This window comes from Cibotium barometz, chromosome 59, assembly GCF_041138505.1.
Source record: "Cibotium barometz isolate CiBa-2024 chromosome 59, ASM4113850v1, whole genome shotgun sequence".
Classification (NCBI taxonomy): Eukaryota; Viridiplantae; Streptophyta; class Polypodiopsida; order Cyatheales; family Cibotiaceae; genus Cibotium; species Cibotium barometz.
In genome coordinates this window covers 11,552,950-11,697,128 of record NC_141104.1, presented here as the reverse complement: position 1 = coordinate 11,697,128, position 144,179 = coordinate 11,552,950, and the positions used below count along the sequence as shown (strand labels likewise).

At 42.2% G+C, this 144,179-nt stretch overlaps 2 protein-coding genes across 2 annotated transcripts; both read right to left on the bottom strand.

Annotated features, from left to right (window-relative positions):
• Positions 1-54,324: 54,324 nt before the first annotated feature.
• On the bottom strand, positions 54,325-108,268 carry LOC147605483 (transmembrane 9 superfamily member 2-like). Its single transcript, XM_086793025.1, has 7 exons — positions 107,797-108,268; positions 84,894-84,934; positions 84,140-84,707; positions 83,358-83,495; positions 83,105-83,261; positions 82,473-82,957; positions 54,325-54,976 (listed from the first exon to the last, which is right to left on the bottom strand). Exons 1-7 carry the CDS (start codon positions 107,955-107,957, stop codon positions 54,757-54,759), a joined length of 1,770 nt encoding a protein of 589 aa, XP_086649151.1. The 5' UTR covers positions 107,958-108,268; the 3' UTR covers positions 54,325-54,756.
• On the bottom strand, positions 70,833-71,850 carry LOC147605484 (uncharacterized). The gene is made up of 2 exons (XM_086793388.1): positions 71,500-71,850; positions 70,833-71,369 (listed from the first exon to the last, which is right to left on the bottom strand). The coding sequence occupies exons 1-2, from the start codon at positions 71,793-71,795 to the stop codon at positions 71,018-71,020; spliced, it is 648 nt and encodes a 215-aa protein (XP_086649514.1). The 5' UTR covers positions 71,796-71,850; the 3' UTR covers positions 70,833-71,017.
• Positions 108,269-144,179: the final 35,911 nt, after the last annotated feature.

The window sequence follows — 144,179 nt, the reverse complement described above, 5'->3', positions numbered from 1 at the left end:
TCATTCAATTTGTAAGCTCTGTAGTATGTCCTTGAGATTTCTATCCTAGATCTCATAGTTCTTACCAGCTGATTTTACAAATATCTTTAGGTTGCACTGCTACCCTTACAAAGCCGCCATTTGTGCCTTAAGCCCAGTCTCTATAGCCTTTAGTTCTTTGTCTTTCTCTTATAACTACTTCTCCAACTAGGCATTACAAAAATCTTATGTATTGGAGAGCTTTGTCTATACATCTAGGAATTGCATTTATTCTTTTGCTTGTAACTCAGCCACCTCAGTTTTGTGATTCTCTGTAAGTCCTTTTACCTCAATTTGCAACTATGTCTGGTGTGATCTTTCCTAAATCGTCTCTTGCTTTTGGGATTGCAGCTACTAAAGTAGCGCACTTGGACCTCTATGGTGAGGACATGGTTGGCTTCTGTTATGTCTTTTTTACCTTTTCTCAGCTTCCTCATTAACATAATCCATCTCTATAGTTTGTGATAGTGTTGGTATGTCACTTTAGTAAGTGATTTGTGAAAGCTTGCATATGAAAGCTGCACTCCATCATTTGGGGAGAGAGGATACTAAGGTTGGAGACGTATGCCTCCATTTCATAATCTTCTCGCTCTACTTGCTTTAGGTATTCATCCACACTGTTGTATTTTGATTTTAGGCAATGGAGAAGGCCCTTTTCAAGCTCATGGACTGCCACCCGCTTGGCTATGGTGTCCATATCTTATAGTTGTAGGAGGAGCATCTTGAAACTCTCTTCTTCTCTATGTTCATCATCTTGATTTTGGTGCTTTTCTAAAATATCTACCTCCTCTCTGAAACTTACTTGAATGCTTTCTCATGCATGCTTCTTGTTGGAAGATAATGTTTCAGCGCGGAAGCTCGAGTTTGAACTCGCATGATTAGATCCTCTAATTCAAACAGGTCTGCCAACTCCTAAGGAGGTACAAATGGGGTTGAATGGTGTGGTAGAGGCTCGCTTTGCTATATGGCACGTAGGGGAGAATGGCTTTGTCTTTTATCTTCAGAGTGGTAGGTCCTTATGGGGTTGGAGAAGTTGGTGGTGGAGGACTTAGGACTTCTTTGGCAGTATTTTCATGTCCCTCAGCATGAGTTGAAGTGGATGGGGTCAAGAACCAAGTTGCAAGAGTTTTGGGGTGGTCTTTACTCTCCTCTGTGTGGTGGCTATTCTAGAGAGCCTAATCCAAGCTTCACCATTAAATCTTGGTCTTTGTTGTTGCGAATGACCACCTTGTTCTTGGCTAAACCTCTCTTTACTTCTTCCCTACTTAGTGGGGGCATGTCCGATTCTTCGGGTTGGCCTTCCGGCAATAATGGTGGAATCCCTGTAGCATGTCCGATTCTTCGGGTTGGCCTTCCGGCAATAATGGAATCCCTGTAGCATGGCTCAAAACCTATATGGTGAGAATGTAGGGACTCACCACCTTGTTGCCATGCTTACTAAGGTAATATGTGAAATCCCTATGGATCATGTTTGCCCAGTATTCCTTCTCACCCTTATGCAATTGATTATATATTGTCCATGTCCACCCTATTACAGTGGTCTATTGACTTAACTTGCATGATCATGGAGGAAACCTTGCAGGCCTTCTCCAACTTTGGATCCTTAAGAGAACAGTGAACTCAACTCCATTATTGTTTACGTTATTAGGTGGGTATATGTTGGAGAAATCTAGTTTCTTGGAGAAGGGTGGGGTTTTGGTTCCAAATGGTATTTGAGGGCATCTCTAACAAGATTTTCTATGATCAAGATGGGGTTTTGGTTCCATCGTCACATGTGACCATGCCTCTCTAGGATCCCTATTGGTATGATGCTAGAAACTCAGCACAGATCTTTGTGTTGACCCTGCACTGCACTACCTCTCTACCAAATACCTGAGCCCTATTTGGTCTAGCTTCTACTTTACCTCAATGTCATTCACCAACAATTTTATGCATCGAGGTGAATGATACTAAAAGTAAACCTTCTTGTTATCCACCACACTGTCTCAGTGTGGCTGAGGATGGTGCCTTGGCACTAGCCCATGAGTGGTCCTAGATAGCTAGCATTTTGGTGGATTTTCTTTGCTTTTTCCTTGCACCATTCCTTATGGGTTCTATCATATCCTCCCAAGGAAATTGGTGACCCCGACATACAATGGGTCATCAGAGAGGACATCTTTATCTACCATAATACTGAAATAGAAAGTATTTGATCAGTCCACTAACTAGTATGTGATCAGTCCACTGACATAGGAGCATCGTGTTCCCTTGTTAGAGGTTAAATGTTAGAATGTTATGTTAGCACATAACTATGTGGGTAGTGGGAAATGAATTGCACTCTCTAGATTCATGGTCGCAGTCATGATTCACCAAACTATAGAATCATAACATGACAACTTGATTTTACATTGTGAGAGGAATCCCAAGCCCAATCCAAACATGATGTATAGGTAGATGAAATGTATATATGATGGTGTGAAGAGATTCTTTGATGGAAAAGGCAATGCGTGGCAGCCAAGTGGAGATTCGTAGTCATGAAATAAAAAATTTAAGTGTATTGGCGAACAAGGGAATCGGGCAGTGCAACTTTCTGGAAGAAGTAAGGCAACGATGGGTTGAAGAAGGGTACAATTTCATTTTTTAGGGAGAAAGGAAGGTGTGGATAGAGAGATCACCAAGAGAAAGGAAGGTGTGACTATAGAGACCACCACGGAGAAGAGTGAGGAGAGGATTGCAGTGGAGAGGTTTCCTGCAAGTCAATTTTCTTTGTTGAAGTTTGCAAGCTGGAGACCCTATATTTATTTGTGGTTGCAGACACAGGCAGTAAACAGTGTGAAAGGTTTTGGTTTTTCCAGAGCAGAGGGAGTGTTGAGGACTAGAGAATCAGCCTAGGATGTGGTTGCCCTAGGATCTCTCGGTGGCATCTCTGTTAGATACTTGGCTCGGTTGAATTCTTGCTCAATTGTAGGTGTTGTCAGCCAGCTGAAGGCTTTTTTTTGTGTGAGAAAGATATATTGTTTGTGGTAGTGGAATCGGTGAGGTTTGAAGTCGTGAATGAAGATGATGCTTGGAAGAGTTGTTGTTGGGGTCTACCTATAGAGGATCCCTAGTATTTTTAATGTTTATCATATGTTTTGGCCCATGTCTCAGGGATATTGTCAAAATGCTGATGTCGATCCCAGTTCGATATGAGTCCTCATGGATCTTTTATTATCCTCCAACATATCAGCTAACCTTAAACCTCTAACCCGAGCATCTTTGCTGACTCTCTGCTATGCTAACCTTCTGCTAACACATGTGTGATGGATTTGACTGAAATTGACTCAACTGGTTGAAACAGACCTAGCCGATTAATTTGCCTCAAACTGAATCAGAAACTTTCCCTCACGTGTCCTTTGATTTTCCCTAACTTTCAGGCTACTCCAATTTCATAGAGATATTGCATCAAAGACTCTATGCTATCCACACAGCTGACTCTAATCTAATTTTTCTGACCAAACTGACTGACCTCTCTATCAACTGGATCAAATTTCCTCTTCTCTATGTCCTTTGACACTTCTAGATCCTCAAAATACTCAAACCTCACAAGGATCCAACCCTATGAACTCTTAACTGATTGCAATTAACTCACAACTAACTTTGAATCCCCATTCAGCCCCCACAAACCAGTCTGATTGACTGCCTCTACTGATAGTCCTTTGACTGCCTTTACTGATAGTCCTTTGACTATTAGACCTGACTCAAAACCACTTCCCTTCAACTCAGATGAACCTATCCAAGCCCTCTACTTGATGCTCAACTGACCTTTTGTGACTCTATATCTTCTCACATGACATTGACTGAGTCAGCTTCTTTGACTCAACATCAGCCCTCTACTTGATGCTCAACTGACCTTTTTTGACTCTATATCTTCTCACCTGACATTGACTGAGTCAGCTTCTTTGACTCAACATCAGCTCCCTAGACATCAGACTGACACATACAAGTGTTCCATCTCCATGAACTCTATCAAAACAACTCATTCATCACAAAAAAACATCAAATATAAAGGACTTTGTATCCATTCATCCTAATTGACACAAACCAAACTCTTTGACTCCATCCAATAGATAGAAACACATTTTAGTGTCTAGTTAACAGTCAGTTGTGTGTCAGCCCAGGAAGGATACAAGTCAATAGATTGTCAGAGGAGGTCAGCTGAGGCTTATAGGTCGATGATCAGAGGCATTAAAGGTTAGATATGACTCGAGAGGATAGCTAGAGGAGTCAGTTGAGTCAAATTGGAGGGTGTTAAGGTGTCCAATTGTGTTAGCTAAAGGGATGAGGATAGATGCAGAGTTGATTGGTGTCCTTGGAGCTAGGATCTTAGCATCCCATAACTCTAGCCCCTTTATGTTTTCTTCTTGTGTGCTTGGTAGTGTTATATAGGCCATCACCTAGGAACCTCATAACATGAAGGATTGGATTTGTGCATGAAGAATAAATTTTCGTGATTGTGCTTAATCTGTTGGAAAGCTACCCGACTAATCGGGTCCACCGGTCCATAGGATAGTGCCGTCGAGGCATTCCATCCTTCCACTTTCCACCCTACTCACGCATCAATTTATTTTCTAATTAATCCTACCACACTGTTTGACATAAATAAACATGTTCCTTAATTAAGGCCCTTTTTCACAAGGTTTGTTAAAATAACCTTTTTACACAATACAATCATGCCAAAGACAAGATATATTTATATAAAAAGTTTATACATGAATCAATTCCATACAAGACAAACCGGCTCTCTTATTCTTATACTGCAGATGATCTAGAATTCAGCCTTCCAGCCTCTACATGCTGGGCAAAACCCTACGGGACCATACACCTAATCGTCGGCTGCCGCTGGCGGCTCAAGCCGGCCTATCGCCCTCTCAGGCTCCATTGCTCGATCCTCCCGCCCCTCAGAGGGATGTCTGTATACTAGGGTGGGCTTATTTACCACACTAGCCTGGGCCCTCATAACTAGGCAGCATCATATAATCTCTCGCCTCAACCGGCGATCCTTATTCTCCCAATGGTATAAGGGATACCTTGGGCCATTCCCGAGCTTTGCTAACGACGCTGCCCGGCTACACAAGCACGGAACAGAGTTAGTGTTGAAGCCAGAAAAAAAAACTTGTACTCTTAAAGATAACAATTTCAACGCAATTTATTGAATACAGCATCACATAATTCGTAACTTCATACAATTATATGTCGTTATTTTAAAAGAAAAAGATACACATTTATGAACACTAATTTAAGAAAAAACTCTTCTTTAAAAAAAATAACCAAGCTAACCTGGCCACCATTTCCTTGAGGAGCTTGAAAAGGGAGTGTTGGAGCCGCATTGGGAGCATCTTCCCTAATCTCGTTGTTGCGCGCTCCTCTTGAGGCAATATTTTGACGTCTCCGAGAAGAGGCCATCTTGGGCATCGCCTTGTAGAGCTCGCTGTCGCGATTGAAACGCTTCAGTCGAATCTCAATTCTGAGATCGTTTGCTCACCGTATGAGCAAAAGATTATAGCGCACGAACCCTTTCTTAAGGCAAAAAACCCTTATTAAAGTCTACGCAAATGGGGGGGATTGTGAGATGTCCTTAAGAGAAAAAAACATGGAGAGGGCTGTGAGGGCTGCTGTAAGTCTCTTCACACCGGGAGGGGGGTGGGGAGAAGAGTTAAGGACACTACCTCCTCAGCAAGAGGGGGATGGAGGAAAATTGGTTTACCTGAAAAGAGGCAAATGAGGGGGTGTGAGAGGGGTGGCTGCTAGGGGCGGCTGTACTACAGCAAGTACGCTGCGCAGGGACAGACAGCGGTGCGGACGACGGTACAATAGGGCATACGCTACACAGAAATGCGTGTTGCTTGTGGAGCACCCCGGGGGTTTATGTAGCTATGGGGTACGGGTACGGGCGCTGCGCAAAGCGAGAACGAAAGGACGATGTACCAGCAAAGGCTATGGATCAGTGGCCTGCATGGGTCTAGGGGAAAGGTACGGTGCCGGTTATCAAGGAAAGGAGTGGTACGCATGTACCTTATCTGGTTTGGGGTAGCATGGGTGTCCACGTTGTCATGACGTGGGCCGTGTCGCTGGGAAAGTGCGAGACTTCTAGCTGTGAAAGTAGCTTCTAATCCCCAGCAAGGAAACACACACACATAACTCTTCAAGGAGCATAAGACATCTCCATTTTTGATGACATATACATGTGCCAATTCACCTCAATACATCCCCAAATTCAGCCTGATGATTGCACATAAATTGTGTATCAAGAGCATATCCAGTTCCAAGCATAGATTTCCTGACTCCTTTTTCCAAATGCCTCAAACCAATCACATGTAGGCATAACACATTCTACAAATGATTTCCATATACATGTGACCATTCACATCACATATACCATATGATGCCAATTCCATCATTTTAAAATGTCTCTTGATCACCTGAAAACCTGCTTTCAGATTCCAACAACTCACAAGGCAAAAGATGGCACATGGCGCATGTACAACATATTCATCTGTCTTTTAAAAAAAAATCACCATGTCTAACAATCCAAAATCAAGTGCCTTTCTATTCCATGGTTCTTCAAACCATATATACTTTCAAAGCCTTCTTGTTTTTTAAAAAAAACTTCTATACGATTTTTCAAATTGTAAGTAACATTAAACAAAAATTTCACTTATCTGAGTAAAAAAAAGTGAATTTTTCTTTGATTCCGTTATTCCCCATGCACTGCCGTTTGCGCCAGGATCAGAACACGTTATATAATGTGTGATTTTTGTAGATCGTCACCTTTGATACCACTTCATTCACCTTTTAATTCTAACCCCAAGAAGCTCCATACAGTAGCCGCCTTCTCTTTTTTAAAATCTTTGGTTACATATGGCTCTGGTTCTTATTTTTCTGCACACACACGCTGATATGCGCCATATTTCTGGTTTTTCTCTCCTTCCCGCAAGGGATTCGGGCGCGCTTCCCTTTTGCAGCTGATATTTCGTATTTCCAAAATTCCAAAACACTTGCGCCTCCCTTTTTTTAGCATTAAATTCGGATATCTCCTTTTTTGTTATTGCCACGCAAGCTGCCGCCTTCATATACCTCCTATACATGTGATATATCTACTCCTCGTATGCATATGCATGGACCAAAGCAGCATCAAACATCATGTACATATCATAAATCTACTAAAGCATGCATCATGCATGCACTCCCATAAGAGGTAATCACTGACTCGACCCATCGATACCATAGAGAAGCTACTACACATCATGCACATGGGTAGCCATTTACATCATTTACATAACCCTTTGACGAGCCACCCATACCATCATGCACATAGCCACACAAACCATGTACATAATTGAGTGTTTCCAACTTACCCATGAGGTCTGAGTAACAGCAGAACCACCACCACCACCTCCCTACTCACAAGGTCTACCATAAGCATAAAGCTCCATAATTCACACCACACTCATGTACAGAAGCTTCGAGACCCGACTCAGCCTCAGCTCGTCTTATTGAACCTCATTTACAATATGAACATATGTACTTAGGCATCATATAATGACTCAAGTCATAGCACTTAATCCCATGCATCTGGATTTGCATTTAATGGCCTCATATGCATGGTTTCACACCATAGACGTGCCATGGCACGACATCCACCCCCTCTAAACCTGCACATCCTCTGGTATGTGCCAAATCATCATCAAGATCCACATATATCTGGATGTCGTCTTCATCTTCTACATTACCAGGAAGATCATCTTCTTCCTCTTCAACCATATCCATACTATCACTGTCAAGCCTCTCATCCTGAGTCTCCTGTGAATCAAAAGGATCACTGTCAAGCCTTCTTTTAAACATCTTGATCCTTTTGCCTGCTACAAGATTCTTTATCTCTGTTCCATCAAGCTCACACAGGGTATACGTGGCATTTCCATGCACATGCTTGACAATGTAAGGGCCAAACCATCTTTTTGCCAACTTTCTTTGAGCAGTGAACTGGTTGTCAAGGCTACTATCATATATTAGGACCCAATCACCTTCTTCAATAGGTTTTGGCCGGAGTCTGTGTCTTCTATCAAATCTTTCTTTATTTTTCAACCTTGCATCTTTCAAACGAGCTTTAACAAGCTCTACATCTTCAGGCCTCCTCTCCAGCTGCCTTATTCGCAATGCAAGGAGGTCTTCCCTGTTCAATCCTTCCACCCAGGGTAATACATTCCAAGTTGGAACTACTTCTTCAACTGGCATTGCTGGTTTCTGACCATACATTAATTCTGCAGGCATGTATCCTGACACTGAGCTATGAGTTGTACGGTCAGCCCACAAAGCATATGGTAGCAACCTTGGCCACTCTCGCATTCTTTCTCTGCATGCCTTAGCCAAAGCTTTAATGATTGGAGGATGTCCTTGCTCACTTTTACCATTGCCCTCAGGGTTGTAAGCACATGTTAGGGACAGTTTGATGCCAATTCTAGAGAAGAATTCCCTTGCTTCTTCAACATCTAGCTCACCTCTGTCAGCTGTTATTTTTCCAACACAACCATACCGGCAAATCACATCTTCCAAGAGAAATTTGCATACTGTTTCCGTACTCTTTGTTCTAAGAGCACGCCCTTCCACCTGATTTGTCAAATCTTCTCTTGCAAGTGCTATGAACCGCATCTGCCAAATTCCCAAAGGCATGGTAACTAGATCCACTACCCATTTGTAATGCATGGCAGGTGGGTAGGTTGGTTGCAAGCCATCACGATGTCGCACATTTGAGTACATTTGACATATGCATGTTTCCACATATTGGGAAATATCCTTGTACATCCCTTTCCACCAATATCTTTCCTTTGTTTTAGTAAAGGTGGCCCACACACTTCGATGTCCAACCCAGAGACTCTCATGGAATTCTTTCATGAGCTTCCCTTGAGTCTCTTTATCACATATGACTCTCTGTGGCATAGCATTCCTCTGCTTAGGATGCTTCCACAGGTAGCCATCTTTTAGAAAATACCCATATGCCTTTCTGCGGATCCTCTTAAATCTTGAGTCAGACCAATTTTCCTGTCTTGTCAGAGTACTCAAGTATTGACCAATAAGCAACCAATCTCCTTTATACATTTCCTCAGTAAAAGACTCAAGTGCATTTGATAGGCAAGTATGGTCCCCTTTTGCATATGCAGTAGTGTAGAACTTTGTACCTACATCATCAATGTCACTAATCATCCCTTCTTCATCTTCATACCTGGCTCTTGATAGCATATCTGCAACTGGGTTATCTTTTCCTGCAATATGCTCAAACTCAGGATTTAGTGACTTGATATAGGCAATCCACCTAAGCATAGCAATATCTGGAGTGGTGCAGCTTGCAATCATCCCAAGGAGTGGCAAGCAATCAGTTTCCACAAGTACAGATGCTCCAATAAGATATTCTTTTTCACATTTTAGAGCAGTGACTATTCCCCATAACTCTCTCTTGATCTGCGGATATTTTCGTTGACGAATGCTTAATACCTTTACTCCAAATCTGATTACATACCTGTGATCATCCTCATCATCTTGCCCTACTGCCCATCCTATCCCAGTAGGACTAGTATCAACTATAACAATCACAGGCCTGCCACACTCATAATCTGCCTTCCTTAGAGTAGGTGATGATTGGAGCAAACATTTCAGCTTTCGCATAGCTTTAATATGTACTGCACTCCACAAAAATTTTTGATTTTTCCTCAAAAGTTGATAAAGAGGATCTGCTACATGTGCATAATGTGGGATCCAAATAACATAAAAGATACATGCACCAAGAAATCTCCTCAGCTCTGTAACATTAATGCATATCTCTTTCATTCTTTGTATTGCATCTATCTTGGCTGGACAAGGTCGGCGTCCACTAGTACTACAAAGATGCCCCACTATTAGCACTTCACCGACCCCAAACACTAATTTCAGTCCAGATAAAGTAAGATTCACCTCTTCAAGCCTGGATAGAATCATATCACAATCCTTTATATGATTCGCCACAAACTTGCGGCACCCCTTCGAATCTAAATCCTCATCTTATTTTTCTCATCACAGCCCTTTATTGGCACATCATCCAGAAAAGGCATAGTTATTTGTGGTATGAAGTCTCGCAAGACTTTATTCATTCCATTCATCATATGCGCCACTGAGTTAGTGGCTCCCTGTGGTAAGGTACACATTCTTACCAATCCCAAAGGAGTTTTCATTGTGGTCAAGTCCCTGCTTTGTATATCCAACTGGAACTGATCATATCCCGAATACAGATCACCCATAGAGTATATAGCTTTCCCTGCAAATGCTTCTGCAAACTCGTCCACAATCGGACCTGCTCCCACATTCCTGATTGTGACTTTGTTTACAAGTTGCATGTCTTGAATGAAGCGTAATGTTCCATTTTTCTTTGGCACAGTAAACCATCTGTTGGAATATGGAGCGCATGATGGCTCCAAAATTCCCACCCTGATCTTTTCTTTTAGTAATTCCATCAGCTTTGGCAAGAGAGCCTTTGGTACTGGAATCGGCCGCAGGTTCCAGGGCACATGTGGAACAGTGAAGATCACCATTGGTGCTATTATGCTTGGATCAACACAGCCTATCTCATGCGGCTGAAAAGCAAAGGCCTTCCCATGTTTTACAAGCATCTCCTCAAAGCATTCCCTTTCAACTGGCAACAGAAAATCCTTTTCACCAATCTTCAGCTCTTTTTAGGTACAACTCTGTGGTAGAAATTCCCATTTTGGGTTTTGTGACCCATTCCAACAAAGTTCATTTGGTCACCCGCTCGGAATCCTCCATGAAATATTCATCCTTTAAAGCAAGCTTGAACTCCTCCCAATTTCTGCCACCATGTGCTGTCTGTAATCCTCTTATGCGCTCTCTTATTTCAGGAACACATACCAGCTCAAAGCTTTGAACCATATCCTCCTCAGTCACCCTGTTTAACTCCATTTCCTTTGTGTAATTGCGCAGGTACTTTGTGATGTCCTTACCATCAAATTGATCCACCTTTTTCACAATTGACTGCAGTGCTTTGGTCGTGGAAATTTGTCCCCTCTCAGCAGCTTGCTACTGTTGCATATACATAGTAAACATCTGAAACATTTGCATAACTCCGGGGTCAAAATGAACCCCCTGACCCTCAGGATTCTTAGCCATAGCTTCCCTGTGTATTTCACCACACTCTCACCCCAGCAGTTTCACGTCGGGTTCACCAAAAAGCTGTCGTGACGTGGGCCGTGTCGCTGGGAAAGTGCGAGACTTCTAGCTGTGAGAGTAGCTTCTAATCCCCAGCAAGGAAACACACACACACATAACTCTTCAAGGAGCATAAGACATCTCCATTTTTTATGACATATACATGTGCCAATTCACCTCAATACATCCCCAAATTCAGCCTAATGATTGCACATAAATTGTGTATTAAGAGCATATCCAGTTCCAAGCATAGATTTCCTGACTCCTTTTTCCAAATGCCTCAAACCAATCACATGTAGGCATAACACATTCTACAAATGATTTCCATATACATGTGACCATTCACATCACATATACCATATGATGCCAATTCCATCATTTTAAAATGTCTCTTGATCACCTGAAAACCTGCTTTCAGATTCCAACAACTCACAAGGCAAAAGATGGCACATGGCGCATGTACAACATATTCATCTGTCTTTTAAAAAAAAATCACCATGTCTAACAATCCAAAATCAAGTGCCTTTCTATTCCATGGTTCTTCAAACCATATATACTTTCAAAGCCTTCTTGTTTTTTAAAAAAAACTTCTATACGATTTTTCAAATCGTAAGTAACATTAAACAAAAATTTCACTTATCTGAGTAAAAAAAAGTGAATTTTTCTTTGATTCCACTATTTCCCATGCACTGCCGTTTGCGCCAAGATCAGAACACGTTATATAATGTGTGATTTTTGTAGAACGTCACCTTTGATACCGCTTCATTCACCTTTTAATTCTAACCCCAAGAAGCTCCATACAGTAGCCGCCTTCTCTTTTTTAAAATCTCTGGTTACATATGGCTCTGGTTCTCATTTTTCTGCACACACACGCTGATATGCGCCATATTTCTGGTTTTTCTCTCCTTCCCGCAAGGGATTCGGGCGCGCTTCCCTTTTGCAGCTGATATTTCGTATTTCCAAAATTCCAAAACACTTGCGTCTCCCTTTTTTTTAGCATTAAATTCGGATATCTCCTTTTTTGTTATTGCCACGCAAGCTGCCGCCTTCATATACCTCCTATACATGTGACATATCTACTCCTCGTATGCATATGCATGGACCAAAGCAGCATCAAACATCATGTACATATCATAAATCTACTAAAGCATGCATCATGCATGCACTCCCATAAGAGGTAATCACTGACTCGACCCATCGAGTAGAGAAGCTACTACACATCATGCACATGGGTAGCCATTTACATCATTTACATAACCCTTTGACGAGCCACCCATACCATCATGCACATAGCCACGCAGACCATGTACATAATTGAGTGTTTCCAACTTACCCATGAGGTCTGAGTAACAGCAGAACCACCACCACCACCTCCCTACTCACAAGGTCTACCATAAGCATAAAGCTCCATAATTCACACCACACTCATGTACAGAAGCTTCGAGACCCGACTCAGCCTCAACTCGTCTTATTGAACCTCATTTACAATATGAACATATGTACTTAGGCATCATATAATGACTCAAGTCATAGCACTTAATCCCATGCATCTGGATTTGCATTTAATGGCCTCATATGCATGGTTTCACACCATAGACGTGCCATGGCACGACAACGTAGCAGCGCATGTGGACCACATAGTGGGCGACCGTCCTTTGGTTCTTGGGACGGCCATCGTACGGGCACCCTAGTACGTGTGTACAGTCCAAATTTTGGGGTGGGATACCCAAATTTGGGGTACTCGTCTCTGGACAGGCACTCGTAATGGTGTGATGGAATATTTATGGCGATTCTCGCTTCAAGAGCATGTGGTAGCAAGATAGGATGAAGTCCTAAGTGATGTACTTCATGGATATATTATGAGAGTAGTCATTGCAATAGCATTAGGCCTCGTATGAGCCTAAAGTGCCCGGCCGGCCACAGCTTAAGTGAGTATGAACACTTATGGTCATGTATATAAGTGAATTTCTCTCATAATACAACATACTCTCCCATTGTGCAATTGAGTCTTGCTCTTGCTAATCCTCTTGCTAATCTCTCTCCCTAATGCATGCTAGTGAGTGTGTGTGAGTGAAATGAGGTAAGAGGAGGGACGAGGACCCGTAGTGCAACGCGACGGTGTGACAATGCTCGAAGGAGACGTAGTGGAATTGCTTCTCAAGGAGTTGTAGAGCTTGGAGACCTCAAGGGTTATGAGCTCGGCCATTGGAAAAATCCTCACGAGCGATGATAGTTGCGGTTCACCAGGTAATCTCTTTTTGGATGTGTTTCAAGGAGGGTTAGGGTGAGCCATAACAAGTGGAAGCTAATTAGACAGTTGCGGTTCACCAGGTAATCTCTTAATCCTCACGATGATAGTTGCGGTTCACCAGGTAATCTCTTTTTAGATGTGTTTCAAGGAGGGTTAGGGTGAGCCATAATAACAAGTGGAAGCTAATTAGAGCTCACAAAGGACAATTTGGGTGACAAGTGCAAGCCACACCAGAGCCTCACATCAAGCGAGGAGGAAAGCCAAGTTCTCTCTCTCTCTCTCTCTCTCTCTCTCTCTCTCTCTCTCTCTCTCTCTCTCTCTCTCTCTCTCTCTTCCTTCCTCTCTCTATTCACAATAGTTATCTGTGCTCATGTGATGGATTAGGAGATAAATGTCTACTCAAAAGTTAATTTTTTCTATTTCCACAAGGTACTAAGGTAAATCACCATTTAATGTCCTCTCTAATCATCTCTTAATCTCTCAGTGATATGTTAATCACCCTATTGTGTGGTGAATCTAGGAAAGGACTATGTGAGAGTGAGTTTTGATTTTGGTCTTGATTAATCTCTCATTAATTGTTGGTGCTACATTATTTTTGTCCAAGTGGCCTTACATCTCTTAGTAGTGTGTTACCGCCTAATATTTCATATTGCATTGATGTGTGTCAGCTTGTGTGCATCTTGTGGAATTTAGTGCTCTAGATCTAAGCTAGAATTTGGAGTGGGAGTAGATGAGACTCACCCATTCACTCACTAAGATTTGTGGGAGTGGTTAGGTTGACAAGTTCTCTGTGCTGCACCACACAACCATTCTAAGTGGCTAGATCGGGAGAAGAGATTAATTATTAACCTTCAACCATAATTTGGGGTGGAAGTCGTTGAGGAGTTTTAATTAATTAGAGTGGCAGGTTGATTGCTATACTTATGCATTAGTTTGATTGGCATGTTTTTTTATTGCATTGAAGTGAAGGAATCTTTTATGATGTCCTGTTTGTGCATTTAATTTACTCATTTACTTCACACTGACATGACAACTAGCATCTGACAGTGGATATGTCAGGGTCCTACCTAGCTTCATTTAATTTACTCATTTACTTCACACTGACATGACAACTAGCATCTGATAGTGGATATGTCAAGGTCCTACCTAGCTTCATTTTCCCATGGTTCACACTATGAATCTAGATTTTTTTTCCCAAAGATATAATCTCATATGGTTTCATCAATTTTCCACTCAAATGATTAAAGTTCACGTGATTCACACCCTCAATGACCTTGCCTGGAGAACCCATAGATGAAAGCTACCTTCAAAGTTCTAAATTTGACTTTGATATCAAGTTGTAGTGTGGTAAAAATCAACTGGCTTTGCCAGTTAATTATAATGTGAAAGCTTGAATCTTAGATGGGCAATCAAAAGCTCCAAAAGCATCATAACGTTGTTCAAACACTTGCACGAACTCATATGGGTATGTGGATGTATTTGGATATTTCGTAAGAAACATGTTTAAGGGCATTCGTTGAGCTATTTCAGCTCCTTCTTAGCCTAGGACATCTTTCAACCAATATGCAACCCCCCTTTCTCAACATTGAAAGAGTTTGTTCATCACTAAAGGATAAAGGTGGTTAAGAAGTGATTGGGTTGGAATTAGTGTTCTACAAGGGACTTAAGATTGGTAAAATTGGGGTTACTATTGTTTTGGTGAAATCCATTGGAGCACTCATGTGTATAGTGTTGGTCCAATGCAGGTATAAAGTCCCTAAGGAGTGTGAGAACTCAATGGGTGGCATAAGCGTTGTGCCCATCAGCTCACTGGTGGCAAAAGGTGCTAGCAACCCACTCACCATGTCATGAGCACCACCTTGGTATCACATGTGTGGGGTGGTGAACTGTAACCGCCCGAGAGCCGTTGTCAAGAACATGAAGACTCAGCGTAAGAGGGCAACTGGTCACTACAGATAGTGACCATGACGAAGGATACTATAGTGTTAGGTAGGAATAGATATAGATGCTTAGATAGGAGGAATGTATGAAGGGTGCAGTCGTTGTATGCTCTCAACTGATAGTTGATAGTTGTGTCATGAAGCTTGTTATAATGATAATACTCAGGAAATGTTAGTTTGTAATGGGTAATTGCTCTATGTTAGCCTAAAATACTTTAGGAATATAACTAAGAGAAAGCTTACCATTTTATCGTTGTTCTGAGTTGTTCTCTACATTATGTGGATTAAGTCTACAGTGTCTCTGTTCTACTAAACATGCTCTCTATGTATGAGAGAGTGAGTGAGATAGTTAGTGGATAGATGCAGAGTGAGAACTCAGAGAGTGAGAGTGAAGGTTTGCTCAGTAGTGTGGTGTTATGTGTGTCCCCGTGACCATTTGAGAGTTGGTGTTTGTACCCGAAAACTCTGGTGGGTGATTGCACGTCTCCCACGGCATTATCGGACTAGTCTGTCACCACAGACTGCTGTCTTGTCATTCCATTGAGAGACAAATCAGCGAGAAACACCTGGCGATCCTGCTGGGGATACAACAAACATACTGCTAGGGAAAACCTCTGTTAAGTAGCATTATGCACCATCATCCAAAGGAAAGTGTAGGTTTGCTTATAACAAGTATGAGGAGAAACCATAGCATGGAAGGAACTTTCCGAAGAAGGCAATACGGAGAGCTTCTCACCACTCAACCACCTTCAGGCATGTTCTTGGATCTAAGGACGGTGGAAAGTAATGCCTTCCAAGAGAACCTCTAGGAAGCTCACAGCTGGGAGTGCCTCGCACCGTTACAATGAAGAAGGCAATGCTAAAACTTCTATAACCTCGCACGAGCAAGAAGAAGTGTCAAAATTTAAGCACAACTTGGACTAAGAAAAGTTGTTCCAAGAGCGAGAATCCGGGCATAGTCTAGGTTGTTCGGAAAGCCCAAGAAGGGTGGAGCAGCAAAACCAGGAAGAAAAACCACAACAAAACCCTCGAAAAAGGTTCTAGGGAGCCATGGCATCATTAGCCAAAAAGTTCCCGGTGTTCTTAGGAGAAAAAGGGGCAGATGCATATCTGCATGTGAGAAGGTCTGGGCAATATTGGAAAGTGGCCAGACCTTGGGATGTGGAAGAGCCAGTGAGTGAAATTTGCAAAGATGCTTTCATGAATACCTTCAAAGAAAGAGCCATGGAGTGGGTGTCAACATATCAAGACAACCATTTCCAGACCTATGAGGAGGTCATGATGACTGCTTTTCTAGGAAGATTCTGCAAAATAAAGTTTACAACTCAAATCTGTGATCAAATGAGAGAGATCCGACAAGAGGATATGGATGTGAAAGCTTATGCAACAAAGTTGCTAAGCTTGAGGCAGAGAGTGGTGGAACAAACCTGACCCTCTATGCAAATTGTTGCTGATTGGTTTGTCCAAGGGCTTAAGCCAGACATCCACGCAACAAAACAAACAAAAACTGAAGAGGAGTTTGAGGAACTGGTGGAGATGGCCAAAATGGCTGAAAAAAGAAGTCGAGAAAGGAGACAAAAGAAGAAGACTAGGAAGAGTGTCACCACTGAATGAAGAGGATGATTCAAGCGACTGCGTGTAGGAATCTCTAGTGGCCAATGAAAAAGAAAAAAGAAAAAAAAAAGAAAACTAGGAAGGCACAAGCAAGCCCCGAAGAATTGATACTGCAGGCAAAGCAGTTGATGCAAGATATGAAAAAGAGAAAGAGCTCATACTTATGCAAGAATGTGTTTTGTTCCCAATGCAAGCAGGAAGGTCACGTCAAGGAGGAGTGCACTGTGCCACCAACTTGCACCATTTGTAATATATACAATCATAGTACATGGAACTACAGGTACAACATGAAAAATAAAGCTCCCATGGTGAACAACATGGAAGGAGTGGAAAGAAGACCCCTAGGAATGGGAAGGTATGGAAATAGAGGCCGTGAAAATTATTCAGGAAGGAGAAACCAAGGATGAGCTGATGGTTCTACAACCTTCACGTGCTATTATTGTTAATAGCATAGACACACCAAAGCCGAATGTGCTATGAAGAAAAAGCATGATGAAGAAAGACAAGCAGAATTGATGCAGCTCAAAGAAAATTCGCCAAGCACCAACATGATGCATGCAAATGACATACAGAAGGAGGTGCATGACATCTTGGCAGTCGCAAGGGCTAAAGCTAATGAATCTGGTGTAGTAATAACTCCGCTACATAACCAAAAACTCACCCTAAGCCCTCAAGAAGGAAGTTGTGGACTGGGATCAGGAGGAAAAGGTGAGAATTCAAACTACTAAGGAAATCAAGAGAAGGTAAGGAAAGCAAAAGGAGGATGGCTCGTGCAAAATCATTGTGGATTTCCTGAAAACAAGTGGAAGCAAGCATGCAGAGCACCTCAATAAAAGGAGTGCTTGGAAGAAAGACAGAAGAATGTTGACTGGTTACAAAAACCAGTGTAATATCAATGTGCTACTGGATCGACAGGTTTAGCTGAGACAAGTACTGGACTTATGTCTAAGATTCAAGGCCAAAATCCTGATGGCAGGCATTGAAGAATTGAGCAAGGAATTGAAGAACTCAACAGAAGAAGAAACCCCGAAATGCAGCAATATGCAAGCCGAAGAACACCTAGGAACACCTAGTATCCAGAGATGATGATGTGTACTCATCAATGATGCAGTGTTGGGTGACGGATCTGAAGTGAATGTCATCACTAAGGAAATTGCATTGGGATTAGGTCTCAAGTGGGAGCCCATTCCATTCAACATAAGAATGGCAGTAGATAACATGGTAGTAGTACCTAAAGGAATCATCAAGAATGTCTCAATGAAAATGAAACAAGTTGACTACAAAAAACCACACCGAGTCTTACCAAGTGTTATTGGGAAGGCCCTGGTTGAGACATGGCAAGGTGAAGCAGGATTGGGGTAGGAACAGAACCACCATCAGAAAAGCAAAGTGGAAAGTGCATGTTGATCTCTCTGATGCAAGGGGATCAATGAAGCTTGCTTAGAGACCACTCCATGCTGAAACATTCATGTAAGAAGGCTCTAATGACAACAAAGAGAATAGAATACTTGAGACCTGGTTGCTTGTAAATGTTGAATATGGATGAAGTAATAAGGCATTATACAGAAGCAAAGGGTGAGAATAAGGAGGCACTAGACAGTCAAATGAAGAAAGAAGCAAATTTTGAAAAGATAGAGAAGCAAATTTTGAAAAGATAGAGGGCTCAAAATTGAGCAAAACCTTGCACGAAAAAGCCTTAGAAGAAATCAAATGGGGCCGAAATCTAGATCAAGAAGAAGAGATCCAGGAGATCCAGGACTGGGTGCAAAAAGAAAAGGAGAACTAGGAAAACAATGTCACAAAATTAAGCCTGGACATACTACAGGAGGTAAATAGGGGATGGAAAAGCATGTAAAGATCAGTGGAAGATGAATTCAAACAGGAGTTGGTATCCTTGGTAAAGGAATACCAAGATGTCTTCTCTTGGTTGTACAAAGACATGGAGGGCATTGACGCTAAATTCTTCCAGCACAGCATCAACTTGAAAGAGGGAGTTATTCCTGTCAGACAGGAGGTACAGAATGAACCTAAACTATGCAAAACAAGTCAAAGAAGAAATTGACAGATTACAGAGAGTGGGTTTCATAGTGCTAGTGGAAAAAGTTGCTTGTATATCCCTAATCGTGGTAGTCCCCAAAAAGAATATGAAAATCAAAATCTGTGTGGACTATCGCTGTCGCAACTAACTCAGATCCCTTTCCACTCCCATTCATGGACTCCTTGCTAGATGAGGTAGCCAAAAAGGAGTACTCCATTTTAGATGGCTTTAGCGGATACAACCAGGTGAAGATGGCTCTGGACGACAGGGAGAATACCGCATTCATCACTGAATGTGATGTCTTTGTGGCAACCGTTATGATGTTTGGCCTGAAAAATGCACCTGCCACCTTCCAGAGAATGGTGCAAGATATTTCCTATGACCATCTGACAGACTTCATGAAAGATTTTGTGAATGATTGTAGCATGTGTGGAGATAAGGCAAAGCACATCTATCATTTAAGGCTATGTTTGTAGACGTGTAGAGATACAAGGTTGAAGTTGAACCCAGCCAAGTGTGATTTTGTAGTAAAATTAGAAACACTATTAGGACACATTGTGTCGGCCCAAGGATTGGCTATAGATCCAACTAAGGCGGCAAAGGCCATATCCAAAATGTATGCTCCCCAGAACAGTAAGCAACTGGAAAGATTCCTTGGCAAGGTGAAGTGGCATGCGAGTTTTTTGAAGTATCTAGTACATGTAGCTTACCCATTATATGCACTTACCAAGACGGATGCAAAGCATGAATGGAGTCTGGAATGTTAGAAGGCATTCCATTGGCTAAAAAGCATGGTGTCATTTGAACCGATAATGATTAGCCCGGAATGGAATGTAATGATCCATGTTTATGTAGATACTTCATACAAAGTAGTGGGCAGCGCATTGATGCAAGAAAGACAAAAAGGTTATATGTAGCCCCTCCATTATTCTAGCAAAGCCCTTACAAGGGCGGAAAGGATGGTGTCATTTGAACCGATAATGATTAGCCCGGAATGGAATGTAATGATCCATGTTTATGTAGATACTTCATACAAAGTAGTGGGCAGCGCATTGATGCAAGAAAGACAAAAAGGTTATATGTAGCCCCTCCATTATTCTAGCAAAGCCCTTACAAGGGCGGAAAGGAACTAGAGCACAACAGAATGATCTATGCTGTGAACAAGTTCCGACACTATCTCTTGGGAAATAAATTTATTTTCCATGTGGACCATCAAGCTCTCATTTATCTAGTGAACAAAGCTTTTCTGGTGGAAAAAATGGCAAGATGGATGCTCCTACTTCAAGAATTTGAGTTCACAGAAAAGAAAACGAAATGGTAGATTTTTTGTCTAGACTAGATTCCAGAGAACCTTTCTTGGAGGGTGTAGAAAATCAACTCCCAGACACCAACTTTTTCATAGTAGCAGTAGAGCTGGAGTGGAAGAAAATAGTATTATGACATGATGCAGTTTCTGGAAGATGGGAATTTTCTAGTAGGATACACCGCTCACAGGAAATAGAGAATTTCCTTAAGAAGCAAAAATTTCACCGCAGCTCTACAAAAGAGGCATAGACCAAATCTTACAAAGATGTGTCCTAGATCATGAGCAGCAAGCTGTATTAAGAGAAGCACATTGTGGGATCATCGGACGACAAATGGGCGGAGAAATAATAGCCTGAAAAATTTTGCAAGCAGGCCTGTGGTGGCCAACTGTCATAAGGGATGCCAACAATGAAGCAAAGAACTGTGATGTCTGTCAGCAAATGGGTCAACCTGGAGATTCTAATAGATTTCCCATCTCACCTATACTATCGCTATCTCCATTCATGAAGTGGGGATTGGATTTTGTTGGACCAATTAAGCCACCCACAAAAAGCACTAGATGTGAGTACATCATTGTGGCCACTGACTATTTTACCAAGTGGCCGGAAGCTAGAGCTGTAAAGAGCAACTTCGTAGAAGAGGTGGTGAAGTTCCTCTTCAAGGAAATCATTGCTAGGCATGGATTGCCAGTGAAAATAGTCATTGACTAGGGCATGCATTTCATAAACAAAGTAATGATGAAAGGGCTGATGGGGTGGAGAGATACTTGATCAATCACAAGAAGTCCTCACCCTACTACCCACACTGCAATGGCCAGGCGGAATCAACCAACAAGGTTCTGACCAAGATTCTATAGAAAATTATAAATGCTAACAAAAATGATTCAGACCAGAAGCTAGATGTGGCTCTATGGGAATTCCACCATCCTACAAAGTTTCAACTGGGCAAACACCATTCAAGTTGGTTTATGGGTTGGAAGCAGTTATGCCCATGGAATTCATGGTACCTAGTCTAAGAGTGGCCATTCAAGAGAAGCTACCAATAGAACAATCTCAAGAGAGTAGAATACAAGAACTCTTAGACTTAGAGGAAGAAAGGCAAATTAGCTCTCTAAAGGAGGCGGAGATAGTGCAACGAAGAAGAAAGGCTTGAACTAGTACGCATATCAAGCACAAGATTTTTGAGAAAGGAGATCTCGTATTGGTCTATAATTCCAAGCTGGGACCTCACCTTGAAAAATTCAAAAGCCTTTACCTTAGAAAACTTGGATGGTACACCTTTTTCCAAAGACCATAAATGGCTTAAGGATGAGAAAATACAAAGGCCACCCGGTGGTGGTGATTACACTGGAAGAAGCAGAAGTGGTGATTACACTGGAAGAATCAGAAGTGGAAGACCAGGAGATTGTTCGGAGCATATGTTGTGGCATGATCTCACTAGTGGAGATGGATGCGGAAAATTCAAAAGACCACAAAGCCGCGGAAGGATGGCCAGTCCACAAGGGTGTCTAAACAGTAAAACCTTAGATCTCTATAACAAATCAAAACCAAGAAAATAAAAAATTTAGTGACCAAGTGTGTGCTAGCCCAATCCACGTCAACAACTCAAAAGGCCATGATGATAGCATAAGCAACTACATGGAGGACAGATGTCACCACATCATTAAAACCCCAGTCACAAACGGTAAGAAGTAAGAATGCTTTAATACCATTAAGCCAAGATGGAGGCCATAATATGAATCAAGGGTCACATCACATAGACAAGCGGGAAGCTGAAAAATGACAATGCCCCAAAAAGGAAGCGAAAAGGAGAAAACATCGCAACAAAGAACACAAGGAGTCTAAAAATGCACATTCACAATCTTCCCTCTTTCTCACAACTCTTACACCCATCTACAACACTTTCTCATAAAACATCACCTTGCCAAAGATCAACAAGTACTAGAGGCTAGACAAAAGGTGTGAGAAAAGCCTTTGCATGCCCATGACCATCCCGGATATGAGAAAGAAAGAGCATCAGGAGTGGGCAAGGAAATGTGGGTTTGAAAAACTGCTAGAGCACCAGTGGGAAGAGCTATAGGACCCCAACGATGGGGGGAAACTGATAAATCGGTTTCTAGAGACAAACATAGTTCATATGGAGGGTAAGGAGCCCATAAAAGTTTCAGAGCTCACAGTGCATCATGCAATGTGATTACCAACGGATGGTGCAATGGACACAAATCTGAAGTTGAGGGTGGAAGAAGAAATTCCAAAGATTGAAAATATGCATCACTTGAAGGACATGGTGGATGAAACCTGAAGGGAACAATTCACCTTTCTCTTTGCAGAATGTCATGTTCATGGGCAAGACAGAGGATATGTCCAATAAGAACTACAGACTGCTCAAAGCAACAGAGGCGGGAGAAAAAATAAACTGGGTTGCCATCTACAAAGAAAATCTGGCAAAGAGGGTAGCCACTTGGGCTAAGAAGAAACATCCCACAGTAATACATGTGCACCTACGAGAAATTGCTCAGGCTACTAGGAAGATGGATCGCCGGACAAGAGACATCCATGTCAGACACCAACATAAGGAAGTGGGAGTATCCTTGAAAGTTGCCAAGGTACTTTCATCAATTCATTTGAGGATGACATAGATGATGAGGAGGAATGGCAGAAGATTACTCAAAAAGCCAGCAACAAGAAGAGAAAACACAGGGTAGATGAAGAGATGCTGCCTGACTTGGAAGAGGTAAAGAAACAAAGGGTAGAAGAAGAAAGAAAAAGGGAGCTGGAGGAGAGACAAAAGCAGAAGGCTGCTGTGGAAGAAAGCAAGAAGCAGCTTGAAGAAGAGGAAAAGAAGAAGGAAGAAGAAGAAAATAGAAGAAAGGAGGAAGAAGAGAAAAATAGGAAAGAAGGAAAACAATAGAAAAAGAAAGAAGAAGCTTAAAAGGGGAAATTTCCCATAAGAACAAAAGTGGTTATTCCAGTAGAATCGCAGTCTTGGGTAGCAAATCTAGCATAGAAGGTGTAAGAAGGACCAAGCCACAACTTCAAGATACCCAAAGAATTGGAAGCAGGACTTCCCAACCGGCAGCTGCATATAAACAAAGGGCTGATGTTTGTAGCCCAGAACATCCTCTCACAGGCTCTCTCATCTATGGAGGAGGAGTCTGAGAAGAAGGCCCAATGACATGTGTAGCCCAGAACATCCTCTCACAGGCTCTCTCATCTGTGGAGGAGTATGAGAAGAAGGACCAATGACATGTGTGCCCGGAATTATAAATAACATGGAATGCTAGTGAACGCCACAGCTAAAGCCAAAGAGTTAGAGAGCAAATCACAGATGATGGCATAGCAAAACGAGGAGATGTAGAAAACGATTGCCATAACAGAGAGGGCCCTAGTGCAACAAAAGGAGTTGAGTGAGGGGAAGATCAGAGCCCTCATTAGCGAAAGGCACCTGCTCCAAGCTCAGGTGGAGGGGCTCCGTGAGCAGAAGCAAGAAAGCTAGCAAAGGTTTGGGCTGATACCATACAAGGACTAAAGGATGAAGTGCTGGACAGCACAACAGCGGTGGCTGTAGCGCAATCAAAAGCCCAAGCCCTGAAAAACCAAGACGAAGAAGAAGTTATGTGCCTACCACTATATGCCAAAAGATGGTGATAAAAACAACAAAGGCCAAACTCAGCAAGGTCTGGAAAATAAGGCACTGCAAGCCCTGATAGAAATTCAAGAACATATGTCTTGCAAACCGCAATAGGTCATTCATGACCTAGATAAAGATGATGATGCAGATAGGGAGCCATAACAACAACAGTAGCAGCAGCCACAACAACAGCAACACCAACAACATCTAATAGGACAAGAGTACCTCAAAACAAGCACTTTCAGGAAAAGGAAAGCAAGTGGAAAATGAGGACCATAATTTGGCACAAGCACTGAAGGCCACCACTTGGAAAGTGGAACACTGGGAAAAGGAGACAAAGAGGTTAGCTGAAAGAAATAAGGTGTTGCAGTAGGAATTGCAGGATGCCACACCCTCTAGAGAATATGCAGATATATTGAGAGAAGTCCTCCAAGACAACGACGATAAGGCTAGAGATCAGGCAGAGGAATACAAACAAAGGCTTGAAAGGAGTACTAAATTTGAAATAGACACCATCAATGAGCTGAATGCTTGGGAATTAGAAATGCAACAATGCATGGAAAATGAGAATCAGCTCAGAGAAGAAGGACATGGAGATTGGGAAAGTTATAGAGCCGCCCTCCAATTGCAAATAGAGGAGGCAAAGTAGATGGTAGAAAGGATGTAGTAGACCCAGAAGACAAGGCTACAATGGAAGATAGAGCTAAGAGAAGCCAAGGAAGAGCGACTAGACTTCAAGAAAAAGTCACAAAGGTAAAGGCTGATGTTGAGTTAGCCACTGAGAGCACAACAATGCTGTCACCCGCCGGAGTTCCAAAGGAAAAAGGAGAGCTATTGGTTGAGGTCCGAAAAATGAATGATGCCAACCAAGCCCTGCACAATGAGAATGAGCACCTCAAAGACCGACTAGTCAATAGCTCAGCAGCTTTGTGGGCGAGCTTGGACAACCCATTCTTGAAGCCTCACATGTGATGTTGTCTGAGCTACTGAGGGGGGCTGACGGCTAACAAATAGCTACCACCATATTTCTAGTGTAAGATTCCTCCTCCCAGCTTTTGAGGTGTGCAGGTGTAAGAACTCCCCTTCTGATCTTGTAATTATTTCCCTCTTTGAAATAAAAGAAAGATTCTATTTTACCGTGTTTTGACCTAGAGAGAGAAAATGTCTAGAGGGAGGTAATCCAAAATTGAGATATTTTTGGATATAAAAATCCTCCTAGTGTCTAAAATGGTTTCCCCTGAAACAAAAATTCAAAAAGAACTTTCCAATGTGCATTTGATTAATTGAAAGTAAGTATAAAGGACCTTAGCCTAAGGGTCCATATTTTCAGAAATTTTTGAATTATGCTCCAATATATGGACCAATAAGATTAATCCAAATGTGGGAAGGAGATAAATTGAAGAATAAAAGAAAAACCCCCAAAAAATGAGTAAATGCTCACATAAGATGAAGAGTTGACTAAGGACAAGGTTTATTAGTTAAAAAGAAACTATGAATATTACTAAAAAATGAGATATTTTGGGCATAATGATTCAATTTTGACACCTTGTTAAGGAGAAGGGGGCTCTTCAAGGAGGCGCCTATTTCACATGTGTGGTGGAGTTTTAAACGCAAAAATATTGTGATATTTTTATCTCTCTTAGATCAAACCAAATCAAAAGGGAGCTAAACTAGGTCCAAATCTTGTCCGAATTCAGCCAAACTGAACCTGGAAAATTCTAGAAAATAGTTGGACTTGGTTAGAGAACTCCCTTACCTATAAATAGATCCTTAGCCCTTTGTAAAAAAATATGAGAACTATACCATGCCAGTATTATACTAAAATAATGATAATTTCTATTATCCTCTAAAAAATACAAATTAGAGAGATTGGAGTTTCTCTCTCTCTTCAATCTTCCTTGGAGTCTTCATCAACATACCAAACCAATTGATTGTTTGGGGGCCTCTACTTTGATCAGAGAATCAAGCAATCTAGAAGGTAAAATGTGGTTTATGGTCTTTTTTCCTTAATCTCCAAATGTTTCTCTCTTCTATAGATGTGAAATGAATGCGGTGTGATGGGATGTAAAGATGGGTTGATGCGAGTGGATGAGATGTGATGAGAATAAATGAGGAAAGATGTGATGAGATGGAAAATGGTGTGGTTGAGAATGGGTATACATATGAATTGGATATGGATTAAGTAATGTGGACGAATGTGGAACAATGTGAAAGACGAGAGTTCATTAAAGGAACTGTATTTATGACCTGTTTTTAAATGACTGTTTTATGTCAAAAATGCTGGGGAAGCATTTTGACCGTCGTGAATGAGGTCGAGGAGACCTAACTGATAAAGTTGCAATAGCTAACGGAGAGCCAACGGAGGACATGTCGCGTAGCAAGGTCGGCCGAGGTCTTGACAAGCCTCGGTTCGATTTAAATGGTGAGCTTTCGGGTACGGTGGATGAGGGACCAAGGAAGCAGCCTATGAGTGAAGCGCTAGGTCACCTGCGAAGGATCCTAGAGGGTGCTGACCATAAGGTGCTCAGGCTCTGGGTCGCCGATGATACCCACACGTGCATCGTGGAAGCTATTGGAACAAGGAGTAAGAGTTATTTTCTGAAATTGGGCATGGATCTGGTTGATTGACCTTGCTGGTTCTCAATGGATGAGTCCATGGCTCCTTTATATGGATATGTTAGTTGATCTTACTGATCTTCAACAGAGATTCCATCTTGATTTTTATAAGTGATTATATTGTTTATGAGCTAAAAACTATCGTAAAGGCTCCTGAGGGACAAGTGGTGAGCGTTCTGCCAATGATGCCATAGGTACATCGATGAAGGAATGATTAGAAATTAGGATTCAACCAGATATTTTGGAGGATTATGATCAGTGACACTATGGTTTCATTAAATGATTGTTTTAAAGATAGCTGAATCTGTGAAAAAGGCAATTACATATTGGGTGTGTAAATGGTGTGACTGGCGTTAAATTTGCATGAATATCTGACTAGGGGACTTGGGAACTCTTTTCCTTGGTACCCGGAACAAAACCTAACCAAATTCCTAATTGAATCCTATCATTAGAGTGGTGGGCGGTTGGCTAACCCATGGGACTGCATGGGGTTAGGCTAGACTGATGGATCCGTAAAATGAGACTCAATTGTGTTATGGTAAGATAGATGAAGTAAATCTCGAATAGTAATTGTTCTATGGAAAAAGAATCAACGGCTGTGCCTCTCGATGGGAAAAAAAGTGTTGGTTTCTATGATCTAGGTACAAGTTTCTTCCTTGATCTAACCAAGTAACTCACAGGTTTGGTCAGATCAGTTTGGTTAGTAATGACTCTGACTACATTAGAGTAAAAATATCCTGGAGGAATTGCCCGTGCTTTCTGGGTGAGGGAAGTATTTCGGGTTTGGTTTTGGAAGAACCGAGGGATTAGTCTCTTATCCAGATATCTGTGGTGGGCGAGGCCCCGAGTGTGAGAGGCCCTGCCCCATGCAAGAAGTGCTACTTCCACTGCTAGCACCCCCAAATTCGTTGCACGGAGGGGGCAGGGATCTTTCAGCTGGTATCAAACTTAGCCTAAGGGTCCAGATTTTCAAAAATTTTTGAATTATGCTCCAATCTATGGACCAATAAGATTAATCCAAATGTGGGAAGAAGATAAATTGAAGAATAAAAGAAAAACCCTCAAAAAATGAGTAAATGCTCACATAAGATGAAGAATTGACTAAGGACAAAGAGAAATTTCTAGCATATTAGAATTAATGAGTATTTTAATTAAATTCAAAGATAAAATTTATTTATTTTATCTATGAGAAATATTTAAATGTTAAAAGAGAAATTCTTATGACATTTGGAATTCCATCATTTAGATGAGAAAAGAGTAATTCATAGCATATTGAAATAATGGATATTTTATTTTAGATGAAATTACTTTATGAGAAATATTTGATGATAAAAGAGGAATACCCATGACATTGGAATGCAATTAATTAAATGCAAAAAGAGGAATTCCCATGGTATTTGAGATCCAAGAAATTAAATGAGAAAAAGAGAAATTTTTAGTATAGTTCAAATTATGATTATTTATCAAAAGTGGAAATATGGGTAGAATTGATTTCTGTAAATCCCATGAATTCTTTTATTCAAAAGAGGAATATTGAATATAATTCATTTGAGAAATTGAGAATGAATATGGAAATAGTCGTCGAGAAAAAGAACCTTTATTTAGGCCAAGCAATTGGCAAAAATTTAGAAAAAGTCCCATTATCGGGATCAACCTAGAAAAAGCTACTAAATGGGATTAGAATGTGAATGGATGTGATAAGAGGTGTATGGGATGTGATAGAATGTGAATGGATGTGATAAGATGTGTATGGAATGTGATAAGATGAAAATAGGATGTGATAAGATGTGATGTAATGAGAATGAATGTGGATGTGTATGTGGAAGAATAAATATGGATGTGTATGTGAAACAATGGATGTGGATGTGTATGTGGAAGAATGAGTCCGAATGTATATGTGGAAGAATGAATGTGGATGTGTATGCGATGTGAGTGAATAAATGAGATGTGATGTGATGTGAATCGGGATAAGAATGAATGAGATGAGATGTGATGTAAATAGATGTGAAATGAATGAGGTGTGATGGGATGTGAATATGGGTTGATGCGAGTGGATGAGATGTGATGAGAATAAATGAGGAAAGATGTGATGAGATGGAAAATGATGTGATTGGATGAGATGGAAAATGATGTGATTGGATGAGAATGGGTATACATATGAATTGGATATGGATTAAGTAATGTGGACGGATGTGGAACAATGTGAAAGACGAGAGTTCATTATAGGAACTACATTTATGACCTGTTTTTAAATGACTGTTTTATGTCAAAAATGCTGGTGCATTTTGACCATCTTCTTGTGAATGAGGTTGTGGAGACCTAACTGATAAAGTTGCAACAGCTGACGGAGAGTCAACGGAGGATGTCTCGCATAGCAAGGTTGGTCAAGGTCTTGACCAGCCTCGGTACAATTTAAATGGTGAGCTTCTGATACGGTGGATGAGGGACCAAGGAAGCGGCCTATGAGTGAAGCGCTAGGTCACCTGCGAAGGATCCTAGAGGGTGCTGACCATACGGTGCTCGGGCTCTGGGTTGCACAATGATACCCACACGTGCATCGTGGAAGATATTGGAACAAGGAGTAAGAGTTGTTTTCTGAAACTGAGCATGGATCTGGTTGATTGACCTTGCTGGTCCTCAATGAATGAGTCCATGGCTCTTTTATATGGATCTGTTGGTTGACCTTTCTGATCTTCAATAGAGATTCCATCTTGATTTTTATAAGTGATTATATTGTTGAGGAACTATCGAAAAGGCCCCTGAGGGACAAGTGGTGAGCATTTTGGTTGCCAATGATGCCATGGGTACACCGATAAAGGAATGATTGGAAATTAGGATTCAACCGGATATTTTGGAGGATTATGATTAGTGACACTATGGTTTCATTAAATGATTGTTTTAAAATAGCTAAATCTGTGAAAAAGGCAATTTCATATTGGGTGTGTAAGTGGTGTGACTGGTGTTAAATTTGCATTAATATCCAGCTAGGGGGCCTGGGAACTCTTTTCCCTGGTACCCGGGACAAAACCTAACCAAATTCCTAATTGGATCCCATCACTACAGTGGTTGGGTGGTTGGCTAACCCATGGGAGTGGATGGGGTTAGGCTGGACTGATGGATCCGTAAAATGAGACTCAATTCTGTTATGGTACGATAGATGAAGTAAATCTCAGATAGTAATTGTTCTATGGAAAAAGAATCAATGGCTATGCCTCTCGATGGGGAAAAAAGCGTTGGTTTTTATGATCCAAGTACAAGTTTCTTCCTTTATCCGACCAAGTGACTCATAGGTTTGGTCAGATCAGTTTGGTCAGTAATAATGACCATGACTACGTTAGAGTAAAAATATCCTCCCTCCATGCTTTCTGGGCGAGGGAAGTTTTTTCGGGTTCGGTTTTGGAAGAACCGAGGGATTAGTCTCTTGTTCGGATTTCCATGGGCGAGGCCCCGAGTGAGAGGCCGTGCCCTGCGCAAGAAGTGCTACTTCCGTTACTAGCACCCCCGAATTCGTTGTGCGGAGGGGGCAGGGATCTTTCATCTAGAATGCAGACAGAATAAGGTCAATGTTTTTCAAGAAAACTCTTCCCCTGGAACACCCATGCTCACAATTCTTGTTCTCACAAACACTGGAGGGAAGGAGGATGCTCCCACCTAGAATGCAACCATCCACAAGTGTTAATGTATGGAAGTGGTGGAAAAGGTGCAAAGCTCACCCGCTAGCAGAGTATGAAGAAACTGTACAGGTTGCGATACCAATGGCAGAAAAGAAAATTCTAGGACAAACCCCACTCAGACTGGTGATAAAAGTTTTTGAACAGAAGGCACCACAAACCGACAACAAGGGTTTGGGTTTCTTAGAAGAGCAGGCAGAAAAACTAAAGAGGATGCAAAAGCACGCCACCTACTTAAATGACATATACATCCTGACCATACTCCCCTAGAGATGTTCATAAGATTCAAAGAGAAGTTTGTCAGGGAAATGGGTTCAGGAGCAGAAGCTCAAGCATCAAGCATGCCACGTGTTACACCTTGCAGCAGCTTAGTGGTGGGCAGAAGGTGCTGACAACCCATTCCCCATGTCGTGAGCACAACCTCAGCATCACACATGTGGAGGTGGCGAAATGTAACCACCCGAGAGCTATGTCAAGAACAAGAAGACTCAGTGTAAAAGGGCAATTGGTAACTATAGATAGTGACAAAGGATACTACAGTGTTAGGCAGGAATAGATGTAGATGCTTAGATAGGAGGAATGTATGAAGGGTGCCGTCATTGTATGCTCTGAACTGATAGTTGACAATTGTGTCATGAAGCTTGTTATAGTGATAGTACTTAGGAAATGCTAGTCTGTAATGGGCAATAGCTCTGTACTAGTCTGAAATGCTTTAGGAATATAACCAAGAGAAAGATTTCCATTTCATCGTTGTTCTCTAAATTATGTGGATTAAGTCTGCACTATCTCTATTCTACTGAACATGTTGTCTATGTATGAGAGAGGTAGTTAGTGGATGGATGCAGAGTGAGAACTCAGAGAGTGAGAGTGCTTAGTAGAGTGGTGTTCCGTGTGTCCCCGTGACCATTTAGAGTTGGTGTTTGTACCCAAAAACTTTGGTGGGTGACTGCATGTCTCCCACGGCATTTTTGACTGGTCTATCACCACAGATTGCTGTCTTGCCATTCCGCTGTATCAGCGAGAAACAATAGGTCTCAGTGGCTACCTAAGGGCAGCTGCTGCAAGGTCTGAATCACACATCTGCATATGTAGGCGTAAGCTTTAACCTCCTAGACTAGTCATTCTTTCCTCTTTTAACTTTATTCTTGCAAGTCTCTTGGCTAAGGAGTTCCCCTTTCTCTCAGGTTTCTCTTAGGTTTCTAGCATATGGGACCCCTTAGTTTGAAAGTCACGCATGACTTTGAGATACCTCCAAGTGTGACAGAATTAAAACTTAAACTTGCATTAATATTTCATACAAAATGCAATTACAAGATTTCCAACTAATTTTAAAGTAATTATAAGTTTTTGGTGCAATTAATTTAGAATTGTAGCGCTTGTTAAGGTGGTCAGTTTTGACCCCTAGATGATAAAAACTAGATTTTTAGGTGCAAAAAAGGGCCTCGAGAAGTTTTCAAAAACAAGTCAGGATTCTTGAGCCAAAGTGTAAGCTCCTAGCTTCTCCCCACTCCCTTTTGCTATTTTAGGCTTCATTTAACTTCTTTTAATCTTATCCTTGCACCATGATTTTGTAGGTTTGAGTTTTCACGACCATGATTTTGTAGGTTTGCTCATAAACCATGATTATGATTGTACAATCGTGATCTGTGATCACGTCAATTTTTTTCGAGACTCTACAGAATCACGTCATTTTTTTTTGTGATGTCAATTTTTCTATGAGTGCAAAATCGTGCTGATTCTTTCTGTGAGATTGAAAAATCATGCCAATTGTTTTCGTAATCATGTCGCTCATACACCATGATTATGATCATATAACCATGATTATGATCGTACACCATGATTATGATTGTATAACCATAATCTGTGATCATGCCAATGATTTTTGTGATTGCAAAATCACACCAACTTTTTTCATGACCATAGAATCACATCAATTTAATCTTGAAAATCACAATAATAACCTAGGGAAGATAATCACATGCATGATCGATGAAGAATCACGGCCGTGATTTTGTAAGTTTTTCGCAAAACGTGATTTTGTAGAAAATTTGGAATTTTATTTTTGGGAAGTTTTTAATGTTTTTGCTTGACCAAATTGTCCACTATGGGTCTCCAAAGCAAAAAGATCATAAATATGTGTCCAATGGAGCCTAATCTACCTTCTAAGCTCTATTTTTTAATTAATTTTTGTCTCTTGTCTTCACTAGTCAAAAAACTAGTATATTAATGAAAATTAGCAAAATCAAGAGTTTTGTTTTGTTTTTAATGAATGTTTTTGTTGATTGAGCTACCCAGTATGAATTCTAACATGCTAGTGCAATCAAATACTATACAAAATCTAGATAACATGCAAAATTTAAGCATCTAAGCTCTATAGTAACACATACAAGAGAGCAAAAAGAAAACACCATTTCCACAAAAATCTCCATCAAATACCACTCTTGCTCATGGGATTCCACTATTCAAGAGTGTGAGCAATGGGTAAACCGTGTCTCCAAGCTCAACACTACCATGGCTACCTTACCATTCACCTTCTCCTGCAAGCATTGTCACACCATTGCATTAGAGTATGGGCACTACTTCCTCCTCTAACCTCAAATCACTCACACACACTCACCAGCATGTATTAGAGAGAAGATTAGAGAGAGATTTAGCAAGAGAAAAAACCCTATTGCATAATGGGAGAGTGTCCTTGCATTATGAGAGAAATTGCCTTATCTACATTTTCGTAAGTGTTCACACACACTTAAACTATGGCTAGGCAGGTGCCCAAAGCTTCCATTTGGCCTATTGCTTGTACATTGCTTCATCTCATAATACATTGATGCATTACAGCACTAGATGGCACATTCTAGCTCACTACTACACATTCTTGGAGCGGGAAACACCATTAATTATTTGTCAAACCTTTATGAGTGCATCTAAGTTTGAGATTTGGATACCATTTCTTCATGGCTTGTTTGTACATGAGTTTGGTGTGTCCATTCTTGACATTTGATATAGATTACTCATTATTTGCTATATAATTAGGTGTGGCAAACCTTGTTAACCCTAAAATGGGTTAACACCTACTTATGATGATATTGATACACATGTATGATATTGACACATATGCACATGATGATGATGTATGTGATAGTGATGTGTGTGAAAGATATCACGTGGGCATGATCTCAAGGACAGGGATGACATCGAGCATTGTGGGTGATGATATGCTTATGCCTACCTACCTTCTTAAGGATCATTTGGATGCATTAGATGATCAACATAAGGATCAGTAGAGGATTACACACGAGGTTAGTGATGCTTCTTCACAGGTGGGTTCACAAGATATCTATAAGCATAGGCCTAAGCTTCTTGTGTTAGATGTATCAGGCTATCCTTCAAGGGCTTACACATGTGGATTCATTCCTGATTTGACCACTACTCCTAGTTCTCACAGCTTACCTGGTAGTGTTTCATTAGGAATTTTTTAGACCCAAAAAGGGCCTCCTAAGGATTCCTAATTTTAAGGGATTAGAGCTTAAAAATCTGGGCTTAAGGGAGACAAAGGCTATGATGACCCCTATTTTTTGCCTTGCCACATCAGCCATACCCCCCTAGTTTCACTTTTTAAAGGGAATATTCTCATACTCTCTCTTACTTTTTGACTTTTCTCATACTTTCTCTCCTACTTTTTGAATTTTTTATCTTCACTCTCTATAAATTGAATCTTTGTTGTTAGTTTGAAATCTCCTTTTTCATTAACTCCCACCATATCTCCCTTCCACATCAGCAAAACATTCTCGTATTTAGGTGGGCCCCCCAAAAAGTGAAAATTTTTTATTTTTTATTTTTTTAAAACATTTTGAGGTGGAAAAAACACCACCCAACCAATATGTATGATGAAAATAAATTTTTCCCTCTAAAAAGCTTGTAAATCAAGGGTCATGTCAGAAGCCAGTCCCATAAAACTAACTGTTAGGTCCCCACAACCCCATAAACATAACTAACTCTGTCAGATCTCGAAATTGTGGGGACCCCAAAATTATTATTTTTTAATTTTTCTCAAAAATGTAATTTATTGATGAAAAACTCCATGTTAGTATATTTTTATATCAAAAAGATCATTTTCTACTTAGAAAAATGGATTTGTGCAACAGCGAAGTTTTAAAAGTCTCTCACTCCCTCTCTCACTCCCTCTCTCTCTCTCTCTCTCTCTCTCTCTCTCTCTCTCTCTCTCTCTCTCTCTTTGCTTTAGCTTCTTCCTCTGCTTAGCTACTACGAAGCCTTTGCAAGCTATGTGTATAGCCCCTTGTGAAGCTAGAAAACGGAAGGTTGATTTACACATTCGTATTCTTGAAGAGTATGGCAGCTCTAAAAAAACTCATCCTACTGATGCACAATCTGTCCAAGCTCGTAGGATAGCTAAGGAGAAAAATGTAGATCTTTGGGTTGATGGGCATCTCTATCCAGTTGACCCTCCATTAAGAGCAAACCCTCCTTTCCACACTTTATCATCTTTTATGCATTTTTTTGGTGAAGGAGAGCTTGGCTTGTTAGGATACTGTAAAATATTGACTACAAGTGGAGTTGGCAAACCCATATTCTCCAATCTCAATTGCAAGCATCACAATTCAGCCTTTTTTAATGTCAATAAGGACTTAAAACATCATCAGATAAAATGAAAGAGATCCTCGCAGAGAATGTGGAGAAGGATGTAAAGATTCAAAGGCTAGAGGTACTTATCAAACGACTCAAAGCAGCGCCAAATGGTGCTCATGAACGCAAAAAGACATTGGCTGATATATATATGCAACATGGCTACTCTAACCCTGATTGAAGAAGAGGACCTTGAGATAGAACTTGATCTTCTCAAAGTTGGACTCTCTATGGAAGAGAACACAACCAATCTTCTTACAATGATTAACTCGAGAGCAAGTCACAACTTACTCTCATTATGAAACACGGGTGAAGCTACACAAGCCAAAGTTAGAGTTAACATCAACCATAGTTAAAATTGTGCATGCATGAACAATAGGGATCTTGGGAAGATGAAAGGTTAATGTTTTTCCACCAGAAATAACCCTTTGCTCTCTAGGGTTTTTGTCATGCTTGTAGGTGTGTTGGAAGAGGAAATGCTACTTGGACAACGTTGGATCTTAGCTATGGGCTATGAAGTAAATTGGGAGCAAAGGACTCCACACTTGTCATCTGAGGGTTATAGATATACATCACCACTATGGAGAGTGCCTTAGACTCTAGCAACAATCTAAAATATAAGCAACTCTAGTAGCCACCTAAGATGTTACTATCTATGTCTTCTTGTACTAGAAGTGCCACAAGTACCCTAGAGAAAAGAGGCTAGTGTGTCAGGAAGAAGCAAGAGTCCCACACCAGAAGTGCCACAAGTACCCTAGAGAAAAGAGGTAGTGTGTCAGGAAAAAGCAAGATTCCCACCATACAGTGCACCTCTAAGAATCAACAGCCTCACATTCATTAATGTTGGGTACACAAATGACTATTAAAGGCACAAGGATACTATGAAGGGAACAATAGAATATGGGTACCCAAACAACAAAGCCCTAAAGTAAAGCCATCTATGTAAAACCCTCGTCATCAGCCACTCTAATCATCAAACTACCACATCCAAACTAGCTAGGAAGAATTGGGAAAGAATAGGAAGGCAAGAATGGGTCTCGATCAAGAACACCACCCTTCCAAGCCAAGTAACAAAGAAGATGTGGGTGCCCAAAAAGGAAAACATCAAAAACCTGAGCTCACTAAATTTAACGCAAGGTCAAGACTAGGTGGGAATGGCAAAAATAAGTGCCCACCATTGAAGATATGAATAGGAAAGCCATAAAACTTGAACAAAATCTACAAGGACCTTCTAAACTCAACATCACAGAAGATGCAAATCAAAGTGGGGTGAAAAAAAGTAAATTGTGAAATTCACTACCCCAAGGGCAAAGCTATAGCAAACAACAGACAAATAAGAACACATGTACAAATAGGACATGTTTGCACCAAGAACCCATAGACTCTATAGACTGGTGGCTAATTCAATAGATGGAGCAAGAGTTCCTATGTTCCAAAGAAAAATTGTAGATATTTATTACAACACACCCCTTCTACATTAAGAGCTTCATCCCGGATATACTTAGGCCTAATTCATGGAGGACTAACTTGCTAACTAAGCTCTAACATTACTAACAAAACCTATGGAAAGCACTTCACTACTTGAAACCCATCAGATTCTCCATCGTGATTCTGCAGTTTGTAGAATCATGGCTGCGATTTTTGATCCCCAAAGCCCATGACTCCTTGATGTAAGATAATGGCGATAGCTCTTGTTAATCCTAGAATTGGATTAACGTCCCCCCCTTCTTGATAGGGTGATCGTGTCCGCGGGATCACGTTGAAGACCTTTGTGTGGGGAGAATGATCAAGATTTGTCGATGGCATTGATGTTTGAGTGACATTCAATGGTCTTTGTTCTTTCGAAAGGAATAAGAAAAGCTAGTTAATGAATGAATAGATTAGTGGTGTATTGGGAATTCCTAATGGGGTGGGGGGGTTTTGTGAATGATTGCATTTTTGTATTTGTGTGAGCCCTTTTTTTTGCTCAATTTGTTTTTGGCAATCATCGGCAAGGTTACATGTGATTTTTGTTGGTGGGGACACTAAGAGGTGTTAATAATGGGAGAGGAGAGAGAAGGATCTGGAGGAACGTAGACTTAATCATCAGAACGAGATGGTGATTCTCACTTCATCATTTGATTCATTGAAGTGACATTCATCCTTTAAAGTAATTGGCTTATGATGATGTCCCTTTGTGTGGCAGGATTATTGTAAAATGTTGTTGAGTAGGATCTGATCATGTCTTCTTCTGTCCATGTGCTTTTTATGTTTTTATGCATATTCAAGTGCTCTTATGAAGTAGATTTACATGAAGTAAAAGAATTGAGTCATATAGACTCTTATTGAACTGCTCTGTGTTAAAATAGCCACTTGTTGGTGAGGATTGAAAGAATCACGTCAACTTGCGAGGCTAATATAGATATCTTCACTAAGGCTTGAAGGTCATTGATTTGTGAAGATGGTGGCATCGTTTGGAGAGGTTTGTAATTTGAAGGAAAATTCCAGGCATTGGGTTGTACCAATGCAAGCGTAGGGGACTTTGTGATGCGCTTGGGGACCCAAGCTTTGGTATTTCTTTGGTACTACCCTTGTGCTTGCAGCAGTGTTTTTGGTACCCACACTTGTTGCATTGGTGGAGTTCTTTGAGGAACTTGCATAGGCTTTTTTGGACGGTGTTGTGAAGTACTTTTGTTTTTTCTTGGCTTTCGAGTACTGCGTCGAGAAAGAGGTTTTGATTATCGAGGCACCCAAATTTGATTGGCACCTTCAGTGGCCTTGAGCTACAAGTAGCCGCTTCTCCACCCACATTTTGATACTACTAAGATATCGTGATTGTGGTAGTCTTGGTGGAGTTTTCTTTTGGGTTAGTGTGGAAGATTTGGGGCCCTCCTTGACTTTGGTTGGCACTGAGGCTGCAAGTTTGAGACTCATGGGCATTGTGATGATGATGAGGTTAGAGTCTCTTGTGGAGTGGTTATTGACGAGTGCTTTGGGCATGTGGTTGTCTCCTTTGGTGAGGTTTGTCGATGAAGATGCATAGGTTTCAGGGTCTTTCCTTTGATTTCCTTGTTAGAGATAGATGGTTTGGCTCTAGGAACTTCTTCAGGAATAGCTGATTGCGAGGTTTTCGCATCAAACTTCGTATGTGAGAATGGGGTGGAAGGAGTAGATGCTTTATCGGAGTTGGTCATTGACACAAATGGTAGGTCATTGTGTAGAGGGGATTTTATGGAAGAGGCTTGTATCCTTTTGCGTTCAGCATCATAGATATCCATTAAAGTTGGATCCTCTTCCTGGCAGTATGGTATTGTCAACTTTTTGTCGTTGACCATTATAATGACTCTATCACTAGCAAAGCACAGTGGTGCTTGGGCAACAAACATTCCATTTATGCCCCAAGATCAAATCTACTTCCAATACATACTCAACCATAAAAACTTTCAAGTGAGGGGGTTAGTTTCAATATACGTTGTGTGTTCAAAGTACCCCAAACATGGCATGTTCAAGTCTTGTGTAAAGGTAATCCTTTTCAGGATGTGCCATGAGTGTTGGTTGACCTAACAAATCCCATAGCTAGAGAGTCATGAGATTGTGTTCTGGTGTTGGATAAAGCTGTGCTTGAGCTGTGGTGATTTTATTTAAAATTTTCAATCCAACCAAAATCCTTTTCTGTAACATATGTTGGAAGTTCCAGATCGTGCAAGGTTTCTTTCTCCCGTAATAGAAATTTTTGCTTGCAGGAGTGTTCAAGGAGACTATTTGCATGGATTTATCTAGTGAATACAACGATTCACCTATCTAAGTTTCACCAAGGAAGACATCATACTCAAGGGAATCTAGGGTAACATGGAATGTAAATTCCATATCACCATCGATTGTTTGAGTAGTGTATCTAAAGTAACCTGGAACTTCAATGTTTTTTCCATTGGCTCCTCTTACAAGACTACTGCTTGCGTGGATGAGTTTACGTTGTCCCAATGACACCTAAGTGTCTATTTTCACTCACGATGTTATGACTAGCTCGAGAACTAATCAATGCGCATTTGCGCTTAACATCATTGCTGTCTATAGGGAAATCCAATCATACCATGATAGAATCTTCCAAAGGAACCATGGGTGTTTCGGTTATTGCTTCAGCTTCAGATCCTGTTTTTGTTTCATATTCCCATTCACTTTCATCCTATGTTTGGGTCTCAGCTTTTTCAAGAGTATCCAATGCGTACACTGGCACACACTTGGCCCTCTGACAATTCTTAATGAGGGCTGTATGGAAACTTGTGAATCCTCACAGTCCTGTTTTATGGAGCTCATTATGTCCTTGTATAACTCAAGTTGAGCCATTAAAGGTGCAAGTGCCGATGTGATGCTAGCTTTATTATGAGAGAAGAGCATTCCTCCGAATGAGGTTTTGAGAGACTGTTTTAATCTTGTAAGGGAATTATCGAATTCCTCACGTGCTTTCTCAAGCATATAGTTCACAGTCTGTTTCAAATGACTCTTCTCTGTAGAGCATATGTCTTCCTCTCCTGAAAGGGAAAGCGGTACTCTTCTAGTCTTTGTTTCTTGGTTTCTCTTTTAGGATTGGCATTATGAGGCTCAATCACAACCGGTGAACCTATAAAACATATGCATTCTGCATATGTCATGTGATTATCATTATCCATTTTGGGTGGTTGGGTGAATTCTAGTTTCTTGATTAGTCTATGTGGTGCACTAAGCGAAGAGTAAGAACTTGTTTCATCCTCACTTAGTGATGTACTAGAATTCGTTTCATTGTCTGACTTTTTCATTATGTTTACCCATGCGACGAGATCAAATTTTCTTTTAGGTTTTTGTATCATGTGTCACACATATGGGTGTTGAGGTTTGTGTGGTGGTCTTTGAGGTGGATGCTTCTGCATCTTGTATAGCTTTTGGCTCTTTTGTGTTTATGTCCCTCTTTGGGTTTATGATTTCTATAGACTCCTTTTCCTTGTCTTTTAATTCGACCTTGGTTTCGACAATTTGTTGTCTTCTGTTTTTCTTAGTTTTAGAAGGTTTTTCTCCTTCTTTTGGGTTCTGTTTTAAAGCATGTTCTTCTACCCATGTTGAGGTATTGTCTTCTACATTTCTTTTGACTGTTTCTCGTGCCTTGGCTTGTAAGCACATTCAAGGGCACCGTGGACAATTGCCCGTTTTGTACACTTAAGATGTTAAGAGTTGTATTTTGTGAGACAAGCTGCATTTATTGAAGCAACTCGTCGTAGGCAATCTTGGAACATGTGATCAATGCCACATCGTTCACACATTGGTCTCGCAAGGTGTCAGCAACTATGGGCATGGAAGTATTCCAAACTATGCAATCTGTCACCTTGTGGGGTCCACGATAATAGAAACACTGAAGTGTCCGATTAACTCCTTCTTCCTGTGAGCAGTTTCTACCCTTTGGACTGTTTCTATTTGGTGCACGAGAGACGGAGGTTTTGAGTGCATTGTGGATGAAGCGGGACATTTTTTAGTATCATGGTCAAAGGTTTTACAATATATGCAGTATAGAAGAACAGGTGCCTTGTATGCACAATGAGGATTGGGATGGTCGTAGTGATTGCATTCAACACAAGGCATTTCGTTCCTCACTTTTAAAGGCATTAAGGATGTCTGGTTTTGAAGGTTTTCATCCTCTCTTAGAGATGTTTGCTATAAGGTTTTAAGCAAGGCTACATAAAATTCGAGGAATGTCAATTCCGAGATTGATCTTTCTTTTGCCATTGCTTCACTTGGTTTAGATGAGGAACACCTCGTAGCATGATCATCTTCTAGCATGTTGTCATCTAAACGTATTGCTTCTTTACAACATTGATCAAATGTTTTCGAATTGGTTACAATGATCAAGTTATGTAAACTATTATTCTTCAAGCCCATCATGAAACATCTCCTCAATTGAACATCGTTTAATTTTTCCCATGACTCACAATGTGAGTCCAAGAGTTTTATCCTAAGGATAAAATCTCTAATGGATTCATTTGGTTGACGCTCAATTGAATAGAGTTCTATTACTGCACTCCCCCGACCACCTTGTCTGGAAAAGCCATGTATAAAGGCTGATTTCAAGGTTTTGAAGTTGGTCTTAATCGCCGGCATCAATGGATGAACCATCGACTAGCTTTTACTTATAAGCATAAGTTCAATGCATGTACCTTAGTGGGGCAGTTGGGATTTCCAAAGGCTTCACATCTTTGTTCAAACATTTGAATGAATTGAACAGGGTCTGTTGTTCCGTCATATTTGTCCATAATTTTAGAAATTTATACGACCGTATTTCTGTATGAATCACTGAGGCCGTATGTGAGTGCTCTTGTTGAAAGAGACTCAGTGAGTCCTTGGGCCACCCCCCTTCCTCAGTATGTCCAAGGTGTAGGCATCCAGGAAAGGGTTGGTACTTATAAGATTTACGAGTATGTTAGGCAAGGAACCAAAGCCCGGTGGGACCAAAACTCGATGACACGCTTGTTTTAAGCATGGCCAATGGCATTGGGAGGTGAATTTGCGGCATAGATCTCAATGGCTTGAAGATGTCAGCCACCATTAGGTTCAGTGCTTGTGTGATCCTTAGCAATCCCTCTATCATGGCCATGTCAAAGTGCCTAAATGCTCCTTAATGAACAATCACAGTTTTTTTAGGTTTTTTTTAATACCTTCCCACAATCCGTTAGCCTCAAGAGGCTTGGCGTACTCTTCGTTGGATCAAACGGGTGTCCGTTTGCCCTACTTAGCTTAGGCGCTATATGCACGTGAATGACCTCTTAGAGATATTTTTTTCGAAAAAGCGTATGCTAGGAACTTCCTATATGGAAGAGGAGATCCTGAAACCTATTTTCCATCACTGTCTCAAGATGAAAACTTTTTCCAATAATTTTTTCCCTATTTCGCAGCACGTTTTTGAGGATGTTTCAAAAGGAATTTTGAAAAACTCTGTATGAGGGAGTTGTAGTATTTTTGGAGTATTGCAACTTTGTTTAGAACCCTGAGTTGTCTGTGATTTTGTCATTTAGACCCTCAAAAAGTAGCCCAAATATGGCTCATCATCGTTTTTGTGCTAATTTTTACGATTTTTCATGGTTTAGGCTGTTTTTTACCTCTATTTTTGGGTCGAATTTTGAGGCTGCTGCGTCAGAGGCCAAAATAGTCGATTTTGACTTCGGACGACCGAGTCCAAAGTCGAAGAGCTCAATGTCAGCTTTTTGTAGTATTTTTACTACAACTTTGTTTCCCTAAGTTGTCTGTGATTTTGTCATTTAGACCCTCAAGAAGTAGCCCGAATATGGGTCATCGTCGTTTTTGCGCTAATTTTTATGATTTTTCATAGTTTAGGTTGTTTTTTGCCTCTATTTTCGGGTTGAATTTTGAGGCTGCTGGTCAGAGGCCAAAATAGTCGATTTTGACTTCGGACAACCGAGTCCAAAGTCGAAGAGCTCAATGTCAGCTTTTTTTCTGATGAACCCTAGAGCGCCTTTATCGGATATACGGTTTAGGAGAAACAGACCTCCAAACAAGGATGTTTTCCAGAGTCTTTTTTACGGATTTCACGAGTTTTATAAATTTTGAATTATTTTTTTTGTGTGTGAACTCTAGTTCCGTGAAATTACAGAAAATGGTTCACGCCGTGAAGAACCAGACTCCATAGAATATTAAATTCGATTTTTTTTTGGCGTGTGAACTTTAGTTCCGTGAAATTGTAGAAAATGGTTCACACCGTGAGCCAGACTCCACGGAATATCAAATTCAAATTTTTTTAAAAATTTTTTTTTACGTCTGAACTTTCACTACTGGATTTACATTCACGGTCGAAATTTTTTCGTTAACGGCGGCTAGAATTTTTCCGTTCACGGTCGGATTTCTCCGTTCAAGCCGAAATTTTTCTGTTAATGACCGGATTTCCGTTCACGGCTGGAATTTTTCCGTTCACGGTCGGAATTTTTGTTCACGGCTGGTTTTTTTTTAGTCGTGGGAAATACGAATTTCCCTTTTTGGAGGGGAATATTTTTGAATTTAAAATGAAAGGGGTATGGGTATTTTTCTTAAAAAAAAGTAAGTGGAAATCAAAAAAGTCAACCTTTTAAAATGGCATCCTTACACCCTTCAATGATCCCCAAAATGGATAATTTTAACAACTCATGAGCATTTATTGATTAAATGCTCATTAGTCTTAATGAGTTATGTAAAAAAGTAATTAAGAATTATTCCAAGATTAAACCTTTCACTAATCTTTTTCTCTTTTACACTAGTCAAGGACTCTAATTAACCATTAATCTCTAATTAATTCACACAATTAAGCTCATCATTAGATAGAGTAAGAGAATGCTAATCTTTGTACATCAACAATTGTGTAAATTAATCTCTAATTAATTCACGCAATTAAGTGCATCATTGGATAGAGCAAGGGAATGCTAATCTTTGTACATCAATAATTGTGTAAATTAATCTAAATTAGGAGATTAATTAGACTCTTAATTATAGTCTCTTCCTTTAAGGTAAATTTAAGCAAAGAGGGTCAAATTTCTCCAATTGATGAAAAATTTGATGTGATTAGGTGTTTTGATGCATCTAAATGCTCTCAAAACACTCAAAAACTCCAATTTTAACTACTCATACGATCAATTTAGACCCTAATTAACACATTTTTTAATTTTTTGGCCTCTTGAACAAGATTAATCACCCTTAATGACAAAAACCAGTCCATTAAGAGAATGTCAAATTCAAGGATTTTTTGATGGTTTTAAGATTTTTTTTGAAAGATTAAGTTACTCCTAATGCTTGGTAACACTCTAATCCAAATAATTTCAACAAAAAGCACACAATTAAACTAAAATTAATAATCTTAGTTTTATGTTTAAACTAAAGAGAGCTAACATTCTCTAAGAATTGCATTCTATTGCATTGTTTGATGCAATGGATGGATGCAAACTAAGCCTAATACAAATAATGTGCAAGCCCTAAGAACATGAAAAACCACAAAAACAACAACAAAAATAATAAATTAATCTAAAAATGAAGCCAAAAGCATTCTTTTCAAAAACAAAAAAAAAGAGCTATTCTATACCAAATCTCATACAAATCACCATCAAATCCACATCTTTTTCATGGAAAACAATTAATCAAGATAATGGGCAATGGGTTATGCGTATATTAGAGGCAAAACGATGGAAAAAGCCAAGGGATGGCTCCCCATCAGCGGCTCCAAAAATGTTATGGCTTACCCTAACCCTCCTTGAAACATATTCAAAAAGAGATTACCTGGTCAACCGCAACTGTCGTTGAGGATCTTTCCAATGGTCGAGCTCATAACCCTTGAGGTCTCCAAGCTTTACAACTCCTTGATGAGAAGCAATTCGACCGCGTCTCCCACGAGCGTTGTCACACCGCCGTAACCACACAACTCCTCACACCTTATTCTAACCTAATCAAACCTTATACTAACTAAATGTTAATTTATACTCTTAATAATAGTTCGATACTAATTAATACTAAACTTACTGCTTAGCTAATACTATTTAAGTACTTAAACTAACTTAATACTAGTCAACTACTAAATACCAATTTAATCCTCCTAGATACTAGTTTATACTAACTAGTTCCTCACACTCACACTATCTAGAATACTAACCTAACTAAACTACTTAACTAATCAATAATATTAAAAATTGACACTAATTACTAACAAGAAAATTAATCCTAACTCCTAACATGACTAATCACTAACATTAAGATTAATGTCAATTATCAATCTTTCTTGCTAATATTAATTAGTAACACTAGCACTAACTACAAAACAGTAATTACTGAAACAGAAAAAACCCTTTAACAAAAACACTCATAACCACAAAATTCACACAATCTTATGTAACTTTCTCCTAAGCTAGGTAAAAAAGTGATGTCAATGACAATGATGGTGTGTAGCATGTCAGTCTAATGAAGGATAGTATTAGTAAACCATGGCGTGTGTGAACATCACCCAATAAACACATAGCATGTGAACAACCCTTACACCACCATAATTATCTAAAACGTGTAAGCAATCCTCATGATCAAGTAAAGTGTAGATAAACCAAAGACATGAGGTGTAGGTCAAAAAAATGTGAATAAAGGGTTAATAGGTTAGATAAAGAATAAAAGAGGGGGTAATGGGCTGAACACAGTGTGAAAATGTAAGAAGGTCAAAAAAAACTTAGGGTAAGGAATGGTGTGAATGGGTAAAAGAAACCGAAGTTTTAATGGGAATAGGTGCCCTTCTTTTTTTTCTCAAATATTTTTTCCATGTTTTCCTTGTCACGCTAGCAACCAATGCTCAATGAAGGTATGGCTCTGATTGTGTGTCTCTTGCAGAGCCTTGTTACAAAGAAGGCGATGCTGCAAGTATAGCATTTATCTATGATGGCTCTAAATATTATGTGTCCTATAGAGCCTTACAACAAGGTGATCATGCAAGCATATATCTTGTTATTTTGTTTGTGATTACCCCACTGCCTTTCTTTAAGAAAACACTAAACATAGAAAGCTTGGAGTTTTTCTTTTTTTCTTCTTCTTTTGTGTTGCTACTACTAATGGCAAGGAAAAACTACCTTTCATACTTAAACTCTGAGAATTATAAAGATTGTTCACAAAGATCAAATATAAAATAGCTCCTAATAGAAGAAAGAACAAAACTCCTCTCACATGTCAAGTTTCTCTCTCACCATCTACTTCCTAGGCCATGGTCGTGCTTTAGAGTTTTGCTCCCTATGCATTACAAAAACTGTGTAATTACGTACTCTCATCTGGTTGCGATAAAGCCAGTCCACTTTCCTTTTGGTTTCACAAATATGACACTCTGTGTTATGGTGATGGTTTTATAAAGGTCACAGAGTGTGTCGAGTATCCAATCCTCTTTCTCTACATTCACATAAATTGGTCCATACTATATTAGGTATACATACCTCAAGGCTCATGTCTGTAGGCTCACAGCTCACATGTCAAGGCTCACGGCACATATCTCCAGGCTCACATTTGCAAGCTCGATTCACAGCTTTTTTTGTAGGAGTGTGGGCTAACATTCCCTACCCGAGAGCTAGTTTGGCTTGGTTTTTGGTAGTTTTATGATTTTTTAGAGAGAGATCTTAATCCTAGTTAATGGTTGTAATGCAACTACTAAAATATTTTTTACTAGTTTTTAGATGCTCTTGCATGCTTCTACTCCACCAATTCAACAATGTCTGAACAAATTATAAAATGCATGAACCAAATTTAATAATCACTCTAATTCAACCTAATGGAGCTCATTGCTCATGTTTTCAAAGTGGATATTCCACTCCTAATCACAATTGCTAAGCTAATTAGTCGAATCATATTGATCTTGGAGTAGGATCGTTTGGGGTAGAATCGCCAGATCCAACCCTTAGAGTCGAATCCTTTTTGACCAGGCTCGCATGATCAAGACATAATATCTAGAATTGTCTACAAGTGCATTAATGAGCTTTTAATTAGCAATAATAGTCATGAACGTGGGAGTCAATGCCACCGTACCTACCAAATTTATAGGGAATATTTTTTGAACATGCAGTTACACCACAATCAAGGTTGTCACATGATTGACACTAATAGTTAGTAGCATAGAGTCGAATTGGCCAATCCTAAAAACATGCAATTGCACCTCAATCACATGAGGTGTTCATCTGATTGACACTGACAGTTGGCAAACAACCAAATTGGCTAATCCTAAAACATACAATCGTTGATCCAAGTCTCAGATCGTGGGTCAACTCAAATCGCTACTACGATCCAAGGGTTGAGTCATCCGAAATCTAAAATTGCCCAGTTCTTAAATGCCCAAAAGTAGGATCGCCCAATTCTTAAATCGTTCAACTATTGAATCGTTCCATCATCAAGGATCGCTCCATCTGGAATCATTTCGACCAGAATCGTTTCTAGTGAATCATTTTCAAAAAGAATCGTTCTCTAATAGAATCATAAGAGGTCAATCACCCAAGTAGAATCACATCGATCCTACTGAGACAAATTCTAGAGGTATTTTTTAAAAAAATAAAAACTTAGCTAGTGCAAGGAATTTTAAGGCAAGTTGAGGATAGATGTAGGTACGCATATACCACACAAAGGGAAGGAAAAGGTAGCAAGGAACTCATATCTAGATGGTGACTCTCTCTAGTGACTCCGAGCATAGCCTTGGATGAGGAGCTTGGCATTCCATTAGTGCAAGGAGAACCAGGACTATTTTGAGGACACTTGGTAGTGAACCAGGTGTACACGTCCACGAGGGTATCAACAAGTTGAGATATGATGGATATACAGCCCATCATTATGATTACATTGTTAAAGAAATACAAGACTTGGAGATCGCATATTTTGAGAAGGCACTTGGAAATAAAAAATGGGAAGATATTATGGATGAGGAGATGGCACCATTGGATGCAAATGCAACATGGGTGTTAGTGCCTTTACCTAAGGAAAAGAAGGCGATTGAATGTAAGTGGGTGAACAAAGTAAAACATAACTCAAATGGATCATTGAGAACGTATAAATTTCCAAGGGTTATGCGTAGACCTATGGCATTCACTATGAGAAGACATCCAGCTCGGTTACGAGACAAGAATGGCAACCGTGTGAGAACTATCATTGCTATGGCTACAAGCAGCAAGAAAAGGGTTAGTCAAATGGATATAAAGAATTCTTTCTTGCATGGTGATTTAAGAAGAAGTATACATGATGTAGCCACGGGTTATGAGAGTGATGCACACCTAGATTTTGTGTACAGGTTACACAAAGCCTTGTATGCTTAAAGTAGGCACCCGAAGATGGTTAAATGATGTAGATTTTTACGAGGCACATAGAGGGATCATGTTAAAAACACAAATAGACAAATCATGCTATTAGTCATTTATAATCACTGATGGTGGTGACATACATGATGTCAGGATGTTTTTGAAGCAACAGTTTTTGAGATAAAGGATTTGAGTGAGATGTAATATTTCTTGGTGGTGAGATCACATCATAGCATTGTGTTGTTACAAAGATAATATGGCTTGACATGTTGTCCAAGTATGGTATGACAGGCTATAAGCCTATTTCACTGCCATTGGAGTAGAACACAAAGCTTTCCTTCACAGATACAGGTGACTCCAATATTTGCAGGCACATAGTGGGTAGCTTGATCTACATAACCATTACTAGACCAGACTTGAGCTATGTTGTTAGACTTGTGAGTCAAATTATGCAAGCCCCCAAAGAAGCCACACTTACATGTGGCTAGATGGATTCTCGGGTACATAAAGTCCATAATTTATTATAGAGTTTTCTATGAGGCTGGCACAGAGATACAACTACATGGGTACATATATGCTAATTAGGCTGGTAGTGTCATAGACAAGAGATCTACCAGCGGCTTTAAGCTTTCTTTTGGTAGTGTCATAGACAAGAGATCTATCACTGGCTTTATGATTTCTTTTGGGAGTGTTGTTGTGAGTTGGAGCAATAAGAAACAGCCAATAGCTGCCTTGTCAAGAATAGAGGCAGAGTACATGAGCACTAACATGGCAACTTATGAGGTAGCTTGGTTTCACAAGCTACTTGGTGATATGGGTGAGTCCATGCCCATGGATAGGACTATTTTCCTTTATTATGCCAACATGAGTAGCATATAGGTCGCCATACAGCTAGCCAGTAACCTAGACTTATACTTTGCTACTAGGACAAAGCACATTGAGATGCATTATCACTTTGTGAGAGGGAGAAGGTTCTAGCAGTGATGTAGATCTAGTATATGTCAGCATAGAGGATCTCATGGTGGCTAACATCTTTATAAAGGCATTGGGTATACAGAAAAGCTCCACAAGTTCATGAGCTTATTTGGAGTGTAGTGTGTGAAGTTGAGCTCGAGGGGGAGTGTTGAGATATCGAGCTCAAATAGTGCCACAGACATTGATAACCCACCTGGGTGATAGTTTTCGCACTTATGCCACTAGCACAATTAGTGAGATTATGGTTAATATATCACAGTGGATGACATGTTATGTGATAGTCACATTTGGATTATTAGAGTATAGCATAGTTATAGCGCCAGATCATATAGTCGGGTTCACACTATGGACCAATCATTGTATGTTGTAGTAGGAGAGTACTTTCCCTTATGGTTTATACTCTTGTCTCTTTAGTCTATGGTTATAGAGAAGAGAAGAAGATAGAAGAAAATTCAACCATCCATCTCTCTTGTGTCTTACCCATCTTGTGTGTGTGTGTTGCTTGCAATGAACTTAAGCTCTCCCTCTCCCCCGCATTCTCTTTAAAAGAAAGGAAAATGTTCGTGAAGGGAAAATCTTCATAAACCAGCAAAGGTCAATAGAAATTCTATGTATTATAGGTGGTTGGTGAATCATTGAAAACATATAATGATATGAGGTCAAGAGTTGTTGGTCATGTTCTTGTGTGATTCAAAAATTATTATTTAGATTATTTTTATGTTCCTTTATACAGCTTCTTTTTATGACAAGTGTTTAAATACACAAAATCTCATGCTTTTGGGAACTCGTCAATGTTATTACGAATTTCTTCCAAGAAAAAATAGCTTCATTCTTTATTTGAGTAAATGAATAATAAGGGTGAATTTTAAAGAATAGCATTGTTATCTCTTAAGAAATTATTTTCAATGCCTATTTAGTTTTTAATGGTAAACCACAAGAATGCACACATATCTTTCTTAGGAGTTTAATTTTTTAATGGGTAAGCCACAAGAATGCAGACATATCTTTCTTAGGAGTTTAATTTTTTAGATGAAATGGCCATCTTTAGTGTGGTGAAAGATTAACTATCTATACACTGTCAATCAACGTGACTTATAAGTATGTTCTTTTGTACAACTGAATTGATATATTTTAGATTGTTTCTCTTTTGGCAAATAATTTGATGGGCAAACAATGTCTTTCATTCAATAGGCACAATCACCAAACTAAAACTTCATGAGCTCTCAAATGATTATGGAAGATTGAATGTACAATAGGCAAAATCACAGAACTAGAACTTCATGAGCTTTCAATTGATTGTTCCTTCTACTTACCTTTTTCTTTACGCAAATATAAATATGTAAAATCATGGAAAATTACAAAAAACCTTTTACTTTCTTATGACTAAAATATCAATTAAAGAAGCGAAGTGTTCTTTTATTTTGATGTTAATGCCATTATATGCTCACGATTATTGTAAAGACTTGAAGATGAAGTAGTGTATTTTTCCATTAATTTCCACTTGACCCAAAAAAATTGAAGTCAAAAGTAATATTGAAGAATCTCTACTTAATTTCTAGACCTCCTACAAATGACTATTAAAGCCACTATATGGTTTGTGTGGTGCCACATGGCAACTCAAGAATGCACATAGAAATGTAATTCTAGAATTGAGAAACTATAAGAAGAATTAGGAAAAAATTCTCAATAGTTGCTCATAGTCCACCCTTCCCAAAGATCATGAGTTCAAAACCTAGGTAGTGGTGCTTGCTCATGTCTCCAACCAAAGAAAGAGATGTGAATTGTCTTTCTTTTCAAGGATGGAATAATTGCACCAGAAAGAATGGATAGCTGGGAGGCCAAGTCTTACAAAACCTCATGTCACACTCATTGTGAGTTGTTGAAGCTAGTGGACAAGGAAGGAAAATGAGGTTATAGAATAATCAAGGCATTAAAACAACATCATGTGGCCCATCTCCTCAAGATCATTCTATAAGAAACAATGGAGATATGGTGGGAATCTTGAAGGTGGGTGACATGGACTACAAGTTTGCATACTAATATGAGAGAATCTTTAGGAGGGTGAGCAATAAAGAAAAGGAATGTGGCAAGTGAGAAGTGACAAGGAGGTTTCACATAAAATTAGCGTTGATGTGATGATTTACACCATAATTATTAGTAGTTAGAAATGGAGGTGGGTGGGACATTGCATCAAAGCTTGGATTATTTTATTTAAATTTCATTGTTTAGGTGGGCAAAACCATGATTGCAAGGAGGCATAAATGCAACGTCAAAGCAAGCACTAGGGAGGTGCTTATATCAACTTAGTCTAAAGGTAGGATTGCAACAAGGAGAGGGAGGGATTAATATAAGGTCAAAGGAAGCATTAGTGGGCTGCTTACTAAGGTAGGATTGAAAGGAGGGATAAATATAAGGTCAAAGGAAGGATTAGTGACTTGATTAGCATGATGAGAATGGAGTTTTGTTCATCAGACGAAGACTAGAGGTTAGCTTAGCGCACAATAACCTTCGCCTCTCGTCTTCCTCTGGCGACCAAAGCTCAATTTCTCTAAAGTAGAGACAGCATCAGCACTCACACGGTAAAAAAAAAGCCTCAACCTTCCGATTGATTGCTAATTGTGCTCGCAAAGTCAATCCCAACCGTTGGATGGTTGTTAACAACGTAATTGTGCTCGCGAATTCACATCCCAACCGTTGGATGGCTGTTAAAAACGCTCGCGAATTCAATCCCAAGCGTCGGATGGCCGTAAAAACGTTTTTGTCGCAAATTCAATTCCAACCGTTGGATAGTTGTTAAATCGTAATCGTGCTCGCAAATTCAATCCCAACCGTTAGATCTAATATTGCTCGTAGTATTTACTACAAAGCAGGGTACACGAGATCACAAATTTAATCCCAACCGTTGGATTGCAAGATGGTCGGTGGGGAATATTTCTTAATAAGTATGTATAATATGCGTTATAACACTTGCACCCTCTATTTAAATATGTTGTATGATTTACTATTTATACGAATTTATAATTTATATTGGTTGATTTTCTATTTACCAGCTTAGCTTCTGTATCCGTACTGTGTGTGGTGCGATCTCTCTTTTATAGTTTTGTGGATTTGGTTTAAAGCTTTATCTCAGTGTTTAATTGCATTAATGCATTAATGGTCAAGTTCTGTGTGGTGCCGCCTACCCATCTCTCTTTTATAGTTTTGTGGATTTGGTTTAAAGCTTTATCTAAGTGTTTAATTGCACTAATGCATTAATGGTTAAGTTTGGTTCCAAGTCAACAATAACTATGGGAATGCATGTATGGATATTCTTGCTGTATTTGTTTCGAAATCATGGTCTTTTCATGATGGAGAATATGTTTTTCTATTGATTAAATGTTGGGATGATATAATATCAGTGGCCAAAATGCCTATAATTATCTATGGACAAAAATTCTTATAACTATCTATGGATGAAAATGCTTATAACTATGGAGACCTTGAATATTCTCTGAGGGAGAGTCCCATGAATAGAGGACCATGATATCCATTTTTTGTTCAATATACCTATGACAAATTTTGCATGATGTTTCTAACTTGAGCCCAGCTCGTGGACCAGGCAACTAGTAGAGTCACTAAATTTTATGGATTCTTTGATTGGTGCTTGGGGGTTTGTCCCTTGAGGTAAGGCCAAGGTATTGGCCTCTTATCAATGAAAGATCTGAGTACTAGGAGGGTATTCTCCCCTTTGATACTGGTGAAAGAGCCTAGACTTAGAAGAGGACTAGCTCTTTGAGATCGCCCCTAGATAAGGCTCTTGGGCCACATTCAGCATTCATGTGGCAAGGCCAATGGCAAGGCCAAGACTCTTAGACTGTAGACCACTCTCTATGGTAAGATCAAGGGATTGACTCGGTAACTACACCAAGATATGGCTTGGCTAAGATGGCTAAGATTTGGCTTTCTATAGCAACCTAGAGAAGACATGAGATTTTGTAGCCAAGAACCAAACTAGAAGTGTAATTGGTTGTCACAAAATTCGGGATAGAAAGATTCATTGAGGAATCATATTTAGAGCATCATCAAATGTGTTACAATATTGAGAACTCTTGCTTACATAGATTTGGATTCCATCGATTGGGATTTGATACTAGATTTGCATTTTCTATTGGCCTTATAACCGATTTGTATTCCACATATTGGGATTTGATACTAAATCTACATATTCTAGTGGCCTTATAACCCATCTTAGGAATTATCAAATATATTCTCTCATTTGTATCTGAAACATATGCTTTTGATGAAGCTTTGTAGATACAAATATTCTTTTTTGGTAGTGTGTGACGAGACCAATTGGAATATTATGGTTTGCATTATGACTTTTATCTTACAAAGTTGAGTACAATTTTCAAGCAACCAAGGAAGATGTCATCATTACGGACATTCCTTCCCATTTTTCATATATGAATGTGCACTAAAAGAAAATAAGATGTGATGTACAAGCTTTGCAAATAGAACGTTATCTACTTCAAGACGAAGAATGTATTCTTTTGTCCTGATTTGATGCTTAAGAATTGGTCTCGAGACATTTATACTTTGTTAGTGTGGTCAATGGAAACGAGAGGATGCAAACAAATAACCCCATGAAACTCCATATTTACCCAATTATTAGGCATGTACATAAGGGTGAAAGTAAGGAAATTTTGTGTGTTTGATCTTAGCAGATTTAGGGTTTATAAACAATCTCTGTATTCTAATATGATATAAACAAGATTACTCACATAAGTGGACAACAAGCACTTTGACATATTTGCACATCCTTTCCATATATTTGGGCCCTTTTCAAGTTTGAAAAAGGGAGATCTCAACCTCATCAACACTCGACATCTTCAATTCACAAGGTGTACATATATGACTTTTAAGGTTGTACATACAGTTAGGTACTGTGTTACAATCGATACTATGTCCACACAGATCTCCGTGCAATCCGCATCACTTATAATCAACCTTAAACTACTGTTGTACTTCTTGTTTTTTCATCCTTCCGACTGAGTTATTGTTCGGACTGATTTATTGTTTGTACCAACTATACCAATTGATGTGTTGTTTGCACTAACTTTAGGACATTTATTTTGTTGTTGCCTTTATCTTTACGGCCATCACTGTGTGAAGAAGAGAAATGCCCCCAAGGTTGTACACATTGCAACACTTCTTGGTTAATAAAATATTCCCATGGTGGGTTTTTTTTGTTTGTTTTAAGAATAAAGGCCCCACGCAGTGTCACCTGCACATATCTTCTGCAAGTGGTTTAAAGATATTAACTGAGTGTACAAAAGCATGGTAATGACAACATACATGTACCATGCACATACCAGCATAAAATATTTGACCTGAAATCTATGATCATAAGATAGAGATCCATTTTGACCGCATTATGGTTTAGTAGACAATTATTGCAAGAAGGCACCATAGAAAATGCATCACATCTACAAAGTTACACCTTAACATCCGAACCTCATGTCGCAATCACACAAGCAGTCAGAGAAATTTGGGCAGCAACAGAGGAGATCCGCGTAAATGACAGAAAAAAGAGCCAGTTCCTCTACACACACAAGAATGAAACTCGTTGGGCAGTGGACTACGTCCTTAGATGAGAAGATGAACATTGTATGTTGACCAGAGTAAAATTGCAATAACTTCACACCATGTTGCCCCATAGTGAGCTTGATTGCTAGGGCAAGCACATGCAATGACGTGGCCCTTGTTAGTACTAGAGACACATGCGCTTAATAAGGCTCATGAAAAGGACTCGGCCGTTTTTATCACTACCAAGAAAATAAACCTTACAGAGAGAACGGCAAGCACTACTAACTGGTCATCATTACATGAGCTCTTTCTTTTGCGACTGCCATCGTGCCAGCCACACCATGCTCTTGCATATATATATGTATTCCCTGCCCCCAACAAAAAACTAGAAAATGTCTCGAACCGAAAATTACCTTTCATACTTCCTGCAAGAATAAATAAATACCTAGCCAAGTATGTAAAGCTCTTATCTTCTGGCTTTAGCTGCTGCAACCTACCATTTTCCTCATGATCACTCACACTTGATAGATCGGTATATATGGCGTACAAAAACTAAGGAAGCTCTGAAACCTACTGTTCCCAGCATGAGGAAAAATCCAAAGCAAATGCAGGCCATGTAGCCAAAAAAGAAGGATGTCTGCATGAAACCATTCATATCAGAACGTGCAAAATAATAGTAAAAGCAGTAGCCAAAGATGAACACGCCTGTTGATCCCCCACACAGGACAGACCTGCAGCAAAGAAACCTCTCTAAGTCAGTTCAGAACAAATTGAGCAAGTTTGCATTACTGCAGATTTAATACATAAAACAATCGAGACCAATTCATAAGAAAGAAACGGACACCCCCTTGAGAAAGGGCTGATATGCAAAGTCTCCCTTTGAAAAAAACTGATATGCAACATCTCCACCCTTTGTCTCAACCCCAGGTGGTCTAAAGAATTGCAGACCTCTTTTTTATTGTTTCGCCACTGCAACCAGCTTTCCAGTTCCTGCCTTCCCAAGGTGTACCATGGGCTTCTTCCACTGATTGGGTGCCTATCAGGTTTCAAGTACTTACCACCCCCCCCCCCCCCCCCAAAAAAGGATGCGGAAACTGCAGCCCAAGCGGCTGGTCTTGCGTCCCTTCATGTGTTCATATCTTCCCCAATGAACCTTCTGCAAGGCCCTTTGTTCCTTCATTAGGATGGTTCGCTTTTCATGCAGAGAGTCAAATTTTAAAGCTATCCTAAGCAGTGTTTTGTGACTTGCCTAATGACAAATGGTGCAGCTTGGGTGGCCATAGCCATGTCCACGGCGAAGCTGCAGCGGCAGATGATCAACACCACCCCACTCAGACAACACCCGAACTGGGGCTACCCCTCCTCATTGCCCCGCCCGCCAGCTCTTTCTCCTTCACTCACCCCCTTTCTTGCCCGCCTGTTCAGCCTTAGGACCTGTCTCCTTCCCCACTTTGCCCTCCTTGTCAGATCCCACAGGCACGCTCTTCAGTAATGAGTGATCTCCCTTGGTCTCAACCCCTCGGAGGACTCTCATGGCAGCTGCTCGATCTTCCCCGTCTGAGGCCGCCCCAGCTGCACATTTTCTGATGCGGACCTTGAGCTTTTCGGTATTGTTGCTGGAAACGACTGTTGGGTAGAAGGGCAGCTAGCCTGCGCGCACACACACACACACACACACAACCTCAAGCACAGAGAAACGTAGGAGTGCTGGAAAAGATGTACTTTTTTTTTCCCGAGAAAAGATCCTTTCATTAGTTATATAAAAAAAAACGCCCGTAGGGCTACAAAAGACCCTCTCCTGTTCATAAGAAAACAGAGCAGAGATCCAAGCAAGGCAACTAGGGAGACTCTCCCTAGGTGCAGAAAAGTACAAATATCAGTACAAAGAATTGAGGGGCTATATCATACAATAGGAGGGGGGAAAAGCCAAATAGGTGGCCTGTAGTGCCAGCGGGGGGAACCCACGTTTAGGGTATAGAAGGGACCACTGCGCCAAGTGGTATGAAAGGCCTGGCGCCACAAGATCGCCTCATCCGAGTCGCCCCGGATGCGGTCATACTGTCCTCGCAGGGTGTGGATCAACTCCTGCCAAATCCCCCGGACAGTCTCTGCTGGTGGCTCCGGTCTCCCCTCAAAGGTCCTGAAACACCGGGCTCTCCAGGTAAACCACATGGTGAAGCTGCTGAGGAGCTCCCATCGTAGATCCCTCTCCTGTGAGCTGGAAAAGATGTACTCAATGAATGATAAAATGAAAGTACAAGTGAGTACTAAAAAAGCCTAGGGCTAAGTGCCCAACACACAAAAGTGTGTTCACACGGGAAAAAACATGTGTCCAGTCACAGGAAAAAATGCCCGTGAGTAAGCTGGGTTCACACCTGAACTAGCCGGGAGTGGACATGCATGTATCAGCCTTGACCATTACATCTTCATCACCTGCAGAGATGTCTTCTGATGCCGTTGCTTTTGATGACTATGCTCTATAGTCAATACTTCTTGGTATGCATTGTCTGGTAGATGCATTTCAAGGGGGAGATTTTACTTGCCCACATGCAGTTGGTAATGCCTCATGGTCACTTATTTTTGTTGACCCTTATGCGTGTCTATGCTAGACGCTTTCTCTTATGTGATGTCTATTGGAGATGCCTTTTATGTTGTTTTCCCTTGCAACCGGATTGTTTTTGTTGACATTGTCACTTTCTCACATGTGATGTTTACTGGGAGTGCCTTCTACACACTTGGCCAGTGTTGGCTTGCCCTCATGGTTTTGACATGTCACATGTATATTATTCATTGTGGGATTATGCATCTTTTGTCACCAATTGGCCGACCATTTGGTCCATCTCCAGTTTTTGCGTCTCGTTCACTTGAGGCCAGGCCAGTGTCTCGTGTGAAGAGGCCAGTATTTTGCTGACATGGACGGGAGCCAGACTGGTGCCACCCGTGTGTTAGCAGGATGGTGTCGTATGGACGGGAGCCAGATCAGTGCCACCCGTGTATGACCTGGACTGTGTTCGATCCATGGGACTGTCACGCCATGGAAGAGCCAGTATTCGTGCCGTGTTTTACCTATGGGACTGTCACACCATAGGGAGACTCGTGCCTGGAACTGTGTCTTACCTATGGGACTGTCACTCCATAGGAAGACCAGGTTTTTATGTTTTTATGTCGTGCCAGTTTTGTGCCGACAGATATTTTTGTACTTGTTTCATGATTGGGAGATATATCCATGTTACTATTTGCACATGCACACATGATTTGCATGCTTGAAACTGTTTTCGCATGACATGTATTTGTGTGTTTGCCTGTTTGACGTGTTACTGAGCGGGGACGCCTGCCAGTGAGTCGTGAAGTCTGCCCTGTATTCTGACGAGTTTTAGTGCATGTGAACAGGTGGTAAGTACGTTACACATGTTGTTTTAATATTTTATTCTAACCCCTTTGTTTTATAAGGTTAGGTGTTCACATTTATTTAAAAGTGGGCACCCACTTAGGGACCAAGGTGGGGAGCCCCACTTAAGTGAGTGTGGGGGTGGGCATGGGCACCTACCCAAACTCCCCACCCACATGCAAACGTGGGTATCACCTAGTAAACTCCACTTTCATTTTTATTAAAAAAAAGCTCCCTCCTTCAAGCGTGGGCACCCCATCGCTTCCACCTTACGTGAGAACCGGCGGCTGTGTACTTTCTTTGCTCCCAGGCGGCTGAAGTTTGCTGCGCATGCTCCACTGATGGGCTGTGCGTACCATCTGCAGCAAGACTGCTGCGCATGCTGTTTTTCCCACTAAGCATGTTGCTTCTCCCACAGGCGCATGCTTCTACCTTAACCATAAGCGACTGCTTCTAAGGCTGCTGGCTGCCCTATTCTCTGCACTACAGGCTGCAGCCAAAGCACCTCCCCATGCTTCTCTACAGGCGACTGGCTACTGTTCTTGCTGTCCTACTGTCTATGTAACTGCTGGCTGCGCATGAGTTTCTACAGGCGGCTGGTTGACAGACAGCAGGCTGCGCTGTCCTCACCTCCACGTTGAAGATATCTGCAGATAACCCATCTTCTATCAGCTGTCACCTCCAATAGGTTGAGCTGCTGTACAGGCCAGAGGCGGCTGCTTTTTCCTATGCAGGCGACCATAACAAGCAAGTTGTGCAACCTCTCCTTCTCCTCCTCTGCACAGTAGCTACTATCAACAGAAGGATACAATTGGCTGCACCTCCACGCCATCTTCCTTCCTCCACGCTGCAGCCAGGCCTCTCCGCCCTTGCAAGTGGATGCTTCTTCTCTCACAGCAGGCGGCTGTACCCTTTGTGGTGGTGCCTGTCTTGAAAGTTCTACACGAGGCAACTCTTTCTTCAACAAGGGTGGCTACATCTTCTACACAAACACCACAAATATTTGGTTTTCTATCAACCATCTGCAAGTAAGTGATTTTCAGATTTGAGTAAAGTATTTTATGTTTAAATCTGATAAAGGATTCATCCCGCTCGGCCAACACCCGTTCGGTGCCGGGTTGTCCAAGCTATATTGGCAAACCTCGGTCCAAAGGTGCTAAGATCGGGAGAGCCAGGCGTTAGTACGAGAGCGCCTGTCTGTGCGTGGTCTCGGAACACCAGTGAGGCGCTCTCCGCGGAGTCCAGTGAAAGCACAGGACCGTAGCGATTGGACCACACTAGTGGTCGTTCTGCTTCGAGCTTCTACATCGAAATTCAAGCCTATTTGTTTGGTACTGTTTTCATATGTACATGGACATTATCTGGTTCTTGGAACCCATGGAGCATTGTATTTATTAAAATACTCCCAATAAATATATCATATATTGAGGGGGGGGTCGGCCGGTTCCGGCCCCAGTGCTGGTGTCCATCTTTCCATTTCATTTCTTTTAAATGCAAGTTGTTTTAAAGTTGTCCATTTCAAATTTGTGGTTTTAAAGTTGTGCTATTAAGCGTGTGGGTGTCCAACGGAGTCTTTCCCACTTGACGGGATCGGTTTCATCTTTACACTTGCCATACATGCCACTGATCATGGCATCGCTGAGAGTTTACCCATCCTCTCATAGCATTGGCTGATGCCCGCCCTGTGCCCCCACTTTTTCTCCCGATTTTCAGCTTTTCCCATTGCTGAATTTTTACTTTTATCAGCCCTACAATTCATCAGTTTCTCTCTTGTAGCTTACATTGCATGTCTCACAAGCATGACTTCTGGATCATGTTGCCTTTACACATGCGTATATCTACTACCTCTTCTTATGCTTATCACTGGTGCAATTACAGAGCTATGCTTTGCTCTCTTGTTGTCATTGATGTGGATTACATATAGTTCAGCTTGGCATTTGGATGCTTGCCTTCAGGGGGGTATTATGCGATGCCTCTTGATTTGATGCAGTTGATGTCCACATGATCTTTGACATGCATTTCAAGTGATGCATTTATGTACTACTGTGCTCTAGCATTACTATGACATTGGGGATTCTCCTTTTCCCCGTCATATAGTGCTTGCTTTTCTCATTGGCACTGCAGTTCATCTTTGCCATCGTGATCTCTCTTGATCACTCTTACTGTGGACCCGTTCACACCGTTCACTTGAGGGGGTTTGTTGGTTGTAGCCAAATTGACCTGATCTATACCTGTGAAAGAAGATGCTAGCTTTTTCTTTTTTTCACTCTCAATACGCTTCCTGCATTCCTCTATGGTGTCCCCTGTTTTCCTGCAATAATTACAGCGCTTTTTCTTTTCAAGCTTGTTCTCTCTCTTGGGAGGATCCAATGGGCTAGGTTTAGGCCCAGATCGATTCCCACGAAAGGGAGCAGCCATTGTTTACTCAGCACACATCATGTTGTTCCTGTTGGAACGGGATTGGCTCTTCATTGAGCAAGAGAGTCACAAGGTTGTCAAAAGTGACCGCATTAGGTAACAACCGTAGAGTGGTGCCAAATGTCTGATAAGAGTCGGGCAAATTACGCAAAACGGTCTGAACAAGATAGCCATCTGTCAAGACCTCATCAATGTTAATGAGCTGCTCTCGTAGGTCTTTCACATGCGTAAGGTACTGATCGATAGAGTCACCTTCAAACATGCAGTCAATCTCAAGCTTGCCCCGAAGGTAAGCTACATGAGCCTCATTTGCGACCTGAATACAACGCCACTAAGGTATCCCAAGCACCCTTTGCAGTGGTGCAGGAACGAATGTGCGGAATGATATACCTGCGGCACGAGAGAGCAATCAACGCATGGGCCTGAGCATCCCAAGTATGCTGCTGCTGGGTAGGAGGAGAACGAGGAGGTGGACCTGCAAGAGGGTGAGGGGGAATAACTTCACCTTCCATTGGAGCAGGTACTAGAGGACGCTCCTCAGTGCCATCCACATATAGCCATACATTCTTGGCAACCAATACATGACGCATCATATAAGCCCACATAGGGTAGTTATCCCCATTGAGCTTGTCCTCTTGAGATAGCATGCCCAAGAGATCATTATTACTGTTGGCCATGACAACACAGCAAACCTGTCACAAGTCACCACAAGTAGGCAATGCCCAGCAAAACCGTAAGAATGCGGGAGATAGATAGCATGATAATCAATGGACTGAAAGGGAACTCCTTCACCACAAGAAATACATATGCATGTCCCAAATATGCAAGTGTACTGCACGATGATGCAAATCTGTCAAAGTGTCCACAATGGCATACATATACTGCAACAAACCGCAAATGTATACATGTGCCGTGAAAAACACGATCAGCTTCAAATCTTGGCAGAATCAAAGGTAAATTGGTCGAATGCTACAAAAATGGGCTCAATGTAGAAAAGCCCCAATTTTTAGGCAGCCAATTAGACCAAATCTGAAACGGATCTGCACTTGTAAATCTGCTAAAGCAATTGTCACCTATACCAAATGCTATAATGCCCAAAAAAATTGGGAGAAATGCCCCAATGCCACGTAAATGTGCCTGTAACAACCAAAATGCCTGCAAATGTCTCTTATAGACCTATAAATAGTGCCAATTTCAGCAAAATTCTCAAATTTCTAGTGCAATTACGCACCAAATCTGTTGAAATCAATGCCAATGTGTGCCAATGTTGCAATTGCAGGCTCAATAGTGAAAAGCCCCAAATTTCAATAGACAAAATGTGTAACTTCAGGTCAAAAACTGCCAAATCCCACAAACCTGTAAATCTGTAAACCTGTGGGGACTGAAATTTTTGAAAAATTTCAAATGCCCCAAATTTTGAAGTGTGCAGGTGGGCGTAGATCTGTACGTTGTCAGTGCTTGCCAAGTACAGTCGGGCAGTTCGGGTCGGGTAGAAGGTGTAGACTGGGCGGCACAGGGGGAGTGGCGGCGCTGCGCAGAAGCTGCAAGGCCATGCAGTCAGGCGACGGCGCTGGTACAGTCGAGCGCACAGGGTAGGGCGGCGGCTGCAAGGCTTAGACGGCGCACAGCACTAGCGGTGGATTGGAAGGCGGCGCTAGTACAGTCGAGCGCACAGGGCAAGGCGGCGGCGGCTGCAAGGCGTTGACGGCGCATAGCTGTGGTCAGGCAAAACAAGTCGGCAGCTAATAGAGAAAATTGATGCAGGTCGACAGCTTCAAGAGAAGTGTTGCTCCTCTGTGTGCAATAGGCCAAAGCTGAGCAATAAGGGCAAACCCTAGCTCTGATGTGTAACCCTAACCCTAACCAAGCTCTAATACCAATGTTGGGTAGGAGGACAGCTAGCCTGCACACACACACACAACCTCAAGCACAGAGAAACGTAAGAGTGTTGGAAAAGATGTACTCAATGAATGATAAAATGAAAGTACAAGTGAGTACTAAAAAAGCCTAGGGCTAGGGCTAAGTGCCCAACACACAAAAGCATGTTCACACAAGAAAAAAACCTGTCCAGTCACAGGGAAAAAGTGCCCGTGAGTAAGCTGGGTTCACACTTGAACTAACTGGGAGTGGACATGACCAACAACGACCACTCTTGTCTGCAAACTGGTCGGCAGTCGACCAACACACGGGCAACTCCAAGATCTCCTACAGACAGCTCTCATTGGGGACCAAGGATAGATCACCAACATCCTGTTGGGCAACGGCTACATCAACGTAGCAGTCGACTCGGTAGCCGTGGAAGACAACACCATGTCGTGGAGCCCGATAGCGATTCAGGTGGCATAGACTTTCTTTGCCAGATGGCACAATGACTCTTTGGCATTTGTCACCAACTTTCCGATCACCATATGCTTACCTGCGATCCCTGAGGAGTATTTGACGCTTCTTCCGACAATTGGGAGCATCATGGGACAGAATCTAGACCCCCCCCTCCCCCAATTTTTTTTTTTTAAATTGCTGCTGACAGTCACTCAAGCACCCCTCGCTCCAGATTTGTGTCGTTTCACTAGAGCCTACCCCACCAGCTGGCAATCTCACCTCGACCACTACTATTTCCATCAATGGGTATAGTTCTCTAGGCTTCAGGCCAGTAGAAACAAGAACGGGTACAACGCCGATGGTGACGGCAATGGAGAGAAGAATAGAGCTAGAGTGGCTATATCATGTGATCTAATCATCTCCGCAAAAGCCAAATCCTATCACGTGATCTAATCACCTCTATACCTAGGAAGTATCGCAACTCACCCAAATCTTTCATTTCAAACTTCCTCTAAGGAGCATCTTCACCTCATGAATATCAACATCACACTATCCCTACGACAATCAAATCATCAACATACATGACTACTAGAACATGCCCCTATCGGTCTTTTTCACATAAAGTGAAAAAATTGTTGTAATTCCAATAGTGACAAGATACTCTCCTATCTTGTATGATCGTGCTCTAGGTGTCTGCTTCAAGCCATACAAGACTTTACGCAATTTGCAAACAAAATATGTGGTATGCATTGTCCTCATATCCTGGTGGACCATGTAGACCTCCTCCTATAAATCACCATGTAAAAACACATTCTTTACATCCATTTGATGTAAAGACCATCCCTTAGCTGTGACCATAGCAAATGACTGCTCTCACATTGTCAACCTAGCAACTAAGCTAAAAGTCTCCTCATAGTCAATCCCATAGGTCTGTGCATATCCCTTGGCTACCAATCTTACTTTGTACTTGCTCACAGACCCATCTAATTTATGTTTTACTTTGTAGACCTGATTGCCGCCGCCTCCTTACGCAAAGGCACCAAATCCCATGTCTCATTTGCATCCAATGCAACCATCTCTTCATCCATGGTATCTTCCCAATGCTTATGTCCAAGTGCATCCTGAAAACATGTTTGTATTGCTTTGACTATATATGCATAATGATGTGTGAAAAGGGGTTATAGCATCTATTGAAACCGATCCCGTCAAGTGGGAAAGACTCCGTTGGACACCCACACGCGTAATAGCACAACTTAATACCACAATTTGAAATGGACAACTTAATAACAACTTGAAATTGATATGAAATGAAATGGATAGAGGGACACCAATAGTAGGGCCGGAACGGGCCGACCCCCCCTCAATATATGATATATTTATTGGGAGTATTTAACAAATACAATGCTCCATGGGTTCCAAGAACCAGATGATGTCCATGTACATATGAATACAGTACCAAACAAATAGGCTCGAAGTCGACGTTCGAAGTAGATGTTCGAAGCAGAGCGACCACTTGAGTGGTCCAGTCTCTACGGTCCTGTGCCTTCACTGGACTCCGCGGAGAGCGCCCAACTGGTGTTCCAGGACCACACACAAACAGGTGCTTCCGTACTAACGCCTGGCTCTCCCGATCTCAGCACCTTTGGACCGTGGTTCTCCAAGAGCTTGGACTACCCGGCACCGAACGGGTGTTGCCGAGGAGAGAATTCCTTATCAGATTTGTCACAAAGTACTTTACTTAAATCTGAAAATTTACTTACTTGTAGTTGGCAGAAGGAAAACCAATACCCATAGTGTCTGTCTGTGCGCAGCTACTAGTGGAGGATACCAGGGATGCAGCCACCTGAAAGATGGTGGCAGGAGCCGCCTGTGGGGATGATATAATCACTTTGTATGGGAGAAGGGCAGCAGCCACTGTGCCGAGGAGGCAGCCGCCTAGAGAAGATACCTGGTGTGGATAGCCGCCAGCTGGAGCACAGCCTGCTGGTGGTGGACAACGTCTTGGATGCAAAGCACCACTTGTTGGAGATGTACACGCAGCCTGCTGGTGTTGGACACAAAGCCGGCTGCTTTGGTAGGCTGCGTAGAAAGATGGAGTGCAGTCGCCTGAGGGTAGAGAGAAACACCCGCTTGCAAAGGGGATAAGACGCCTGGCTGTAGCCTGTTTTGGCCGCCTGCGGAGGATCACGTAGCCTGCTGGGAAACAGGTGCAGCCACCTGGGAGAGTATAGAAGTGCAGCCTGTCAGCAGCCACCTACAGAAGTGCAGAAGCGGTTTGCCCGTGTACATGCGCAGCCTGTATGGGAGAGGCAGCCTGCGCAGCAGTTTTGTTGCAAGTGGAGCGCACAACTCCTGGAAAAGGATGCGCAACCAGTTCAGCCGCCTGGGAGCAAAAACGTAAGAGATGGTCGCCGGTTGTTGATCTCCACGAAGGGTGATGGCTCCTTTTAATAAAAATTAGAGTGGAGTTTAAACTATGGTGTTGGCTGGCTCCCCACACTTGCATGTGGGTGGCCAGTTCCAAAGGGGTGTGGTAGGTGACCATGCCCACTCACACACACTTGTGTGGCTCCCCACCTTGGCCCCTAAGTGGGTGCCCACTTTTAAGTGTATGTGAACATACAACCTTATAAATCAAAAGGTTAGAGATTAAAGTATTAAACTAACATGTGCAATATACTTACCACCTGTTCACATGCACCAAAACTCGTTAGAAGACAGAGCAGACTTCACGACTCACTGGCAGGCATCCCCGCTCAGTAACACGTCACGCAGGCAAACACAAAAATACAAATCATGCGAAAACAGTTTCAAAACATGCAAAACATGAGTGCATGTGCAAATAGTATCATGGACATATCTCCCGTTCATGGAACAAATACAAAATATCTGTCGGCACAAAAATGGCACGACGTAAAACATAAAAACCTGGTCTTCTTATGGAGTGACAGTCCCATAGGTAAGACACAATTCCAGGCACGAGCCTCCCTATGGAGTGACAGTCCCATAGGTAAGACACGGCACAAATACTGGCTCTTCCATGGTGTGACAATCCCATGGGTCGAACACAGTCCTGGTCATACACGGGTGGCACCAGTCTGGCTCCCGTCCATGTCAAGCAAGAAAACTGGCCTCTTCACATGAGACACCGGCCTGGCCTCAAGTGAACAAGAGACAAAAACTGGAGATGGACCAAATGGTCGGACAATTGGTGACATCTATAGCCTTTTTGCTCAAGGGAATCTAAATAAAGATACATTTTTCTGCCTTGGGATCCAATTTGCTTCTCACCTCATCTGGAACATGTACATATGAAATGCACCTAAACGCTTTTTTAAGTGTGCCAAATCTGGTTTCCTGTCAGTGAATTTGTGTTTATGTATCATGCCATGAACTGCAACAGTGGAGGTTCTATTCATAATATAAAACTGCAATTGCTACTGCTTCAGCCCCAGAAATAGTAGAGCATTCCTTTCTCATTTATCAACGCAAAGACAACTTTTGCAATATGTCTATTCTTATTTTTTGCAACCCCATTTTGTTAAGGCGTGTACTTGCATGTAAACTACCTCTTTATTCCATACTCTCTTAGATAATCACTAAATTCATTTAAAGAATATTCTCCCCCCATATCTTATCTTAGAAGTTAGGCATTTAATGTACATGCCTTTGTCTTTCTCAACCATAGTCTTGAAGCTCTAAAAGTGCGTAGACACTTTGCTTTTCTCTTTAATGAAGTATACCCACACCTTCCTAGTGTAATCATCAATGAAAGATACATAATAGTGGCATCCTTTGATTGACACCGTCTTTGTTAGTCTCCAAACATCATAATGCACTACATCCAATGATCTTTTACTTACATTCTTATCATGTGAAAATGCATGCTTAGCCTGTTTTCCCAATTGGCATGCTTCACATACTTTGTGCATTCCATCCACTTTGAACTTTGACAATCCTGTAACAATGCATATTGTTCAGTTGTTGAATATTGACATAACCAATGTATTTATGTCGAATGTCAACGTCTGCAATCACACATGTACCATGTGCAAACATTGGAGCATTACTTTCAAGCATGTTTACATCTACTATAAACATTTTGCCAAGTATATGCCCCTTTGTAACCACACGGTACTGGTTATTGAAATCTTATACATAACATCCATGAGGATTAACCTCATTTACAGACCCTGCTCAACCATTTATCCAACAGAAACCAAGTTCTTTTTAATGTTTAGAACATTAAGTACATAAACCATGTACTTCATTTTGCCATCTGTTGGAACCTGTAGGTTAGGATTAGCACTAGCAAGACACTCACAGACTACAATAGAGCTCAAACAAAGTGAGAGTAAGAGGTACACAAGTCGATAATGATTACCAAGTAGAATGAGTGGTGTCACCATTTGGCCACCCAAGTGGTCTTTCCCTATTTCCTACCAAGGTACGGGAGGCCAAGAAGCTTCGTGTTGTCCGTATCGAGGCCAGGACTCATGTCACCTATGGGAGGCCAAGCCTCGTGACACTCCTAGTGTGGCTAGGTTGTGGAACCCACTGTCAAGGATGTCAGTTTAGGCTTTCCACTAAGCCAATTTCCAGCTCAGAAAGACCTGCTATTTATAGGTTCCAAGAACAGGAGATATATCCATTACACAATGCACGTGCATGCATCTCTACTTGCTTGAAATTAATTTCACATGACTTGTTTTTGTGTGACTGTCTGCTATGACATACCCAGTTCACGGGTGGGCGTCTCCTACCCGTGAACCGTGTGAATGCTCTGTATTCTAGCATAGTTTGTGGCATGTGAATATGTGGTAAGTATTCATTTCAACCTTTGTTTATTTCTCTAAGACTTTATAACATAGCAGTTCACAATCTTGTAAGTTAGACACAAGCCATTGGCTAGTGCCCGGGACCCGGGGACCAAAATATGGCATGTCCAAGCCTTGGGCACCCTCTTAACCCATTAAAACCATTCGTGGGACTCTTTAATAAGAGGTACCTTATTTATAGAGATGCCCACCTGCATTAAAGGGGAGAGGGGGGCTATGCCACGTGTCCTATAGACATTGGACTCCCTCCAATCTCTTCCACCAACCTCTCCTATCATTGTTAACCTTGGTAAAACCAAGGTAATGGTCTTCAATACCTCTCACCCCTTCACATCCAAATTGAGCTTCACATATAGAGGGGATCTTGTAAAGATTGTCTCATCCTATGTCTACCTTGGGGTCACTTTCAGTGGCCCACGCTTCACCATGCTTCCCGCAGCACATGCCAGAGTGACACGGGGTTATGCAACCTTGAGCTTACTTGAGCGGCAGTGCTTCTAGGCACATTTCCAGGAGCCCAAGACAAAGGACTGGCTTTTTGACACCCTCGTCACACCAACCTTGATGTATGGAGCAATCTTCTAGGGGCCAGATTTATCCGATGAGGATTGGCAACGAGTTGAGAGGCCCCAGGTCATGATGTTCTCCCGTATGATCAACAACAAACCATCAGTCCCACACCAAATTATCCAGGTAGAGTTTGTTGCAACCCCGATGGTAGTGGATGCACTCTTCCAGACAGTCACATACCTCCATCGCATCAGTCACATGGATCCCCACAGGTACCAGAGGCTTGCCCTAGGGTCCTCAAGACAACTAGCACTTGAGGGCCACTCTGGAGTATGGTATGCACTAGTTTCCACTTGGTTCTCAGTATATGGGTTCCACATGGACCGCCTACCCCCCTTCAGTACATTTTGGACTCCCCTTTTCTCCAGCTCTCTCACGAGGATACCAACCGGGTTATCCAATTAGATCTTCTCGGCCTCTACACCCATTGCCATGGATCACACCTTCAGAGCTCCCCACAAAGATGCACTTCTACAGACTCCAGAGATCACTTCCTCACACTCATTGAGGATGGATTCATCCAGCAGCCGGGCTACTTGAGTTGTCCCATGCCATGCGGATTGCGATTGGCTAGATACGAGTTTTATCCCATCGCCTCACAGAGTGGAGGCAGGTAGAGCTGAACGCATCTTCAAGGCCGGGAAGCTCATACAGAGACATAGAGGAGAGGATCCGCCGATTATGCCACACAGAGATTGAGATGGAGGAGCATTACATATGCCGCTGCCCAGTATACTATGAGATCCGTGGGAGATTTCACTATCTATTTCGTGAGGAATTTGGTCCACTCTCCAGGATCAGCGTTGCCTAGGCCTCTTCTTGCTTGAGCTCCGCAGACACAAGGACACCCTCTTGAGAGAGCTTCGGCCGCAACCACCCCGCCCCCTCCCTCACCAGCCAACCATCACCAGTTTCTTTCGGACCCAGGAGGTGGAGGACACCGATATAGTGAATCTTGTGGACCCTCGACAAGCTACTCTGGACCTACCTCCCCCGAGAGGAGTTACCTCGGACCGAGCCTCTGCACCACCCCCCCCCCCCCCCCCCCCCCCCGGGTCTGCCACGATCACCTCATCAGCTCCAGATCCAAGACATGCTCCATCGCCATCGAGCTACCTTTCCACGTGACATAGCTGAGGGAGACCTCTCGGCCATACTCATTAGCCCCATGCTTGATATTTTGGAGAGTGGTATACCATCTACTCCGAGCTGATGCTACTCTCATGTTTCCATGTTCTTAGTATTTCCATGATGAGTTTCCATGGACAGTTTTGTATCACCCAAGTGAGATAGCTATGTTTATGGTTTCTTTCTTTCTTTTTTCCGAGAAAAGATCCTTTCATTAGTTATATAAAAACGCCCATAGGGCTACAAAAGATCCTCTCTACTCATAAGAAAACACAGCAGAGAACAAAGCAAGGCAGCCAGGGAGACAACTCGCCTGGGTCCCACTGGAGCCGGACCAAGGGGCGCGCTGCATATGCCCATATGCGCCAATCAGAGTCCACATCTGCAGGATCTGGGTCAATATGCCACTTCCGAGAAGCGGCGGCCACCACTCGTATCCTCTGAAAGATGCACTCTACAACCAAAGGCGACTCCGCCTCCACTCTCTGAAGCCTGCCCTCATCCTGGATCTCATAGTAGAGGCATCTGCCATCCTCAGTGCAAGCTCTGACAGCAATCAGGATCTCCAACTGAGTAAAGGCTCCCATCCACCGTGGGGCCACGGGCTCAAGAGGCGTGAACCACTCCTCTGTGAGTGCCTCCTGAATGTCATCCCTCATAATCAACCCCCCTCTGAAGTGACTCAGCCTCTCCACCTGGATCTCCTCTGGGAGACTGTAGAAGGCCTGCCAGTCTCCAAAACTACGTGCTGGGCCTGCCGCCAATGGTCCCCAGGCTAGACGAGGTCGAGAACCCAGCATATGACCCTGCTCTGTGCGAACCGATGGGCTCCAGATGAGCGGCTGTCTGGCCCGCTCCTCATCACAAGAAGGAGATCTCTGAGAGAGCCCCGGTCTCAGCAACTCCCAAGCTCTCAAGATGCTCAAGGCAAATCTGTCCTCCCATCCTCTACTGAGGCCTGTCCTCCTCATCTCTATGAAGATCCATCGTATCTCTGGTGCCCAAGTGCCCCCTGCTGGGGGAGCCCGAGCCTGCAGCCGCTGCAAAAGAAGCTCTTTCCAAGGCTCAGCGCTTGGAAGCAGCCCCCGAACAATAAGCTTCCCCAATAAGGCTCTACTCTGATCAACTGGATCTATAATGCCCAAGCCTCCCTGGGCCAACGGAAGTGTAATAACTGCCCAAGCAACCTTTGCCCGAGCTGGCTGACCATCCCGCCCAGACCAAAGAAAATTCCTGATCAGCCTCTGTACCTGGCTGATACAAGAGCTCGAGAAGATCCAGCAAGACGTAATGTACCACATGGTCGCTAAAAGCACCTAATTTGCCACCACCACCCTCCCAGCCAAGGATAGCCGAGCTGTACTCCAATACAAAAGCTTCCTCCGAATGCTAAGAAGAAGCGGGGCTCAGGTGACAAATCTAGTCCAATCTGGCATTCCAAATATCGCACTGCTGTGCCAGGAGGAATCCATCTAAAACCCGGGTCTGGGCTCCATGCCAGAGTGGGAGCGCTACTGATCCAAAAGGCCACTGTCTTGCGCCAATTGATCAATGCTCCCGAAGCTGCACTAAAAACCTGAAGCGACTGCTCGGCCCGCTGAAGATTGGCCTCCTCGCCATGCAAAAATAAACCCGTGTCATCAGCAAACTCAGCATCGAGCAGGTCCTTCCCCCGGACTGGGAGCTCAAACCAACCTCCTCTGCCGTCAGATACATGCTCATAGCCTCCGCAAAGAAGAGAAAAAGAAACGGGGCAAGAGGACACCCCTGACGGACTGATCTGGTCAACTCAAAACTCGGCCCCCGTCCTCCTGCAATCAGCACCTGGCTACGAGCTGTGGAATATAGAGCCGCCACCCCTCGAATCCAACCTGGATCAAAGCCCAGGCGAAGCATAGTGCCCTCTAAGAAACCCCAATCAACTCTATCGTATGCCTTCTCAAAGTCGAGAAGCATCACGACCAAGTCCTCACCAAGAAATCTAGCTCGGGCCGTCACCTCCCAGAAGGTGAAAATGTTGTCAAGAATACTACGCTCCTTGACGAATCCTGTCTGGGTAGCATGAATCAACTCCCCCAGGAAGGGCTGGATCCTCAAACTCAAGGCCTTTGCTAAGACCTTATAGACAGTATTGAGGATCGTAATAGGTCTCCAATGCCGAATATCATCTGATACTCCACCATGAGACAGGCTGTAGGCTGAGTCTCTTGAAGCTTTGCAGTCTCTCGACCAAAGCTCCCTGTCTGGTTGCGAAAGGCCAAGAGATCATCCTCTATACATTTCAGCATGTGCACATTACCAGATGTCAAGTTCCTGATGTATGTCATGAAGCCTTCTTCTAGCTCCTCGTTCTCGTATTGCTCCTCATCTCGCCACAAAGGATGCAATACATGTGCTACTGCATGAATCGGCCTGTGAAACCAATCCCATCGCCGATTCCACACAGCCTTGATTTCATCAACCCTTTAGAGATCGAACCATAAGATAAAAAAGGACAAAAAACAAGAGTCAAGAGTCGAGACCAATGTAAAGACTCAAGAGTAAAATAAAGATAAGAAGTAAAGCAAGGGTAGCCATGACTGAGGAGACTTACTGCTCTGCTCTCAAGTAGTCTTGCTTGTTGAGAGCCTCCCCAATCTTGTCCATGTACTCGTATAAAAGGCCTAGAGTACTGCCCTCCATGTCTGTAATGCGTAACACTGTGTAGATGGGGTTGAGAGTTTTGATCAACCCCTCAACCTCTACCCACCACTCCTCTCTCATGACATCACGCACAAAAGCTCTTGCCTTGGGGCTCTCTCTCTCATCCCACTCTAGCCATTCATTTGAGTAGACAGTGCGTACCAACTCTCTGCGGACTCGCAGGAGTCTCTCAAGCACAATGAACATGTATGCAAATCTGGTGGCTGCAGGCTGCAATAGCTCGAGTGCTGTAGGCCCAATACATGCTCAAGACTTTTGGCCTCTTCTTCACAAACTTCACCATGCTTCGTGCGGTGCAAAAGATGGCTTCAACCCATTGTATTTGACCTATGTCCTCAATCAATAAGTCGAGGCTATGTGATGCACAAGGGGTCCACACAATGGCTGGAAATTCATCCTCTAGCATAGAGCCCATAGACTTACAATTACTTCCATTATCTGTCACCACCTGCACAACATTCTCAGGCCCAACTTGCACTATAGCCTCCCTTATATGTGTCCAAATAAATGCACCTGTAACTGTGAGACCTGGGAGGGAGGCATCAATGGCTTTCAAAAACATAGTGCCTTTGCAGCATGACACCAACACATTGTATACATTTCTCCTACGTACATCTGACCACCCATCACACAATACAGTGCAGCCATACTTTTTCCATGTTTCCTTCAAGGGCTCTAGCTGCACTTCTATGCATGATTTTTCCCGCTTTAGCTCTCGTGTCCGCAGAGCCTCAGATGTAGGGCCATCCCACTCGCATTCAATGCGGCTGATGGCCCTCATGGTCTTCCTCCATTGATTTGTCTTGGCCACATGAAAGGGAATGGCACACCGTATGAACATCCGGGTGAGCTCCCTAGTTGCCTCTGCAATTGCTTGCTTTTGAAATCCTGCTTGGATGCTAGCCCTTTGTACAGTATTTATTGGAGGGGTGTCTTGTGAATGTGATACGTCACCTGGCAAAGGAGTCCTCCTTGCATGCACACCCGACACTGAGGTAGGGGAGAAATCTGATCCTATGTCTGCCTCTGGCCCTCTTTGCTGCTGCTGCTTGACTTGAACCAGCTTCATGCTCTTGACCACCCATTGCTGTAGATACGTCCTCTTCGGGAATGGCCAAACGCTTTCGCCTCCACATTTCAAGGCTTTTCCGAACATCTAGAGGAACAGAGGGGCATGGCCCTACATCTTTGTTTGGAACATGAGCAAGATGGTCCTTCACACGGGTGACACTCCCCGTTTTGACCAACCCACAATATTTACATCTCCATTTCCTGGAGCCACCAGATCCTGCATAACCCCCCACTTGCTCCACATGCTGCCAAAAAGGATCCGGAGTCCGAGCCATGTTACTTAACTTACTTGTGCGGTTCAAGGTCGGGAGACTCGGAGAGATTCGAGAAGTGGAGGCTGTTTTTCTGGTCCTGCAGGCTGCGAGCAAGGTGCGACTCCTTCTTGCTTGGTAGAGCTTAGATGGCAAAGGTGGAGGCCCCAAGTAGAGAGGTAGAGGGCGTGGTAGAGGGCTGATGTGGAGGTAGAGGGGTAGAGGGCAAGGTAGATGGGTAGAGCAGCTCCAAACAGGCGGCGGAAACAAGGCGCAAAATGCCGGCGAAAGAGAGCGGTTTCTAAACCTTGGAAAAAATAACACCTTGGAAACGCCGTTTCCAGAAACGGAAACGTTTCGGTGGGCCAGAAACGGCGTTTCTACTATGTTGCAAGTACAGTAGGGTTTTCAGCCTGTACTTGCAGGTACAGCAGGGTTTTCAGCATGTACTTGCACGTACAGTAGTCGGCTATATCAGGTACTGCAGGTACACAGTAGGGTACAGCAGGTACAGTAGGCAGCTACAGGTGGTACTGCAAGTACAGGGCAGGTACTCAGTCGGGTATTGCAGGTACAGGAAATACACAGTCAGGTACTGCAAGTGCAGTAGGCAGCTACAGCAGGTACAATAGGTACACAGTCAGGTACTGCAAGTACAGTAGGTGGCTACTGCAGGTACACAGTTGGGTACAGCAGGTACAGTAGGGTAGCAGAAAGGAGCACCTGTGAGATAGTCGATTTGCCAAAAAGAGAGCCCAGCCATGATGCGCCAGCCTCCACATGAGAGAGAGAGAGAAATGAAATGATATATTAACGTCTTCAGAAACAGTTGTGCGAGAGGTTGATGGAAGAGATTGGAATAGGACAGGTCCCCCCCCCCCTAACCCCCCAAATGAGTGGACACCTCTATAAGGTGCCTCCTCATTATAAAGAGTCCCACAAATGGTTTTAATGGGTTAAGAGGGTGCCCAAGGCTTGGACAGGTCATACTTTGGTCCTTGGGCCTTGGGCACTGGACAACGGCTTTTGCTCAACTTAAAAGAATGCGAACCGCTAAGGTTATAAAGTCTTAGAGAAATAAACAAAGGTTTAAATGAATACTTACCACTTGTTCACATGCCACAAACCATGTCAGAATACAGAGCATTCCACGGTTCACAGGTTAAACAGTTGGGTACTGCAGGTATAGTAGGTACACGGTTAGGTACTTAAAGTATAGTAGGCGGCTATAGCGGGTACACAATCGGGTATTGCAAGTACCGTAGGCGGCTACAAGTATGGTAGGTACACAATCAGGTACAACATGTAGAATAGGTACACAATCAGGTACTGCAAGTATAGTAGGTGACTATAGTAGGTACTGCATGTACATAGTCGGGTATTGCATGTAGAATAGGTGGCTATAGCAGGTACTGTAGGTACACAGTTGGGTACAATAGGTACAGTAGGGTAGCAGTAAGGGAGCACCAGTGAGAGTCAATTTGATAAAAAGAGCGCAGCCATGATGTGCCAGCCTCCACATGAGAGAGAGAGAGAGAGAGAGAGAGAGAGAGAGAGTGTCTACTAAAGACCCAATGGGTCTATGAGACCAGAGTGATACAATAATGTCCATGGCATATCTCATCGTGGAATGGAAAATAAAACAGAAAGAAACCATAAAATACTACACAACTCTGTTAGCAGTCGAAAGCATCCCATGCTCGCTGAAGCTCCCGCACCCCCCCCCCGGCTCGCGCTGCCTGCACGCCTTTCCCCTCACCCACCCACGCGCCCCCTTTCCCCCCCCGCCTGCCCTTGCTTTTGTGCCACCCCTCCGCCTGGCTCTCTCGCGCTGAAGCCCGCCCCCATCTTCTCGCCATCGCGCCCCCCTCCCCTCTTCAGCGCCCCGTCCCCCCCCTCCGCCAGCCCTCTCTTTCCCCCTTCCTCTCCTTTCTTCGCCGCCTTACCCCCCCCCCTCCCCTTTTTTTCAGGTTTTTCCGCCCCCAGGGGGTTCTTTCCTTTTTGTGTAACCTTCCGCCTTCCCCCTCCACCCTTTGTGTGCAGCTAGGTTCTTGCAAGTCTCTCCGCATTCGCTCCGCCTTCACCATAGCTTCAGACTCTGATGGAGGCTCCTCCCGCCCCGCCTCAGAGGGACTCTTCCGCAGCCCCCTCGACCGCCCCTGAGGATACCCCTATCATGCTTTCTCTTTCGCCAGAAGAGGAAGCGAGCCTCGCCGCAGAGGTGGAACGCCTCCAGGCACATTCCACCATCTGCTGTATAGTCGGCACTCGCCCCGGTAGAGGGGAGATCCGGGATCTTCTCCAGGCCCGCCTTCTTGCAGATGTGGGCAAGATCCTGGAAGTTCAGCTACTGGGCCGTGGACACCACCAGATCGAGTTCGAGACTGCCCAGAACGTGGCCCAGGTCCTAGCCATAAGTCCCCTTGACATCAGGGGCGCTCGGGCATTCTTCAGACCTTGGCAGCATGGCTTTGACCCAGCAGCGGCCGAGCAGGGAGAGCGCCTTTTCCATGTTACAGTTGGCTTCCCTGGACTCCGCCGCGAGTACCTTCCGCTCCTTTCGAGGCTAGGAGCCCTGGTGGGCTCGGTGCTCGAGACTGGCCCCACTGCAGCTTCAGTGGTGGCTAGAGCAGCTGGGCTACCTTCGGTCAGAGTTTTGGTTCCTGACATCTCTTCCCTTCCGAAGGTCATTCAGCTACCTCGGATAGGGGGGGGATGGATTGATCAGAGAGTGGAGTTCTCGGGGCTCCCGAACCAGTGCTCTATTTGCAGACAGGTCGGCCACCTGGCCAAGGCCTGCCCTCGCAGGAGACCCCGACCTGTACCGCAGCAGCAAGCCCCTGATGGCCCGCCCACAGATGCGGCTCGGCAGGGAGCCTCCGGGACACCTGCTTAGCCCACAGAGACCTCGAAGTGGCAGCCTGGACAGGGGTGCCGTCGAGGGAGACAGCCCCAGCAGCACGCCCAGAGACCGATGCAGCAGCAGCCACAGTCTCAGCATCACTGGGTTCCCGTGAGGAACAGCTTTGCTCCCCTCCCCCACCCCCTTCTCCCCCCCCTCCTCCCCCCCCCCCCCCCCCCCCCCCCCCCCCCCGCTCGCCTCAGCTACTCGGGAGGCCCTGGCAGTCCACTGGCGTTCACCTGCAGTCCGGAGAGCTCTGAGCACCGACCTTGCTCGAGCACCGCAGAGGAGACTTACCATGCCGATTCGGGCTTCACGGATATCCTCTATCCGCAGTCGGCTGAGTCGTCTCGACACTAGACAGCGCTCGGAGGCTTTTGATTACTCCTTCACACGGCTTTTTGGAGCAGAGAGCCCCCATGAGCCAGCACCCATCAGAGTGCATGTAGTGATACCTCCGGCCCGCGGGGAGGAGGCACTTGATTCAACGGTGGCCTTCTCATTCCCTCTCTGTGGCCCATGCGACCGGGAGTGGACTCTGGAGCTCGCTCTTAGCACTTTGAAGACTCAGGCAGTTGAGTTTTCTCACCATGTGAGCGATCTGGAGGTGACAGATGTGATAGGCTGACTATGGGAGTTGGCTCATTTTTTCATTGATCCCGGGAGTGTGGATGCCTCAGGGATTCGACATTTGGTCATTCGCATAGTGGCAGACTTAGCACGGGACCCTGGATATGTATGCATACACGAGGGTGCTCTGTCTGAGCAGGAGGCAGTCGCCATGGGACAGCCACACTGGCGCCTGATCCGAGATTCTTGCAGCACACCGGGTGGGCAGATTCGTAGCCGCTTGGATGGGGACTATTCTCCATCCAAGCCGCTTGCGAAGGCCCGCCGTACGGCTGAGACAGCATCCACCTCAGCAGGTCATCCATGAGGATCATCTCATGGAATGTACAGGGCCTTGGCGTTGCTTGAGGCAGGAGCTTCAGAGATGCCTGGTTGGGGGCAGTATTGATATTTTGATGATGCAGGAGCACCATTTGGGTGAGAGCAGGATCCGGAGATATGGTTCGGTGACGCCTGGTAGATGGGACACCTTTTGGTCTGTAGGGTTTGGCCCCTTGGGTGGGCAGGGAGGAGTATGTATGGTCATTGCGGATGTATGGCGGCAGGCCATTGTGGATCGCGGCATCATTGTGCCTACCATTTCTTCATCTGAACCTGACTCTCATGAGTCGGAGGATGACTCCTCCATGGATGATCTTGATGAGTGATTTTTGGAGCACTTAGCTCTAGGATTTTGTCATGCCAACAGCTGCTGCCAGCCTGCCAGCCACATGGATATTTTTTGATCATGTTTTGTATTTACTATAGTCTATACATATGGATTATGGATGATGGATGATGGATGATGGATGATGGATCTTGTTTTGTATTGACTCTTTTGAGGCTTGAGCCTTGAGCCTACAGTTGTCATTTCTGAATTTTGATCTATCATTTGAGTCTTTGACATTGAACTTGAGCAAAGATGTATTTTTCAAGCTTTTGTAATGTTTTTATTAATTATATATGTATGTATTAAACCCTAAAACCGAAACTCTGTTTCCCCGTTTCTTCCCGAAGGCCGAAACTCCGTTTCCCGCCGTGCTCCGCACCCCCGTTTCCGAAACTCATGGAAACTATGACTTGCAAGTAGATGCTGAAACCCTACTGTACATGCTGAAAACCCTGCTGTACCTGCAAGCACATGTTGGAAAACCTAATGTATCTGGAAGTACATGCTAGAAAACCTACCGTACCTGCAAGTACCTGCTGAATATCATCCTATATCTACAGTACCAAATGTACATGCTATGAACCAGCACCAAGTGTACCTTTTTGAGTACCTACCAATACCTGTTCATGTACTTGGCACTTTTTTGTGTTCCTCTACCTGTTCATGTACTTGTACCAGGGAGGTTTGAGCCACAGTCTCTACGAGGGTGTAAGAGCTAGGCTCTAGTACGAGAGCGCCTGTTTGTGCATTGTAGCATGCAATAGGTTGATCATCGTAACGCACAACAAAGCCTTCTTTAAACCCGTGAGTTTTACATGCCTAGGCAAGGTGGCATAGAGTCCTTAGACCCCCAGGCAAGGCAGCCCCAAACTAGGGAGCACAATGGGGCCACGGCATACAACAAAATATTCCTAAAAAGATATTCCTACTGTAGAAATGTTGCACTGATGCAGAACTAGTGCGTCACATAGCACTCCAGTGCAGGGTGCATGTGGCATTCCCTCTTGCTTAGCTTGGCGACAAGTATATGGCTTCCAAGTAGTCCGCCAAGAGTTTGGGTTACTCTGGAAAGAACTCTTCGTCGAGCCATACAGCTTCATGGGTACCACGATCCTTGAACTTTGTGTAGAACTGTCTTTGTCTTCGACTAGATCCATGCTTCCATCTATGGAGGAGAATCTGTTCAGGCTCAATAACTTCGGCTTCGTCTACCACCTCCGGTTGTTGAGCATGTGCAATATCCTTAAAAGCTAGACATAGGGCTTCAACCAAGAAGCAAGGAAAACATTGTGCGTAGTCCAACTATTTGGAAGCTTAAGCTTCATGAAGACATTACTAATCTTTTTGATGATATGAAAGAGTCTAAAGCTACAAAAGAAGAGATTCTTCTTGACTTGTTGGCTTGCCTAGTGTATGCTTCATGTGCTTTGGCAAGGCGCTCTTTGACGGACTCAATGATCTCTCAAAAAGTTTTGGTGGTCTTGTTGGTCTCCAAGGAAGGTGACACCATTCTCGTAAGAAGTGACGAGAAATGGAGGCTAAATGCTGCCTCATGCGGACTCTAACCAATGCTAGACAAATAAGTGTCGTTTAGTATGGCCTATACCAAAGGACGATAATGCTCCCACTTTGACTGCCTGTCATGGCAATACGATTTGAGAACATCAAATGCCAGCTGATTATAGATTTCTATCTGGCCATTTGTCTGCGGATGGAACGCACTCGACAGATGCAACTTGGTCACAAAGTTGTCGAATAATGCTCTCTAAAAATTTGAAGTAAACTTGGGATCCCTATCTGATGTTATTGTCCTTGGCAATCCACCTATGGGGTACCAATGGCAAATGAACAGGCGAGCGATGTCTTCATCTATGGCCATTTGCTTGAGATGCAAAACTTACCGAATCGGGCCACAATGATCATCCACTGTGTGTTCCGATATCCAAATGCAACGGGAAGAGGTCCATAGTGATGTCTTGGAAGGGGCCTACCGACTAAGGTTGAAGCAACCTTGCATATTTCGTATGAGGAACCTTCACCTTCTGGCATATCTGGCATGCTTGGACATGTTGATAGACATCCCTTCTCATCTTAGGCCAATAGAATGATCGCTCTAGCTTCTCCAGTGTACTGTTGATACCTCGATGACCTCCGACGAGAGAGTCATGGGGATCATGAAGAAGTGTCTTAGCGCTTTTCCCTTACCATGCATAACTGGTTCTTGTAAAATAACCAGCCATCATGGATGGTATAGTAACCCGATCCTGACAGAAGGGCCAATCTATGAGTCCCAAATTCCAAAGAATCCTCATACTTTGCCTTCACACTATCAAGATCTTTGCCTTGTATTTTGAGCACAATGGACTCTTGCAAATTTTTGATTGTGCCTTTACAACTTAGAGCTTCGGCAACGGGGTTATTCTTGCCAGGAATGTATTCAATCATACGGCGTGCTCTCGTGTGTCAAATCTTGTGGCGTGCATGTGGCCTTGACAGAATTAACAACAAAGGCGGGCACAACAAGTCCGAGCGATGCACTTGCGCTATTGGCCACCTGTGATTTTTGGTCCATATTTTCCTTGATAGGATAAGATCCTTAAGGTATATTCACACTCTATTCATTATTTAGTGGACAGCCAGTAAGTCGAGCTTTTACTACATTTACATCTTGCAATACATAAGCAAATACACCTGGCAACAAGTGGGCGTTGTTACGAGGGTGGTTTGGACTATCTTTCCTTTTATCTTTCCTGCAAATTTCAGCAAGCACTTTAGGCAAGCTCTTCTCTATTCCATTGAAAGAATACTTCCGCATAAGTCGCATCTCAAATTCCCATCCTTCCCTCACGGATAATGACTCCTACACAAACTTATCTGGTATCATAGAAGGTTTAATAGCAAAACAGAATCAGCCATCGGACATAAAAATCACCCATTGGACACATGAATCAACTATTGGGCAGCCATTGGGCATGCAAGTCTGCCATTGGGCGCATGTTTAACAATTGGGGAGCCATTGGGCATGGGAGTCTGCCATTGGACACATGAATCACAAGTGGACATGAAAGTCGGCCATTGGGAACACAAATCAACCATGGGCAGCCATCGGGCAATCAGCCATTAGCACATATGCCAGCCACATAGGCTATTGGACAACCATGTGGGCTATGGAAATAGACATATGGACTCACATAACAACCAAGTTGACTCATAAAACAGTCAAGTAGCCAAATCAATTATTGGGCAACCATGCAGGCTTATGGATGAGTCATGTGAATTCGGAAGAGTCATCTGGTCTTGGGATGAGTCATGAAGATTCTTTAAGGCTTTGCAGACACGATATGCTCTACTTGGAGTTGTATAGCTGCATATTGGTTGTCCTAGCTAAGGGTAGGTCACCCAAGCTAAGGGGACAGACCTAGGATGTTTGTGGCGAACCAAACCTTGGTAGGTCGCCGAATTATTGAGGCACGCCTGTAATTTTGGCTCTAGACACACGGCTGGGGTTTGCCCAGTTGCGTCTAGAGAGTTGAGTCTCTTGCTAGGTATGCCGTTGGCAAGAGGACTCGTTGGAAAAAGCAATCTCGAATTCAAAATATTGATTGTATCTTGTATTCACTGCATTGTTGGTAAAATCTCAAGTTCGGTTGGAGATTGCCCAAGACACCCACAAAGCTAGTACAAATTATCCCTTTTGGTAATAAAAACCTAAAGAGGGGGAGGGGGGAGGAGGTGACCTACCTTTAGCACCCAATGTGGAGTTGATGGTCTTCATACTTTTGTCGCATTTCAATGGTGGTTAATTGTGTTTAATCAAGTTAAAAGTTAAATGCTCCGAGATCTGCACTCCCCAGTTACATTGGTATCACAACCTAGGCTTCCTTCGCCTGACGGTGGGTGTGCAAGGTGCTTAGAAATGTTAGGTATGAAACGTATAATGTGTGCAATACACACACAAAAAGTACTGACAAGATAAGGTACATCAAGTGCAGCACTCTTTTTCTAGTTTGAAAAGTATTTAAGTCTAAAATGTGGTATATCAACATTAATTGTGTACACAATGTGTGATGGGTGATATGGGACGCATGGATGAGGGAAAGAGGCCACCTACTAAGGTCTAGGACAAACAGAAACTTCAAATTTTATATAGCAGCTTGTGCATTTTGTATGGCGTATGGAATGCATGTATGGTATGTGTGCAGTACGCAAAGTACTATATGAATCATGAGGTTTGAGTACAAGTAAGGTGTACGAGTACAGAATGCAGCTATGCTGGTGTGGCTATGCCAAGATGAAACTTCCACAACTCCCATGCATCCAGCTCTATGTTTTCAAGATTTTAACCTCGCAACCCATCAAGGCTCTTTGCAACTCTAGCGTAAAACCATTTTCCTCTTGTAGCTCCCACCTCCCCCCCCCCCCCAAAAAAAAAAAAAAACGAAAAACAAATGGCCCACACATTCTCATAGGTAATGTACAGGCATATTTTAAAAAAAGGCTGCTAACTCTGCAGGAATCACTAGTAATCCAGGTACGTTACCCATAGGTTTGGAGAGGCAATGAATGGACTTTAGGATGTCAGCACTCTGCCTGTGCCTGGAGTCACATCAAAAGGTAGGAATACTTTGGCAATGCTTGTAGCTCCACGATGGTATAGCCTTACTATGAAGCATAGTACCTATAGACGCTGCTCTCCACCAGTAAGGAAGATGAAGTGCCCCCTGTCTGTATCAAGAGGACTTCTTCCTCACCACGAGAAGCAGACCAATCTAGCTCCATACTGAGATGACGACTTTGGATCATGTCGAGTGCTTGCATGTCCCTAAATCACCTAGCAAGATTACAGGTTCCCTAAAAGCTGGCAAGATGCTCCAAGAGGAAAGAGAAGGCTGTGATGCTAGAATTCTAGGAAGATGAGCACATATGCTGTAGACCTGCACAGAAATATCTGGTTGGTCAAGACTTGTATAGGGGACCACCCCCAAAAAGTGTGGTCTATCGGGCAGTCCATCACAATGAAGGCATGCCCAGGATACTGTCTGGGAACACAGTGATGACTACCAAGTCGTCCCCCTAAAGTTGCGGCGTTTCCACGGAATTGCCATCCTGCCTGCTAAATCAGCAAAGAAGCTACATGTCAATAATGCATCCCTATCAATGACTAGCCATGGACATGCAAGGACGAAAAGCAATATTCAAGGAGTAATGAAAACTCCGAGCCCATGTTTCAAGATTTAAGATTTAACAGTTGAAATTTTCATTACATGCTGCCCTGTAACATTAAAGCATGCAAATAATAATAAGAAACACCACCTGACCCCTTCTTTTTTTTAACCAAACAAAGGAAAGAAATCCATTACCTCCACCACCACTCATGATCCTCCACTGCAAGTTGGAAATAAGTCAGGGCAATTGTGATGAAAGCCGTCACGATGATCAGAATAATGAAGACGATAAAAAGGATGCTATAGATCGTGTACACTTTGTGGCCCCAAACGCTTGCAAAAATGTAGTAAAGCTCAATATATATTGCACTGAATGGCAAAAAGCCTGCCATTGCCATCTGAGGCACGGTTCCCCTATACCAAGGCAATGGTGGGATCTCTCTGGGGAACTTTGTGGTGCGACAAGGAGCTTGAAACTCTGCCTTGCTATTTTTGCCAGCAATCCCTCCCAAGACCAGTAGTGGAGACGTCACCAGAGTCCATATAAGTAGAATAACAACAATCGTACCAAACGGGAGTGCTGCTGTGGAGTTGTAGGCAATGGCAACAGTGTTCAAGAAACAGAACGTTAAGAAGAGTGGACCACAAAACAAGCAACCTGTGAGCAGCAGATTGCGCACCTGCACACAAACACAGATTGCCTCAGCTGGCTAAGCTGACAAAGGAAAGCATACAGCTGATTGGTTAGCTTACCCACGGACTGTCTCAGCTAGCTAAGCTGACAAACAATGATAAAAGGAAAGCATACAGCTAACTGGTTAGCTTACCCAATTGGCCCCTTCAAGTTGTTGGTAGAATGAAGTTGCACTGTAGCCAGCAATCCCTGATGTGAGGGCATATATGACAACAAGGGCGGTATACAACGCACCTCTGTTATATGGATAGAAAACACCAACTAGAGCAAGCATGAAGATAAACATGGCTCTGCAAATCGTTCATAATAATACAAAATGGAATTAGAAACACAGTACTTATAGTATATGAAAGGCTTCCATATGAGAGAGGTCTAGGAATGCTCACAGGGCAAGTAATTGGGTTCCACTTCCAAGCAACGCACAGAAGAGAGATTTGTGAGGAGGATATCTGAAAACATCCCCATGAATATACTTCCATCCCGTTTCCTCTTGGTCCTCCAGAGCCTCCTCATCTCGTGAGTACCTGATAAAGGTGATTGTGAGGGTAAAGACTCTATATACATACATATACAGATCCAGATACATACATACATATGCATATATACATACATACATACATACTCATATATACATATACATATACATACATACATAAATACGTTTATGTTTTTATTTATTTATGTATGTATGTATATGTATATGTATATGTATATATGAGTATGTATGTATGTATCTGTATGTGTGTGTGTGTGTGTGTGTGTGACATACATAAATACATAAATGTATTTATGTATGCATGTATCTGTATATGTATATGTATATATGAGTATGTATGTATGTATGTATGTATGTGTATATGTATACATGAGTATGTATATGTACATGTATATGTATATGTATATGTATATGTATATGTATATATGAGTACATATGTATGCGTATGCGTATGCGTATGCGTATGCGTATGCGTATGCGTATGCGTATGCGTATGCGTATGCGTGCGTGCGTGCGTGCGTGCGTGCGTGCGTAACATCCAACTAGCCCACCAAAAACAGTACGTCCAACTAAAGTGGGTGGCATTGAGCTAAGGAACTCAGCCTGTTTGCAAAACATTGAGAAATTAAATAATTAAGATTAACAATCAAGATTAGAGTTAAGCCCTGGTACTTGATAAAGTCGTTCTTTAGCACCCGCATCAAAATGGTTGCAAGAAAGCCGGTTAGAAGGAGCACCGTGACACATGAATTGATGATAGAGAACCAGTGGATCTCTAGGTGCTGAGGCAGAAACGAGTACTTGGCATATTTCTCCATTCGATGATCAAAGGGCTTGTCAGTCTCTTTCCACTTAACTGAGTACCGGAACTCAACAGCTACCTCTTTATCCTCTGTTATGTCCACAGTGTTTGAACGATCGGTGGCCACACTTATCTCTATCACTCGATCTTCATTGTAAAGGACTTCAAAGTGCAGATGGGTATACAACAGGTACTTCATTTCTTGTTCATCTACTTTCCCTATAAAGCCCCAAATGGGCAGGTCGTCATAATACATCTGAAAATAATAGTCTTGCTTCACTGCCTCTCGAAAAGCCTGGACATCTTCCTTTGTGAGAGTCTTCTTGCATAAAGATTCTGATTCCTTGTTGTCTCTAAAATTTAGCTCATATTTTGCATGCACCAACCTATCTCCGTTGAGGACTTCACCTAGTGCTTCTCGCTTCTCTGTCACCTGAGCTGTGACCTCCACAGAATGATGAAAATGATTACAACAATGCATGTTTTTTTAAAAGAGAAATAGGTTTTCAAAGGTCAAGCATCTAATGTTATATTTTGGATCTCATTATGACAATATGATTCATAAATGGGCAACTTGTAAAAAACCTAAAATTTTGCAAGACATTGCATGAATCGAGAACAGACCTGGAGGACAAAATGGTAGGTCGAAGTATCGATATGTCTCACTGCACAGTACCAACAAAGATGCTTTAGCTCAGCTTGGGGTGCACAAACTAATTGCTCTGAATTTTTTTGTTTAAAGTTCCACCTTTCAAAGGGATGCGGCTAAAAGTACACATTGCCAACCAACTGCAAGTAACAGAAAGCAGAAAAACATCTGCTCTAATATTGAGTTCTCTTCTTTCATCTTTGATGTATTATTACAAGTAATCAAATTTGGTAATTACTTAAATGAATCAAAAATCAAGATAAACTGTTCTTTTCAAGAAAACATTTACAAACGACAATGGAAGACAACAACAAGTGTTGGGTAGGGACTGACTGTTCACTTACTAACCACTGGAAAGGAAGGTAGAGAGGGGAGAGGGGGGGGGAGAGGGCGCTGTGAAATCCCCTCCCCACCCCCAAAAAAAAAGACACCTCTGGAGTATTTATTTTACTCACATGAGAGAGTAAGCATGAGAGGCTGAAAGCTTCGTCAAAATGTGCACTCTAATAGGCAGGGCTGAGATTGGAGTAAAGTAAATCTGCATTGGCAGAATGAGGGGGGTCCTCCTGTACATAATCCACTATTGAAAGCTTTTCCTTTACCCTCAAAGTTGTTATTGACGCCGAATCTTAAGTAGAAACAGTTGATATGGTTGAAAACTCCTCCTAACATTGGACTTGAATTTATAATACTCATGAAACTTCTGATCTTAGTAGAACTTCTCGGCTGAAACCCACCTCATCCACCAGTACAGTGAGCTCCAATCTATTCTACTCAATCTCCATTGTTGGTGTTGTCACTAACGCTGCTCTGAACTTTTTTTTAACTCATGCTTGAGAATTGAAAAGTGGCACCTGCTCTTGTTCCATCAATGGTCCAAACTCCCGCACTCGCTCCTGCTATGATTTACCATAGCAACAAAGATGGGTGTTGAGAAACCTAGAGTGTGACACACCTAACCTGTGGTACACAATAGATAGGCCCATGGCAAGCACAAGTGCCACGTGGTAAGTGATGACATGGCAGTCGTGGACCTTGCCGACAATAGTAAAACAAACCGACCGACAGCATTGGCTACTATCCAAGTTCGCAAGGCATAGCCGGACATTAGATAGCAACTGACAAGCAGAGTTCGACAACGCACATGGCACTGCCACATGGCAATGATGATGTGGCAATCATGACGTCGAATTGATGACATGGCAATCGGGTACAAGTGGTTGACTAGAAGCATTGATGCATATATATATATATATATATATATATATATATATATATATATATATATATGGGTAGCCAAATCATCATATTCATTAGTGTTGGACTTCACAAAGCGTTTCACTATAGGTGAAGTGCTAGTAGCCAGGAGCGTGCAGTAGATCACAGACCCGTGATTTGACATCTTCATTCTCAACCACATCATGTACTCAAATTTCATTTGTATTACTTCTTTCTTGTACATCATACAGAGTAGTAGTTTAGGACTCCTTTGTGTTGTATCTGTGATTCCGCCACATTCTTCTATCTATCTCTAGAGAACCCTAGCACATAGGCACAAGTGTACCACAAGTAAAAATCCCTAGGCTCCAAGAGTGGCACAAGTCCGGATTTGGAAAAAGTAATCATTTGGGTTCTTTCAAGTTTTTGTGGTGCAAGCCACCGACTTTGTCCCAACCACCCTTTCTCAGTGTGACAGGCTTTCATTCTTCGCCATCATTCTTTATCCCTCGCTTCGAGCAACTTGTTATGGATCTCGCAGAGTTTGCAAGGTTTACTTCAAGGTCTCAAAGCAAGCATGTAGACCATGTCTAACTGTCTCGATCGGATAGAGTTGGCACCCCAAGCGCCAATTGTTCCGGATTTGGCATCTATCGAGGCTCATGCTTCTCGGCAAGGGCTTGACCATTTTGAGGACGAAGTGGTGAAACTTCCCAATGGAGGGCTTTTCACTCCTTTGGATGCATGTAAGGATGTACCAAACGAGTTTCCATACCGGTCCAACAATCATCATTCTACACATGCACGTAGTTGGCATGAGAGACATCGTTCACCAAACTGATGATCTCCTTCGCGGACTTCCTCTCCATCAAATTCATCACATAGTTCCCGTTCACCTTCACCAGCTCGACATCGCGATGCTACCACGTTGCTGAGTTCTTCCTCCATGCCTTGTGGGGAACGAACTCAGTTATTGAAGCTTCCAAAGCCTCTCAAGTTCAACAAGAAGATGGGCAAAGAAGAAGTCACTAACTGGACCCGCAAGATGGCTTCCCCTTTGGTGGTAGCAAGTGGTTCCAATGTTTCTCAGCTCCATTTGGCCAAGAAGCAAGGTCAACACGTAACTAACTACCTAGCTGCCAAGTTTCCTGAAGCTTCTGCTCCTGCTCTCAAGGACCATCTGACAATCGAAGCAAGTTGAGTGCTTTATGCATGGTTTGAAACTGTCCTTGCATGCAAATGTCCGTGCACATCGGCCTCATGATCTTTCAAGCATAGTTCGTCTTCCTATGACCCTCGACACACATGTCACGTGCATCCCACACTTGGATGCCACATGGACATACCTGTACAATACATGTAGAACCTAGAGTGGAAACTAGTCCCATGTGAGCCCCAGTCGTCAACCAGGTGTTGGGGTAAAGGCACTATGCCCACCCTTATAGTGTGTACAAGCCCATAAGTTATAGTACATAGTACACTTAGTACTTTTAATGTACTAAGTGCACTATGTGTACTAGTGCAATATACATGTGTGATAGGGGAGTCACACACTCATTCCCATGAGTTGACTTATCCCCACAACTCTCTCTCCCTTATTCTCTCTGTGTATGTCTCCCACACATGAATCTCTAACCCTAATTCTCCCATTCAACTGGTATCAGAGCCAGTGCCCTTTGAATCTCTCTGCTGCATAGCTCTCGTTTCACACAGCCATTCTGCTGGTCGTACCCTGTGCTGGTCGTACCCTGTGCTGGTCGTACCCTGTGCTGGTCGTACCCTGTGACTGCTATCAGCTGGCTTAAGCAGTGCTGCCCTCAGATCTCCCCGGCGCAGGTGGAGAAGAAGGCGAATGCAGGGGTGTCAGCGCTAGGCAGCATACGTCCATACATTGGGCGGATAAGCGCATATGGAGTCGGCTGCAACATGAGTCCTAGGCAGGCGGGCGTCAACAGCAGCGCTAATCGTGTAGCGCTGCTAGGCGGAGACGGCGAAGGCAGCAGCCAGGCGTCGAGCGTGGAGTGAACATAGGCGACATCGTTGTCGACGAGCTGGAAATCGTGTGTGCGCTTACAAGTTGACTCCAACGCAACCTGGTGCGCAGCCAATCAAGTACCTGCACATGGTGGCTGATTTAGCTGCGCTTCACAGCCTGCAAAGACACCAAGGGGCAGCGCTCGCAGCAGTCTTCTACACCACGCTTGAGGATACTCACATGTGAGGAGTCCATCAGCACAATCTTTCTGCAGCAGCACCAAATTCAGCATCATCAACCCCTTTCTCATGCAACAACTGAAATTCAGCCTGCAGATCAGAGAAATTAAAAAAATTAAGAGGTATTTGCCTTCAATTTTGGGAATTTCTAATCAATTCAATCAATTGAGCAGGTACAGGTGCCCAATTGCTCAATTTTTGAGCAAAATTGGCAAAATTGGGTGACATTGGTCACAATCAGGATCAATTTGCAGGAAATTGGATGTCGAAATTTGGGGCTTTTGATGTAATTGTGCAATTAAACATTCATACATGCTGTATGATGTGAGAAATCGCACATTCGGGCAAAATTGCAGCAAATTGCAGTGCAAATCAAGGGGCTTTTGTGCCGATTGGATTGATTTGCATGCAGGCAATCGCATTTGATGCTGTGGATAATGTGTTGATGCCTTACAAGCACTCAATGTGCCTGTAAATCAAAGGGCTTTCATGTATTGGATGTATATGTGGCCAGGGGGAAGCATCGTGAACACTCTAGATGCCTTCATGTGCGTCAATGTACCATGTATGATCAGCAATTGATCTTAAATCAAGGGGCTTTTCAAGATTTTATGCTTGTTGAGCTCGGCAAAGCAGCAGGCAAGACTTTTATGCCTTGAATCCTCAGAAATCAGCTTGCAGTCAAGGGGCTTTTGCCCAATTTCTGTTCGGAACTGTTGTATGCAGTGTTCGGGACTGTAAAAGTCTGATTTTCACTCATTTGGACAGCCAGGAGAGCATTTATTGCTACTGTACTTGCTGGTACAGATTTGGCACAGCTTTGTGCAAGTTTTGGCATGGCTGTACACTGATTTGAGTGAGGAAAAGGTTTGGAAGGGCAACAGAGCACATTTAAGGTGCTGTCCTAAATCTGCAGCAACCAGATTTTGCTAATTTCATCACATAAAGTGGGAGAAAAGTTGCATTCGTGCTTCCGCAGTGGGAGATAAAGCTTGGGAGAACAACTGTGAGCACTTTGTGTGCTTTTGGTGCAGTGTTTGCACATTTTGCAGGGAGTCAGGCATTGACAGGTTGCATATTGCTATGGCAACCACAGGTGAGAGCTCTTCATTGCTTCACATCAAGAAGCTTGAAGGCTCGCATAATTATGATATTTGGCAAACCCAGTGCTACAGTGTGTTGCTCCAGAAAAAGCAACACAAGCCTATCAAAGAAAGGGGTGTAATGCCCGCTTCTCTTACTGCTGAAAAGTGGGAAGATATGGATGAGCTGGCAAGATCTACTATCATGTTGTCTGTGTCAGACTCATTACTTTTCAGCATTCGTGAAGAGAAGACAGCTTGGGGAATCTGGCAGAGATTGCAAGACTTGTATGCCCAACAAAGTGCCTCAAGCAAAGTGTATTGGTTGAAGAAACTCATAGGTCTTCAGATGAAGGAAGGGGCGTCTATGACAGCCCATCTAAATGAGTTTAATGGTATTGTCAGCCAGGTCATTAATCAAAAGTTGGCAATGGACGATGAGTTCAAAGCCACTTTTCTGTTATGCACTTTGCCAGAGAGTTGGGACACATTCAGGACAGCCACTAGCAATTCGCATGCTATGCTGTCATATGCAGATGTTGAGGGTGCTCTTCTTCAAGAAGAGATGAACAGGAAAAACAACTCTGTTGGAAAGTCCAATGCAATGAATGCACGTGGGAGATCCCATCAAAGGGAAAAAAGCCAAGAAAGGGGAAGGAGCAAGTCTCGCTCCAAAAGGGATTTGGAATGCCATTATTGTGGCAAGAAGGGACACATTAAAAAGCAATGCTACAAATGGAAAAATGGTCAAAAAGAAAAGGGAAAAGGCAAAGACAAAGACAAAGATGAAGCCAAAGATGTAAAGCCAAAGGGCAAAAGTGGAGTCAAGATTGAAGAAATCAATGTGTCACATGCAAGTGGCAGTGAGGATGAGGTCCTATTTACGTCTTCACTTGATGCCCATTCACTTCTTACAGGTGGTCATGGTATGCACTCATGGATCATTGATTCAGGTGCCTCCTTTCATGTCACAGGTTGCAGAGACTTGTTTGACAGATATACTGCTGGCAATGAAGGAGTGGTTTATTTGGGTGATAACCATGCATGCAAGATTCTTGGCAGAGGTGATGTGAGGCTTGTGTTTTCAGATGGCTCACAGCTTATGCTCCATGATGTCAAGCATGTGCCTGAGATCAAGAAGAATCTGCTTTCTACTGGACAGCTTGATGATGCTGATTATGTTACCACATTTGGTCGTGGAAAGTGGAAAATTAGTAAGGGCTCACTGGTTGTTGCCAGATGCTCTAAGGCGGACACTCTTTACTTTATGCATGCAGGTGTTTGTCACCATGCTAATGTAAATGCAACCAAGCTGTCGGAAATTTCTATGTGGCATAGCCGGTTGGGACACACGAGTGTCAAAGGAATGGAGCAATTGTCTCGTTTGGGTTACTTGCCTTCTCTAAAGTTTTCAAGTTTTCAGTTTTGTGAGCATTGTATATATGGTAGGCAACTACAGTGCCCCCACAAGAAAGCTCTTGGACAGAAAGATGCTCAGTTAGAGCTTGTGCATACAGATGTATGTGAGATGCCTCAGCTTTCTTTGGGAGGGGCAAAATACTTTGTGTCTTTTATTGATGATGCCACACGCAAGGTGTGGGTCTATCCTCTTCGTCTGAAGAGTGATACATTCTCAGTGTTTCAGAAGTTTGTTGCTCTTGTTGAGAATCAAACTGGCAAAACACTGAAGGCTTTGCGTTCCGACAATGGTGGAGAGTATATGTCCAAACAGTTTCAGGACTTTTGTGATGCTAAAGGCATCAAGAGGGAGCTCTCTACTCCTTATGATCCTCCACAAAACGGGACAGCAAAGAGGATGAACAGGACTATTCAGGAGAAGGTCCGTTCTATGTTGTCACATGCTGCATTACCTCATGGTTTTTGGGCTGAAGCTGTTATGACAACCGTTCACCTTATAAACAGGTCACCTAACACGAGGCTTGGTGGGAAAGTGCCAGAGGAAGTATGGACAGGGAAGCCTCCGTCATACAAGCACTTGAGAGTGTTTGGTTGCGTTGCGTACGTGCACATACGCAGGGAAATGCGCACCAAACTTGATCCTAAGTCTCACAAATGCATATTCCTAGGATATGGTGACAGAGGTGAAATGGGGTATAGACTTTGGGATCCCGTGAATAGAAAGATTATACGCAGCAATGATGTCATTTTTTATGAAACATGCATGTATAAGGAGCCTGCAAGGCAACAGGAGCCTGGCAGAGTCATCTTTGATGATGATGGACATCATGGACAACAACAAAGGGCTGTAAATCAGCCATTACAGCAGCAAAACCAGCCCTTAAATGGTGCTGAAAATGGTCCAAATGGACAGCCAGAGATGGCAGAAGATATCCCTATGGATATGCCACAGTTAGAGGAGATACCGGGCATGATTTTTCAGCCTTATGGCATGGAACAGGAGCCACCAATTGGTGATATGCAGGCTGGACAGCAACCTGCAAATGATGGTCATTGGGTACGGAGGTCCACAAGACCCTCCAGAGCCCCTGACAGGTTTGTTCCAGGGGTTGACTACTTGATGCTTACTGACTGTGGGGAGCCCCATGTTATAAGGAGGCTTTACAGAGGGCAAACAAGGCTCTTTGGGAGCGTGCCATGAAGTCAGAGATGGATTCTCTGCACAAAAATGGAACATGGAAGTTGGTGCATTTGCCTGCAGGCAAGAAAGTTTTGCCATGCAAATGGGTTTACAGGCTCAAAGTTGCACCTGATGCAAAGCCAAGATACAAAGCCAGGTTAGTGGCTAAGGGCACAAAAATGGAACATGGAAGTTGGTGCATTTGCCTGCAAGCAAGAAAGTTTTGCCATGCAAATGGGTTTACAGGCTCAAAGTTGCACCTGATGCAAAGCCAAGATACAAAGCCAAGAAAGGGGAAGGAGCAAGTCTCGCTCCAAAAAGGATTTGGAATGCCATTATTGTGGCAAGAAGGGACACATTAAAAAGCAATGCTACAAATGGAAAAATGATCAAAAAGAAAAGAGAAAAGGCAAAGACAAAGACAAAGATGAAGCCAAAGATGTAAAGCCAAAGGGCAAAAGTGGACTTTGATGAGATCTTCTCTCCAGTGGTCAAAATGACCACACTTAGAGCTGTGTTAGCTTTGGTTGCACATGATGATCTGGACTTGATTCAGATGGATGTGAAGACTACTTTTCTTCACGGTGATCTCCATGAGGAGATATATATGCAGCAGCCAGAAGGTTATGCAGTGAGTGGAAAGGAGAAGCTTGTATGCAAGCTGAAAAAGAGTCTTTATGGGCTCAAACAGGCACCAAGGGAATGGTATCATAAATTTGATACATTCATGAAATCACAGCATTTCAGGAGAAGTGACATAGATCACTGCTTGTACACCAAGAAAGCTTTGGATGGCAGTCTATTGATCCTCATCTTGTATGTTGATGATATGTTGATTGCCGGGAAATCGCGTAAGGAGATGGATACCTTGAAGCAAAGACTGCATCAAACCTTTGATATGAAGGATTTGGGTGATGCAAATCATATTTTGGGTATGCGGATACTTCAGGACAGAAATCAGCATGTGTTGTATTTGTCTCAGAAGGAATACATTGGCAAAGTTTTGCAGAGGTTCAATATGGACGGGGGGAAGAAGACTAGTACTCCTTTGCCTCCATATGTGAAACTCAGTGCTATGGACAGCCCACAGTCGGATAGAGACAGGGCTGATATGGCCAAGGTTCCGTATGCTTCAGCTTGTGGCAGTCTCATGTATGCCATGGTTGCTACTAGGCCGGACATTGCATTTGCAGTGGGAGTGGTTTCTAGATACATGCCCAACCCTGGCAAGAAGCATTGGGAAGCAGTGAAAGGTGTCATGAGATACCTGAAGGGCACACAGGATTTGTGCATTTGTTTTGGCAAACAGGATGCATTAGTGCATGGTTACACGGATTCGGATTATGCCGGTCATCCAGATAACCGGAAGTCTACTACCGGTTATGTGTTTACATTCACAGGAGGTGCTGTGTCATGGATATCCAGGATGCAGAAGTGCACAGCCTTATCTACTACAGAGGCCGAGTATATTGCAGCCACAGAGGCTTGCAAGGAGGCATTATGGCTATCTCGGTTAGTGGTTGATTTGGGTTATACAGGGGATATTCCATTGTTGCATTGTGACAGTCAGAGTGCCATTCAGTTGGCAAAGAACCCTGTCTTTCATGCAAAGACGAAGCATGTGGATGTGAAGTATCACTTCAACAGAGAGGTGATAGAAAACAAGCAAATTCAGCTTGTTAAGATTCATACGGATGATACCCCGGCTGATCTGTTGACAAAGAGTTTGCCTCCGGAGCGGTTTGCTCATTGCAGACACTTGATGGGCATTGGATGAGGCCAGTTTCAGCCTTGATATGGCCTTGTATATTATCATGCTGATTTTTTCTTTTCCTTTACTTAAGGGCACTTTGCCTTTAAGTGGGAGGTTGTTGGGGTAAAGGCACTATGCCCACCCTTATAGTGTGTACAAGCCCATAAGTTATAGTACATAGTACACTTAGTACTTTTAATGTACTAAGTGCACTGTGTGTACTAGTGCAATATACATGTGTGATAGGGGAGTCACACACTCATTCCCATGAGTTGACTTATCCCCACAACTCTCTCTCCCTTGTTCTCTCTGTGTATGTCTCCCACACATGAATCTCTAACCCTAATTCTCCCATTCACCAGGGTCCCACTCTAACTGTCCAAGGTTAGGTGTACAAGTCCCGTACATGGTCTTGGTCAGTTGTGCAAGTCCTGCAAATGAAACAATGCCAATCCGTATTATGAGTCACCCTTTGGAATGATGTCAGGTGTTCTAGATGTTTTGCTTGTAGCCAGATACCTGGCATCTCAGTCTTAGAGCATGTAGTTGCATGTAGAAGAAGGGGGCCAGCCCTTTGGGCTACCCCAAAAAGGGGTTTACATCCCTTGCTTTAGAGAAGGGGTAGGCCTTAGGCCACCCTTGTGGGCCATGGTGCCCATGGCCATTGTCCGACAGCCAAGCATGGCTGGGCAGGCAGGGCGGCCATGGACAGCCTGTCAACTAGGCCTAGGTGGCCTGGACAGCCTGTCAGCCAACTCCACAGGCAGGCCAGCAGGCAGCCACTGCACAAGGGCTGCCAGCAGCCACGCTGAACAGCAGTGCAGGAGGTGGCCAGGGCATGGTGTGAAAGGCACCTATTAAAAGGCTGTTCTGCAGGTCGTGGAGAATATTCCAGCAGGCCGACCCTGTATGGACCTACCGACCAGCGTGTTTAGGCACTATAAATAGTATAGGCAAGAATCTCATTGGTCATCTTACAATTCACAAGGGGCTGCAGGATTCCAAGGGCTAGGATAGCCAAGCGGAACTCTAAAGGCAATGTGAAGATGAAAGGTCAAGAACCATAAGATTTTACAGATTTGCATCATTCTAATGAAGTAAATACACCATCCGTGGTGGGGGCCCTACACAGGGTATTCGGCACCCAATACTGTCTTCACCCAATACCGCCGCCCATCGCCCCCGTCTCGCTCTCGCTCTGTGCGCCCGCCGCCCATCACCCCCTGTTTCCCCGTCACCCTCTGCTCTGGGCGCTGCCCATCACCCCCGCCTCGCTCTCGCACTGTGCACCCACTGCCCATCACCCCCTGTTTCCCTGTCGCCCTCTGCTCTGGGCGCCGCCCATCGCCCCCTGTTTCGCCTCGCCTGTTGTGCCCAGCACACCCCGCCATCTCTCTCTTTCCCTCTCTCTGTTCGCCGTCCGCTGTTCGCTACTGTTCGTAGACGCTGTTTGCCTCGCTACTGCCGCCCGCTAGCCCCTCCGCCTCGCTGCCCTGCTCGCGCTATGCTGGCCCGTCTGCCTGACGGTGTAACTGATGATAAGCCAAACGCAAGACCTCTGAAGACCAAGTGTTGGGCTGAACTGTGCACTGCTGTAGAAGCACCAAAGATGTCCAATCTCGAGCCTATGCACTCTTCCTAATGGTATGAGGGAGGAATGCAAAGCTAGGGCTAAGAGAGGGGCTGTTTGGGACTGTTCTAGACTGTATATGAATGCTGTAAATGAATGAGAATGCTGTGTTTTACCTTCACCAAGTGGCTGGAGCAAAACGATGAATGGATGAATACTGAAAACTGAATGGATGCAGAAAACGCAAGGTTTATTGATGATTGAATGCTGTGAACTGATGGCTGAATGCTGAGGACTGATGCGTTTGCTGATGGAGGGTTGAATGCACAAGCGTTGATGCTCCTCTTGCTGAAGGATGCTACGCTTCTCCAAAACGCATGGATCTGAGGTGGATGCAAGGCTGAATGGTATGCGCCTGAATGCTCCTTGACTAAATTATGAGATGAACGAGGGAATGGGTCAAGCCCTCCTATTTATACTAGCTATATAGCCAGTCGGTTGGCACTAGATGCTGGCCGACTGCTCCATAAACATTAAATGCTTAATGATGATGTATAAATGCTGAAAATGATGGGAAAAATACCCAAAAAATCCTAGATAAATCTTGGATAATTCCTAGATGCTATCTAAGGTTCCTGCAATGGTCTAGATGCTATGCATGAATGATGAGCAATATGCAAGATGCTTTCTGATGCAAACCCTAAGGTTTCTACTGACTGTATATGCATGAATGCATCTCTTTAAGTGGGTTAAGGGACTTAGACTGACTGACTGACTGACTAACTATGGCTGAGAATGACCTACGTAGCTCGTGCCTAATGAAACTCGCGGCGCCGCCCGGGAGACTAGGGACTTTGACACACTTGTTGATACCATCAATGCATATTAAAATATTTAAACATAGCCACAGCCTTCCTTAACACATATCCATCATCACTTTGCATAAAACATAAAAGCGATAAAACATCCACAAATGCTGAAAATGGAGCTTGCACACGTGACACCACGTAGAGGCCGGAATGGGCCGACCCCCCCCTTGGAGTATTTTATTACCCAAGGAGAATAATATCATGTACAAGCTTTGAGGGCCTTACTCTCCCCACGGGAGATGCCAGATTATCCATATACAAATGCCATAACACAACCCAACACGAGGCAACCAAGCCGGAACATAGGCTGTAGAAATGCCAAGCCAGCAATATAATCCATATACCTCCGTGTGGGTACTGATTCTTCCCCAAAAACCACGGGTCTTCATGCAATAGAGCTGGTACAGCAAGTACAACTCTCCATTCAGCCGATATAGCAGGTACAATGATTGGTACAACCGGTACAGTGGCTTGTACAACATGTACAGTGGCTGGTACAGCTGGTACGGTGGCTGGTACAGTAGGTACAGCAAGTACAAATGCTGGTACAGCATGTACAGTGACTAGTACAGCAGGTACAATAACTGGTACAACAAGTACAAAAGCTAGTACAATCGATACAATGGGTGGTACAGCAAGTACAACAAGTACAAGGATTGGCACAACCAATACAATGGTATGGGATCAGTAGCCCTCACGTGGTGAGTACAACTCTAAAAGACAAGTCTGTTAATTACATAATACATTGATCAATGATGATTATACTTAGACTTCAGTACCCTGGGGCCTGTACTTACAAAGTTTCTGTACTTTAATGGCAGAAATGCCTTGTCATTCGAGTCCTCTCACAGGATTGCAGTTCGGATCCTGCTGAGAGGAACTGGAGCACATTGGCCCTCTTCCATATAAAGAAGAGGAACGGGTTGTCTACTGCTCAGTTGGGGCGGTTGGTGTATTGCCATTGCAATCTCCGCCTAATTGAGCAGTCGGGCAATCCGATAGAGCCTCGTTAGGTCAATGTCGATAAAATCGACATTGAGAAGATGAAAGATGTCCCAAAGATTCCTCATGAGAGGAGAGCGTGAAACCGGCCTCTGGTAGAAACCAAAGTGCGGTAGACTAGCAGTCACCCTTCCACTTGTAGTCCAGATATAAAAACAAATTTGATTGGAGCTAGAGTGCCCCAAATCTGAAATGAGAACGACACCTGTTGACCCCAAAGCTTGGCGCCCCTTGCGGTATTTCTTTATTCAATTTCAAAAAGATGTAAACCTGAGTACAACAAAACCAGCCAGGGGATTACACCTGTATGTCCAATCTGGCAGCCCACAATACCTCTTAGCACAGAGGTTTCACACACAGATCTGTGTCCCACAAAAGCAACACTCTGTGTTTCCCTTTGATCAGCCAAGACCATTCAGCAGGGCAACCTTGAGCACACATCTGGCATATCCCGTGTACATGGTTCCACAACTCAGCACAAACATACATTCACTGTCCAATCTCTGTTTCCACCCTTTCCATCTGCCATACCCCTCCTCTCACAAGGGGCCAGATAGCACAACTCCGCAGCAGACATAAGCCATTGGAAAGAAAGATAAATGGACAAGTTCAGAGCTTGCCAAATCAGCACGTGGTTCTGCACTCGTGAGGCCAATCCTACCAGTCTGTACATGCCTTCTTGCAACCACCTGTCTGATGCACCAAATAAGCTCTGATACAGCACTGCCTGCAACTGTCTATATAGTCTCTACGCCTGCAGCTGCTGCCACCTGTACCTGCTGGACAGTACAGTTCTTGACACTCTGCACCCGTCCGTACAAGACCACAGCACCTGACTAAATCTGACCGTACAGAACTGTACGGACTGTGCTGCGCACACCAGAGTCTGCCTGTTCGCTTGCTGTACCCGACTATACCAACTGGTACAGTTTCGTACCTGCAACCAGCCGCCTGTCAGCAGTCGTACAGCCGCCTGTACCTGCTGTACGGTTCCATGATGGCTTCACCTGTACCAGCCAACAGCAAAACAACAGCCGCCTGATCTGCGCCGCCTGTACCTGCAGCAGCCGTACTGTACCCTGTACTTGCAGCAGTCCGTACACATGTACTTGCTGTCGTACGGCTCTGTACGGCCTATCTAAACAGCTTGGTCTTCTCACACACAGCAGCAAAAACCAGTCGACAGCCTTCCCCTCTTCTCCACGCTTGCAAACTTGCACGACTCCCAAAAAGCTAGAGAGAGAGAGATGAGAGAGACGTGTAACTCCAAAATTGGAGTGGCCTCTCTCCAAAATTGTCCTAGGGCCCCAACTTTAATAAACATTAAAGTTCCCTAGGGGCCACTAAGGCCTAGGGGCAACCCATGAATAAAACATTAAAACATTAATGTTCTTGTTCCCCCCTTCACACCTGGAGATGTCCACACATCATTATCTCTGTCCGGGCACCCCAAATGTGAATCATTTAATATTTTTGCTCAGCCACCACCATGCCCACACTTGTGCTGTTCCATTTTCACAGGGTCATGACATAGCCCCCTCTTGAAAAAATGGCAAGCGTCCTCGATTGCATTCTCGTGATATAGCAAAATATTCAGAGTGAAATATACAATATGGCAAGATCAGCGTCCCAATCTCTCTAAGCCATGCACATGTAACATCATTCACTGCAAACCAATGGCGTAGTAGTAGTCCAAGTTGTATACCACTGTGAACCATACACAACCACAACATCCAATGTGACTAGTACACATATATCATAGAAGTCCCATAAACAGATGTACTGTCAGCCATTAGTACCTTCGGGTGAGACAAAAACTGCACCAAGCGACCTCTAGATGTCATCTGAGCCTGTCTGTATCAAGGGAGTGGAGGTGCTACCCCCCTCTTGAACATCAAGTAATGCTCCAGACCCATGCTCTACTGAACTTGAATGAGCCACAAGAGTCGGCTCCAACTCAAAGGCATCGAGATAAAGCTGCAGAACCTGAGGTGAATCTGTTAAGTCACCTTCCTCCATCCACTTCGCATTCATCGGTGAATAGTTCTTAAACTTCACAAGATAGCGACAGGAAACTTTACCTCATACCTTTCTTTCCTTATGTGCCAGTATCTGCTCTGGAATAAGAACCTCATCAAGTTTCTCAACTTCTGGCTGAGCCTCATCTGATACATCCTCAGGCACATCCCCACGGAAAGGTCTAAGGAGACTCACGTGAAATGCATTGTGAATCCTCCAATGATCTGGTAGCTTCAAACGATAGGCTACCTCACCAATCTTTTCCAATACCTGAAAAGGCCCATAATAACGCATGCTCAACTTAGGGAATAAGCGCTCTTTACCCTTCATCTTCTTGAGTCTAGCCTTTTCAAAGCGCAAAAGAACCCAATCACCCAATGCAAACTCTAAAGCACGTCTGTGACGGTCTGCGGCTTTCTTTTGCTTCTGCTGAGTTTTCTGGAGTGCCAATTTAACTCTCCGATAAGCTTCATCCATACTCTCCACATACTGATCAGCCTCAAAGATCTTATCCTTTGTGTGCAAAATAGGTGGTACCTTCTTCCCTCCTTCCACAATCTCAAAAGGCGCCTTGCCCGTCGAGGTATGGACAGTGTTGTTATACGCAAACTCCACCAAAGGAAGATACTTTTCCCATTGTTGCTTGTGCTCTGACACATAACACTTGAGAAGATCTAACACTGTAGAGTTAGCCTCTTCCGACTGACCATCTGTTTGTGGATGAAATGACGATGAAAACTTGAGAGTTGTACCCATGTTGTCAAACAACCCTCTCCAGAACAAACTCGTCATCCGTGGATCACGGTCACTAATGATAGACGTAGGCAAGCCACGATACTTGAAGATGTTCGCCATGAACAACTTCACCATATGATCCACTTTGATCGTCTTACGCACGGGAATGAAATGAGCCTGCTTACTGAACCTGCATATGATAGTCCAAATGCCATCATTGCCCGTTTGTGTCCGTGGAAGATCAAATATAAAATCCATGGCAATGCTCTCCCAAGGTCTATCTGGAATAGGTAAAGGCTGTAGTAACCCTGGTGTCTTTTGACGGTCCAACTTTACCTTCTGACATACGATGCATTGCCTAAACAAAGGCATCAACATCTCTTCTCAAGGTTGGCCAATAAAAGAAAGTCTCCACTGCTTTTACCGTGGCGTCAATACCTCTATGACCTGCATACAGTGGAGCATGACTTTCAATCATAACCTTGAGGCGCAATGGCCTGGTAACACACAATCTGCCATGCATCAATAAAAATCCATCTCTGAGAGTATAGTGCTCATGTCGCTGACCTTTAGACATCTGATCATACACCCTGCCAAAGTCCTCATCATGGGCATACTGCTCTTTCATTTCATCAAGCTCATGATAATAAGCAAGTGAAACTGCTGAGACCTGTGGCTTGCGTGACAAAGCATCTGCCACTACATTCTTTTTGCCTTCCACATGCACAATCTGGAAGTGAAACATAGACAAAAAGTTTGCCCATCGCATATGCTTCTATGAAAGCTTAGTTTGCGTGAGGAAATAACGCAAGGTCTGATGATCTGTCTGCACAGTGAAATCAGCCCCAAGCAAATAGTGTTTCCATGTAGAAAGAGCATGGATTACAGCCAACATCTCTTTCTCATAAACCTGTAAATGCTTCTCGGCATCTTGCAATATTCTACTCTCATAGGCTATCACATGTCCCTCCTGCATGAGAACTACCCCAATGCTACTTCCACATGCATCACACTGGACAACAAAAGCCTTTCGGAGGTCCGGTAACACCAATACTGGATCCGAAGTAAGCTTTTCTTTGAGCTTTTTGAAGGCTGTAATTTCCCGATCTGCCCATCTAAATGGAGTTGCCTTCTTTGTTAAGGCATGAAGGGGCGAAGCAATTTCAGCAAAATACCGTATGTACCGCCTGTAATAGGAACACAATCCTAGAAAGCTGCGTACATCATGTACGGTCCTCAAATCTGGCCAATTAAGAATTGCTTCCACCTTCGCTGGATCCATACGGACTCCATGCTTAGACACAATATGCCCCAAGAAATGTATCTCTTGCAAAAAGAACTCACTCTTCTTGCCATTAATAACCAGCCTATGGTTCCTGAGTTCTGCAAACACAATGGCCAAATGCCTTCTATGCTCTTCCTCAGTTTGTGAATGCACAATCATATCATCAAAGAATGTGCCCACAAACGCTCTATGAGGCCTGAAAATCCTGTCCATCATTCTATTAAATGTGGCACGTGCATTTGTCAAACCAAAGGGCATAACCAAGAACTCGTACAACCCAAACGTGGTTCGAAATGCTGTCTTATGCACATCCTCGGGTCTAATACGTATCTGATGATACCCACTTTTCAAGTCAATACGACTAAAGACTGTGGAGCTCTGTAAGCGGTCCAAAATGTCATCGATCCTCGGTATGGGGAATCGATTCTTGATGGTATTCTTGTTCAGCGCCCTGTAATCACTACACATGCGCCAAGAACCATCCTTCTTTTGCACTAAGAGTACAGGTGAGCAAAAGGGTGATGAGCTAGGCTGTATCAACCCTTTATTCAAAAGCTCTTGTACCTGACTCATAATTTCTTCTTGTTGGGCTACACTAACACGGTTCGGCGGTCTATTTGGTGGAGTACTACCAGGAATTAGATCAATGGCATGATCTTCTGGCCTCTCCAGAGGAAGTTCCCCTGGCAATGACTCAGAAAAACAATCTTGGAACCCACATAAGAAATCAATCCTGTCCTTATCTAACATAGACAAATTAGACTTAGACTCATCATCTTGTGCATCCTTTACATAAATCAAGTACACGGAAAGATGCTTTTTCATTACTGATGAAATTTCCGAAGCTGATACAATAGGAACAGATTCCCCTTTAAGTTTTACATCCAAAACATGTTCTTTCCCTCTATGAGTCAGAGTGATCTTCCTATTGTATGTGTCCACCACCGCATGTACTCTGTGGCACCATGGCATACCCAACAAAACATCACATCCATCAAGTGGCATGATGAAAAACTCTTCGCTGTCCACATAACCCTGTAAATGAAGCCTGAGCTTCCCAATGATAGGAGTAACGGGTTCTGAGTAACGGGTTCCGCATACCCTGGACAAGCCATGTCAGCCTCATATAACGGCCCCATCTCCTCTACACGAATCCCCAATCGGCCAGCCAAATCCGGTGAAATAAAGTTGGCTCTAGCACCTGTGTCAAAGAATATCAAGGCATTTTGATCTCTCACTTTGCCCCATGCCCTGCACAACTCTGTCTCTTTACCACCTGGCTGTTCCCCAACAAGATCAAGAACTAACCCTGCAGAAGGTTTTAGTTTCTTCGACTTGGGCTCTCCTTTATTGTCAGAGTCCTTTTGGGACTTTCTCTTGGGACAATTAAATGACATATGTCCCTCTTCTGTACAGTAAAAACATTTCCGAGCATCCCTCAAAGCCTGTCTTTCCTCAGAAGTTCTCTTGGGCATTGGCAACTTCTTATACCGCGTCTCTGTGGACCCTTTTGCATCACGCGAAGCATGCCTTGATTTTTCAGCTTTCTTGCTCGAGTTCTTACTGCCTTTAAACCCAGATGAGACTCCAGTGAGTAACGCATTAGCTGTCATAGCATTCTCTATCATCTGTGACATGTTCGTTACTTGAGTCTTGATACAATAGTCACGCACTTCCTTGGGCAGCCCACAACCTGCTCAGACAAAGGCACTGCACGGTAAGAAGTAACTGGGAGTAAAGCTTCCCAAAACTTCTTGTTATAATCTTCCAAATTTTCACACTTTGAAGCATCCAACTTGTGCCATGCCATCATTACATCCACCTCAAAAGTAGATGTGAGACATACGGAAGAGAACACCTATTTAAATTGTACCCAAGTAGTTGGTGCTATGCCCTGCACAAGAAGAGTAGACCATCACTGCAATGCATTGCCTTTGAGAAAAGTCGCAGTTTTTCTCACCTTTGAGGACTCCGTGTAATTACCACCAGAAAAAGCAGCATCAAACTGCTGTAAAAAGGTAAGTGTCTTTAATTTATCTTTGGCCCCACTGAATGTATCAAATTTCACAGCAGCTCTCCCTTCCTTATAATCCTTCACCTTACCCATAGGCGTTAGATTGTCGTATGGAAGTGGCTTCACAAGATTGCTACCCCCAGCATTCATGCCCATCATAGGGTCAACATTACCAATTCCCACACCTGGCATGCCATACATTCCAGCCATGTTTCCAAACATTCCATTATGCATACCGGGCTGCATGCCACCATACATATTTGCTTGCATTCCAGGTTGCATGCTCCCAAACATGTTTCCTTGCATTCCGGACTGCATACCACCATACATATTCCCCTGCATTCCAGGCTGAAAATTAGCTCCAAAAGTCCCTGGCATACCCATGCCTCCCTGAGGATAACCCCCAGTCATAGATTGGAACACCGAGCCACCACCAAAATAACCTGGATGCATAGTCTGCTGAGGAATAGATGGCTGTCCAAAGAAGGAACTCTGAGAGTTAGCACCATAAGCATGCTGCATGTTCGGAAACTGTCCAAAAGATGGATCCTGTGGGAAGGCACCACTATGACCCTGAGGAAGGTTCTTAGAACGCACCTTCTTCTTCTTCTTTTTAGGCTCTGTACGGGATCTCATAAATTCAGCAAACTTCTCACTTTGTGTGAGCTGCATAAACACATCCATAACACCAGCCAAACGATTTTTAAACTGAGCATCATCTTCCTCTTTACTAGGCACATCTTCTGGCTGTGTTACATCCTCATATTGCTCATCATCTGCAGCCTGTTCTCCTGCAAGAATATCCTCGGATTCATTTCTCTCAGGAGAGGTCTCTTGCTCTTCCTCTTCATGATAAAAGTACTCGTCTTCTATATCAGACATGTTGCTGAATTTTTCAGCGATGACTTTCCTCGAGTCAACCACGAGCTCACCCCCTTAAGAAAGTTGATGATAGGTCCCAGCAAACGGAACCTTGAAACCCTCCTCTGGTAGAAACCAAAGTGCGGTAGACTAGCAGTCACCCTTCCACTTGTAGTCCAGATATAAAAACAAATTTGATTGGAGCTAGATTGCCCCAAATCTGAAATGAGAACGACACCTGTTGGCCCCAAAGCTTGGCGCTCCTTGCGGTATTTCTTTATTCAATTTCAAAAAGATGTAAACCTGAGTACAACAAAACCAGCCAGGGGATTACACCTGTATGTCCAATCTGGCAGCCCACAATACCTCTTAGCACAGAGGTTTCACACACAGATCTGTGTCCCACAAAAGCAACACTCTGTGTTTCCCTTTGATCAGCCAAGACCATTCAGCAAGGCAACCTTGAGCACACATCTGGCATATCCCATGTACATGGTTCCACAACTCAGCACAAACATACATTCACTGTCCAATCTCTGTTTCCACCCTTTCAATCTGCCATACCCCTCCTCTCACAAGGGGCCAGATAGCACAACTCTACAGCAGACATAAGCCATCGGAAAGAAAGATAAATGGACAAGTTCGGAGCTTACCAAATCAGCACGTGGTTCTGCACTCGTGAGGCCAATCCTACCAGTCTGTACATGCCTTCTTGCAACCACCTGTCTGATGCACCAAATAAGCTCTGATACAGCACTGCCTGCAACTGTCTATATAGTCTCTACGCCTGCAGCTGCTGCTGCCACCTGTACCTGCTGGACAGTACAGTTCTTGACACTCTGCACCCGTCCGTACAGGACCACAGCACCTGACTGAATCCGTCCGTACAGAACTGTACGGACTGTGCTGCGCACGCCAAAGTCTGCCTGTTCACCTACTGTACCCAACTGGTACAGTTCCGTACCTGCAACCAGCCGCATGTCAGCAGTCGTACAGCCGCCTGTTCACCTACTGTACCCAACTGGTACAGTTCCGTACCTGCAACCAGTCGCATGTCAGCAGTCGTACAGCCGCCTGTACCTGCTATACGGTTCCCTGATGGCTTCACCTGTACCAACCAACAGCAAAGCAACAGCCGCCTGACCTGCGCCGCCTAACCTGCGCCGCCGTACTGTACCCTGTACTTGAAGCAGTCCGTACACATGTACTTGCTGTCGTACAGCTCTGTATGGCCTATCTAAACAGCTTGGTCTTCTCACACACAGCAGCAAAAACCAGTCGACCAGCCTTCCCCTCTTCTCCACGCTTGCAAACTTGCACGACTCCCAAAAAGCTAGAGAGAGAGAGAGATGAGAGAGGCGTGTAACTCCAAAAGTGGAGTGGCCTCTCTCCAAAATTGTCCTAGGGTCCCAACTTTAATAAACATTAAAGTTCCCTAGGGGCCACTAAGGCCTAGGGGCAACCCATGAATAAAACATTAAAACATTAATGTTCTTGTTCCCCCCTTCACACCTGGAGATGTCCACACATCATTATCTCTGTCCGGGCACCCCAAATGTGAATCATTTAATATTTTTGCTCAGCAACCACCATGCCCACACTTGTGATGTTCCATTTTCACAGGGTCATGACAGTGCGTCATATATGCTATATTGTATGAGGAGTTGGTGGCACCTGCTCATGGCACACGAGCATCTACAGTAGCATTATCGCTAGTACTAGTGCAGCAGCAACTGCGACGAGTGCGGCAGTTGAGCCAGCATCATCCTCTTCCGAGGGTGACATTGAGTCTACCGACGAGGAGAGTACTGATGAGGACATCGAGGATGTTGAGGATTGAGTGCCCAGTTGGCAGTGCCCACACTCCATATTGAGGACTCTAGTCTTTGGGGCTATCAAGCTCCTCTAGTTTACTATTTGTCATCATTCATGCATGATTGCATCTTTCAGACTTTAGCATGCTTTACTTTGTGTATTTCAAACTTCAGTTTACCTTTTTTGTATCAACTCAGGATTCAAACTTTTTGTGATCACTTTGAATTTATTCAGTAGTTGCCATTATTGATGATGAAATCCCGATCTTGATTCTTGATGTTGCCAATTGGTCAGTGACTCAATTGGGTGCCCACTGTAACTGGGTCACCCAGATTCTTTAGTTTTAGCTTGTAAACATGTTTTAATGTGTAAATGATGCATGTTTAATATTGTTTTGCAGGGAAGGCAACATATTATAAACCAATATATAAATTTTGAGGCCTGTACCTCCTCTTTTTGTATGAAACGTTTTTGAAACTTCTGGAAAATGAATGAAACGTTTATGAAACACGTTTCATGAAACGCCTGGCAACTATGCATGCACGACAGGTGTAAGGACGATTCCTACATGACCCGAAGGCCTCATATATCCACCGTTTTACTTTTTCATGCATCACATTGCGCATCCAAGAATGGCCCTAGGGCCATTCTTTTTCATGCGCAACATGAGGAAGAATGGCCCTGGGGCCATTCGTGCATGACCCTAAGGCCTCAGGTCATTTTTGGGATGGTCATGGAGCATCCAAGAATGGCCCTAGGGCCATTTTTTTCATGCACAATAGGTAGAAGAATGACCCCAAAGGCCATTCTTGCACGACCCCAAGGCCCCAAGGTTATTTTGGATGGCCTCTTTTCATGCAAAACAGGTGAAAGAATGGCCCTAGGGCCATGCTTCCATGACCCCAAGGCCTCAAGGCTGTTTGGGATGGATATGGGGGCATCCAAGAATAGCCATAGGGCCATTCTTTTCATACACATCATGTGGAATCGCAGGGCCATTCTTGCAATACCCCAGGGCCTCAAGGTCGTTTTGGGATGGCCATGGGGCATCCAACGATGGCCACTTTTCATGCACAATAGGTGGAAGAATGCCCCTAGGGCCATTCTTGCATGACCCCAAGGTCTCAAGGTCATTTTTGGATGGATACGGGGGCATCCAAGAATGGCCATAGGGCCATTCTTTTCATGCAAGGCCATTATTCCATGACCCAAAGGCCTAAAGGTCATTTTGGAATGGTCATGGGGCATCCAAGAATGGCCCTAGCAGGGCCATTCTTGTCATGCACAAGAGGTGGAAGAACAGCCTAAGGGATCGAGGACAGTCAAGCGGCCATTCTTGCACTGAGTGTTCTTTTTGCTCTCACTTGGAGTAGATTGATGACCAAATTCATACTAATCTTTTCAAAAGGTCCATCTGTTATCTATAATGGCATCTCAGTCCTGCAGTCGTCTCATGCTACCTCGGCATTTTGACAAATTTGACACTAACAACATGATTATATTCTAAATCATGATGCTTGTGAAGTAAAGTTAATCTCAACTCTAGAGGAACACAAACATGGCCTTTGCTGAATAACCCAACCGGTGATGTATGCTCTGGTATGGAGCCTTGTCTTACTGATTTCTAGATCCTCAGAATACATAATGATGTTGAAAGCACATGGAAAGGAGAAGGCAAAAATTTTGCCAAAGCAAATCTACTATGGTCCTGACAAATTGTAGTAAACTCGATGCAACTACGCACTTATGAAATAACACAAAATCTAGCATTTCTGTTGCACATGGAAAAATCATCACATGCAGATGTTATGAACCCTCATCAGAGGGAGAAGATGGGCATACCTGGGATTCTGGAAAGGCCCAACTTTGTTGGCGTAGAGGGGTACGGGGTCTCCTTTGGCATACTTGTGATCTGATGCACTGCCCAGCGTTAGGTAAACCTGCGCCATGAAAACCAAGAAGACGCAGACCATGCCAGGCCTCATGCTGGTGGGGGTAACCATGGAGGCAACAAGAAGGATCTCTATTAAAATAAAAAATTAAGGTTTTGATGGGTCATCGAGAGGAGCTCAGAATCGCCATAGCCGGACTTCGAGAGACCCAAAAATGCAAATGTTTGCGCACAGTGCGACCACATACGCGGACTTCAAGCCCCAAATATTTCCTAGTGCATAGCATTTTCACATCCTGGACCAGTGTACGTTTCAGACTGGGATAATCAGGACAACCGCATGAGATACTCGAGCCTCATCACACTCTCTTCTCGAGGGTCATGTCAAAAAATGTCATCAAGCAGGTGTTGGATTGGCATCTCAATTTAAATTGGTCATTGTATTGTAGCATCATATGATGGATTGTTTTTGTTCTACGATATTCGTCTCTAGTGTGCGAGCCTCATGAGACACTCATCTAATGTCCACTTTGCGAGGGTCATGTCAAAAAATGTCATCATAGCAGGTGTTGTATTGGCATCTCTATTTCTCACAACCTAAATTGGTCATTGTATCGTTGCATCATATGATGGATTGTAGTCAAAACACGCGGCCATGTGGCAAACAGGCCATGAGTGTGTGTGTATTGCTATTGAATTGTCATAAACGATGATCGATGTTTTGATGCAATGATTCTTTATGGTTGTTTAATGTAAATTACACACAATTGACCAATATGCTATGAGGAACCCATTTATCATTAGTGGTGACTGGTATTTTGTTACGTTTAGGGACCTTAAAAGTTAAGTCATTCAATTCTTACTTTGGGTCCACTCCCCCCAACATGAGATTTGTAGGCATCCACATATTGCTCTACTTGGGGGTGCCACACAAATACTGTGTTTCTTTTCATCATGGATGGGTGTAGTGTGGATGACACCTATAGAACTGTCATAACAAAGGCTGTAGATCCATCATGTCAAAACAAGAGGACTTACCTCAAGATGTCCCACGCTCATAGATGCACACATTACAAGAGCATAGAAGGCGTATCGACTCACAACTAACGACTCATGGAATAAAAACAAGGCATGCTAATTGGAGGTGGATATTGTCTTGAACTCAATCATGTTGACCTTTGTGATAAGGATTGGGGAGTGTACTTGAGTTGCATAACCTAGTTTGTATAGTGGGCATGTGGATTGGTTAATTATAGCTACGGAATGGTGTAGGCTCCCATGCACTTCAAAAGAGGGCCTAACCAAACATATACTATTTTTCATAAAAAGAGCGAGCCCTATTTAAGAGGGTCCTTCACAAAAGTACATGTTATTACTCCATCAAACTAGTTCGCAATAATCTAGTCTCTTCAAAACAAAAGTATTTTATTCTCTCTCCTTGTTATGAATTCTCTAATTGTTAACTTGTGAATGGTAATGAGAGATAGATTTTTTTCTATGAAAGGAAAGAGGGGGGAGGGGGGAAGGAGTGCTCTCAAAATATAGGGGAGGCCACATTCAAAAGTTTAGAGCTTTGAGTTGATGAGAAGGGGCCACCAACTAGCCCAGCCAAAGGAACTAGACCTAAGAGGGCATTGAGAAGCGGGCCAAAAGAGGGCATTGAGAAGTTTAGGGCTTTAAACTGATGAGAAGGGGCCACCAACTAGCCCAACCAAAGGAACCAGACCCAAGAGGGCATTGAGAAGTAGGCCAAGTAGCCACCTAACTAATGGGTGTGCAACACGAGGAGTAGCATGAGGCCCATAGTAACACACGGCTCTAGGCACAAGCACATGAGTGTGCATCCACAAGGGACAGGAGCTCCTCCCTCACTCTTTCTTAGTTGTTGAGGTAAATGGGAACCCCTTTTTAATTTTATACCCTTGGGGGGGGTAAATTTTTGATAGGCATATGGGGTAAATCTCTAGCTTTTGCATCTTCTGGGAAATCTACACCACCGCACTAAGTACCCCAACCCCTTCCTTGAATCCAATGCCTAACCCCAATGTTATTCTTTATAAAGGTACATATTACATCTGTGTTAGAACGTGCCTTCAAGAATTATCCCAATAGAGTGACAATCACCATAGTAACAGGAGCAATAGCCACTTATATGATCCTTAACTTGTTAGATATTGACATCTAAAAATTTATCTTGTTTTGACCATTTTCATGTATGTTAGTGTCATATGTCACTCAAATGGTGAGAAAGGATAGTAGGTCATGCAATTTTTTTTGATTTTTGTGTCGTGAATAGTTTGGGTGATTATTCACATGTGAATTTTAGAGAAACTGCCTAAAGAAAATTAGTATTTTGGTGCAAAAATGATGTTAGATTAGTGTAATGAGATTGGAGAAGATGAAATATTTGATCATTTCTTAAGACTTAGATTTGGTGTGAAAAAAAAAAGTGGTTTTTCACGACCATGAATATCTTGAAATATTTAGGTCAACTTTTTTTTATCATGGAATTGGATAAGATTTACATAACTATGCTAAGGAAGATGTAAGTAAGCCAGTGCATGAGTTTTCCCTTTGAATTGGAATATTTACATAATTATGTTAAGGAAGATGTAAGTAAGCTAGTGTATGAGTTTTCCCTTTGATTTGGAAGATTTATATCACTATGTTAAGGAAGATGTAAGTAAGCTAGTGCACGAGTTTTCCCTTTAAATTGAGAAGGCCACGTCGGCATGAAAAACCAAACCAGTTTTTCATGATGAGACTGAGATATTGAAGTTTGCAATTCTTCTAGGAGGAACATAACAAATAAGGAAACCCCCTACGATGGTAGTGTGGGTAGTACCACTGGCACATACTAGTGTAGGTGCATGTGAGAGAGTAGGAGTCAAAGAAATTATAGAGAACGACAATTATAGAGGACAACAAAGCAAGAGTCAAAAGAAAAAGACAAGAGTAAAGGAAGGATGAGAATAGCATAAATGAACACACTAATTGAAGGTTATGCATGGTTGACTCATTAATAGGGTGGGCATACATGTAGAGCCTTAAGCTACTAATAACTAAATTTCTACCCACCTTTGACACCATGAAGATATCTTGACATTGACTTATATGGTGGATATACCTGCTTTTGTGAAACTAAAGGTTTGGTATCTTAATTAGCATTAGCTTCTTGCAATCGAGGAGTGACAATTGTTTATTAGGCAGCACCATCGATGTGATGAGGCTTGGGTCTTCATGAGAAGGGTTGCCAATGGCAAGGTCACTTGGATGGATTTGTGTTTGTCAACTATAGAAATGACCTTCGGTGTCATCCTTGTTGATGATTTAGGATTATTTTCAAGAGGGGCTGTCGATGACAAGGTTTTGGTGGTAGAAGCCTTTGAGTCCTTTGATGAGGTTGGTCAAAGAGGGGCATGAGGAATTATCGATGTAGAGGGTAGGTCTTTATTATCAATGGGGCAGAGTCGTTGTTGGAGATGTTATTTACTTCGGATAAACAGATACGACCAAAAAAGGAGACTCAATCCAAAACTACTAATGAAAAGTAGATTATCCTGATCCTATATAGAAGAGTTGTTTGAAACCAGACACCACACCAAAAACCTGTTGAAATATACAAGTGAATAGGGTGTGTGCGGGAACAAGCCCTTAGCAAGAGGCTGTAAAAAGAGAATCTATAAATGAGAGAGAGGCTGTGAAAAGGTGAGAAGTATCTACTGGGAGAGAATAAAGGGTAGCATAAGAAGATTTAGGATGTGTGGAGATATTTTGGGAAAGGTGGAGAGAATCAAGCAAAAGAGGTGGAGTGAATCAGGGAGAGATCAGTGGGATTAGATGCTTGGATGTAAACTCTATAAATTGAGACATTGGCCTAATGAGAATTTGCTGGTTTTTGATTATCCATGCCTCTATTAAGCTATCAGTTAATTGCTCACTAATCTCATATTAATCATCATTTAATCTCTTTGTTAATGATGTTGATTCTAGCATTTGATCCACCATAGCTCATCACATTGCTGCAAATTTAACATGGTATCAAAGCCTAGCTTAGAATCCATGAAATTTATGAGCCCATTATCTTGCTAATCACCTAGTTAATTAGGATTTTAAAAAAAATCAAAATTTTAGCTCTTTTTCAATTAACCTCTGTACCCCCAGCTGGTGGAGGAGTTTTCTCTCCCTACACACATAACATTGGCCCAAAACCTCTTAGCCACATGTAGCCATACTCCTTGTGCTTCAGCCCATCAACTCAAAGCATCAAACCACCGGCTGCAGCTGCAGAATTTCATGTTTCTTCAAGTGTCATTTTTTTGAAGAAAAATGGAGATCTTCTCTTCCACAGATACAATGGGTCTAATTCCTCTTGGCCCCAGGGGTTTTCAAGGGTGCTCTATAAGCTGGTGAAGATAGTTTTTGATTTCATCAAGTCTACAGTGAGATCCAAGCTCTGCATCAAATCTGCAGAGCAGGTGACTTTGGTAAAACAGAGATTAAGCATTCAATGTTTGGTCAAATCTTGTGTTTCTTGGCTTAATCCTCTATTAGACTAATTGCTATTGATGGCTTTGAAAGGAGTTGAGCTCATTTGAACTCTAAGGCCCCAGATCTGGACTCCCCGCATACTAAATTTTTTACACACAAAACAGAGGATTATTTTGCTATTCAGTGTGATTAATCAGCACTAATCACTGTATTTTGGTGCAATTGAGGGTTCAAATTAACCATTGGGTATCTGATATAGATCCCTATAACTTCAAATTGCAATTCGGAGATGGTTTGATACTCCAACCATTCAGTACAGATTTGTTACCCTTGGTTTTATGTAATTTCTGGTGAATTTATGTTGATAAATCTATAATCATCACCTAAACACCAGATTGAGTTATAAAAGGGTAGACACTGCCCTTAAATCTTAAAATTAGATCAAGAGGTAAGACCCCTTTCACATCATCATGAGCACGGCACAAGAGATAGCCAAATTTAATGGGGAGCAGTTTTATACATGGCAAACAAAAACCATGTATCTGCTCATGAGGAAAAATCTGTGGGGACTAGTTGAGGGAAGAGATGAATGCTCGGAGGTGAGTGGGGAAAATGAGTGGAAGAGCAGGAATAAGAAAGCATTAGGACTTATTGCACTCAGTTTAAATGATGAAATCATTCATCACATCACAGGGATACAATGGGCAAAAGATGCATGGGATGAACTCAATAAATTATTTGGCACTCAAGCAAAAAATTTATTGAGTTCATCCCATGCATCTTTTGCCCATTGTATCCCTGTGATGTGATGAATGATTTCATCATTTGAACTGAGTGCAATAAGTCCTAATGCTTTCTCATTCCTGCTCTTCCACTCATTTTCCCCACTCACCTTTGGGCATTCATCTCTTCCCTCAACAACTAGCCCCCACCACTGATTTTTCCTCATGAGCAAAGATGCATGGGATGAACTCAATAAATTATCTGGCACTCAAGCAAAAAAATTCAAAGATAAATCTGTTAATGCAATTATACAAACTGGATATGAAGGAAAGTGAACCTTTAATCACACACTTGAACAAATACAAAAACATTAAGCAACAACTGGCAGCAATTGGCAAGAAGGCAGAAGATGATGAGGCACTAGCAGTGCTTCTAAAGAGTGTGGACAAAGGTGAATATGAAAACATTGTAGCAACCTTAAAGAATGGACCTAAATTGAAGCTGCACGAGATAGAAGGAGCTCTACTAGAGCAAGAGACCAAGGTTAAAGAGGAATTATCTGGCACTCAAGCAAAAAAATACAAAAGCATTAAGCAACAACTGGCAGCAATTGGCAAGAAGGCAGAAGATGATGAGGCACTAGCAGTGCTGCTAAAGAGTGTGGACAAAGGTGAATATGAAAACATTGTAGCAACCTTAAAGAATGGACCTGAATTGAAGCTGCACGAGATATAAGGAGCTCTACTAGAGCAAGAGACCAAGGTTAAAGAGAAGAAATGGCCGGACTCAACAGCTCGAGAGGAAAGCATTCTTCACCCGAGGAGGATACTCTCGAGGATGAGGACAAGGAAGAGGCAGAGTAGGAGGAAGGACCTTCACTTGGGCCACAATTGTGGAAAGCTAGGACACATGGCAAGAGACTGCTACAGCAAACCCAGTGGAAAAGGAACGACATTGGCAACCAAACTTCATGGAGGCTCCTAAGGAAGTGGAGTCAGATCATCTTTTCTGAGAGAGAGAGAGAGAGAGAGAGAGAGAGAGAGAGAGAGAGAAACCCCACAACCCAATGTAACCTGCCCCAACAGAGTAAAACCACCTCTGAGCCACCGATGATGTAGGCCATGTGGTAGATGTATATGTGAGCACTTTAGTCAAGGTCACGGGCACTTTGTAGTAGCCTTGGACACACACACACACACACACACATAGAGAGAGAGAGAGAGAGAGAGAGAGAGAGAGAGAGAGAGAGAGAGAGAGAGAAACCCCACAACCCAATGTAGCCTGCCCCTGCCCCAACAAAGTAAAACCACCTCTGAGCCACCGATGATGTAGGCCATGTGGTAGATGTATATGTGAGCACTTTAGTCAAGGTCACGGGCACTTTGTAGTAGCCTTGGACACACACACACACACACACACACACACACAGAGAGAGAGAGAGAGAGAGAGAGAGAGAGAGAGAGAGAGAGAGAGAGAGAGAGAGAACCCCACAACCCAATGTAACCTGCCCCAACAGAGTAAAACTACCTCTGAGCCACCGATGATGTAGGCCATGTGGTAGGTGTATATGTGAGCACTTTAGTCAAGGTCACGGGCACTTTGTAGTAGCCTTGGACACATAGAGAGAGAGAGAGAGAGAGAGAGAGAGAGAGAGAGAGAGAGAGTGTCAAGGACTATGAGTTTAGGCACTTGAGGCACTGGTCGCGGGCTACAAAGTAAGAGGGAAACTTGGTATAGGGTCCAAGTGTGCTAGGAGTATTCACTTGAGTGTTGAAATATACAAGTGAATAGGGTGTGTGCGGGAACAAGCCCTTAGCAAGAGGCTGTAAAAGAGAATATGTAAATGAGAGATAAGCTATGAAAAGGTAAGAAGTATCTACTGGGAGAGAATAAAGGGTAGCATGAGAAGATTTAGGATGTGTGGAGATATTATGGGAAGAGGTGGAGATAATCAAGCAAAAGGGGTGGAGTGAATCAGGGAGAGATTAGTAGGATTAGATGCTTGGATGTAAACTCTATAAATTGAGGCATTGGCCTAATGAGAATTTGCTGGTTTTTTATTATCCATGCCTACATTAAGCTATCAGTTAATTGCTCACTAATCTTATCTTAATCATCTCTAATCTCTTTGTTAATGATGTTGATTCTAGCATTTGATCCACCATAGCTCATCACATTGCTGCAAATTTAACACAACCTTACCACTGAAGAATGTAGCAAACCTTTAGAGATGCCTAGTGAGATCATAGAATAGAGTGAGGAGCAATCTTTTGGGTCGTTTGTTTTGCAAGAATGTTTTTTGATGAGGAATGGCAATATCTTCCGGAAGAAATCATTGAACCCCCACCATCCCTCATCTAAGCTTACAAAAGAAATCATTGAGTCCCAACCATACCTCGTCCAAGGGAATAGCATGTGGATATTATAGGGTTGTGAGTCCTCTCATCATTTGAAATCTATGTACCGATATAGGATCCCTTTTGCAAAGAAATTCAAGTCTTGGAAGGGCGTGATGGACTATATGGATGGGGGTTTGAGAGTGGATATTGTAGGGTTGTCATTCCTCTCATCATTTGAAATATGTGTACCTACAGGATCCCTTTTGCAAAGGAATTCAAGTCTTTGGAAGGGCCTAAGGAACTATATGCATGGGGGTTGTCAATCCTCTCATCATTTGAAATCTATGTACCTATAGGATCCCTTTTTGCAAAGGAATGGAAGTCTTGGAAGGGCCTGATGGACTATATGGATGGGGGGTTTGAGAATGGGAAACACCAATGTTATACCTCAATAGGAGCCAAGTATCATTGAAAGCTAGGAGCTTGATGGTTGGCTCTAACATACCTATGAATAAATTTGGCAACTACTTTGAGCATACCGATTCAAAAACCACCTTGCCAATTGTGTGTAAAGGTGAGGAAGCCACATTGAGGTGTGGGTATTCTCATCGAAATTGTTGAGTAGATGGGGGAGACAACCTTTAGAGCACACAACTTGGTTGACAAAACATATACAAGACTAATGGGTTTAGTGTACCTCAAGATTAAGATCTTCTCTCTCACATTCTAGCATACATGCATGGTGATAAATTTCCTCAAATAACCAAGATTCATATGATGTACACGGCAGGATTGGTTCAATTGTTCTTCTTATTAGGAAGGACAATTGAACCTTGAGGACACAAACTGTTTGGAGAAGATGTTGATATGACAAATAGGACAATCTCGATTCAAATCTATCCTTCATGTAATAAAATAAAAGAGGTCATTGATGATTTTGTGATGTATGCACCACTTGTTGAACCTGATGTATGCACCACTTCTTGAACCCGACTTTTGTGAATTTTGGATCCATCTATTGAAAATGATTGATATTATGTTCAAAGTAGGAATCGAGTACTTCAAGCTGGACTCCACAACTAGGATACATATGACTTCAACCACGCCAGATGTGGGATTTTATATACTTAAGGGCTTGCATCTTAAGGTCTTTATCTACTTGCTTCAAAGTTGAAGCTTGAGATTTCTGCTTGTTGGTAGCCTTGGCCTGCTACCCTCATCTTGGCTTAGAGCCTTATAATGGCATTAAGGGGGACTACATATATAAGTCCTCCTTGTACACTATATTCATGCCATGAAAAACCAGTCTGGTTTTCTCAAGATATTCATGCCATAAAAAACCAAGCTGGTTTTTTCACGTTAGAAAAAAGGTTCAAGAATGGCATTTTTCAAATTGATCACATTTTTTATATATAAGTACACCATTCTAACATAATTGTGTCTCTATTCGACATGAATATCTCAAGACGTTCATTCGTGAAAAACTAGTGTGGTTTTTCATGCTAGTTGGAACCTTCTAGATTGTTTCATAGGCTTGTGGATCACTTTTCACTGCATATTAACAACAATTGATGGTATGACCAATCAATATTAATTATTAAAAAAGGAGAGAATTAAATTATTAAAAAATAGATATAAAAAGAGATAAAAGCATATATTATCATCAACATTCAATCATCAATGGGTAAGCTCATTGGCTTATCACTGTTCTTTCGATTGACTAACTACTATAGCACTTGTTTGTGATGTGAGTAAACAAATACTCACCGCTCAGTGAAATAGATATAAAAAGGAGAGAATTAAATTATTAAAAAATAGATATAAAAAGAGATAAAAGCATATATTATCATCAACATTCAATCATCAATGGGTAAGCTCATTGGCTTATCATTGTTCTTTCGATTGACTAACTACTATAGCACTTGTTTGTGAGTAAACAAATACTCACCGCTCAGTGAAAAATATTGCAAGTTTGAAGAATGAAAATACTTCTAGGTACATCTTTAGATAGAGGGGCCATGGTGGGTTTTTCTGGTCAATGGTATGACCCATCACCTAGATTCCCCTTTATAGGTGTAGGTTTAATAGGTTATCCTCAGTGACACCTATTCAAACCTCGCAAAAAATGAATACCTTTAATAATAATAGAACCCCACACTTCTCTCAAGAAAAGAATTCATTAATTTCACCAGCTAAAAGAATTCTTTCATGCCTCTCCAATGGTTTTGACTTTGATTAACAATGACATGAAGAGTTTGCTTAACAACGACATGAAGAGTCTACTTAACTCACTTAAATGCACTTCATTGTATATTTACTAGTAAGAGCACAAAAGATATTGATACATAAATATAAAAAAAAATCACATAGGATAAAGAATACAAGGTCAGGTCCACTTTAAGATCATTTGACAAAGTCCTGCACAACAATAGGGAAAGTAACAACTAGGAAGCTACAATTGCATCGCTTTAATGCATAAATAAAGAACTATGATTCAGTCTCTCATTTTGATAATTATGTCAACATTCCTTAAGACCCCCCATCTCTTCTCCTCCATTGCTAGCAAGTTTTAGAATCACTACCAAATTACCAACTTACATGACCTACTTTATGATTGCCATTAAAAAATAATAAATCACTCTTAAATATCCCCACGTCCCTGTTTGCTAACTTTATCATTTACTAGGTAGACCTTTCCATTCCTTTTGGAGGAAAAATGGCCATTGGCCATTCATGAAATGTTATATCAACCAAACAACTTCTTAATTTTCCCCAACGAATTCTTGTACTCGATCATGCGAGGATGCAATTGACATTAGGAAGGGGAGAATGTTAACCCATTTTGGGGTTAATAAGAGTTACCACTTACCATTATAATTCTACATCAAATAGCAAAGATGGAGACGCTAAAAGCATGTATAATTAGTCTATAACGCAATAGTGTCCAAATCAACAACTTGGACGGGCGTCTAGAAATTGTTTGATAGAATATTTATGGTTATTTCCGCTCCAAGAGTGTGTGGTAACAAGTGACAAGAATGGATTCCATATGAATGTACTTCACACATGTATTGTGAGATTAAGCATTGCATAAGCAATAGGCCACTTAAGAGCCTTAGGTGCCCAATCGCAGGCCACATTTAAGTGCGTGTGAACACTTATGGCCTTGTATATAAGTCACTTTCTCCCATAATGCAAGATACTCTCCCATTGTACAATAGAGCCTTATTCTTGCTAATTACCTCCTCTAATACATGCTTGCGAGTGTGTATGAGTGATTTAATATGAGAAGAGGGACTAGGACTCGGACCCATAGTCTAATGTAACACCACTCGCGAGAGACAACGACAACAAAAAGCCAAGGAGGTGTGAAGCTCTTGAAGTGGTGTGTTTAAGCTCAGCCAAGGAGGTGTGAAGCTCTTGAAGTGGTGTGTTTAAGCTCAGCCATCGAAAAGATCCCTATGATGGTTGTAGCTCACAAAGGTAAGCTCTTATAAATGTGTTTTTAGGAGTGACCAAAATGGGCTATAACAATAGTATACTTTGGCTTTTAAGGAGCATTTTGTGGTCATCCAACCTTATATGAAGCTGGATTACCCTTTGGGTTACGGCTTCTCCCTTTGTTTGAGATCCATATGAGCTCTTGTCACTTGTCGTCCATTACAAGCTACCTACCTATTAGAGAAGTAGAGGGTACACTTCGTGGGATTAGTGAGGCTTTTGGTACCCACACTTGTATTTTACCTATTAGGGATTCTTTGTGAAGTGAAGGTAGCATGGAGATTAGAGTATCCTTAGTAGTTCTTTGGTTTCTCATGTGGTTCCTCCTTGATTTTTGCTTAGTATTCATCTTATGAGGTTTGGCATTTGGCTTGTTGGGCTTGGCTCCTGATAAGTTTGGGAAGGGTTATTTTGATGAGGCTTGGAGCTTGCGGCATATAATTGAACTTATTGGATAGGATCTGTTTGTAATAAAGTAAGCAATTTATGAATCTTTAAGGGGATTTATCTTGGTTCTCCTTCTACAAGAAGAACATTCATGGTTCATTTCTCATGTTGTTTGATGGTCGTGGTCCTTCCTGACTAGTTGATGCTGTTGTCATGTTTGTTGATCCATCCTCTTCCAAGGACGAGTTCTTATGGCATTGTTCCTAGAGTTATTCTCAGGAAATATTCTTGAGCCTAAGATCTAGAGCTAACCCCAAGCCCAAGAACACCTAGCAAAAAGAAAGTTGCTCAAAACTGACAACTCTCCTCAACTCCCAAAGTGAAGCCTGACAAGAAAATGACACACGACTAGAGTGTGCGACTATCTTCTGTCTAGAATATGCAATGCAATCTTGTCAGACATGTGTTTACTTAGCTTTTCTTCGCAAAAGGTGGCCAAGCCCTGCAAGGTGATGCTGCACTTATGTTACGTGCAAGCTTTTTTCTCTGTTGCGCTTGCTTTGCAGTTGGTTCGAGCAGGGTTCTCTTCGCGCATGATGGTGTGGCTGTGCTGCTGCTACGCTAGGCATCTACGTTTTCTTCATTGGTGCAAGGTGTTGTTGCTACGTAAGAGCTGTTGCTTACATGCCTTCTTTGGTGGTGGCTCCTCCCTTGAGTTTCATGGCCACCCTCTCTTTTCCAAAAGTTCATATATAAAGGATTTTAACTACCTTTAATACCAATGTTTTAAAGCCCCCTTTCACATGACTAATGCTAGCTTCATTTGCAGTGACCATAATGGCCCCCTTCTCTTTGGCAATATGCAAGTCCACTTCTTGTGACTCATAGGCAGTCTTCTTTATGATAAACAATGACCAAATTTCTTTCTAGGCTTGCGCCCCTTTGATGATATATCTTCTCTTCTCATTTTTGTGAGGTTGCACTCCATCTTGTGCTTGCTTTGGTGCCGACAATCCTCGTCCCTCTCAAAATAGCTCCTCAAGGTTGACCAAGTGAGATCGTCTCATCGGTGTGAGATAAATATTATATAAGATTCACATAATGGTAGTAAATGGACATGTGCAAACACAAAACACATACATGCATGCAATGCTCACATAATAACATACTCCCAAGGCTCCAAATTTTTTTTACAACAATGGCATCCTGCGGGGAAACTAGCTTGCTAGTGTGAACCCAGATTTTCGGTTAGAGTGGTGCCTTATCCATTGGGCTTCCATCAAGTGTTTTGGCTATCCCATTTTCTTTTCTTCTCCAAACATAAATCATATTCTTCTTTGGTCCTCTAGCCTTTTGTGATATCCCATTGTCCCTCTTGTGATTTCGTAGAGCATCACCTTGAAATGGTACACTCTATATTGGCTTTCTCATTTTTGTTTCTCTCCCCTAGGCTAAAATTTGTTACATCTCTAGGACTTCCAAGCTTATATTGAATTTCATTTCTTTTTGGCTCTTGCATAGCTCTAAATCGTAGTGCTCAATTTGTATCCAAAATGGTTTTTTCTACTTCATACGTTTTAGTGAATGCATCTTCAAGTGATAGTGGCCTTGCTAACCTCAGCAGATGGACTTGCAATGAGCCTAACAAACTCTTGATAAAGCTCTCCATTATTATTCTTTCATCAAAACTATCGTAATCACAATGTTTTATTTTAAACTTAGCAAATCTACCCACATAGATTTTCAGTGTCTGATTTTTTCCTTGAAAGAAGCCTCCCAACGTAATTAGGGCATTTAATGGACTGAGGGTAGGTGAAAAATGTTCAAGAAAGGTCCCTACTAGCCCCTCCCAAGTAGTGATCCTATCTGCTTCATGTTTCTCCATCCTCTAAAGAGTTCTCATATTCTTTATCAACGTTGTTCAACAGTTTGGGTTGCAAACTCTCTGGACCTCTAATGGTTTTAGGTGCGAGTGGTTCAATTGTATCACAAATCTAAAAGAAGAGTTAATAACCTAAAATAAAAATGTACTATGAGCTTCATGAAAAAAAATTATAGGTTCGTGTCATTGGACCATAATGCGAAGGAAAGGGTCCCACCGGCGGGTGTGCCACTATCAGCAAATATTCTTGAGCCTAAGCTCTAGAGCTAACCCAAGCCCAAGAACACCTAGCAAAGAAATGATGCTGATGTGCTAGGCGTGAGCAGAGTTTTGTTTTGTTTTGTTTGTTTTTTTTTTTTGCATTTTCTTTATTGGCGCAAGGTGTTGTTGCTACATAAGGGCTGTTGCTTATGTGCCTTCTTTGGTGACCTAGGTTACATGCAGGGCTAAGCTTCTTCTTCTTTTTTTTGTGCTCACCCGCTAACCATTGCCATGATGTCCCCCCTTCTCTCCTATTGTAAGGCAACTCCTTCACCTTTTGTATGTAGGCGGCTCCTCCTTTATGAGCTAGATGCTATTTTGTATGTAGGCAGCCCCTCCTTTTGTATGGGGGAATTTTTTTGGCGAGCAAATTCGGGCGAACATAAACCCAAATATTGTGAGCAGGTTTTTAATAATGGGAGGCTCTTGGTCTATAGCTCTATCTCTCTCTCTTTCAACCTCTCTTTATCTGTCTCCGTCTCTTTCTCTTTCTCTTTCTCTCTCTCTTTATTTGTCTCTCTCTCTCTCTCTCTCTCTCTCTCTCTCTCTCTCTCTCTCTCTCTCTCTCTCTATTTTTGTCTCTCTTATCTCTCTCTCATCAATAGAAAAATAAAATTCCTTCAATAAAATGATACATCCCAATAAAATGATACAAGCTCAAATCAAATTACTCCATGGAAATTGTTCCAATAAAATGATACCTCCGAACATTTTTGCACATCCCATACATTTCTAAAGTTAAATTAGGAACATAAGTTGTCCACTAAACCAATTCAGGGTAGATGCGTTCTCTACGTAGACATTCAATTACCTCCCTTTCTATTAAAATTGGTCGGTGAATAAATATATTTTCATTTTGGCTTAATCCCATGACTCTCATGTACACAAAGTACAAGTGCTTACATGCTAAGTAGGGTTTTTGCTTATTGGCCCTTACTAAAAAATCTGGACATGAGCATGATGGATCCATTTTGATATGCACATCATAACTTCCCACATGAAAACCTTCTCCAAACATCTCAATGGTGAAAGCCTCATGTTTGGAGGATTGAAACACCTACACTTGTGTAACTTGTGCATTTATATAGATCTAGTGCTTTCTTGATCCTTTTTAAAAAATGCATGTTCTGTATCTTGTGTGATGACCATCTCGTAACGTATCGTTTTTGAATGTGTTTTGTCTCTCCTCTAGGCACTTTTAGTTGACTTGAGCTCAATGGAGTTTGTTGCTCCCTTCCCAATGGTTTACTCTATAAGTTGTAGTCAGCAAGCACCAATGCGTCTACCTCCTCAACTGTCAGATTTGTTTCTTCAGCCCACTGGCCATATAGTAGGCATATTGTGTGGGGGATGGTCAATTTTCTTGTCGACAACCCATGTATGCATGATGTCATTATTGCAAAACCACATCATTTGACTAGTCTTCCTATAGTAGCATGGGGCCTTGTTGAAAAAAATGATGGTGTAGGTACTCCTTTTGCACATCCTACAATCATGCGACCACACTTGCTACTACCTATATAACCCAAACACTTAACTCTCCTGCCCTTTGGAGTTCTCCTAATTGCCCAGAATGTCTTGTGTATGGTGCTTCCATTATGATTTTGTCACTAGATTCATTTCTTGTGTCCACATCTTCATATATGAATTGTATTTTCTTGCGACGTCCAATAGACTTCCTATCTCTCACGTGCACATTGTACTTAGGTCTATGAATAGCATCATCATCCACATCAATTACATTACATTGTCGTCTTGTGTTAGGCTGATTCCGATCACCCACCAAAGGGGTTGGGGCCTTGTACATGGGTGTACCTAAAGTTGTACTCTTTACTGTCCTCAGAACTTGTGCTGGGCTTGGAGTATGTACATTTGCCCTCTCAATTAGCTTGAAAACAAAACAATGTTTAGTTTCATTGCCTTGACCTGGAAGTCGTCTTTCATGGAAAAAGTCATAATTGCAATCCCTCTTCAAACGTAGCGAGTCATCATAGCCAAATGATGACTTGGGTGGTCCTTGGCGTGCATGAGCTACTGACCTTTGAAACCTACAAGAAAGAAAATTTTAATCACTTTGTATATATGGCCTTAATAAATGCTTCTCTAAGTTAACTCACCACATGTTCTCAACTAGTGGGCCGAGCTCTTCTAGCACATTATTGAATTCTTTATCTCCAAGCTCATGTCCTTGATCTCCTTCTCAGACTCATAAAGTTAGCACCAACTCCTTGGCAACACACATCTGCACCTTCCTTGGACCAGCACCTGCATCAACTTTAATTACTCTTTCAACCATTGCTTTAGTCTTATCAAGAAATGCCTTTGATGTTTTGGCCTGGACACCAAGTGAGTGAATTCTGGTGTGTATTAGAAGCCATGTTAGTCTGTCATCACTCACTAGGCAGCATGACATAATACACATAACACGCACAAGATACCTTGCAAGTAGCTGGCTTTTTGCAATAGTGACAATTGAGCTTTCCATCATTAATGGCTAGGACCCCAACTGCACAAGTTTTCTTTATGCACCCTTTGAAACTAATGTCATTAGGGAAGCCATTGTTCAAATACCAAGGGCATGTGGTGTGTAAACAATGCATTTCACCAATGCAATGGCTTATCCTACACACCCTTTGAAAGTTGACATTTGTTGTGGCCGCCTTTGTCCACATGTGACCATTGTACTTATTATGATCCATGCCATCCATGCCATCCATTCCTGCTCCAGCACTTATGGGTGGTAGGAAACTCAAATATTATATCCCTATCATAGAATCTAGGAAGCTCATTCACTTGGAACACCCGTGGTATACGTCTCACCAGCTTTATCAAAGTGTTTTCCTTCCTTATGTCCAACAAGAACTCTACATTGCTTTTTGATTTCAAGGGTGAAAGCACTTCATGGTTTGCTAATTCGGTGTATAGAGGCACTACATCTAATATAGATGTCTTCTGTAGTAGCAGACTCTCATTAGAATTGGTTGAACTTTTAATATTCACATGATTAGAGGTATCGATTGATGTATTGGATTTCGGGGTTACACATACCTCATATGTAAGAGATATTAGGTCATTAAGGAGGCAGAGGTCCTTACCTTCTACATCTTGTAGTGGAACAAGGGCAACATGTGTCTCTTTGTTTGTTGTGATTGTGTTCGCCTCTAAAGAAGAGAATTGTGATGGTAAACATTTTCAAATAAGAAATTCCTTGTTCAGAAAGCCTTTGCCATTGCTCAAAGGCACCCTTATCTCACCTATTTCATTGTTGTGGAAAATAAGCTTCGCCTCCATAATAGGGATAGAGATAGAGATGTGTGCGTGTGTGTGTGTGTGTGTGTGTGTGTGAGAGAGAGAGAGAGAGAGAGAGAGAGAGAGAGAGAGAGAGAGAGAGAGAGAGAGATGTGTGCGTGTGTGATATATATATATATAGAGAGAGAGAGAGAGAAATACTTGTTAGGAGATCTTAAATAAATGATTACCAAATATCTTTTACGTTATCGTTTGCATTAGGGTTAGGGTTAGGGTTAGGGTTAACCTGATTTACTTCATTGTTTAAAAAAGTAAAATCTTAATTTTTTATTATTCTTTTATTTTTTCTTTGGAATGGTCCCTTCTCTCTATCAATATATCATTCAGCCTTGCCATAATAGGTAATATGTTATATTTCCTATCTTATAAGCATTTCCTATAATTCCTTTTGAGTAGACATAGTAATTAGAGTGATGGTCATGTTAAAGTGTTATGTATTTAATTTTCTTTGCTTCATCATCCTATCTTATAAGCAGTTCTATTTTTTGCAGTATTAAATAGAAAACGATATTGTGAGGAGACTTGTTCTTTTCTTCTATTCTAAGCTTATATGCTTTTGGCAATTGGATTTTCTACTCTTTGTTGTAATTCTCTAATTTTTACTTTTCACTTGGCACAAATCACATTAAATGCAATAGCTCAGAGCTTAGCAAGTCAAAGTATTAGGCAACCCAATTTTTTGCTTATAACTTTCAAGATTATATAGATGCAAGTTGGCAAGAAAACCAAGTTGACCATTCCACAACCACTTGCAAACCGATCAACTACTACTACTACTACTAATATTGTAACACGGTTCCTTTTAGTTTTTAGTTTGAGGTAGTCCAACTATAAATTTCATGGATATACTCTATCATTTCCTTTCTATCAACCATGGGTGCAACAAACGGGAATATTTAATCCTCTTATACTTAGAGATTTGACACATTTTCAAAGTCATGGGATCTTTCAAAGAACTCATGGTTCACTTTCCATTTGTTTTGTTGAGTTTTTTTTTTTTGGTTAAAAGAAGACTCAATAAGATAATTATTCTTTAATGTTGTACTACTTATTATATGAAATATAACAATGAAGATGTTATTTATCTCAACATAAAAGATTGCACCTCTCGAGCAATCTATATGAAAACACACATAATCTACTCAATTTTGTTTAAAAGATATGTGCATCTCTTGTATTCATCTATTTAAATGTATGACTAATTGTAGCTTGCATTTCAACTCAGAATGAAGATTCATTCATCTAGAATGTAGAGGAAAAGTGAAGTGCAGACATCCACTAACAAGTGAAGAAGAAACCATCAAAGTAATATTATATGTAACAGGTCAAGGAGGGTAGGATCCCTTTGGATTGGTTCCATATATTTGGTAGGGTGCGCATACACACAGCCACACTTGAATATATAGTTCAATGTCATTAGAATGCACGTGCCATATCTGCTTTCGCATGTGCTTACAGCCGACCTTATATGCTGATGCCATCTTTGATGGTGTGTAATGACATGGTGAAGGTGGCGAATATAGCATGGCAATGACGTGGCACTGAACTGCCATGTCGGCAATGACATGGCAGTTGACTGCTGTGTCATTTTTTATTAATAGAGATAGCGTCACTTTATTAAGGCCTCCTCGCACCGGATTGCTGCAATCGTCTGCCGGCCATCGTCTTTTACTCTCCCCCCGTGATGAACATGGTCACTCGTGTGCGTTTGACGTTTAACATTGAAGGTAATTGTAAGTGCATAGTTTTCAGCTATGCATAACAAAACCACAATATGAGGACACTATGTACTAATTTTCCAATAGTAATTTTAGTAGATTATCACTTTTTGCGGGTTCCTTCATTGCAATTGTTGCGTTGATGTGAACATGATCATTGATCATTATGGTGTGTAATTTTAGTAGATTATCCCTTTTTGCAGGTTCATTCATTGCAATTGTTGCGTTGGTGTGACCATGATCATTGATCATGATGTTCAGTGTGGGAAATAGTTCACATGGATGAACTCTGTGGTGGCTCACGAAGTTGGGTGGCTTTGAGCTGCCACACAAGCAAGCACTCATGAAAAAGCGGGTCTACACTTCGCTACACAAACACATGTAACAAACTCAGAGTCTTTATACACTTCTGGTGTATGGATGTCTTCCATATGTGGCACCATAGGTCATCCATTTTCCATTTTCACCCTAAGTTATGAGGCTATACACAACTTTGGTGCATGGATGTCTACTGTAGGCCGTCCATTTTCACCACCCACAATAGTCTTAATTGTGTGTGATAATATAGGTGTTCATGGGTTGTGGGAAGGTGAAAAGTGTTAAGTCTTTGCTCTCAATCTTTCATGTGGCTTTCATGGCACTTTCACATGGGTTTGTATTTCTACTTTCCAATAGCTTGGAGAGCATTGATATCTTTATGCATGTTAGCATTCCATGTAACTTTTAATGCACCAAATTTTGCCTTCACATGGTTGCTTATGGGATGAATGGAACATATTCTTGGCTCATCTTTATTGTCCTTGTCTTGTCCTTTTGATTCAATGGTGTATGCATGCTTCTCTAATTTGTGAACTAGTTTATCCTTACTTGCATGGAGATTAGAAGAAGAGTGCGTTTCTCCATAGCCTTGCTTCTTCTAATCTCCATGCTTTCTTGCATGGACATTGTAATCCCACACCCCTTTTCAACCTCCTAATCTCTCAAAGCTCATAATGATTCCATGGTTAGGTTAGGGTTAGATTTAACCATGGTTAAATTGTTTTTGTATATAAAGCCATCTCTCTCTATCTTTTTCATTTTTTAAATCTAAGGTCTTGCATGCATCTCTCTCTCTCTCTCTCTCTCTCTCTCTCTCTCTCTGTGTGTGTGTATTGACCAACATCACAAGCTAAGAGGTGACTTTCTCTCTCTATTAATTTTTATTTTTTGAACACTTAGGTTGTAAATGAGATTCTCTCTCTCTCTCTCTCTCTCTCTCTCTCTCTCTCTCTCTCTCTCTCTCTCAGGTATACACACACATACTAAAACACAGTCATACACACATACACTCACGTGTTTCATGCATCACCACCCCCCTCTCTCTCCCTTTCTCTCTCTCTCTCTCTCTCTCTCTCTCTCACCCTCTCTCTCTCTCTCTCTCTCTCTCTCTCTCTCTCTCTCTCTCTCTCTCTCTCTCTCTCTCTCCCCATACACTCAAGTTTACACACATAAACTAAAACACACTCATGTAATACATTCTTAATACAAACGTCACCTGTACACTAGACTTTAAACTCATTTGCAATGTTGTATTTTATAGAATGGCTTCATCAACCTGATCTCGAAAAGCTCGTTAGAAAACTGACGTCATTAACATTTCTCAACCGACATTGTCCAGGACTGGTTGTCTTCATACTTTGTCAATGATGTGAGACTTCCACCTATACCATTGAATAGGCTTTGCATGAATCTAGCCATTCGAACTATAGACGACCACCTTTTGGAACTTGAAGAGAGCTTCAATAGACACGGTTATGTGCCATCGATGGGAGAGTTCATCGTTTATGAGAGTTTTCCTGGGGAAGCCCCCCAAGAACATAACCCTAAGGAATCAAGATGGAAAGATGGATTTTGGTGGCAACAATCGAATATGTTTGATGAAAAGCTCAAAGAAACACAGAAGTGGGCTCACCTTGCCAGAAAAAATTTAGTTGTTTGGGATGGAAACCATTGACTTGTGTCATGGCTTCAATGCATGCAAACACATAAGTTAAATTCAGACATTCCTTTTTGGAATGTTTTCTAATTTTCTTGAAAGCTCCAATATAATTTTCTTCATTTTCTTGAATACATAGAATGGTTACATTCGAAGGATATGTATCCTCAAGTTCGGTGTCACGTCATTTCCTTCACAAAGGAAGAAGAGGCAGAGTTATTAATGAACCTTGTTGTTGAAAACCTTAACAGGTATTTAAATATTTTGCAAGTGTTTAAAGAGGTTCAATGTCTTGTATGTTTGTATTCTCTCTGAAGATGTTAATTGTTGGTTTTTCATTAGGGTCACTCATGTGCATTTTCCACACACACCATGCCATGACATTTTTCTTATGTAATGTTTGAATGGAAGTGGGTGACCACAATAGTTGCTCACAACAATAAAAAAGTAGGTAAACCAAGTTGGTTCAGTGTCCCAATGGCACTGATCCCAATTTGTTTTTCAGGTAATATTTGTGCTCCAATTTTCTTTAACCCCAACTTTATCTTGAATCCTCTTGTAATTTTCCATCTTGATTTTTAATTTCAGGATGAATTTAAGAAGATGATTTATACTAAAACTAGAGGATTGCCTAAGGAAGGGGAACACACAGAAGATGAGGAGGAAGTGTACCATAATTACTTAAAAGAAACAAAGCTAATTTTCATGAAAAAGGGATACACATTCGCAGCCATCACAAATCCTGCAAATGGAAATGATTTCTTTGATGTTATATTTAAGTACTAGGATTGGCATGAGAAGTAGCAACACTTCACAACAGAGAAGCCGCAACTCATTGCCCGCTCAAGCTTGCCTCCAAATGAGTGTAAAAAGAGCAAGTTGGTTCAAATAATGTTTGAGAGTGTAATATATGGCTGCTCTATTTTTGTAGAAAGAGCAAGTTGGTTCAAGTAATTTTAAAAGAAGAGAATGCCATGAAGAGTGTACATGTACAGTGCTGCGGAGAACTTGCATTCCGTGCGTTCTTCAACAAGCATGTATATTGGCATCACTTAATAACCATAACACTTGATATGAAGTGCAAAATGGAAGAAGAGAAGCCAATCTTGTGAGAGTTTCACATGGAAGGAGAATCAAAGGGAATAATGTCCTTGAAATATTATTTGAGCGAAGCAAAACACTTCAACACTACATTTGTATCTTGGCAAAAAGCAATATGGTCTTCGGTCAACATCGAGAGCCACACCTCATGTGTACAGCAAGACGCACCATATATAAGTAAGCTTAGAACATGATATTTCATTCCATGATCTTGTGCACCAGGTATATGTATGGTGATAAGACTACCTTTGAATTGTCCTATTTACTATACTAGGTGGTGGGTTTTGATGAAGGACATAGTTTCTTTCCCCGAGCTTCATCATCCCGCATATTAGTGGGAGTTGAGTGAGGTTGAGGATAATGGCATATATCCATAAATCTGGATAGAAGAACTTTCCGAAAGGAGTGTGGAGTTTATGCCCATGGTGGTTAGATTATGCCAATGGGACATACGCCCCCTGACGAGGAGGCATTGTGGAAAGGTAATATCCATGCCTTGCTCCATGTGATATATTGCATGCCTTGCTCCATGTTAACCAATTGTTTGACATAATTTTGTGAAAAGCAGATCTACATCAACCTAAGCGGTTTTTAGATGAGGGATCCAAGCAACCTATAAGCCATGGAAGAAAGGTGTAACCAAGGCAGATAGTGAGGAAGCATTGCCTACAAAGGTTGCAAAAGATGCAAGTGCACGAGGCAAAGGTGCAACTAATCTTGGCACCAAAAAAAGGGTGGCAAGTCAAATGTGGAGAGAATTGGTCCCCAAGAAGGGAAGAAATTCACAAAGAAAATAAAGGTTGTAAGTGAAGATTAGGAGGAGGATGATGATTCAGAGGAGGACGATCACATGGAAGATGAGGATGTGGAGGAGGATGAAGACAATGACACAACTAGTTCAAACAGTCCTTCAAGTAGTAATGTCAATGACCTTCTTTTATAGTTGTTCTAATCGTTTCCTTTAAAGCATGTGTTTATTTATGTAACCATGTTTTGTTTTTTTGTGTACAAGTGTTTCAAAATATATTACCAAAGCACATGGCTATTTTGGGAACCATCACTAATATAGCCATCAATAAAATGGAAGAAACATCTCACAGTAAGTGCATGAAAACCCAAACTTGTGTTTTGAGCATATCTATTTTTAGTTCTAACAAGTTTCTAATATTAACTTGGCTCCCATGCATTACAATAGGTTGGCAAAGTTTGTTGGGGCCTTGAACAAGTCTGGAAATATAGGAAGCCAGCCCTCATCTTTAGGAGGTTGTTCAATGGTGTGGACAGATTTTCCAACAGGGTTGCCTATAGATAAGGACACTTTGCTAGTCCCTCGCTAAACATTTAGAAGAAAGAGCTTGTTGAAGCTGCATGTGTTCTTGCCAATGAGTTCTTAAGAGAGGATGGAATCTTTGTAACCAATTGCATCGGTGATCATTTTGGTGACGTAGTGAAGACCACCAGAGCGCATGATCTTGCTCTACAATGCACTTTATATCTTGAGTTGCAAGAGAGCTACCATCGCTTTGACGATATAGATTTTGAAGAGGTATGAACCACCACTTTCTTTTCTTCTAGTATTGGGAAACTAAAAGAAAACTCTAAATCATTATTTAAACAAACGAGGTGTATGCCATGAGTGTGTAGGTAATAATGTTGATTATTGGGGTGTTTGTTCGATACCCACTAAGCATCTGATCTCCAACATATATGAGAGTGAACCTTTGGGTTTACACACTACACTGACCTTCTGAGAGTGAGTCACTTTGCCTAGAAGGAAGGCGTGCCGCTCATATTAGGGGGACATATAATCAACCACTACAGGGTGCAACTGAGTGACCCATTAAGATTGTAAGGTATAGAATACACACCATGCTTTTTGTTGTTAATGATTCGATACAATGTAACATTGATCTTAAGTTTTTCATCATTTTGGAAGGTGGCTCCTTGGTACTTTCACAATGGAGCAGGAACTATTACTTGATTGCTTTGCAAGGACTGGTGTCACGGCTAAGGCTTGCAAGGATCTTCATTGACATTGTATAAGCATAGAAAATTATTGGCTTTGCTATAATCAGGAGTTGGCTCATTTGTAAGATGTGCCCATAGACCTAGGTTCCACATGAATTCAAGGTAAAGAACCCAAGAAAATTATTCAAGCAAGTATGCAACCTCAAATTTTGTTGGAGGAACCTTGGAATGGACAACCCCAATGGTTGCTAGGGCATGCTTCATATGTACCATGTGGTGCTACTTCTATAGCTCGAAAACTTTCCTACTATCCACCACCACCACCTAGAGCTACCAATATAGCTCGACAACTTGCTTATTATTCACCACCACCAGGAGTAGAAATGACACTAGCAATGATGCCACATACCCTTATGGTATACCATGGCCTAGCATGACCAACCTATATCAGTATCCAAATTTGGGGAGACCTCCATGACCCAACACAAACTAGTAAGATCATGCAACTTCAAGTAGTGCTGGTGCCTCACATGGAATATGAGTCATGGAGATGACCATGTCATTGGCTGCCACACACATTTATTATTTGGATTTTGTATTTACTGTCTCATGTATGGAAGCGACTTTTATCAATATCTTGAAAAAGTGTGAAATGTGTTGGTGTGTACATGTGTCAATACACACACACACACACACACACACACACACACACATATATATATACATACATACATATATATGTATGTATGTATATATATATATGTATATATACATATATATATATACATATACATATATATATATATATATATATATATATATATATATATATGTATGTATGTATATATACATATATATATATGTATACATATATATATATATATATATGTATATATACATATGTATACATATATATATATATATATATATGTATATATACATACATACATACATATATATATATATATACATACATATATATATATATATATATATATATATATATATATATACATACATACATACATACATACATACATACATACATACATACATATATATATATATACATATATATATATATATATATATATACATATACATATATGTATATGTATATATATATATATTATATATATATATATATGTATGTATATATATATGTATGTATATATATATGTATGTATATATATATGTATATATATATATATATATAGAGAGAGAGAGAGAGAGAGAGAGAGAGAGAGAGAGAGAGAGAGTGTACTATGTGTTACAATTTCAACCAAGCACACTTATTGGTGTTTTCCATGAATTGTGTGTGTGTGAGAGAGAGAGTGAAAGAGAGTGTCTTACGATTTCAACCGCTCGCGCGCCAGTTTCACAAAACTGCTCGCCCGATTGCTCGCCAAAAAAAGCACCCCTTTCATATGCTAGGCAACTCCTTCACCTTTCGTATGTAGACGGCTCCTACTTCATGAGCTGGATGCCATTTCATGATGGGTGCCCTGTTTAATGGCCACCCTTTCTTTTCCTAAAGTTTATATATAAAGGATTTTAACTACCTTTAATACCAAAATTTTAAAGCCCCCTTTCACATGACTAATGTTGGCTTCATTTGTGGTGACCATAATGCCCCCCTTTTCTTCGGCAATATGCAAGGCCACTTCTTATGACTCATAGGAGGTCTTCTTTATGATAAACAATGACCAAATTTCCTTCATGGACTTGTGCTCCTTTGATATGATATATCTTCTATTCTCATTTTTGTGAGGTTTCACTCCATCTTGTGCTTGCTTTGGTGTGCCGACGATCCTCATCCCTGTCAAAATATCTCCCCAAGTTTGACCAAGTGAGATCTTTATCGGTATGAGATAAATATTATGAGAGATTCACATAATGGTAGTAAATGGACACGTGCGGACATAAAACACTTACATGGACATGTGCAGACATAAAGCACCGACATAATGGTAGGAAATGGACACGTGCGGACATAAAACACCTACATGCATGCAATGCTCACACAATAACATGCTCTCGAGCTCCAAAAATGTGGACATAAAACACCCACATGGACACATATGGATATAAAACACCTACATGCATGCAATACTCACACAATAACATGCTCCCTGAGGCTCCAAAAAAATGCAAAAATCATGATAAAACACCTACATGCATGCAATACTCACACAATAACATCTCCAGGAGGCTCTAAAAAAATGCATAAATCATGATAAAGAAACTACCTTCCACGATATTAGTGGTGGGTGAACCAGCTCTAAGGATTCACTGCCAATGGCCTACCAATTTTGTGCTAAAGCTGCGCATAATTTATCCATCATGATCAAGAGATTCTACCTAGATAATAGTCTTTTCTTTTGTAATCGTCTTGGGGCCAATGAGTAGTACCTGGTTGAGTCCGTGTTATGTGACAGGACAAAGGTAGTAGAGAGAGTGTGAGTGTTTTGGATAGAATATAAAATGCGGACATAAAACACCCACATGGACACGTATGGATATAAAACACCTACATGCATGCAATACTCACACAATAACATGCTCTCGAGCTCCAAAAATGCGGACATAAAACACCCACATGGACACGTATGGATATAAAACACCTACATGCATGCAATACTCACACAATAACATGCTCCCTGAGGCTCCAAAAAAATGCAAAAATCATGATAAAACACCTACATGCATGCAATACTCACACAATAACATGCTCCATGAGGATCTAAAAAAATGCAAAAATCATGATAAAGAAACTACCTTCCACGATATTAGTGGTGGGTGAACCAGCTCTAAGGATTCACTGCCAATGGCCTACCAATTTTGTGCTAAAGCTGCGCATAATTTATCCATCATGATCAAGAGATTCTACCTAGATAACAGTCTTTTCTTTTGTAATCGTCTTGGGGCCAATGAGTAGTACCTGGTTGAGTCCGTGTTATGTGACAGGACAAAGGTAGTAGAGAGAGTGTGAGTGTTTTGGATAGAATATGGAACCGATGGTTACAAGCATGCAAGTCTAAGAGTAGAAGTCTTGTTTGGATGGACAATCTTATGGCATCTTCTGAGAGAGTAAGTACCAAGGATGTAAGATGCATAGTCTTGGGCTTGCTTGGCCTATGCTTGATGGACTCCAGAAACTCTTTATATTATCTGGTATGGCTATAGTCTCTGGATGATCGGTAGTTCATTGTATTACTTCTTATAGTGTGCACCCAGCACCCTTTTAGGATACTATTACCTGACCACATAGTCCAGATAATGTCTGGACACTAGTCTAGACATCAAGAAATTGAGTGTGAAACTGCTTCCTAGGGTTCTTTTAAACCAGTGTGGTGTTAGCATGGTGCTAGATACCACCTTACTGCATTAGGCACATACGGATAGCTTGGCTAGGCTAAGTGGTCTAGAACCACTAAAGTGTTGGGTCTGACTAGACGGGAGTGAGACTTTTGGTGATCTTGCTAGGGGTTGTAGCACACTTAGGAAAGAGAACTTTGGAAGAATAGAGAGTGGTCAAAAAATCAATGTAGGGGGTGATTGGCAAAAGAAGAAGTGACCATTACTATGGGAATGTGTCCAAAAAAGTTATGTTGGGAAGGATAGTGTATTGCGCTCATATTAAGATTGTCTTGCATGAATCATGTGCCTTTGTTCAAAATGTGACTGCATGTCAAAGGCCTCAGTACCATTGCACAAAATAGAAGGGTGTGTGTGGTCATGAAATCCGAATAGAAAATGGCAAATGGAAGCCATAGCAATATGTTATCAATGCAAATAGCTAGAACTAGTCGAGAATGACTGAAGGAGTCACCATCTTGACTAGGACCAAGGGTTGGGAGTATGATTCTTGCTTAATAGAGAAGAAGTTGGGAGAGCAGCTCATCTTCAAGATTAAGAAGATCAAGACTTAGAACAAGAGGACCGAGCCCCTAAGGAGATCAAGAAGCTAGATAAGAAGAGTTGGAACAATGGGATAGAGGACATAAATAAGAGGGGACAAGGTGGAAGAAGCTTCACCATGGCCTTGAAATATCCAAATTTAGAGGCAAGAGCAATGAGGATATGGATGCTCACGTGTTCTCTTTTGAGACAATTTTCTTGACCACCACTAGAGCCCCAATACCATATAAGATAGAGTTCTTTGGGTGCCACAACATTGTGTGGAAAGGTAACAAGTTGGTATGTAGAGTATGATTTGGATCACTTCCAGACCTTTGAGATAGTGAAGGATGCTTTCTCGAAGAGATTCCAAAAGGATAAAACAATTAGCCAAGTAATGGATAAATTGCAAAGGTTGAACTTGGAAAAAACTACTAGCAGAAGATTATGCCTCAGAATTTAGGGCCTAGTTTTAAACGGCAATGGGGTTGTTATTGTGACCATTGATAGTTAGGAGATGGTTAAGGGTTTGAGCATAGATGCGGTAGCTTGATGGTATAGGTTCATTATTAGTGGATGGTGGTTGGTTGGCCGCATTTTGGTGGCAGCCATGTAGCTGGTGCCACCAAAATGGTATAGGTTCATTATTAGTGGATGGTGGTTGGTTGGCCATATTTTGGTGGCAGCCATGTAGCTGCCTGCATTATATACACACCTACCACACCATCTATAGCACTATATATAGAGATAGATATCAACTAATGTATCTAATGCTTATGAGCATCCACATCCTCTACACTTATTACATCCTCCATTTAGAGTCTGTCTAGATTGCTATCTAAGCTCTAGTTTTGAGAGCACGTGGGTGGATAACACCCTCACATTATACCTATCTCATAATTTTAAATTCTCTCCAGTCTCTATCTATTGCATTGTCTATTACACTTTGTTTTCTTATTTATCTTTCTACTGTGCTATGTTCTTTTATGATATTAGAGATTGGGTGCTTTTAGGAGAAATAGTGCACCAGTCCTATATATTTGTCCACCACCCACCACCCTTCATAGAAGGCAAGCTTGATTGGTGAAAATTCAAAATCAACACCATTTTAGACTCTTATGAGCTTCTAGAAATTGTTTTGGGAGACGGATGCAAAACCAGTGAGAACCCCCACCAACAATAGGGTGAACACAATTCCACCAAATGCTACACTTCTTCGAGCATGGAAGAGGCAAAATGCTGACGTACTTTACACCATCATCACCAGCATAAGTGATTTTATTCTTGCTCTAATTCAACACACAACTAAGACATCAAAGGTATGGATCAAAGGTATGGAAGAGGCACAATGCTGACATACTTTATGCCATCATCACCAGCATAAGCGATTCAATTCTTACTTTGATTTAACACACAACTAAGGCATTGGAGGCTTGCACTATATTGAGAAATGAGTATGCGACCCGAATTAGATCAAGGTTCAAAACCTAGAGAATCAGCTTGCTCGGGTTGAGAAGTTTACTGAAGGAGAAACTATTGAAATATTTATCACGTAGATAAAAAAATATATGGGATCAAATGGCTGTTGTGGGGATTACAAAGACCAGTGATGATGAAGAACTAGCCTAGAGGTGCATCCCAATTCTTTCGCAACAAAAGTATGATGGCTTGGTATGGCACTAAACACTCAGGTTAGAGTACCACCTCTATCATTTGAAGAATTTAGTGCTATGTTGCTTGAGGACAAGACGTGGCTGAAGACCCATGATGGCGATGATTTTTGGTGAATGCTAAAGGCAAAGGTGCGACATCTTCTTATGACAAGAAGAATTTAGTGCTATGTTGCTTAAGGAGGAGATGCGACTGAAGACTCATGATGGCAGTGATGCTGCATTTTTGGCTAATGCTATGGCCAATGCTAAAGGCAAAGGCATGACATCTTCTGATGACAAGAAGGAGAAGCCAAAGACGAAGAAGTTTCAAGGTAACTGCTAATGCTATGGCCAATGCTATTATTATGAGAGTGATAAGAAGGGTCACACTATCAATGTTGAGAGTGAGCTTGACCTTTGAGTCACCATTGAAGAGGTATGCTCATCTCCTCAGGTTCTAGTTGTTGATGATTCATGGATTTTAGATAGTGGATCATCTTGATAAATGACCCTTAAAAAGGGCTAGAATAGTTTTTGAAATCCTCTACAAGAAGCCATCAGTGTTATTGTTGGAAAAAATGCTAAATGTCTGGCCAACTGGTTTAAAACCATCTCTTTTATGGTATCTATAGATGGAGAGAAAAGCTGTCAGTTGTGCTCTATGTATCTCAAATTAAGACTATTGTCAGGTGCTATGATGATGACAGATCATGTGCTTGAAGTACGCTTCAATGAAATTGAAGCAAAAATTCTAGATGTTAGTGGGTGGCAAGCTATTCTGTAAAAGGAGTAAGGCACAAAAATCTGTAGTACGAGGAGTTGAGTGCCCTTAACGCATGAGCAGGCTTTGGCACGAGTGATTTGGTCACATTAGATTTGCAGTGCTAAAGGAGATGTAGAAAAAGGGAATGGTAGCTAATTTGCCTGCATTTTTAGAATTATAGGAACCGTGTGAGACTTCCATAATGGGAAAGCAACAATTCAAGGCATTTCCATAAGAGAGCAACATTCTCTAAAGCTAGTATATGTTGATCTTTGTGGTAAGATTTCTACTACCGCATTAGGGGGATCTTACTTTATGATGTTAGTTGATGATTACAGTAGGAAGATGTGGGTTTATTTCCTTTGAGATAAGGCTGAAGATTTTTGCAAGTTTAAACAGTCATAAGCTTATGGAGAATGAGACAAGAAAGAAAAGTGAGAAAATTCCATACAAATCAAGGAGGAGAATTCCTTTTAATAGAATTTGATGGTTATTCCAAAGAGAAGGGCATCAAGGGTTGACTCACCCACTGCTCACACACCTAAGCAAAACGATGTTATAGAATGTCGTAATCGGATTGTCATGGAAATGGCTCGATGCATGCTAAAAGGGAAAGGGTTACCAAACACGTTTTTGGCTGAAGTAGTGATCACAATAGTTTATATCAGAGGGACATAAAGGCACTCAAGGGTATCACACCGGCATAAGAGGCCTACTCTGGTAAGAAACCTTCATAAAATATTTAGCTATGAATGTTATATACATATACCAGATGCATCCAGGAAGAAGCTTGACATCAAAAGTAAGAACTATATCTTTATTGGATACAGTCAAGAGTCAAAGGCTAATTGAGATTCTATGATCTAGAGGTGAAGAAGATAATCACTAGCCAAGATATAGTGTTTGTGGAGCAACCACACTCAGTGGAGGAGATAGGTACATCCACTCTATCATCAGTTAGAGAAATAATCCACTAGAGCCCAACCCACCAACGACAGTTCCACTTAAGGAGGAAATAATCCACTAAATCCCAACCCACCAACTAGATTTCCTTTGAAAACTCCTCATCTTCTTAAGAAGGAGGAGTATTTAGAGGACAAAGACTCTTACCATCACACTACTGCTGCTACTGTTGCTGCACCATATGATTTGATTTTCAACATGGCCTTGATGGTGGCTGAGATAATAGGAACAGTGAAGGAGCCAACCACTGTCAAGTAACCATTTCTGAATAGACATCTCAAAGGAGGAGGTATATGTAGCTCAGCCACACCAAGTTTTGAGATACCTAGATAAGAAAGCAAAGTTTGGAGGCCGAAGAAAACATTGTACGGGCTGAAAAAGCCCCCCTCCCCCCTCCCTCAAGGGTATGGTATCATAGGATAGACCATTTTTTTAAAAATATTGGGTTTACTAGAAGTGTTTCTGATGCTAACTTATATGTTCTAAAAAGGCATGACAAGATTTCTCTAGTTGTCCTATATGTAGATGACTTAAACATCATAGGTAACAATGAAGAAATGATCTAACCAAACAATGTATATTCTAAACCATGAGTTTGAGAGATGAGAGACTTGGCTCTTATGTATTTTTGTTTGGGGATTGAGGTCTGGTATAGGAGTCAGGGAAGATCTTCATATCACAACAAAAGTTGAGAGATTCTTATAGCATTTGGGATGAACATTTGTAAACCTGTGTCAACACCTATGGAGGTGAATGTGAAGATTTCTACAAAAGATTTTTCACCATTAGTGGACTTTAGGAAGTACACAAAGCTGGTTGGGGAGTTTAATTTATCTTAGTAACACTAGACTTGATATCATCTTCTTAGTTGGTGTTTTGAGCAGGTTATCCAACAAGCCATCATGAGAGAGTCATTGGAAGAAAGGGATAGGAGTACTTAGGTGTATCATAGGTACTTTGATATGAAGTAAGGTATGCGAGTACTTAGGTTATCACATGTACTCTGATATGAGTATAGCATCACTTACAGTGCCAGTGACACTCTTATGGGTTACTGTGATTTAGATTATGCAAGAGATTGTGATTCTAAGAAATTAGCTTTTGGATATTGTTTTTCACTTGGTTCTAGTGCTTTCTCTTGGACTAGCAGGGAAGCAGCCTATAGTGGCACTTTCTTCTACAGAAGTTGAGTACAAGATAGGTTGATTTACTGCTTGTAGATCAGCTGAGGATGATTTTAGTGGACATAGGAATTTAGATGAGTGGGTAGTCTTGTAATGCAACAACCAGAGTTGCATGGATATTTCCAAGAGCCCTATATTTTATGCTCGAACAAAGCACATTGAGATTCAATATTATTATGTGAAAGAGATGATTGAGGATAAGATATTGGAGCTGAGTACTGTTGTATGAACTAGAACTATGTCGACATCTCTTCATCAAGACTCTTGGGAAAGAGAATCTCACTTGGCATCTTCATCAACTTGGCGTTGGGCCAAGAACATAATCTATCTTTGGGTAGACATTGAGGGGGTGTTAGTATATAGTCAATGCTTTCCTCTCAGCAGGTATCTTACATCAATGTTTGATGCACATTTGTAAAGGCCCCCATTATGAGGAGAAGCCATTGATGAACGTGTCTTTGGTGGGAACCCCGGCTTACACGTTGATGGGGTCATTATTTGTGACCATTAATGGTTAGGAGATGGTCATGTATTTGAGCATTAGCTGGGGCCCAATGGTTTGGGTTCATTATTGGTGGATAGTGGTCGGTTGGCCGTGTTTTGAGAGCAGTGACCGTGCCTATGTCTTATAACTTTCCATGTTGTATAGGCACTACCACACTTGGAGCACTATATATGGACATAGTTATCACAAGCTAAGGTATTCAATGCTTCTGAGTATCCACACCCAAACTACTCCAGTATACAGAGAAAGAAGCATTGGGAATGATCTACTCCATCAAAAAAGTTTAGGCACTAATCCTTTTGAATTTCATGTGGATCACAAGGCACCATTGTACTTGGGGAGAATAAGCCATATCTAGTAAGTAAATTGGCAAGGTGGATGTTGTTATTATAGGAATTCACTTTCACCCCACTATCAAGCATGCTCTACATGGGATGATAGTGGCACAAACGATGGTTTTACCAAAACCTTAAATCTAAAGAGCTAGAGGAAGAAGGAGACTTAGTACTTATGTATAGAGTCCGTTCTTCCAAGAGGAAAAAATTAAAGTATCGAGGGCTAGGGCCATTCAGAGTTATAGAGATCACCTCCCAAGGAGCAGTTTGCATTAGGACCATTGAAAGGGTTAAGATGCAGGGCTACATAAATGGTAGCAAACTCAAAAAATACTATGGACCTTTGACCCAAGACATGTTGGAACAGTCATGTAAAAAGAAATAAGAAAAGCTAAAATAAGAAAGGCTAAAGAAGGAAGCACAAGAAGAGGCTAAGGCAAGGGCAACCAAAGCAAAAGCAAAAAAAAAGGGCTAACACTCTCCTCTAACCCTGATTGAAGAAGAGGACCTTGAGATAGAACTTGCTCATCTCAAAGTTGGACTCTCTATGGAAGGGAACACAACCAATCTTCTTGCAATGATTAACTCAAGAGCAAGTCACAACTTACTCTTGTTATGAAACATGGGTGAAGCTACACAAGCCAAAGTTAGAGTTAACATCAACCATAGTTAAAATTGTGTATTCATGAACAATAGGGATCTTGGGAAGATGAAAGGTTAATGTTTTTCCACCAGAAATAACCCTTTGCTCTATAGGGTTTTTGTCATGCCTGTAGGTGTGTTGGAAGAAGAAATGCTGCTTAGACAACGTTGGATCTTAGCTATGGGCTATGAAGTAAATTGGGAGCAAAGGACTACACACTTGTCATTTGAGGGTTATAGATATACATCGCCACTATGGAGTGCCTTAGACTCCAGCAACAATCTAAAATATAAGCAACTCTAGTAGCCACCTAAGATGTTACTATGTCTTCTTACACCAGAAGTGCCACAAGTAACCTAGAGAAAAGAGGCTAGTGTGTCAGGAAGAAGCAAGAGTCCCACCACACAGTGCACCTCTAAGAATCAACAGCCTCACATTCATTAATGTTGGGTACACAAATAACTATTAAAGGCACAAGGATACTATGAAGGGAACAATAGAATATGGGTACCCAAACAACAAAGCCCTAAAGTAAAGCCATCTATGTAAAAACCTCGTCATTAGCCACTCTAATCACCCAAACTACCACATCCAAACTAGCTAAGGAAGAATTGGGAAAGAAAAGGAAGGCAAGAATGGGTCTCGATCAAGAACACCACCCTTCCAAGCCAAGTAACAAAGAAGATGTGGGTGCCCAAAAAGGAAAACATCAAAAACCTAAGCTCACTAAATCTAGCGCAATGTCGAGACTAGGTGGGAATGGCAAAAAGCAGTGCCCACCATTGAAGATATGAATAGGAAAGCCATAAAACTTGAACAAAATCTACAAGGACCTTCTAAACTCAACATCACAGAAGATGCAAATCAAAGTGGGGTGAAAAAAAGTAAATTATGAAATTCACTACCCCAAGGGCAAAGCTATAGCAAACAACAAACATATAAGAACACATGTCCAAATAGGACATGTTCGCACAAGAACCCGTAGACTGTATAGACTGGTGGCTAATTCAATAGATGGAGCAAGAGTTCCTGTGTTCGAAAGAAAAATTGTAGATATTTATTACAACAGAAGAAACCCTGGAATGCAGCAATATGCAAGCCGAAGAACACCTAGTATCCAGGGATGATGACATGTACTCATCAATGATGCAGTGTTGGGTGACGGATCTGAAGTGAATGTCATCACTAAGGAAATTGCATTGGGAGGATTAGGTCTCAACCATTCCATTCAACATAAGAATGGCAGTAGATAACAGGGTAGTAGTACCTAAAGGAATCATGAATGTCTCAATGAAAATGAAACAAGTTGACTTCAAGGTCAACATAGTAGTTATTACCACAAAAAACCACACCAAGTCTTACCAAGTGTTATTGGGAAGGCCCTAGTTGAGACATGGCAAGGTGAAGCAGGATTGGGGTAGGAACAGAACCACCATCAGAAAAGGAAAGTGGAAAGTGCATGCTGATCTCTCCGATGCAAGGGGATCAATAGAGACCACTCCATGCTGAAACATTCAACATATCAGAAGGCTTTAATGACAACAAAGAGAATAGAATACTCCATGAACACCTAGACCTGGTGCCTCTTGTACATGTTGAATATCGATGAAGTAATAAGGCATTATGCAGAAGCAAAGGGTGGTGAGAATAAGGAGGCACTAGACAATCAAATGAAGAAAGAAGCAAATTCTGAAAAGATAGAGGGCTCAAAATTGAGCAAAACCTTGCACGAAAAAGCCTTAGAAGAAATCAAATGGGCCCAAAATCTAGATCAAGAAGAAGAGATCCAGGAGATCCGGGACTGGGTGCAAAAGGAAAAGGAGAACCAGGAAAACAATGCCGTAAAAGTAAGCCTGGACATACTACAGGAGGTAAATCTAGGGGATGGAAAAGCATGTAAAGATCAGTGGAAGATGAATTCAAACAGGAGTTGGTATCCTTGGTGTAAAGGAATACCAAGATGTCTTCTCTTGGTCGTACAAAGACATGGAGGGCATTGATGCTAAATTCTTCCAACACAGCATCAACTTGAAAGAGGGAGTTATTCCTGTCAGACAAGTACAGAATGAACCCAAACTATGCAAAACAAGTCAAAGAAGAAATTGATAGATTATTGAGAGTGGGTTTCATCATAGTGCTAGTGGAAAAAGTTACCTGTATATCCCTAATCGTGGTAGTCCCCAAAAAGAATATGAAAATCAAAATCTGTGTGGACTATCACAACAAGCTGAATACCGCAGCTAACTCAGATCCCTTTCCACTCCCATTCACGGACTCCTTGCTGGATGAGGTAGCCAAAAAGGATTTGGAGAGTGTAGAAAATCAACTCCCAGACACCACCTTTTTCATGGTAGCAGTAGAGTTAGAGTGGAAGAAAACTAGTATTATGACATGATGCAGTTTCTGGAAGATGGGAATTTTCTAGTAGGATACACCGCTGACAGGAAAAAGAGAATTTCCTTAAGAAGCAAAAATTTCACCATGATTACTGGGCAGCTCTACAAAAGAGGCATAGACCAAATCTTACACAGATGTGTCCTGGATCATGAGCAGCAAGCTGTATTAAGAGAAGCACATTGTGGGATCACCGAAAGACACATAGGCGGAGAAATAACAGCCTGAAAAAATTTTGCAAGCAGGCCTGTGGTGGCCAACTGTCATAAGGGATGCCAAAAATGAAGCAAAGTACTGTGATGTCTGTCAGCAAATGGGTCAACCTGGAGATTCTAATAGA

What these genes read in the sequence shown, in the direction of transcription:
- LOC147605484 (XM_086793388.1), bottom strand. Translation starts at nt 71,795, where the DNA reads ATGTTCATTGTGCTTGAGAGACTCCTGCGAGTCCGCAGAGAGTTGGTA. An exon ending in GACTACTTGAGAGCAGAGCA is followed by an intron (nt 71,370 to 71,499) that starts GTAAGTCTCCTC and finishes CGATCTCTAAAG; the next exon opens with GGTTGATGAAATCAAGGCTG.
- LOC147605483 (XM_086793025.1), bottom strand. Translation starts at nt 107,957, where the DNA reads ATGGTTACCCCCACCAGCATGAGGCCTGGCATGGTCTGCGTCTTCTTG. An exon ending in CCTACCATTTTGTCCTCCAG is followed by an intron (nt 84,708 to 84,893) that starts GTCTGTTCTCGA and finishes TGGAGGTCACAG; the next exon opens with CTCAGGTGACAGAGAAGCGA. An exon ending in AACTTGAAGGGGCCAATTGG is followed by an intron (nt 82,958 to 83,104) that starts GTAAGCTAACCA and finishes GTTTGTGTGCAG; the next exon opens with GTGCGCAATCTGCTGCTCAC.